This window comes from Argopecten irradians, chromosome 1 (assembly GCF_041381155.1).
Source record: "Argopecten irradians isolate NY chromosome 1, Ai_NY, whole genome shotgun sequence".
Classification (NCBI taxonomy): domain Eukaryota; kingdom Metazoa; phylum Mollusca; class Bivalvia; order Pectinida; family Pectinidae; genus Argopecten; species Argopecten irradians.
The window spans coordinates 66,353,662-66,497,840 of record NC_091134.1 but is presented as its reverse complement, the minus strand read 5'-3'; the positions used below and the strand labels follow the sequence as shown (position 1 = coordinate 66,497,840).

General features: G+C 39.4%; 3 protein-coding genes across 3 annotated transcripts in view; all 3 read left to right on the top strand.

Annotated features, from left to right (window-relative positions):
• The first annotated feature begins 25,923 nt into the window (after positions 1-25,923).
• Positions 25,924-83,059, top strand: LOC138309128 (probable serine/threonine-protein kinase kinX). The gene is made up of 4 exons (XM_069250313.1): positions 25,924-25,949; positions 26,345-26,521; positions 26,578-27,268; positions 82,934-83,059. Exons 1-4 carry the CDS (start codon positions 25,924-25,926, stop codon positions 83,057-83,059), a joined length of 1,020 nt encoding a protein of 339 aa, XP_069106414.1.
• A 1,036-nt stretch (positions 83,060-84,095) lies between these two features.
• Positions 84,096-129,470, top strand: LOC138309052 (zonadhesin-like). Its single transcript, XM_069250203.1, has 2 exons — positions 84,096-84,270; positions 128,530-129,470. Exons 1-2 carry the CDS (start codon positions 84,096-84,098, stop codon positions 129,468-129,470), a joined length of 1,116 nt encoding a protein of 371 aa, XP_069106304.1.
• A 10,434-nt stretch (positions 129,471-139,904) lies between these two features.
• Positions 139,905-144,179, top strand: part of LOC138308978 (synaptotagmin-9-like) — a 21,927-nt gene continuing 17,652 nt past the window's right edge. Inside the window, exons 1-2 of the mRNA XM_069250094.1 lie at positions 139,905-139,920; positions 141,108-141,952. Coding sequence (XP_069106195.1) covers positions 139,905-139,920; positions 141,108-141,952 — 861 coding nt within the window. The remainder of the gene's footprint in view (positions 139,921-141,107; positions 141,953-144,179) is intronic.

The window sequence follows — 144,179 nt, the reverse complement described above, 5'->3', positions numbered from 1 at the left end:
ATATAGAGCCCCTGTTACATGCTGATATAGGGCCCCTGTTACATGCTGATATAGGGCCCCTGTTACATGGAAATGTTACATGCTGATATAGAGCCCCTGTTACATGCTGATATAGAGCCCCTGTTACATGCTGATATAGAGCCCCTGTTACATACTGATATAGAGCCCCTGTTACATGCTGATATAGGGCCCCTGTTACATGCTGATATAGGGCCCCTGTTACATGCTGATATAGGGCCCCTGTTACATACTGATATAGGGCCCCTGTTACATACTGATATAGGGCCCCTGTTACATACTGATATAGGGCCCCTGTTACATGCTGATATAGGGCCCCTGTTACATACTGATATAGGGCCCCTGTTACATACTGATATAGAGCCCCTGTTACATGCTGATATAGGGCCCCTGTTACATGCTGATATAGGGCCCCTGTTACATACTGATATAGGGCCCCTGTTACATGCTGATATAGGGCCCCTGTTACATACTGATATAGAGCCCCTGTTACATACTGATATAGAGCCCTCTGACATGCTGATATAGAGCCCCTGTTACATGCTGATATAGAGCCGCTGTTACATACTGATATAGAGTCCCTGTTACATGCTGATATAGACCCCTGTTACATGCTGATATAGAGCCCCTTTTACATGCTGATATAGGGCCCCTGTTACATACTGATATAGGGCCCCTGTTACATACTGATATAGGGCCCCTGTTACATGCTGATATAGAGCCCCTGTTACATACTGATATAGAGCCCCTGTTACATACTGATATAGACCCCCTGTTACATGCTGATATAGAGCCCCTGTTACATGCTGATATAGACCCCCTGTTACATGCTGATATAGAGCCCCTGTTACATGCTGATATAGAGCCCCTGTTACATACTGATATAGGGCCCCTGTTACATGCTGATATAGGGCCCCTGTTACATGCTGATATAGGGCCCCTGTTACATGCTGATATAGGGCCCCTGTTACATGCTGATATAGCGCCCCTGTTACATGCTGATATAGAGCCCCTGTTACATGCTGATATAGAGCCCCTGTTACATACTGATATAGGGCCCCTGTTACATGCTGATATAGGGCCCCTGTTACATGCTGATATAGGGCCCCTGTTACATGCTGATATAGGGCCCCTGTTACATGCTGATATAGAGCCCCTGTTACATGCTGATATAGGGCCCCTGTTACATGCTGATATAGGGCCCCTGTTACATACTGATATAGAGCCCCTGTTACATACTGATATAGGGCCCCTGTTACATGCTGATATAGGGCCCCTGTTACATGCTGATATAGAGCCCCTGTTACATGCTGATATAGGGCCCCTGTTACATGCTGATTATAGAGCCCTGTTACATACTGATATAGGGCCCCTGTTACATACTGATATAGGGCCCCTGTTACATGCTGATATAGGGCCCCTGTTACATGCTGATATAGAGCCCCTGTTACATACTGATATAGGGCCCCTGTTACATACTGATATAGGACCCCTGTTACATGCTGATATAGAGCCCCTGTTACATGCTGATATAGGGCCCCTGTTACATACTGATATAGGGCCCCTGTTACATGCTGATATAGAGCCCCTGTTACATACTGATATAGAGCCCCTGTTACATGCTGATATAGAGCCCCTGTTACATACTGATATAGAGCCCCTGTTACATACTGATATAGAGCCCCTGTTACATGCTGATATAGAGCCCCTGTTACATGCTGATATAGAGCCCCTGTTACATACTGATATAGGGCCCCTGTTACATGCTGATATAGGGCCCCTGTTACAAGCCCCTGTTACATGCTGATATAGGGCCCCTGTTACCATACTGATATAGGGCCCCTGTTACATGCTGATATAGGGCCCCTGTTACATGCTGATATAGAGCCCCTGTTACATGCTGATATAGGGCCCCTGTTACATACTGATATAGGGCCCCTGTTACATGCTGATATAGAGCCCCTGTTACATACTGATATAGGGCCCCTGTTACATGCTGATATAGGGCCCCTGTTACATACTGATATAGGGCCCCTGTTACATGCTGATATAGAGCCCTGTTACATACTGATATAGGGCCCCTGTTACATACTGATATAGGGCCCCTGTTACATGCTGATATAGGGCCCCTGTTACATACTGATATAGAGTCCCCTGTTACATACTGATATAGACCCCCTGTTACATACTGATATAGAGCCCCTGTTACATACTGATTATAGGCCCCTGTTACATGATATAGGGCCACTGTTACATGCTGATATAGGGCCCCTGTTACATGCTGATATAGGACCCCTGTTACATACTGATATAGGGCCCCTGTTACATACTGATATAGAGCCCCTGTTACATACTGATATAGGGCCCCTGTTACATACTGATATAGAGCCCCTGTTACATACTGATATAGGGCCCCTGTTACATACTGATATAGAGCCCCTGTTACATACTGATATAGAGCCCCTGTTACATGCTGATATAGAGCCCCTGTTACATACTGATATAGAGCCCCTGTTACATACTGATATAGAGCCCCTGTTACATGCTGATATAGGGCCCCTGTTACATGCTGATATAGAGCCCCTGTTACATACTGATATAGGGCCCCTGTTACATGCTGATATAGAGCCCCTGTTACATACTGATATAGAGCCCCTGTTACATGCTGATATAGGATCCCTGTTACATGCTGATATAGGGCCCCTGTTACATGCTGATATAGGGCCCCTGTTACATACTGATATAGGCCCCTGTTACATTGCTGATATAGGGCCCCTGTTACATGCTGATATAGGGCCCCTGTTACATGCTGATATAGGGCCCCTGTTACATACTGATATAGGGCCCCTGTTACATGCTGATATAGAGCCCCTGTTACATGCTGATATAGAGCCCCTGTTACATACTGATATAGGGCCCCTGTTACATGCTGATATAGACCCCCTGTTACATACTGATATAGGGCCCCTGTTACATGCTGATATAGGGCCCCTGTTACATGCTGATATAGGGCCCCTGTTACATACTGATATAGGGCCCCTGTTACATACTGATATAGGGCCCCTGTTACATACTGATATAGGGCCCCTGTTACATGCTGATATAGAGCCCCTGTTACATGCTGATATAGGGCCCCTGTTACATGCTGATATAGGGCCCCTGTTACATGCTGATATAGAGCCCCTGTTACATGCTGATATAGAGCCCCTGTTACATGCTGATATAGGGCCCCTGTTACATGCTGATATAGGGCCCCTGTTACATACTGATATAGGGCCCCTGTTACATGCTGATATAGAGCCCCTGTTACATACTGATATAGAGCCCCTGTTACATACTGATATAGGGCCCCTGTTACATACTGATATAGAGCCCCTGTTACATACTGATATAGGGCCCCTGTTACATGCTGATATAGAGCCCCTGTTACATACTGATATAGAGCCCCTGTTACATGCTGATATAGAGCCCCTGTTACATACTGATATAGGGCCCCTGTTACATGCTGATATAGAGCCCCTGTTACATACTGATATAGAGCCCCTGTTACATACTGATATAGAGCCCCTGTTACATGCTGATATAGAGCCCCTGTTACATACTGATATAGAGCCCCTGTTACATGCTACATACTGATATAGAACCCCCTGTTACATGCTGATATAGAGCCCCTGTTACATACTGATATAGGGCCCCTGTTACATGCTGATATAGGGCCCCTGTTACATACTGATATAGGGCCCCTGTTACATACTGATATAGAGCCCCTGTTACATGCTGATATAGGGCCCCTGTTACATGCTGATATAGAGCCCCTGTTACATGCTGATATAGACCCCCTGTTACATGCTGATATAGAGCCCCTGTTACATACTGATATAGAGCCCCTGTTACATACTGATATAGAGCCCCTGTTACATGCTGATATAGAGCCCCTGTTACATACTGATATAGAGCCCCTGTTACATGCTGATATAGAGCCCCTGTTACATGCTGATATAGAGCCCCTGTTACATACTGATATAGGGCCCCTGTTACATGCTGATATAGGGCCCCTGTTACATACTGATATAGGGCCCCTGTTACATACTGATATAGGGCCCCTGTTACATGCTGATATAGAGCCCCTGTTACATGCTGATATAGGGCCCCTGTTACATGCTGATATAGGACCCCTGTTACATACTGATATAGAGCCCCTGTTACATACTGATATAGGGCCCCTGTTACATGCTGATATAGAGCCCCTGTTACATGCTGATATAGGACCCCTGTTACATGCTGATATAGAGCCCCTGTTACATGCTGATATAGGGCCCCTGTTACATGCTGATATAGGGCCCCTGTTACATCAGATATAGGGCCCTGTTACTGATATAGAGCCCCTGTTACATGCTGATATAGGGCCCCTGTTACATGCTGATATAGAGCCCCTGTTACATGCTGATATAGGGCCCCTGTTACATGCTGATATAGAGCCCCTGTTACATACTGATATAGGGCCCCTGTTACATGCTGATATATAGGGCCCCTGTTACATGCTGATATAGGGCCCTGTTACATGCTGATATAGAGCCCCTGTTACATACTGATATAGGGCCCTGTTACATACTGATATAGAGCCCCTGTTACATGCTGATATAGGGCCCCTGTTACATACTGATATAGGGCCCCTGTTACATACTGATATAGAGCCCCTGTTACATACTGATATAGGGCCCCTGTTACATGCTGATATAGGGCCCCTGTTACATACTGATATAGGGCCCCTGTTACATGCTGATATTAGGGCCCCTGCCTCCTGTTACATGCTGATAGAGCTGATATAGAGCCCCTGTTACATACTGATAATTAGAGCCCCTGTTACATGCTGATACTGATATAGGGCCCCTGTTACATGCTGATATAGAGCCCCTGTTACATGCTGATATAGAGCCCCTGTTACATGCTGATATAGGGCCCCTGTTACATGCTGATATAGGGCCCCTGTTACATACTGATATAGGGCCCCTGTTACATACTGATATAGAGCCCCTGTTACATGCTGATATAGGGCCCCTGTTACATGCTGATATAGGGCCCCTGTTACATGCTGATATAGAGCCCCTGTTACATACTGATATAGAGCCCCTGTTACATACTGATATAGAGCCCCTGTTACATGCTGATATAGGGCCCCTGTTACATGCTGATATAGAGCCCCTGTTACATGCTGATATAGAGCCCTGTTACATGCTGATATAGGGCCCCTGTTACATGCTGATATAGGGCCCCTGTTACATGCTGATATAGAGCCCCTGTTACATGCTGATATAGAGCCCCTGTTACATGCTGATATAGAGCCCCTGTTACATGCTGATATAGAGCCCCTGTTACATGCTGATATAGAGCCCCTGTTACATGCTGATATAGAGCCCCTGTTACATACTGATATAGAGACCCTGTTACATGCTGATATAGAGCCCCTGTTACATGCTGATATAGAGCCCCTGTTACATGCTGATATAGAGCCCCTGTTACATGCTGATATAGAGCCCCTGTTACATGCTGATATAGGGCCCCTGTTACATGCTGATATAGGGCCCCTGTTACATGCTGATATAGGGACCCTGTTACATACTGATATAGGGCCCCTGTTACATGCTGATATAGAGCCCCTGTTACATGCTGATATAGAGCCCCTGTTACATACTGATATAGAGCCCCTGTTACATACTGATATAGGGCCCCTGTTACATGCTGATATAGGGCCCCTGTTACATGCTGATATAGAGCCCCTGTTACATACTGATATAGGGCCCCTGTTACATACTGATATAGGGCCCCTGTTACATACTGATATAGGGCCCCTGTTACATACTGATATAGAGCCCCTGTTACATACTGATATAGGGCCCCTGTTACATACTGATATAGGGCCCCTGTTACATGCTGATATAGGGCCCCTGTTACATGCTGATATAGAGCCCCTGTTACATGCTGATATAGGGCCCTGTTACATGCTGATATAGGGCCCCTGTTACATGCTGATATAGAGCCCCTGTTACATGCTGATATAGGGCCCCTGTTACATGCTGATATAGAGCCCCTGTTACATACTGATATAGAGCCCCTGTTACATGCTGATATAGAGCCCCTGTTACATGCTGATATAGGGCCCCTGTTACATACTGATATAGGGCCCCTGTTACATGCTGATATAGGGCCCCTGTTACATACTGATATAGGGCCCTGTTACATGCTGATATATGCTGATATAGGGCCCCTGTTACATGCTGATATAGGGCCCCTGTTACATGCTGATATAGAGCCCCTGTTACATGCTGATATAGGGCCCCTGTTACATGCTGATATAGGGCCCCTGTTACATGCTGATATAGAGCCCCTGTTACATGCTGGTACATGTTACATACTGATATAGGGCCCCTGTTACATACTGATATAGGGCCCCTGTTACATGCTGATATAGAGCCCCTGTTACATGCTGATATAGGGCCCCTGTTACATGCTGATATAGGGCCCCTGTTACATGCTGATATAGGGCCCCTGTTACATGCTGATATAGGGCCCCTGTTACATGCTGATATAGGGCCCCTGTTACATGCTGATATAGGACCCCTGTTACATACTGATATAGAGCCCCTGTTACATACTGATATAGGGCCCCTGTTACATGCTGATATAGGGCCCCTGTTACATGCTGATATAGAGCCCCTGTTACATGCTGATATAGAGCCCCTGTTACATGCTGATATAGGGCCCCTGTTACATACTGATATAGGGCCCCTGTTACATACTGATATAGGGCCCCTGTTACATACTGATATAGGGCCCCTGTTACATACTGATATAGGGCCCCTGTTACATACTGATATAGGGCCCTGTTACATACTGATATAGGCCCCTGTTACATGCTGATATAGAGCCCCTGTTACATACTGATATAGAGCCCCTGTTACATGCTGATATAGGGCCCCTGTTACATGCTGATATAGGGCCCCTGTTACATACTGATATAGAGCCCCTGTTACATGCTGATATAGGGCCCCTGTTACATGCTGATATAGGGCCCCTGTTACATGCTGATATAGGGCCCCTGTTACATACTGATATAGGGCCCCTGTTACATACTGATATAGAGCCCCTGTTACATGCTGATATAGGGCCCCTGTTACATGCTGATATAGGGCCCCTGTTACATACTGATATAGGGCCCCTGTTACATACTGATATAGAGCCCCTGTTACATGCTGATATAGGGCCCCTGTTACATACTGATATAGGGCCCCTGTTACATGCTGATATAGAGCCCCTGTTACATACTGATATAGAGCCTCTGTTACATGCTGATATAGACCCCCTGTTACATGCTGATATAGAGCCCCTGTTACATGCTGATATAGGGCCCCTGTTACATGCTGATATAGGGCCCCTGTTACATGCTGATATAGAGCCCCTGTTACATGCTGATATAGAGCCCCTGTTACATACTGATATAGGGCCCCTGTTACATGCTGATATAGGGCCCCTGTTACATACTGATATAGGGCCCCTGTTACATACTGATATAGGGCCCCTGTTACATGCTGATATAGAGCCCCTGTTACATACTGATATAGGGCCCCTGTTACATACTGATATAGGGCCCCTGTTACATGCTGATATAGAGCCCCTGTTACATGCTGATATAGGGCCCCTGTTACATACTGATATAGAGCCCCTGTTACATGCTGATATAGAGCCCCTGTTACATACTGATATAGGGCCCCTGTTACATACTGATATAGGGCCCCTGTTACATACTGATATAGAGCCCCTGTTACATGCTGATATAGAGCCCCTGTTACATACTGATATAGGGCCCCTGTTACATACTGATATAGGGCCCCTGTTACATACTGATATAGGGCCCCTGTTACATACTGATATAGGGCCCCTGTTACATGCTGATATAGAGCCCCTGTTACATACTGATATAGAGCCCCTGTTACATGCTGATATAGGGCCCCTGTTACATACTGATATAGAGCCCCTGTTACATGCTGATATAGAGCCCCTGTTACATACTGATATAGGGCCCCTGTTACATGCTGATATAGAGCCCCTGTTACATGCTGATATAGGGCCCCTGTTACATACTGATATAGAGCCCCTGTTACATGCTGATATAGAGCCCCTGTTACATGCTGATATAGGGCCCCTGTTACATGCTGATATAGAGCCCCTGTTACATACTGATATAGAGCCCCTGTTACATGCTGATATAGGGCCCCTGTTACATGCTGATATAGAGCCCCTGTTACATGCTGATATAGAGCCCCTGTTACATGCTGATATAGAGCCCCTGTTACATACTGATATAGAGCCCCTGTTACATACTGATATAGGGTCCCTGTTACATACTGATATAGAGCCCCTGTTACATGCTGATACAGGACCCCTGTTACATGCTGATATAGGGCCCCTGTTACATACTGATATAGGGCCCCTGTTACATGCTGATATAGAGCCCCTGTTACATGCTGATATAGAGCCCCTGTTACATGCTGATATAGGGCCCCTGTTACATGCTGATATAGGGCCCCTGTTACATACTGATATATGGTCCCTGTTACATACTGATATAGGGCCCCTGTTACATGCTGATATAGAGCCCCTGTTACATGCTGATATAGGGCCCCTGTTACATGCTGATATAGGGCCCCTGTTACATACTGATATAGGGCCCCTGTTACATACTGATATAGAGCCCCTGTTACATGCTGATATAGAGCCCCTGTTACATGCTGATATAGGGCCCCTGTTACATACTGATATAGGGCCCCTGTTACATACTGATATAGGGCCCCTGTTACATGCTGATATAGAGCCCCTGTTACATACTGATATAGGGCCCCTGTTACATGCTGATATAGGGCCCCTGTTACATGCTGATATAGGAGCCCCTGTTACATGCTGATATAGGGCCCCTGTTACATACTGATATAGGGCCCCTGTTACATACTGATATAGAGCCCCTGTTACATGCTGATATATAGGGCCCCTGTTACATGCTGATATAGAGCCCCTGTTACATGCTGATATAGAGCCCCTGTTACATACTGCTGATATAGGGCCCCTGTTACATACTGATATAGAGCCCCTGTTACATACTGATATAGGGCCCCTGTTACATACTGATATAGGGCCCCTGTTACATGCTGATATAGAGCCCCTGTTACATGCTGATATAGGGCCCCTGTTACATACTGATATAGAGCCCCTGTTACATGCTGATATAGAGCCCCTGTTACATGCTGATATAGAGCCCCTGTTACATGCTGATATAGAGCCCCTGTTACATGCTGATATAGAGCCCCTTGTTACATGCTGATATAGAGCCCCTGTTACATGCTGATATAGAGCCCCTGTTACATACTGATATAGGGCCCCTGTTACATGCCTGATATAGGGCCCCTGTTACATACTGATATAGAGCCCCTGTTACATGCTGATATAGAGCCCCTGTTACATGCTGATATAGAGCCCCTGTTACATGCTGATATAGAGCCCCTGTTACATACTGATATAGGGCCCCTGTTACATGCTGATATAGAGCCCCTGTTACATGCTGATATAGAGCCCCTGTTACATACTGATATAGGGCCCCTGTTACATGCTGATATAGAGCCCCTGTTACATACTGATATAGGGCCCCTGTTACATACTGATATAGGGCCCCTGTTACATGCTGATATAGGGCCCCTGTTACATGCTGATATAGAGCCCCTGTTACATACTGATATAGGGCCCCTGTTACATGCTGATATAGGGCCCCTGTTACATGCTGATATAGGGCCCCTGTTACATACTGATATAGAGCCCCTGTTACATACTGATATAGAGCCCCTGTTACATGCTGATATAGAGCCCCTGTTACATACTGATATAGGGCCCCTGTTACATGCTGATATAGAGCCCCTGTTACATACTGATATAGGGCCCCTGTTACATACTGATATAGGGCCCCTGTTACATGCTGATATAGAGCCCCTGTTACATACTGATATAGGGCCCCTGTTACATGCTGATATAGGGCCCCTGTTACATACTGATATAGAGCCCCTGTTACATGCTGATATAGACCCCCTGTTACATGCTGATATAGGGCCCCTGTTACATGCTGATATAGGGCCCCTGTTACATACTGATATAGGGCCCCTGTTACATGCTGATATAGAGCCCCTGTTACATGCTGATATAGGGCCCCTGTTACATGCTGATATAGAGCCCCTGTTACATACTGATATAGGGCCCCTGTTACATACTGATATAGGGCCCCTGTTACATGCTGATATAGAGCCCCTGTTACATGCTGATATAGGACCCCTGTTACATGCTGATATAGGGCCCCTGTTACATGCTGATATAGAGCCCCTGTTACATGCTGATATAGGGCCCCTGTTACATACTGATATAGGGCCCCTGTTACATGCTGATATAGAGAGCCCCTGTTACATGCTGATATAGGGCCCCTGTTACATACTGATATATGGTCCCTGTTACATACTGATATAGAGACCCCTGTTATACATACTGATATAGGGTCCCCTGTTACATACTGATATAGAGCCCCTGTTACATGCTGATATAGAGCCCCTGTTACATGCTGATATAGGGCCCCTGTTACATACTGATATAGAGCCCCTGTTACATACTGATATAGAGCCCCTGTTACATGCTGATATAGGGCCCCTGTTACATACTGATATAGGGCCCCTGTTACATACTGATATAGAGCCCCTGTTACATGCTGATATAGGGCCCCTGTTACATGCTGATATAGAGCCCCTGTTACATGCTGATATAGGGCCCCTGTTACATAGTGACCCCTGTTACATGCTGATATAGAGCCCCTGTTACATGCTGATATAGAGCCCCTGTTACATACTGATATAGAGCCCCTGTTACATGCTGATATAGGGCCCCTGTTACATGCTGATATAGGGCCCCTGTTACATGCTGATATAGGGCCCCTGTTACATACTGATATAGGGCCCCTGTTACATACTGATATAGGGCCCCTGTTACATGCTGATATAGAGCCCCTGTTACATGCTGATATAGAGCCCCTGTTACATGCTGATATAGAGCCCCTGTTACATGCTGATATAGGGCCCCTGTTACATGCTGATATAGGGCCCCTGTTACATGCTGATATAGAGCCCCTGTTACATGCTGATATAGGGCCCCTGTTACATACTGATATAGGGCCCCTGTTACATACTGATATAGGGCCCCTGTTACATACTGATATAGGGCCCCTGTTACATACTGATATAGAGCCCCTGTTACATGCTGATATAGAGGGCCCCTGTTACATGCTTATATAGGGCCCCTGTTACATGCTGATATAGAGCCCCTGTTACATACTGATATAGGCCCCTGTTACATGCTGATATAGGGCCCCTGTTACATGCTGATATAGGGCCCCTGTTACATGCTGATATAGAACAACTGATATAGGAGCCCTGTTACATGCTGATATAGAGCCCCTGTTACATGCTGATATAGGGCCCCTGTTACATGCTGATATAGAGCCCCTGTTACATACTGATATAGAGCCCCTGTTACATACTGATATAGGGCCCCTGTTACATGCTGATATAGGGCCCCTGTTACATACTGATATAGGGCCCCTGTTACATGCTGATATAGAGCCCCTGTTACATACTGATATAGGGCCCCTGTTACATACTGATATAGGGCCCCTGTTACATGCTGATATAGGGCCCCTGTTACATGCTGATATAGAGCCCCTGTTACATACTGATATAGAGCCCCTGTTACATGCTGATATAGGGCCCCTGTTACATGCTGATATAGGGCCCCTGTTACATGCTGATATAGGGCCCCTGTTACATACTGATATAGAGCCCCTGTTACATACTGATATAGAGCCCCTGTTACATGCTGATATAGGGCCCCTGTTACATGCTGATATAGAGCCCCTGTTACATGCTGATATAGAGCCCCTGTTACATGCTGATATAGAGCCCCTGTTACATGCTGATATAGAGCCCCTGTTACATACTGATATAGGGCCCCTGTTACATGCTGATATAGGGCCCCTGTTACATACTGATATAGGGCCCCTGTTACATGCTGATATAGGGCCCCTGTTACATACTGATATAGGGCCCCTGTTACATGCTGATATAGAGCCCCTGTTACATGCTGATATATGGTCCTCGTTACATACTAGAGCCCCTGTTACATGCTGATATAGACCCCCTGTTACATGCTGATATAGAGCCCCTGTTACATGCTGATATAGGGCCCCTGTTACATACTGATATAGGGCCCCTGTTACATGCTGATATAGGGCCCCTGTTACATGCTGATATAGGGCCCCTGTTACATACTGATATAGGGCCCCTGTTACATACTGATATAGAGCCCCTGTTACATGCTGATATAGGGCCCCTGTTACATAGTGATATAGGGCCCCTGTTACATGCTGATATAGGGCCCCTGTTACATACTGATATAGGGCCCCTGTTACATACTGATATAGAGCCCCTGTTACATGCTGATATAGGACCCCTGTTACATACTGATATAGAGCCCCTGTTACATGCTGATATAGGGCCCCTGTTACATACTGATATAGAGCCCCTGTTACATGCTGATATAGAGCCCCTGTTACATGCTGATATAGAGCCCCTGTTATATACTGATATAGGGCCCCTGTAACATGCTGATATATGGTCCCCTGTTACATACTGATATAGAGCCCCTGTTACATGCTGATATAGGGCCCCTGTTACATACTGATATAGGGCCCCTGTTACATGCTGATATAGGGCCCCTGTTACATGCTGATATAGAGCCCCTGTTACATGCTGATATAGAGCCCCTGTTACATGCTGATATAGAGCCCCTGTTACATGCTGATATAGGGCCCCTGTTACATACTGATATAGGGCCCCTGTTACATGCTGATATAGGGCCCCTGTTACATACTGATATAGAGCCCCTGTTACATGCTGATATAGGGCCCCTGTTACATGCTGATATAGGGCCCCTGTTACATGCTGATATAGAGCCCCTGTTACATGCTGATATAGAACCCCCTGTTACATGCTGATATAGAGCCCCTGTTACATGCTGATATAGGGCCCCTGTTACATACTGATATAGGGCCCCTGTTACATGCTGATATAGAGCCCCTGTTACATGCTGATATAGGGCCCCTGTTACATGCTGATATAGGGCCCCTGTTACATGCTGATATAGAGCCCCTGTTACTTACATGCTGATATAGGACCCCTGTTACATACTGATACAGAGCCCCTGTTACATGCTGATATAGAGCCCCTGTTACATGCTGATATAGGGCCCCTGTTACATACTGATATAGAGCCCCTGTTACATGCTGATATAGAGCCCCTGTTACATGCTGATATAGGGCCCCTGTTACATGCTGATATAGAGCCCCTGTTACATGCTGATATAGGGCCCCTGTTACATGCTGATATAGGGCCCCTGTTACATACTGATATAGGGCCCCTGTTACATGCTGATATAGAGCCCCTGTTACATACTGATATAGGGCCCCTGTTACATGCTGATATAGAGCCCCTGTTACATGCTGATATAGGGCCCCTGTTACATGCTGATATAGAGCCCCTGTTACATGCTGATATAGGGCCCCTGTTACATGCTGATATAGAGCCCCTGTTACATACTGATATAGAGCCCCTGTTACATGCTGATATAGAGCCCCTGTTACATGCTGATATAGGGAAATGTTACATGCTGATATAGGGCCCCTGTTACATGCTGATATAGGGCCCCTGTTACATGCTGATATAGGGCCCCTGTTACATGCTGATATAGGGCCCCTGTTACATGCTGATATAGGGCCCCTGTTACATGCTGATATAGAGCCCCTGTTACATGCTGATATAGAGCCCCTGTTACATGCTGATATAGGACCCCTGTTTACATGCTGATATAGGGCCCCCTGTTACATGCTGATATAGAGCCCCCTGTTACATGCTGATATAGAGCCCCTGTTACATGCTGATATAGAGCCCCTGTTACATGCTGATATAGGGCCCCTGTTACATGCTGATACAGGACCCCTGTTACATGCTGATATAGAGCCCCTGTTACATGCTGATATAGGGCCCCTGTTACATGCTGATATAGAGCCCCTGTTACATGCTGATATAGGGCCCCTGTTACATGCTGATATAGGGCCCCTGTTACATGCTGATATAGAGCCCCTGTTACATGCTGATATAGAGCCCCTGTTACATGCTGATATAGGGCCCCTGTTACATACTGATATAGGGCCCCTGTTACATGCTGATATAGGGCCCCTGTTACATGCTGATATAGAGCCCCTGTTACATACTGATATAGAGCCCCTGTTACATGCTGATATAGAGCCCCTGTTACATACTGATATAGGGCCCCTGTTACATACTGATATAGGGCCCCTGTTACATACTGATATAGAGCCCCTGTTACATGCTGATATAGGGCCCCTGTTACATGCTGATATAGAGCCCCTGTTACATGCTGATATAGGACCCCTGTTACATACTGATATAGAGCCCCTGTTACATGCTGATATAGGACCCCTGTTACATACTGATACATGCTGATATAGGGCCCCTGTTACATGCTGATACAGGACCCCTGTTACATGCTGATATAGAGCCCCTGTTACATGCTGATATAGACCCCCTGTTACATGCTGATATAGAGCCCCTGTTACATGCTGATATAGGGCCCCTGTTACATGCTGATATAGGGCCCCTGTTACATGCTGATATAGAGCCCCTGTTACATGCTGATATAGAGCCCCTGTTACATGCTGATATAGAGCCCCTGTTACATGCTGATATAGAGCCCCTGTTACATGCTGATATAGGGCCCCTGTTACATGCTGATATAGAGCCCCTGTTACATACTGATATAGGGCCCCTGTTACATGCTGATATAGAGCCCCTGTTACATGCTGATATAGAGCCCCTGTTACATGCTTAATGTTACATGCTGATACATAGCCCTGTTACATGCAGATATAGGGCCCATGTTACATGCTTATATAGAGCCCCTGTTACATGCTGATATAGAGCCCCTTTTACAAGCTGATATAGACCTCCTTTTATATGCTGATGTAGGACCCCTGTTACATGCTGATATAGGGCCCCTGTTACATACTGATATAGAGCCCCTGTTACATACTGATATAGGACCCCTGTTACATGCTGATATAGGGCCCCTGTTACATGCTGATATAGGGCCCCTGTTACATGCTGATATAGAGCCCCTGTTACATACTGATATAGGGCCCCTGTTACATGCTGATATAGAGCCCCTGTTACATGCTGATATAGAGCCCCTGTTACATACTGATATAGGGCCCCTGTTATATGCTGATATAGGGATTCATTATTCCATATTTGTTCAGGTGAATGACCTTGACCTTCAATTAAGGTTTAAGGGGTTAAATACTAAGTATGCAGGTATCATATATTGTAATGGCATTTATTTCTTTATTTATTTTAGAAAGATAATCAAATTTCATCATTATCTTTTCTTTATAAATTTAATCAAGACATTTTACGTATTTTTAAAACTTGCACTGAATTCCTTCTATAGCAAGCTTTTTCATTCCAATTTTATCAAAAATAAGATGATCTACGAGTTGTAATTCTCAATGTATTAGATCAGAAAGTCCTTCTTGGATCATCAGTTCCAGCTATTAGTTGCCTCAGATATCTGAAATTATTTTTTTTAGGATCAAAGTTGAAGGGTCAAAGGTCAAAGTTATGTGTATGATATGCGAAAGAATTACTTTCATCACAGTTTCTTATAACAAAATATCATACACAGTTCAGATTTTATTTGGAATTGATAATGATCAGAGAGTTAATGTCTTCTTACTTAGTATAACTGATTATATTAAGATGATGTTCCTTTATTCTACTAGAACCTGAATTTGGAGGGAAATTCTAAAATGTTGTTGAGGAAGGATGTTATGTAATGTTGTCATTAAAACGACAATCATGACGGGCTGTCATGTCTGTAGCAATTTCCCATCCAATTATGGAGAGTTCTCCATTTGTATTTTTAGGATGTGATGTTTGACGACGTTCATATGAATGTTTCATTGTGACCTGCATGGAGGAAATTATCAACACAATGGTCATAAAACAACATGTAGTGTCATGGACTAATTTGTCAAGGGTCACTGCAATGACATCAGAGGTCATGGGTCAAACAAAGGTCACAGATATGACAGGTTTGTATGCAACTAGATTAACAATGTTTTGTAGAACCATTTGGTCTATGCTTTTGATGTTAATGCCACTGCCATGTGAAGGGGGCTTTCAAGTAACTATGGTAACTATAGTACATATATATATATATGTACGGTAACATGGAATAGCTACATGTTACTATGGTAACTAAAGTATATATATATATATGTACGGTAACAACATGGAATAGCTACATGTAACTATGGTAACTAAAGTATATATATATGTACGGTAACTATGGTAACATGGAATAGCTACATGTAATTATGGTAACTAAAGTATATATATACATATATATATATGTAAGGTAACTACAGTAACATGGAATAGCTACATGTAACTATGGTTACTATAGTATATATATATATATATATATATATATATATATATATATATATGATAAACTTAAAGAAAAATCCTTACGGACGAAATCTATAAGAAATAAAAACAATAACGACTGACTAGTGAGCGCTTTCGCCCCATTCAAGGGAGCTCTTCAGACTATTTATTGAAGACGTAATATGACGTCATAATTCATGACATCATTTGCTAAGAGACAAGATATAAACATTCGATGAGGAAGAATACAAATAATACAATGTTGGATTAAATAAAAGACAAAACATGAAAATATAAAAATATTTCCGGAGCTCGGTAGGATTCGAACACGCCATGTGCTGAGCAAAAGACAGAGCCATTAACCGAATGAGCTACATCTACATATATAATACTGCTTCCGAAAAAAAAGTATCATCAAGTCAACATTCAACTATAATGTTACCGAGCACCGGAAATATTTTTATATTTTCATGTTTTGTCTTTTATTTAATCCAACATTGTATTATTTGTATTCTACTTCATTGAATGTTTATATCTTGTCTCTTAGCAAATGACGTCATGAATTATGATAAAAGATCATAGAATATATATGTAACATGTGTAATTATTGTCCTATGCTATATACTGACCATGGTAATGTAACTACAGTAACAATACTACTATCCTAAGTGCTATAGCTATCCTAAGTGCTATAGCTATCCTAAGTGCTATAGCTATCCTAGCTACCAGGTGCCAAACTACACTGATTAATATCAGCCATCAGTCAGACTCGATCACCTGCAGTGTTTGTAACACATGAATTATGGAATTCATAATGAAATTTCATTCTTGTCAAATTGTTTTAGATTTCTGCAGCTGTTCAGAAAATCCATTTGTTGAAAGTCATCTGTGTGAAGTGATATTTCACTGTATTACCATAAAGGGAAACTTTATTATAAATCCTTCTAGCCTTACAGTTTTGCAGCAGCTAGCTAGGAGTTGATGTTAAATTTTCCATCATGAGTATGATATGAGAATGAAAAATTAATAAGCATCTAGATTGGAATAGAAATCCTTGATTATGTTAACATTGGATGGGACAGAGGAAGCATACAGCTACGATCTCTTGGTGAACAATTCTGTGTAACGATAATCTCACCACTTTCTTGGGGTCTGACACAGCAAATTTCAACACACAATTTGACCCTTGGTCATTACAGAGACCGTAGAACCAAATGACTTCCCATAGACGACAATGTTAATGTTTGCTATTGTCCAGGTTAAATGAAGACCGAGTCTGGTCATTCAGGATTTTAATTAAAATGTCATCTCACACAACTGTGAATAAATATTTTTAAATTTTCAGATGGGTGGTGGGGGAGTGCCATCTTTCGTTGAATTCTACGCCAACAGTTGACTAAAATTTTCATAAAATTGTGTAGCAGGTTTTAAATTGTACATAGTGATACGGTCGCCTTCTAGCTTCAGGCTAGGGAGAATTTCCCTTTAGCTCAGTTGGTAGAGCGACGGACCAGTAAGTCCGGGGTCGCGGGTTTTCATAAATATTATAAATGCTGGAAAACAATAATTTAAATGTTAGTGACACACAAGGTTTGTCAAAGATCATGATCTTTTCTGAGTATCGATAACCAACCTCGGATGACTTGAATACCCCGTATTCCTGGAACCATGACCAGGTCCCCTTCAGTTTGAGTTAAAGGGGTTGTACTGTATATAAGTTGGGTGTTAGTGTTGGATATGATAATTATACTACCTATCTTTCATAGAAATAATTGCTTCATGGCCTAATATGAATCAATTACTGATTGAACCCCCGCCCTCCCAATCCATGATTCCAGATTCACTCTTTATTGCTTCTAAATCGGCCGCATCAATTATCAGCTTTGGTTTGTTACGGCATCACAAACCAATAACACCGACGACACATTGATGAACCAGACGCCAGGTATCAATACTGTACCAGGTCTATTGATAGCCCCAAGTCACAATATCTATACAAGTCTCACTATACATTGTGCAGTCATGCATGTCTAGTAGGAGAACAATTACCTTCATAATGTCAATATCTTGATAGAAGATTGAAGTGTGCTTATCACCATGTACAGATGACTTCGACTACCAGCTTGGTTTTTTTTTAAGATTTTCACATCCTAAAACTCTGTAAGTGTTTTGATTAACATGTCAAGATCAAGCCACTTGTACCCTTCGGTGGCATAAAAGCATCATCAGGGTCGCACTAGGTTTGCAACTACTCAACTTCATTTTGTAGTATCCTACACTATCAGAACACTGGTTTGGGTGAAATGTTATCACATGGTGTACTTCATTGTTTTATGCCCAACAGAGCATACTATATTCAATCTATTAGGTAATCAAGTTTAGTAAACATTTAGTAAACAAAACACCATGTATCTCCGCTCATAATACAGTACACCTATTCAAAACTGAAACTAATTCTACAAAAAGAGTTTTGCTGAAAGTAACGCTGACCCTTGGACTCATACTGGACCACTGATCACGCTTGGATAGTGGTCATTGATTAATGGATATAGGACATATCGACTGGTCAGTGAACATTTTATGTAAGACGGAGGAAGGGGGGGGGAGTATATATCTGTAGCGGGATTGGACTGGGTCAATCATCTGTGACCAGGTAGCTCAGTCAGTAGAGCACTCGGCTAGTGTGCAGAGGGTCCCGGGTTCGAATCCCGGTCTGACCGCTACATTTTATCCTCATCCCATGAATGCATATGCATTTGTCTCATTCCTTAGGTTTCTATAGGTTCAAACCCCCATTCTGCATTATCTGTCCCCACTACATTTATTTCATAGTTCAGTCATGGTTATTTTACTCACCAACAATATATACATAGCTGATACATAATAAGTCAGGTTTGGATACCATTGAAAGGCCATATTTTTTGTTGTCATGACAACAGCAGTTAGAGTTGTTTGTGAAATGTGACACCACTACAGCGTGATCTATTTCATGGTCTGATCATATAAGGACATTATTACTATACCTGCCATTTAACAATAGTCTAGCAGCAAAATTAACACCTCTCCTACAGCTTAGGTCTGTGGTAATGACTTGAGTTGATGTGTTACCATGGTAACAAAGACACTAAACTGACTTGGTGGATCATAAACAAGCGTTAAAGTTTATCTGTGGAGTTATGTCAATATATGCTGCTCTCATTGTGGTGTTGTCATGTGACATGTCTATGTATAAACATGGCATGGTAATGATGAGTTTGTAATCCTGACATGGTAATGATGAGTTTGTAATCCTGACATGGTAATGATGAGTTTGTAATCCTGACATGGTATTGATGAGTTTGTAATCCTGACATGGTATTGATGAGTTTGTAATCCTGACATGGTAATGATGAGTTTGTAATCCTGACATGGTAATGATGAGTTTGTAATCCTGCCATGGTAATGATGAGTTAGTAATCCTGACATGGTAATGATGAGTTTGTAATCCTGACATGGTAATGATGAGTTTGTAATCCTGACATGGTAATGATGAGTTTGTAATCCTGACATGGTAATGATGAGTTTGTAATCCTGACATGGTAATGATGAGTTTGTAATCCTGACATGGTAATGATGGGTTTGTAATCCTGACATGGTATTGATGAGTTTGTAATCCTGACATGGTATTGATGAGTTTGTAATCCTGACATGGTAATGATGAGTTTGTAATCCTGACATGGTAATGATGAGTTTGTAATCCTGACATGGTAATGATGAGTTTGTAATCCTGACATGGTAATGATGAGTTTGTAATCCTGACATGGTAATGATGAGTTTGTAATCCTGACATGGTAATGATGAGTTTGTAATCCTGACATGGTAATGATGAGTTTGTAATCCTGACATGGTAATGATGAGTTAGTAATCCTGACATGGTAATGATGAGTTTGTAATCCTGACATGGTAATGATGAGTTTGTAATCCTGACATGGTAATGATGAGTTTGTAATCCTGACATGGTAATGATGAGTTTGTAATCCTGACATGGTAATGATGAGTTTGTAATCCTGACATGGTAATGATGAGTTTGTAATCCTGACATGGTAATGATGAGTTTGTAATCCTGACATGGTAATGATGAGTTTGTAATCCTGACATGGTATTGATGAGTTTGTAATCCTGACATGGTAATGATGAGTTTGTAATCCTGACATGGTAATGATGAGTTTGTAATCCTGACATGGTAATGATGAGTTTGTAATCCTGACATGGTAATGATGAGTTTGTAATCCTGACATGGTAATGATGAGTTTGTAATCCTGACATGGTAATGATGAGTTTGTAATCCTGACATGGTAATGATGAGTTTGTAATCCTGACATGGTAATGATGAGTTTGTAATCCTGACATGGTAATGATGAGTTTGTAATCCTGACATGGTAATGATGAGTTTGTAATCCTGACATGGTAATGATGAGTTTGTAATCCTGACATGGTAATGATGAGTTTGTAATCCTGACATGGTAATGATGAGTTTGTAATCCTGACATGGTATTGATGAGTTTGTAATCCTGACATGGTATTGATGAGTTTGTAATCCTGACATGGTAATGATGAGTTTGTAATCCTGACATGGTAATGATGAGTTTGTAATCCTGACATGGTAATGATGAGTTTGTAATCCTGACATGGTAATGATGAGTTTGTAATCCTGACATGGTAATGATGAGTTTGTAATCCTGACATGGTAATGATGAGTTTGTAATCCTGACATGGTAATGATGAGTTTGTAATCCTGACATGGTAATGATGAGTTTGTAATCCTGACATGGTAATGATGAGTTTGTAATCCTGACATGGTAATGATGAGTTTGTAATCCTGACATGGTAATGATGAGTTTGTAATCCTGACATGGTAATGATGAGTTTATAATCCTGACATGGTAATGATGAGTTTGTAATCCTAACATGGTAATGATGAGTTTATAATCCTGACATGGTAATGATGAGTTTGTAATCCTGACATGGTAATGATGAGTTTGTAATCCTGACATGGTAATGATGAGTTTGTAATCCTGACATGGTAATGATGAGTTTGTAATCCTGACATGGTAATGATGAGTTAGTAATCCTGACATGGTAATGATGAGTTTGTAATCCTGACATGGTAATGATGAGTTTGTAATCCTGACATGGTAATGATGAGTTTGTAATCCTGACATGGTAATGATGAGTTTGTAATCCTGACATGGTAATGATGAGTTTGTAATCCTGACATGGTAATGATGAGTTTGTAATCCTGACATGGTAATGATGAGTTTGTAATCCTGACATGGTATTGATGAGTTTGTAATCCTGACATGGTAATGATGAGTTTGTAATCCTGACATGGTATTGATGAGTTCGTAATCCTGACATGGTAATGATGAGTTTGTAATCCTGACATAATAATGATGAGTTTGTAATCCTGACATGGTAATGATGAGTTTGTAATCCTGACATGGCATTGATGAGTTTGTAATCCTGACATGGTATTGATGAGTTCGTAATCTTGACATGGTAATGATGAGTTTGTAATCCTGACATGGTATTGATGAGTTCGTAATCCTGACATGATAATGATGAGTTTGTAATGTCCTTTTGTCCTTGAAGTCCATATTTCTATGACTCAAAATTGTCTCAATCAGTATGTAATATTTCCTGTCCTTCAATGTGTCTTTCTGTGACTTGTTCTCTTGACACCTATACATCGTCCTGTAGCCTTTTAGTATATCCTTGACACACTCTTTGGATATATGTGGTCACATGACCTCTACGCCCCAGGGCACTGCTACACATGACCTCTACGCCCCAGCGGACTGTTTTACATGACCTCTAAGCCCCAGGGGACTGCTTCACATGACCTCTATATCCCAGGGGACTGCTATCACATAACCTCTACATCCCCAGGGACTGCTATCACATGACCTCCACACCCCAGGGGACTGCTATCACATGACCTCTACACCCCAGGGGACTGCTATCGCATGACCTCTATACCCCAGGAGACTGCTTACATGATCTCTAAGCCCAAAGGGACTGCTTCACGTGACCTCTACGCCTCAGGGCACTGCTACACATGACCTCTACGCCTCAGGGGACTGTTTGACATGACCTCTAAGCCCCAGGGGACTGCTTCACATGACCTCTACATCCCAGGAAACAGCTATCACATAACCTCTACATCCCCAGAGACTGCTATCACATTACCTCTACACCCTAGGGGACTTCTATCACATGACCTCCACACCCCAGGGGACTGCTATCATATGACCTCTACACCCCAGGGGACTGCTATCACATGACCTCTACACCCAAGGGGACTGCTATCACATGACCTCTACACCCTAGGGGACTGCTATCACATGACCTCTACACCCTAGGGGACTGCTATCACATGACCTCTACACCCCAGGGGACTGCTATCACATGACCTCTACATCCCAGAGGACTGCTATCACATGACCTCCACACCCCAGGGGACTGCTATCACATGACCTCTACATCCCAGGGGACTGCTATCACATGACCTCCACATCCTAAGGGACTGTTATCATATGACCTCTACACCCCAGGGGACTGCTTTTACATTATCTCTACACCCCAGGGGACTGCTATCACATGATCTCTACACCCTAGGGGACTGCTATCACATGATCTCAACACCCTAGGGGACTGCTTTCACATGACCTCCACACCCTAGGTTACTGCTATCACATATCATCTACGCCCCAGGTGACTGCTATCACATGACCTCTACACCCAAGGGGACTGCTATCACATAACCTCTACATCCCAGGTGACTGTTTTCACATGACCTCCACACCCCAGGGGACTGATATCACATGATCTCTACATCCCAGGGGGCTGCTATCACATGACCTCTACATCCCAGAGGACTGCTATCACATGACCTCCACACCCCAGGGGACTGCTATCACATGACCTCTACACCCCTTGGGACTGCTATCACATGACCTCTAAACCCCAGGGGACAGCTTCACATGACTTCTACATCCCAGAGGACTGCTATCACATAACTTCTACATCCCAGGGGACTGCTATCACATGACTTTTACATCCCAGGGGACTGATATCACATGACCTCTACATCCCAGGGGACTGCTATCACATGACCTATTCATCCCAGAGGACTGCTATCACATGACCTCCACACCCCATCGGACTGTTATCAAATGACCTCCTATCCCAGGGGACTGCTATCACATAGCCTCTACATCCCAGGGGACTGCTATCACATAGCCTCTACATCCCAGGGGACTGCTATCACATGACCTCTATGCCCCAGGGGACTGCTTTCACATGACCTCAACAACCCAGGGGACTGTTATCAAATGACCTCTTCATCCCAGGGGACTGCTATCACATAACCTGTACATTCTACGGGACTGCTATCACATGAACTCTACGCCCCAGGGGACTGCTATCACATGACCTCTTCACCCTAGGGGACTGATATCACATGACCTCTTCATCCCAGGGGTCTGCTATCACATAACCACTACATCCCAGGGGACTGTTATCACATGACCTTTACACCCCAGGGGACTGCTATCACATGACCTCTACACCCTAGGGGACTGCTATCACATGACCTCTACACCCTAGGGGACTGCTATCACATGACCTCTACATCCCAGGGGACTGCTACTACATGACATCTACGCCCCAGGGGACTGCTATCACATGACCTCTACATCCAAGGGCACTGCTATCACATGGCCTCCACACCCAAGGAGACTGCTATCACATGACCTTTATGTCCCAGGGGACTGCTACTACATGACATCTACGCCCCAGGGGACTGCTATCACATGACCTTTATATCCAAGGGGAGTGCTATCATATAACCTCTACGTCCCAGGGGACTGCTATCACATGGCCTCTACACCCCAGGGGACTGCTATCACATGACCTTTGCATCCCAGGGGACTGCTACCACATGATATCTACTCCCCAGGGGCTTGCTCTCACATGACCTCCACAGCCAAGGGGACGCTATCACATGACCTCTATACCTCAGAGGACTACTATCACATGACCTCTACACCCCAGGGGACTACTATCACATGACCTCTACACCCCAGGGGACTACTATCACATGACCTCTACACTCCAGGGGACTACTATCACATGACCTCTACACCCCAGGGGACTACTATCACATGACCTCTACACCCCAGGGGACTACTATCACATGACCTCTACACCCCAGGGGACTACTATCACATGACCTCTACACCCCAGGGGACTACTATCACATGACCTCTACACCCCAGGGGACTACTATCACATGAACTCTACACCCCAGGGGACTGCTATTACATGACATCTACACCTCAGGGGACTACTATCACATGACATCTACACCCCAGGGGACTACTATCACATGAACTCTACACCCCAGGGGACTGCTATTACATGACATCTACACCCCAGGGGACTACTATCACATGAACTCCACACCCCAGGGGACTGCTATTACATGACATCTACACCTCAGGGGACTACTATCACATGACCACCACACCCCAGGGGACCACTATCACACGAACTCTACACCCAAGGGGACTGCTATTACATGATATCTACACCCCAGAGGACTACTATCACATGACCTCCACACCCCAGGGGACTGTTGTCGTCCAGAAATCCACGTGTTATAATCCGGATTGGAATTGTTCACTGAAGCCAGCCATGCACAATATATTTTATCAAATCTTTAATTCTGTCATTAGTGAGAAAGCAAGAGGAAAAACTATTACATGAAATATATTGAGCTTAGCTTCAACACAGCATTGATTTGTGATGTTTATCTGAAAGCTGACAATGCTTTCTATATGCCTCCTCAAGGTCACTGCAAGGTCAGGAACACATGTTGTGTTAAAAGCAATCAAATGCATTAATCATTTAAAGGTTAAAAATTAACAATGAGATTGATAGAACCATTTTGAAAAAGGAGCTGGCTTTTGTTTGTATGCAGGTTTAAGGATTTCTGGAAAACAATATTCCATGTGGTTTTTTCCTTCAAAAAATCTGAAATAATTGTCAATTGAGTTTTGACCTATATTTGATAGTTCTCTAGACATAAAGACAGACCAATGACAGCAATTATAATAATGGGTAAACTTAGCTCCCAAGGTATCATCTCTACAATATTTATTTATATAAAATATGGTATAATTGGAATACATTTAATTGGGCAATGAAGGAAATGGCTTTCTTAAAGAGGTTTGGTAATATGATTTTGATCCCATCCTAACATTGGTTGTAAATTGATCATTACTGTCTCACGAGGTCATCACCAAGGTCATTAGGTTTCCAGGGCAACAGATTTACCCTATTAACTATATAAACATTATTTCCATTTATTTGGCTAACATATTGAACTTTCCTAGACCTGACTATAACAGGCCTATAACAGTACACAAAAGAGCAGGCCACCAAGCCAAACTTGTGAGAGACAAACTTTACGTCTATAATCAACTGTATGATGGTCAAGAGACAGTTAGTAGATCTTTTAGTGAAGTTGTTCTATCATCTAATGTTAACAATGGTAGAATTGTTAAAAAACGATCACGTGTTCCCTCTTCCCCATCTGTGCATAATAATGCCCCATTATCCAGTCGGCCACATTTGTCATCTGATCCATCTGAGCCAGAGCAGTCACGTGTGCCTCCTAGTACTCCTGGGCAACCAGTTGAGGAACGGAGGTTAGCGAGGGTATATAACCTTGTCGAGGCCCAGTCAGGGCAGTCACGTGTGCCTCCTAGTACTCCTGGGCAACCAGTTGAGGAACGGAGGTTAGCGAGGGTAACCTTGTCGAGGCCCAGTCAGGGCAGTCACATGTGCCTCCTAGTACTCCTGGGCAACCAGTTGAGGAACGGAGGGTTAGCGAGGATAACTTCGTCCAGGCCCAGTCAGGGAAGTCACGTGTGCCTCCTAGTACTCCTGGGCAACCAGTTGAGGAACGGAGGGTTAGCGAGGGTAACCTCATCGAGGCCCAGTCAGGGCAGTCACGTGTGCCTCCTAGTACTCCTGGGCAACCAGTTGAGGAACAGAGGGTTGGCGAGGGTAACCTCGTCCAGGCCCAGCCAGGGCAGTCACATGTACCTCCTAGTACTCCTGGACAACCAGTTGAGGAACGGAGGGTTAGCGAGGATAACTTCGTCCAGGCCCAGTCAGGGCAGTCACATGTGCCTCCTAGTACTCCTGGGCAACCAGTTGAGGAACGGAGGGTTAGCGAGGATAACTTCGTCCAGGCCCAGTCAGGGCAGTCACGTGTGCCTCCTAGTACTCCTTGGCAACCAGTTGAGGAACGGAGGGTTAGCGAGGGTAACCTCGTCGAGGCCCAGTCAGGGCAGTCACGTGTGCCTCCTAGTACTCCTGGGCAACCAGTTGAGGAACAGAGGGTTGGCGAGAGTAACCTCGTCCAGGCCCAGCCAGGGCAGTCACGTGTACCTCCTAGTACTCCTGGACAACCAGTTGAGGAACAGAGGATCATTGAGTCTTGTGAGTCTAGTACCCATGACACCTCGAGCTCCCAGTCAGTAAGGGAACAGAGGTAGGACAGGGAGGAGAGTGAGTTGTCGGTCCTGTCATGGAACATTGGTAAAGGGCTCATTAGTAAACTCACCGACGGAGATTTTTTAGAAATATTATATAAATATGATGTCATATGTCTGACTGAATGTTGGATAACGAGTAATGACGTAGTTGAGTTGAATGGATTTTGTACATATGTTTTCCCCAGACCTACTGGAAAAGGGGGTGCAGTTGTGCTTCTGCATAAAAACTATTTTAAGAGATATGTTGTCTATAGTTGAAAATATTGTTGATTGTATATTTTTGGGTAAGGATTTACTCTGGTAATAAGTCAATGTTTTTGTGTTTTTGTTATTGTCTTCCGGAAAATAGTATCTTTTATAATAGTTGTGATATTGATATATTCATGAGTCTAGAGGAGTCAATAAGCCGTTACAAAACAAATGGAAATGTGTATGTAGCCGGTGACTTAAATGCTCGCACAGGAACTAGGCCAGATTATATTGTAAATGATGGGCTTGATTATGAATTGTTTGATGATATGTTATATAACAATGATTCAACTAGTTGTCCTCATAGTAATATGGATAAACATGTAAATACATATGGTAGAAAATTACTTACATGGTGTAAATCTACAAAAATAAAGTATGCGAATAGTTAATGGTCGTCATACAGGTGATGAAAATGGAAATTATACCTTTTGTAATAAGCAACGGAATGAGCCTAATTGATTATCTATTAGTTGATTGTGATTATAATTCAATACCACTGTATGGCAACGGGGTCTGGCCCTGGTTGTTTGGTATCTACTTCCGGAATAATCGTACCCAAACAAATGAGAGGGGTACGTGCTAAATCACTATAAAAAATAAGAACAATGAAAGCTTAACATTTTAATATGTCCAACAATTGTATGTGAAAATGAGAATAAAGCCTCCTTATTTGTATTCAAACATGTAACCTGGATGGTATTTCTGTGCAAAACTGAGAAAAATGCATGAAAATATGAACATATCTCAAGATATCGGATGCATTTCTTTAAGATAAGATGTTGAATGAAGAATTAGGATAGAACAAAAACTATCTACCACTTCAAATTTATCGTAAATACATCATTTGTTTGGGTACAATTATTCTTGAAGTAGATACCAAACAACCAGGGCCGGATCCCGTTACCATACAGTGAATACTATGTCTGACCACTCACCGTTGTGTTTTTCCTTCAATATGTGTAACACTAATATAGTTGATGACCGCAATAATGTCTTATGTAGTGGTAGTACAACAAAAACTGTGAGATGGAACAAAGACAATGTAGATAGAATATGCAATGACCTTCAACCAATAGTTCATGACCTTCTCAATATATGTGATATGTCGTTAAATTCTCAAGAAAAAATTGATGATTTTGTGGTCATATAAATCATGTTGTTTTACCAAACTGTAATGTTAGAAATACAAGTAATAAGAATCAATACCCGCAACAGTATAAAGGTGACAAAGAGGACAAACCATGGTTTACTGATGAATCTAAAAATAGATATAATGAGTATAAACGTGCATTATTTAATTTTAATGTTAACAAGACACATGATAATCATGCGGTTCTTATAAGTAAAAATAAACTTACAAAAAGTTGGAATATAGACTTAAGCAGCAATACAAACGACAAGAAGGTGATATGGTAGAGTTTCTCAGAAAGAATAACCCCAAGAAATTCTATAAATATTTTTCAAAGCGTAAAAATCATGTATCCCAACCACATATTAGTATGGATGAATTTTTAGACTATTTTAGTAATATTAGTAGTAACATTGATACAGATGACACTAGTGACGAATTGTCGCATAACGATATAGTATCAACAATATTTAATGAATTAGATGAACCATTTACTGAAGAGGAGATACATTTTGCAATTCGTAATCTGAAAAGAGATATAAGTTGCAGTGAAGATCTAATTTTAAACGAATTATTCTTAGATTGTGAAGATATTTTGATACCTTGTACATGTATATCAAAACTCTTTAGTAGAATTTTTGAATCCAGGTTCTTTCCAGAAGTGTGGTCACGTGGCTCCATTGTCCCAGTACATAAAAAAGGTGATATAAATAATGTCAATAATTACAGAGGTATAACTTTAGTTAGTTTTATGGGAAAGCTATTTACCGCAGTGTTAAACAGAAGGCTGATTAAGTGGGATAAGGAAAATTCTGTTATAACTGATGCTCAATTTGGTTTTAAAGCTGGTCACTCAACAGTAGATGCAATATTCGTCCTTCAATCATTAATTAATAGAACTCTTAATAAAAAGAAACGTTTGTACTGTTTTTTCATTATAAAAAGGCATGTGATCTTATTGATAGAGGGAAACTTGGTGTAAACTTATAAAACACGGAGTTCAAGGAAACTTTTAAAAATTATTAAGTCTCTATATGAAAATGTAAAATCATGTGTAAAATACAATGGTCATATATCAGAATACTAATGTTGTCATTGTTTTACCACCGAAACATTATGTTCAGTATTTGACACTTACGTAAGTAGTGTATTAGGTTATGCATGTAAAGTATGGGATTTTCATAGAGCACTTGAGGTTGAAAAAGTATATATGTTAGTTTTTGTAAAAGAATTCTAGGCGTCGGTAAAAACACTTGTAACGATCTTGTATACTATAAGTTAGGTAGATTGCCTATGCATATTTTCCGGAAAATGAAAATACTGAAATACTGGGTAAAACTTAAAGTATACGATTAAGTAGTCATAAGTTAAATATAGAAAGTGGTAGGTTTCAAAGTGTAGCACGACCTAATAGAATCTGTACAGTTTGTAATACCAATGATATAGAAGATGAGTTTCACTTCATCCTTAAATGTCCTCTTTATACCCAACTACAAGTTAGATATCTGAAACCTTATTATTTTTATCATCCAAGTGTGTTCAAACTTGTTCAATTACTCAGTGTAATATAATGTTAAAGTTTTAAATAATCTCGGAAAATTCTTAAAACTTGCATTCCAGAAACGTTCTCAGTCTCTTAATACACCGTAACTGTATAGTATCTGATGTATAATAATTGTGCGCTAATGTTTGTGTTTTATTGTATACAATCAATCTCCTGTACATGTTTAAATTATTCAATATGTATTAAAATTGTACTTTGTGTCTTATAAGCCGCAAGGCTTACGGAAATAAACAAATTGAAATTGAACAACAAATGTTCTAATTAAGGACGGCTGTAACTTTTGATTTGATTTACCAGGAATATACAAGTATTCCATTATTGTTTATACCTCATGGTTGTTATAATTATCTGTTAGAAAAGGATTCAGTGTCACATTGTCTTATTTATGTCTGTGAATGTGTTCTTAACAAAATAGGAACTTCTATCTATTCCAACATTAACATCATTAGATGTTGACTTTAAGGGGAGATAAATCCTCAGAAGGGAGATAAATTCTTTCAAGGGAGACAAATCTTCAAAGGGGAGATAAATCCACACAGGGAGTAATTTGAAATGTAGCCAATTCTAATTATATTAATTATTGCTCCACAAATACAATTTGGGTTATATATTGGTGTTCATACTGTGCCTTCAGTAGTAAGTAAGTATAAAATGTTACCTGTTCTGTCAGGTCATGTGTTTTTCAGCTAACTTTAATCTACGATCATTTATAAAACTAGTTGATTTAATTTAATTTTAAAGTTCCCAAAATATTTCTTTGTGCCCAGGTCTGACTGTGTTATCTATGAGAAAGCTATGGGCATCATGCTGTACTTTTCAGTGTTCTGACATTCAGGAAATGAAGTGTAAAGTTTGATAATGATTGGTACGGACAATCATTCATTGAATTGAATCAGGCAAATGTTGGGATGAAATATTTTTTATTGTCTGTAAAGTGCATTCATGTTCACCAGAGCTGTTAGGTTTCAGAGACACTGCTTTATCAGTACTATACATATAACAGACTACAAAAATAAAAAATAAATCAGAATTGCATGAAGATCGCTAACCACAAATACATTTTCTCACTATTATGACAAGATATTACAAAGAGATTAAATGTTTTCCTGGGAGTGCAACATAATCATAGCATTTAAAAGTAACATAGTATTTTTTACCTGCTGTAAAGATATGAGTGCCAAAAGGAAATGTGCATTTTTTACTAAAAGAGAGCTAAACTCCAAATCACTGGTGAAACCTTGTCAGATAACAAGGATACATCAAAGGAATGAGACAGGACTGGATTTGTGGTGTTTGTATGTATCTCACCTAAGTAAGTCTGCACCTTCCTGATCAGAAGACAAATATCTGAAACAGAATATTGCTGACAAAAACAATATGACTGCCTCAGCATTGGACTTTAGAGTTCTAAGTATCGGGCATATTCAGTAGCTCTGAGAAATAATGGGAGCAGGACAAGTAATAAAATATTTTCGGTAGAAGAGAGATTTAGAATGTACTATGTAAGGGCTAGAACAGTTGGTTAATAGGGGAACAGAGTTGGTGATGGGTCAGAGAGGGGGCCGATGATGGGAGTGGGAAGAGGTTTAGGGGGGTGGGGAGGGGTTGGATAAGAAGGGGTCAATGATAGGGTTGGGGAGGGGTTGGAATAGGGGTCAGTTTGATGGTCAGTGGTGAGGGTCAGTGGTGGGGGTTAGGAGGGGTTGGAGAAGGGTCAGTGGTGCAGGTGGGGAGGGGTTGGAGAAGGGGTTAGTGGTGGTGGTCAGTGGTGAAGGTCAGTGGTGAGGGTCAGTGGTGCGGGTGGGGAGGGGTTGAAGAAGGGGTCAGTGGTGAGGGTCAGTGGTGGGGGTGGGGAGGGGTTGGAGAATGGGTCAGTGGTGGGGATTGGGAGGGGTTGGAGAAGGGGCCGGTAGTGGGAAGGAATTGGAGAAGAGGTGAGTGGTGGTGGTCAGTGGTGAAGGTCAGTGGTGGGGTGGGGAGGGGTTGGAGAATGGGTCAGTGGTGGGGGTTGGGAGGGAGTGGAGAACGGGCCATTTGTGGGAAGGAGTTGGAGTGAAGGTCAGTGGTAGGGGTGGTCAGTGGTGAGGGTCAGTAGGAGATGGGGAGAGGTTGATGGGGGTGGGGGGGGTTTGGAGAAGGGGTCAGTGGTGGGGGTTGGGATGGGTCGGAGATGGGGTCAGTGGGGAGGGGTCAGTGGTGGAGGTGGGGAGGGGTTGGAGAAGGGGTCAGTGGTGGTGGTCAGTGGTGAGGGTCAGTTGTGGAGATGGGGAGAGATTGAAAGGGGTGGGGGGGGGGGGTTGGAGAAGGGGCAAGTGATAGGGTTGGGGAGGGGTTGGAGAAAGGGCTGGTGGTAGGGGTGGGAGGGGTTGGAGAACGGGCTGGTGGTGGGGAGGAGTTAAAGAAGGGGTCAGTGGTGAGGGTCAGTGGTGGGGGTCAGTGGTGAGGGTCAGTAATGGGAGTCAGTGGTGGGGTCAGTGGTGAGGGTCAGTGGTGAGGGTCAGTGGTGAAGGTCAGTGGTTGGGGTCAGTGGTGAGGGTCAGTGGTGGGGGTCAGTGGTGGGGGTCAGTGGTGAGCGTCAGTGGTGGGGTCAGTGGTGAGGGTCAGTGGTGGGGGTCAGGGGTGTGGTGGGGTCATGCATCAGTGGTTGGGGGGGGTCAGTGGTGGGGGTCAGTGGTGGGGGTCAGTGGTGAGCATCAGTGTTGGGGTCAGTAGTGAGGGTCAGTGGTGGGGGTCAGTGGTGAGAGTCAGTGGTGGGGTCAGTGGTGAGGGTCAGTGGTGGGGGTCGGGTGAGAGTCAGTGGTGGGGTCAGTGGTGGGGTTAGTGGTGGGGGTCAGTGGTGAGGGTCAGTGGTGGGGGATCAGTGGTGGGGTCAGTGGTGAGGGTCAGTGGTGGGGTCAGTGGTGGGGGTCAGTGGTGGGGGTCAGTGGTGGGGTCAGTGGTGGGGGTCAGTGGTGAGGGTCAGTGGTGGGGGTCAGTGGTGAGGGTCAGTGGTGGGGGTCAGTGGTAAGTGTCAGTGGTGGGGGTCAGTGGTGGGGGTCAGTGGTAGGGTCAGTGGTGGGGGTCAGTGGTCAGTGGTGGGGGTCAGTGGTGGGGGTCAGTGGTGGGGGTCAGTGTGGGGTCAGTGGTAGGGTCAGTGGTGGTGGTCAGGGTGGGGTCAGTGGTGGGGGTCAGTGGTGAGGGTCAGTGGTGAGGGTCAGTGGTGAGGTCAGTGGTGGGTCAGTGGTAAGGGTCAGTGGTGGGGGTCAGGGTGGGTGGTGAGGGTCAGTGGTGAGGGTCAGTGGTGGGGGTCAGTGGTGAGCGTCAGTGGTGGGGGTCAGTGGTGAGGGTCAGTGGTGGGGGTCAGTGGTGAGAGTCAGTGGTGGGGGTCAGTGGTGGGTGTCAGTGGTGGGGGTCAGTGGTGAGGGTCAGTGGTGAGGGTCAGTGGTGAGGGTCAGTGGTGAGGGTCAGTGGTGAGCGTCAGTGGTGAGGGTCAGTGGTGGGGGTCAGTGGTGAGGGTCAGTGATGAGGGTCAGTGGTGGGGGTCAGTGGTGAGGGTCAGTGGTGAGGGTCAGTGGTGAGGGTCAGTGGTGAGGGCCAGTGGTGAGCGTCAGTGGTGAGGGTCAGTGGTGGGGATCAGTGGTGAGGGTCAGTGGTGGGGGTCAGTGGTGATAGTCAGTGGTGGGCGTCAGTGGTGAGGGTCAGTTAAAGAAGGGGTCAGTGGTGAGGGTCATTGGTGGGGGTCAGTGGTGAGGGTCAGTGGTTGGGGTCAGTGGTGGGGGTCAGTGGTGGGGGTCAGTGGTGGGAGTCAGTGGTGAGGGTCAGTGGTGAGGGTCAGTGGTGAGGGTCAGTGGTGAGGGTCAGTGGTGAGGGTCAGTGGTGAGGGTCAGTGGTGAGGGTCAGTGGTGGGGGTCACTGGTGAGGGTCAGTGGTGGGGGTCAGTGGTGAGGGTCAGTGGTGAGGGTCAGTGTTGGGGGTCAGTGGTGAGCATCAGTGGTGGGGATCAGTGGTAAGGGTCAGTGGTGGGGGCGGGGAGGTGTTGGAAAAGGGGTCAGTGGTGGGGGTGGGGAGGGGTTGGTGGTCGGTGTGGACAGTGTTGGGCCAGGGTGATGATGGGTCACATTTTTGTCACCCATCAAACACAGAGTGCTAACCTTAATCAACTGGTCCAAGATGTAGTGTTAATGAAATTAATTCAATTGTAAAATAAGGCTGTATTTCTATAGTACATTTATTTAAATTAAATTTAATTGCATAAACACAAATAAAACAGTTCTTTTGTACTGTAAGCTTTAGTGCAATACTTTAAACTCCTGGATTAAACTTTATTGGAAATATATAATTGAGATTTATCTGAAAGACTTGACATGATGTTTTTGTTTATGAGAGCAACCTTTTATATAATGTTTTTAGCCCACCATCATCAGATGGTGGGCTATTCAAAATCGTTTTTGTCCGTGGTCCATTGTCTGTCCGTCCATTCGTCCGTCCATAAACATTTCTTGTTACCACTATTTCTCAGGAAGGGATTTCTCTCAAATTCCATATGTAGGTTCTCTTAGGGCCTTAGTTGTGCATATTGCATTTTGGGACTGATCGGTCAACAAGATGGCCGCCAGGCAACCATCTTGGATTTAGATAGTTTAATTTTTTTTCACCGCTATTTCTCAGAAAGTACTGAAGGAATCCTTCTCAAATTTCACATGTAGGTTCCCCTAGGACCTTAGTAGGGATCTCTCTCAGATTTCATATGTAGGTTCCCCTATGGCCCACTTTGTGTATATTGCATTATATTTACACTTGCTAGGCTTGTTTACTATATGCAAGTACTAGCCGATTTTGTTTACCATAACTGCATGGTAACATTCAACTTTGAACTTGCGTATGAAAATGTTCTATGCAACGTAAAGGGGCTACTTTTATTAAAAGAAACACATGGCATTTTTTACATTTTTACACAACATTATGTATATATTGTTGTTTTTCATAGAATAAACAATATTTACATTGTATATGTATTATATTTACATATGATACAAACATTTTTTAAATTACCAATGTATAAAGAAACGGGGAAAACGACCGGGGCGACGTGCAATGATGGATGTCAAATGTAAACATTACCTCTGTGTCTGTGTTCGTCCTACGATCGAGTCTTTGGGGTGGACGGGCGTGAGACCCTCAGACAGAGGTCAGTTATAAACATATCCTCTTGTCTTTGTTCTTTGAGAATTTAATCGTGTGTAGATCTATTATAAAACATGCACCGATCCACGTGTTGACAGTTATATGCGTCACCACAAATACATTGTATCCATCAAACACAAGTGAAGTTGTTCCATCTATCGATGGCGATGGATCTAAGCGTAGATTATTTAATCACATGGCTCCCAAGGATGTAATATCGTCAAGTCAGACGACAATCTCAAACACATTGAGCTACTTGAACACTGGTGTTTTGACAACTTCGGCAAACTCCAGTGTGTAAGCGTGCGTCAGCTTCGCCTCGCTGCACAATAACAGTCACAGAGTTCACACATGTGGCCGAGTACAAATACTTAACGTTATTATGCTATATATTAACTTTTAGCAAAATTGAATATCTATTTAAAGGTCTGATCTTATTAAATAAAATTATCTCTGAAATTTACTTTATTTATCATGTTTATTTTACACTAAAATATTGAACTTAATAGTCGTCGCGGATGAATAAATTTATCTTACGTGAAGAGTCATCTGTTCAATAGAGTAAGCTCCTCCCACTTTTGACCGACTTCTATTGAATAATTACGTCACTTTCAAATGACGATTTTATTGCATAAATATAAATAAAAAGTCGTGTGAGTGTAAATATATTGATTAGATTTCGCTTTTATGTTAACCATGCTTGCATGGAGCAATTCCTCTAAGAATATTTCAATATGGGGCGCGTTAGCGCCCCATAGAATATATTCTTAGAGGAATTGCTCCATACAAGCATGGTTAACATAAAAGCGAAATCCAATCCCTATTTGGGTCCGTCCGTTCGTCCGTCCATGAACATTTCTTGTTACCACTATTTCTCAGAAAGTCTTGAAGGAATTTCTCTCAAATTTCATATGTAGGTTCTCCTAGGGCCTTAGTTAACCATAGTGCATTTTGGGACTGATAGGTCAACAAGATGGCTGCCAGGCAACCATCTTGGATTTTGATAGTTAAATTTTTTTACCGCTATTTCTCAGAAAGTACTGAAGGAATTCTTCTCAAATTTCACATGTAGGTTCCCCTAGGACCTTAGTTGTGCATTTTGGATTTTGGGACTGATCGGTCAACAAGATGGCCACCAGACAGCCATCTTGGATTTCGACAGATAAAGGTTGTTACCGCTATTTCTCAGAAAGTATTAAAGGGATCTCTCTCAGATTTCATATGTAGGTTCCCCTTTGGCCCAATTTGTGCATATTGCATTTTGGGACCAATCGGTCAACCAGGCGGCGGACAGGCCTCCATCTTGCATTTTGACAATTGAAGTTTTATTAATTACCACTATTTCTAAAAAAGTTATGAAGTGATCTGGCTCAAATTTCACGTACATGTTTCCTTAGGTCCTTAATTAGTTATGCACATTACATTTTGGGACTGATCAATCAACAAGATGGCCGACAGGCCACCATTTTGGATTTTGATAATTGAAGATTACTGCTATTTCTCAGAAATTACTGAAGCGATCTGTCTCAAATTTTTTACCGGTATTTCTCAGAAAGTTTTGAAGGGATCCTTATCAAATTTCACATACAGGTTCCCCAAGGACCCTAGTTTTGCATATTGCATTTTGTAACTGATCAGTCAACAAGATGGCCAGCAGAAGGCGCCATCTGGGATTTTGATAGTTATTGCTATTTCTCAGAAAGTACTGAAGGAATCTGTCTAAAATTTTATATGTAGATTCCCCTTGGGCCTTAGTTGTGCATAGTGCCTTTTTGGACTGACTGGTCAACAAGATGGCCAACAGTCCCCATCTTGGATTTTATCGTTGAAGTTTGTTACCGCTGTTTCTCAGAAAGTACTGAAGCGATCTGTCTCAAATTTTATATGTACATGTAGTATGTTTGAAAAAGTTTGAAAAGAAGGGAAAATATCCCTCTTTCCATTGTCAGACAAAAATCATTCTTTGGTGGGCGCCAAGATCTGTCTGGGATCTCTTGTTGTTTATGAGAGAGACCTAACAAAGTCTTACAGCTCCTATTTCTGTGATCACACTCCATTACAAACTCAGATTATCAGTGGTAAAAATGTCACATTTATACAGTCATCTCAGTCAAGCTTCCAGATTGATATTGTGGTCTATGCACCAGCTAATTAATATTTAATAACATTATTTTCCAAATTTATATTTTGGAGTTTTGGATTAAATTCTGTAAAAAAATAGTCCAACTCAGTATACACTGGTGACAGCTTTAAATATGTTTGTTTTTGAAATTAGATACGAGATATTAAATTCTTAAAAACTGCTTCTCTAAGACTATCTTATTTGTGGTTTTGTGTGTAAAAGTTGAAGTGAATAAATGTCATAATGTAGATCACTGTGACCTAATTTTGATAAGTGACACTCCCATGTGGAAACCTGAGTTAGCAACTAGCACTCCAGAAGGTGTTGTCTGCCCTTGGTCTCTCTTAATTAAACAACCAAAGGTAAAAAGTCAAAATATAAGTCATATTGATCTTAATTTGTTCAGCAGCCCATCTCCTGATATAAGTCAACTTGTGACCCACATATGAAACTCATATACTGATTGGATATTAACAATTTTTTTTTGTTTTAAGATGAAGGTTGTCTAGTGTACAGTTGAACAGGATACTGTGTTGAGATACAGACAGAGGTATACCCGCATACAACAAATATGGATATGATTAAGTGGGAATACTGCAGAGAAATTGGCTTTGATTACTTGTAAATAAACAATTTGTAAACAGTTTGAATGTAATGAGTTACAATAGGATGCCTACAATAAGACACCTACAATAGGATACCTACAATAAAATACTTACAAATAGGATATAATAGTATACAATAGGGATACTTACAATAGGGATACTTACAATAGGGATACTTACAATAGGGATACTTACAATAGGGATACTTACAATAGGGATACTTACAATAGGGATACTTACAATAGGGATACTTACAATAGGGATACTTACAATAGGGATACTTACAATAGGGATACTTACAATAGGGATACTTACAATAGGGATACTTACAATAGGGATACTTACAATAGGGATTACTTACAATAGGGATACTTACAATAGGGATACTTACAATGGGAATACTTACAATAGGGATACTTACAATAGGGATACTTACAATTACAATAGGGATACTTACAATAGGGATACTTACAATAGGGATACTTACAATAGGGATACTTACAATAGGGATACTTACAATAGGGATACTTACAATAGGGATACTTAAATAGGATACTTACAATAGGGATACTTACAATAGGGATACTTACAATAGGGATACTTACAATAGGGATACTTACAATAGGGATACTTACAATAGGGATACTTACAATAGGGATACTTACAATAGGGATACTTACAATAGGGATACTTACAATAGGGATACTTACAAAGGGATACTTACAATAGGGATACTTACAATAGGGATACTTACAACAGGGATACTTACAATAGGGATACTTACAACAGGGATACTACAATAGGGATACTTACAATAGGGATACTTACAATAGGGATACTTACAATAGGGATACTTACAATAGGGATACTTACAATAGGGATACTTACAATAGGGATACTTACAATAGGGATACTTACAATAGGGATACTTACAATAGGGATACTTACAATAGGGATACTTACAATAGGGATACTTACAATAGGGATACTTACAATAGGATACTTACAATAGGGATACTTACAATAGGATTACTTACAATAGGGATACTTACAATAGGATACTTACAATAGGGATACTTACAATAGAGATACTTACAATAGGGATACTTACAATAGGGATACTTACAATAGGGATACTTACAATAGGGATACTTACAATAGGGATACTTACAATAGGGATACTTACAATAGGGATACTTACAATAGGGATACTTACAATAGAGATACTTACAATAGGGATACTTACAACAGGGATACTTACAATAGGGATACTTACAATAGGGATACTTACAATAGGGATACTTACAATAGGGATACTTACAATAGGGATACTTACAATAGGGATACTTACAATAGGATTACTTACAATAGGGATACTTACAATAGGGATACTTACAATAGGGATACTTACAATAGGGATACTTACAATAGGGATACTTACAATAGGGATACTTACAATAGGGATACTTACAATAGGGATACTTACAATAGGGATACTTACAATAGGGATACTTACAATAGGGATACTTACAATAGGGATACTTACAATAGGGATACTTACAATAGGGATACTTACAATAGGGATACTTACAATAGGGATTACAATAGGGATACTTACAATAGGGATACTTTACAATAGGGATACTTACAATAGGGATACTTACAATAGGGATACTTACAATAGGGATACTTACAATAGGGATACTTACAATAGGGATACTTACAATAGGGATACTTACAATAGGGATACTTACAATAGGGATACTTACAATAGGGATACTTACAATAGGGATACTTACAATAGGGATACTTACAATAGGGATACTTACAATAGGGATACTTACAACAGGGATACTTACAATAGGGATACTTACAATAGAGATACTTACAATAGGATACTTACAATAGGGATACTTACAATAGGGATACTTACAATAGGGATACTTACAACAGGGATACTTACAATAGGGATACTTACAATAGGGATACTTACAATAGGGATACTTACAATAGGGATACTTACAATAGGGATACTTACAATAGGGATACTTACAATAGGGATACTTACAATAGGGATACTTACAATAGGGATACTTACAATAGGGATACTTACAATAGGGATACTTACAATAGGGATACTTACAATAGGGATACTTACAATAGGGATACTTACAATAGGGATACTTACAAATAGGGATACTTACAATAGGGATACTTACAATAGGGATACTTACAATAGGGATACTTACAATAGGGATACTTACAATAGGGATACTTACAATAGGGATACTTACAATAGGGATACTTACAATAGGGATACTTACAATAGGGATACTTACAATAGGGATACTTACAATAGGGATACTTACAATAGGGATACTTACAATAGGGATACTTACAATAGGGATACTTACAATAGGGATACTTACAATAGGGATACTTACAATAGGGATACTTACAATAGGGATACTTACAATAGGGATACTTACAATAGGGATACTTACAATAGGGATACTTACAATAGGGAACTTACAATAGGGATACTTACAATAGGGATACTTACAATAGGGATACTTACAATAGGGATACTTACAATAGGGATACTTACAATAGGGATACTTACAATAGGGATACTTACAATAGGGATACTTACAATAGGGATACTTACAATAGGGATACTTACAAAGGGATACTTACAATAGGGATACTTACAATAGGGATACTTACAATAGGATACTTTACAATAGGGATACTTACAATAGGGATACTTACAATAGGGATACTTACAATAGGGATACTTACAATAGGGATACTTACAATAGGGATACTTACAATAGGGATACTTACAATAGGGATACTTACAATAGGGATACTTACAATAGGGATACTTACAAAGGGATACTTACAACAGGGATACTTACAATAGGGATACTTACAATAGGGATACTTACAATAGGGATACTTACAATAGGGATACTTACAATAGGGATACTTACAATAGGGATACTTACAATAGGGATACTTACAATAGGGATACTTACAATAGAGATACTTACAATAGGGATACTTACAATAGGGATACTTACAATAGGGATACTTACAATAGGGATACTTACAATAGGGATACTTACAATAGGGATACTTACAATAGGGATACACAATGTACTTACAATAGGGATACTTACAATAGGGATACTTACAATAGGGATACTTACAATAAGGGATACTTACAACAGGGATACTTACAATAGGGATACTTACAACAGGGATACTTACAATAGGGATACTTACAATAGGGATACTTACAATAGGGATACTTACAAAGGGATACTTACAATAGGGATACTTACAATAGGGATACTTACAATAGGGATACTTACAATAGGGATACTTACAATAGGGATACTTACAATAGGGATACTTACAATAGGGATACTTACAATAGGGATACTTACAATAGGGATACTTACAATAGGGATACTTACAATAGGGATACTTACAATAGGGATACTTACAATAGGGATACTTACAATAGGGATACTTACAATAGGGATACTTACAATAGGGATACTTACAATAGGGATACTTACAATAGGGATACTTACAATAGGGATACTTACAATAGGGATACTTACAATAGGGATACTTACAATAGGGATACTTACAATAGGGATACTTACAATAGGGATACTTACAACTTACAATAGGGATATTTACAATAGGGATACTTACAATAGGGATACTTACAACAGGGATACTTACAACAGGGATACTTACAATAGGGATACTTACAATAGGGATACTTACAATAGGATACTTACAATAGGGATACTTACAATAGGGATACTTACAATAGGGATACTTACAATAGGGATACTTACAATAGGGATACTTACAATAGGGATACTTACAATAGGGATACTTACAATAGGGATACTTACAATAGGGATACTTACAATAGGGATACTTACAACAGGGATACTTACAATAGGGATACTTACAATAGGGATATCTACAATAGGATACTTACAATAGGGATACTTACAATAGGGATACTTACAATAGGGATACTTACAATAGGGATACTTACAATAGGGATACTTACAATAGGGATACTTACAATAGGGATACTTACAATAGGGATACTTACAATAGGGATACTTACAATAGGGATACTTACAACAGGGATACTTACAATAGGGATAACTTACAATAGGGATACTTACAATAGGGATACTTACAATAGGGATACTTACAATAGGGATACTTACAATAGGGATACTTACAATAGGGATACTTACAATAGGGATACTTACAATAGGGATACTTACAATAGGGATACTTACAATAGGGATACTTACAATAGGGATACTTACAATAGGGATACTTACAATAGGGATACTTACAATGAGGGATACTTACAATAGGGATACTTACAAAAGGGATACTTACAATAGGGATACTTACAATAGGGATACTTACAATAGGGATACTTACAATAGAGATACTTACAATAGGGGATACTTACAATAGGGATACTTACAATAGGGATACTTACAATAGGGATACTTACAATAGGGATACTTACAATAGGGATACTTACAATAGGGATACTTACAATAGGGATACTTACAATAGGGATACTTACAATAGGGATACTTACAATAGGGATACTTACAATAGGGATACTTACAATAGGATACTTACAATAGGGATACTTACAATAGGGATACTTACAATAGGGATACTTACAATAGGGATACTTACAATAGGGATACTTACAATAGGGATACTTACAAGGGATACTTACAATAGGGATACTTACAATAGGGATACTTACAATAGGGATACTTACAATAGGGATACTTACAATAGGGATACTTACAATGGGGACAATAGGGATACTTACAATAGGGATACTTACAATAGGGATACTTACAATAGGGATACTTACAATAGGGATACTTACAATAGGGATACTTACAATAGGGATACTTACAACAGGGATACTTACAATAGGGATACTTACAACAGGGATACTTACAATAGGGATACTTACAATAGGGATACTTACAATAGGGATACTTACAATAGGGATACTTACAATAGGGATACTTACAATAGGGATACTTACAATAGGGATACTTACAATAGGGATACTTACAATAGGGATACTTACAATAGGGATACTTACAATAGGGATACTTACAATAGGGATACTTACAATAGGGATACTTACAATAGGGATACTTACAATAGGGATACTTACAATAGGATTACTTACAATAGGGATACTTACAATAGGGATACTTACAATAGGGATACTTACAATAGGGATACTTACAAAGGATACTTACAATAGGGATACTTACAATAGGGATACTTATAACAATAGGGATACTTACAATAGGGATACTTACAATAGGGATACTTACAATAGGGATACTTACAATAGGGATACTTACAATAGGGATACTTACAATAGGGATACTTACAATAGGGATAACTTACAATAGGGATACTTACAATAGGGACACTTACAACAGGGATACTTACAATAGGGATACTTACAATAGGGATACTTACAATAGGGATACTTACAATAGGGATACTTACAATAGGGATACTTACAATAGGGATACTTACAATAGGGATACTTACAATAGGGATACTTACAATAGGGATACTTACAATAGGGATACTTACAATAGGATACTTACAATAGGGATACTTACAATAGGGATACTTACAATAGGGATACTTACAACAGGGATACTTACAATAGGGATACTTACAATAGGGATACTTACAATACTTACAATAGGGATATTTACAATAGGGATACTTACAATAGGGGATACTTACAATAGGGATACTTAATAGGGATACTTACAATAGGGATACTTACAATAGGGATACTTACAATAGGGATACTTACAATAGGGATACTTACAATAGGGATACTTACAATAGGGACACTTACAATAGGGATACTTACAATAGGGATACTTACAATAGGGATACTTACAATAGGGATACTTACAACTTTTCTCAAAAAGATTTGTGATGTAAATGGATTCTGGAAAAAAAAAACCCAGATGATATAACACTGAGACCAGTATAATGAAATTGTGCAAGGTACTTCCCAAAGGTCATTGTAAAGGTCACTGTCTCATGCTTCACAGCAGAATGTTCTGTAAGTAGAGAACAGTGGGCAAGTTACATTACACGGCTAATTACATCAAAGTTATGACAGCATAAAAGAAAAACAACCATCTTCTCATGCATCAAGGAGGGTTTGCTCTTTGATAAATCAATTTATGATAACGATGATTTATTCATTCCTAAGTGGAAAATAAAATAACCATGCAATTGAAAAAAAGACAATCTGAGTAATCTATTATGCAACATACCCAAATTTGTCACTACTCTTTTCGCTAGAGTAATAAAAATGATGCATATTTCATTAATTGTAGATTTTACAGTCATTTGTGTCTGCGTCAAAAACTTTCATGAATAAACATTGATTTTATTTGTGAAGAATTATAATATGACTTGAGAGTTTTGATAATTGACTTGTATGTCATGGAGAGTTCGTTATAACGTACATGGAGACATCCGTTCATCACTATGGTCAATGGTACACAGCTCAATAGACTATCTATATGGATCTTATTGATCATGTTGGATGACTATCAGACTTTTAATGATAACGTGTCAAATGGCTTCTAGCATACCCTGTTAATAATACCATATGCAAACCCAATAAAGCCATGAAAACAAATGTGTCAATATATAAATTTATACATTCTATTTAAAACATCAGGTGATTGATTATAATATCAATAAATATTGATGATTTCTAAACATCATAAATGACTTATAAATGCATAATAAACCTGTAAATAATCAAGAGGGAGTCAAAACATTTTACTTTCAATGTTAAACAAGGTTATTACATAAACCCATTGGTAAATCAAGTTATTACATAAACCCATTGGTAAATCAAGCATTGGTAGATGTTTTAACCATGAAGGATTAACACATGTACCTTACAATCAATCAAGCATTGGTAGATGTTTTTAACCATGAAGGATTAACACATGTACCTTACAATAAATCAAGCATTGGTAGATGTTTTTAACCATGAAGGATTAACACATGTACCTTACAATAAATCAAGCATTGGTAGATGTTTTTAACCATGAAGGATTAACACATGTACCTTACAATAAATCAAGCATTGGTAGATGTGTTAAACAAGGTTATTACATAAACCCATTGGTAAATCAAGCATTGGTAGATGTTTTTAACCATGAAGGATTAACACATGTACCTTACAATAAATCAAGCATTGGTAGATGTTTTTAACTATGAAGGGTTAACACATGTACCTAACAATAAATCAAGCATTGGTAGGTAGATGTTTTTAACATGAAGGTTAACACATGTACCTACAATAAATCAAGCATTGGTAGATGTTTTTAACCATGAAGGATTAACACATGTACCTACAATAAATCAAGCATTGGTAGATGTTTTTAACCATGAAGGATTAACACATGTACCTTACAATAAATCAAGCATTGGTAGATGTTTTTAACCATGAAGGATTAACACATGTACCTTACAATAAATCAAGCATTGGTAGATGTTTTTAACCATGAAGGATTAACACATGTACCTAACAATAAATCAAGCATTGGTAGATGTTTTTAACCATGAAGGGTTAACACATGTACCTAACAATAAATCAAGCATTGGTAGATGTTTTTAACCATGAAGGGTTAACACATGTACCTAACAATAAATCAAGCATTGGTAGATGTTTTTAACTATGAAGGATTAACACATGTACCTAACAATAAATCAAGCATTGGTAGATGTTTTTAACCATGAAGGATTAACACATGTACCTTAACAATAAATCAAGCATTGGTAGATGTTTTTAACCATGAAGGATTAACACATGTACCTTACAATAAATCAAGCATTGGTAGATGTTTTTAACCATGAAGGATTAACACATGTACCTTACAATAAATCAAGCATTGGTAGATGTTTTTAACCATGAAGGATTAACACATGTACCTTACAATAAATCAAGCATTGGTAGATGTTTTTAACCATGAAGGATTAACACATGTACCTTACAATAAATCAAGCATTGGTAGATGTTTTTAACCATGAAGGATTAACACATGTACCTTACAATAAATCAAGCATTTGGTAGATGTTTTTAACCATGAGGGATTAACACATGTACCTAACAATAAATCAAGCATTGGTAGATGTTTTTTAACCATGAAGGATTAACACATGTACCTAACAATAAATCAAGCATTGGTAGATGTTTTTAACCATGAAGGATTAACACATGTACCTTACAATAAATCAAGCATTGGTAGATGTTTTTAACCATGAAGGATTAACACATGTACCTTACAATAAATCAAGCATTGGTAGATGTTTTTAACCATGAAGGATTAACACATGTACCTTACAATAAATCAAGCATTGGTAGATGTTTTTAACCATGAAGGATTAACACATGTACCTTACAATAAATCAAGCATTGGTAGATGTTTTAACCATGAAGGATTAACACATGTACCTTACAATAAATCAAGCATTGGTAGATGTTTTTAACCATGAAGGATTAACACATGTACCTTACAATAAATCAAGCATTGGTAGATGTTTTTAACCATGAAGGATTAACACATGTACCTTACAATAAATCAAGCATTGGTAGATGTTTTTAACCATGAAGGATTAACACATGTACCTTACAATAAATCAAGCATTGGTAGATGTTTTTAACCATGAAGGATTAACACATGTACCTTACAATAAATCAAGCATTGGTAGATGTTTTTAACCATGAAGGATTAACACATGTACCTTACAATAAATCAAGCATTGGTAGATGTTTTTAACCATGAAGGATTAACAAATGTACCTAACAATAAATCAAGCACTGTAACACTTAGCCAGAGAGAGACTAAGCTTAGCAACAAATTATTGACAGTAAGGTTTAATGCCTGTTATGGGTATTTACTGGGGAGGATTAGTACCCAGAGGTATATATTAAGCCTTATTTCACGCCTGGTGTTGTATCAGTGATGATGGACCATGTCATTAGCAGTCTGCAGCCTCAGTACCTATAGTATTGGACAAACTTGTGACAGATAGCTCTGTCACACTGTAGGTATAGTATTGGACAGTCTCGTGACAGATAGCTATGTCACACTCTGTCTCCTCAAACCATAAACATTAACCTAAGTGGCACCCTCTAGTTGGGTCAGTCGTCATGGTAACAGAATTGTCATGATACCTCCTGGGATGGCACCAGCCTTGGATTGCTATAAAACATTCATGTTTTGCTATGAAGAGGTTTGTGTATCACTGACCTAAGCCTGCTCCGTGTGACAATACTGCTGTCATGTTTGTTGGGTAGTGTGTGCGTGTGACAATATTGCTGTCAGGTTTGTTGGTTAGTGTGTGCGTACACCATTGCGGAACAGTTCCCCTGTAAGAGTGCTGCAGGAGCACCAGGACACAAGTACTATACACCTGTTGGTGGAAACCCCACACACCAATGTGGTACCAACGGGGGCTATATCTAACATTCATTGGATAGACAAGGCACCACACATGGTCCCTTCACTGGATAGACAAGGCACCACATGTGGTCCCTTCTATCTGACACTCATCATGTAAAAGTGGATTTATCACCAATAGTCCCATCAATATGATAAAGTGTTAAACCTGCAAAATGGTGCAACGGGAACTGACTATACACAGTACAGGTGAGTAGATTTGGTGCAGTACATATTGTCTGTTACATTGCTAGTATATGGTAATGTACAGTATTGTTTATTATCATAATATTATCATAATAGTGTCATAAAATACTTTTCATGTAGGGGCATAAAAAAATGTTTCCATAGTGGTATATAGTATTGTTTACATTGTGGTATATAGTATCATATAGTATTGTTTACATTGTGGTATATAGTATTGTTTACATTGTGGTATATAGTATCATATAGTATTGTTTACATTGTGGTATACTGTATTGTTTACTTAGTGGTATATAGTATTGTTTACATAGTGGTATATAGTATTGTTAACATTGTGGTATATATTATTGTTTACATAGTGGTATATGGTATTGCTAACATAGTGGTATACTGTATTGTTTACATAGTGGTATATGGTATTGTTAACATAGTGGTATACTGTATTGTTTACATAGTGGTATATGGTATTGTTTACATAGTGGTATACGGTATTGTTTACAAAGTGGTATATTGTATTGTTTACATAGTGGTATACAGTATTGTTTACATAGTGGTACCTGTATTGTTTACATTGTGGTATACTGTATTGTTTACCTAGTGTTAAACTGTATTGTTTACATTGTGGTATACTGTATTGTTTACATAGTGGTATACTGTATTGTTTACCTAGTGTTGTACTGTATTGTTTACATTGTGGTATACTGTATTGTTTACATTGTGGTATACTGTATTGTTTATATAGTGATATATAGTATGGCTAACATAGTGGTATACTGTATTGTTTACATAGTGGTATACTGTATTGTTTACATTGTGGTATACTGTATTGTTTACATAGTGGTATACTGTATTGTTTACATAGTGGTACCTGTATTGTTTACATAGTGGTATACTGTATTGTTTACATAGTGGTATACTGTATTGTTTACATGGTGGTATACTGTATTGTTTACATTGTGGTATACTGTATTGTTTACATAATGGTATATGGTATTGTTTACATAGTGGTATATGATATTGTTTACATAGTGGTATACTGTATTGTTTACATGGTGGTATACTGTATTGTTTACATGGTGGTATACTGTATTGTTAACATAGTGGTATACTGTATTGTTTACATGGTGGTATACTGTATTGTTTACATAGTGGTATACTGTATTGTTAACATAGTGGTATACTGTATTGTTTACATGGTGGTATATTGTATTGTTTACATAGTGGTATACAGTATTGTTTACATAGTGGTATACTGTATTGTTTACATAGTGGTATACTGTATTGTTAACATAGTGGTATACTGTATTGTTTACATAGTGGTATACTGTATTGTTTACATGGTGGTATACTGTATTGTTTACATGGTGGTATACTGTATTGTTTACATAGTGGTATACTGTATTGTTTACATGGTGGTATATTGTATTGTTTACATAGTGGTATACTGTATTGTTTACATGGTGGTATATTGTATTGTTTACATAGTGGTATACTGTATTGTTAACATAGTGGTATACTGTATTGTTTACATGGTGGTATACTGTATTGTTTACATAGTGGTATACTGTATTGTTTACATAGTGGTATACTGTATTGTTTACATAGTGGTATACTGTATTGTTTACATAGTGGTATACTGTATTGTTTACATGGTGGTATATTGTATTGTTTACATAATGGTATATGGTATTGTTTACATAGTGGTATATGATATTGTTTACATAATGGTATATGATTTTGTTAACATAGTGGTATATAGTATTTTCGACATAGTGGTATACTGTATTGTTTACATAGTGGTATACTGTATTGTTTACATAGTGGTATATGGTATTGTTTACATAGTGGTATATGATCTTGTTTACATAGTGGTATACTGTATTGTTAACATAGTGGTATATGATATTGTTAACATAGTGGTATATGATATTGTTTACATTGTGGTACACTGTATTGTTTACATAGTGGTATACTGTATTGTTTACATAGTGGTATACTGTATTGTTTACATAGTGGTATACTGTATTGTTTACATAGTGGTATACTGTATTGTTTACATGGTGGTATACTGTATTGTTTACATAGTGGTATACTGTATTGTTTACATAGTGGTATACTCTTGTATTGTTTACATAGTGGTATACTGTATTGTTTACATAGTGGTATATGTATTGTTTACATAGTGGTATACTGTATTGTTTACATAGTGGTATACTGTATTGTTTACATGGTGGTATACTGTATTGTTTACATAGTGGTATACTGTATTGTTAACATAGTGGTACCTGTATTGTTTACATAGTGGTAGATGATATTGTTAACATAGTGGTATATGATATTGTTTACATTGTGGTACACTGTATTGTTTACATAATGGTATGCTGCATTGTTTACATAGTGGTATATGATATTGTTAATATAGTGGTATTCTGTATTGTTTACATAGTGGTATACTGTATTGTTTACATGGTGGTATACTGTATTGTTTACATAGTGGTATACTGATATTGTTAATATTGTGGTATTCTGTATTGTTTACATAGTGGTATACTGTATTGTTTACATGGTGGTATACTGTATTGTTTACATAGTGGTATACTGTATTGTTTACATTGTGGTATATAGTATATTTGTAGCCCACCATCATCAGATGGAGGGCTATTCAAATCGCTTTTCATCCGTGGTCCGTCTTCCGTCCTTCCGTCTGTCCGTTCTTCCGTCCTTTGACAATTCTTGTTACTGCTATTTCTCTGAAAGGACTGAAGGGATGTTTCTCAAATTTCACATGTAGGTTCGCCAAGGGGTCTGGTTGTGCAAATTGCATTTTGGTACCAATCGGTCAACAAAATGGCCGCCAGGCAGCCATCTTGGATTTTGACAATTAAAGTTTGTTACCGCTATTTCTCAGAAAGTGCTGAAGGGATTCTTCTCAAATTTCACATGTAGGTTCCTCTAGGGCCCTAGTTGTGCATATTGCATTTTGGGACCATTCGGTCAACAAGATGGCCGATAGGCCGCCATCTTGGATTTTGACAAGTAAAGTTTGTTACCGCTATTTCTCGGAAAGTGCTGCAGAGATTCTTCTCAAATTTCACATGTAGGTTCCCCTTGAACCTAACTTGTGCATATTGCATTTTGGGACCAATCGGTCAACAAGATGGCCAACAGGCCGCCATTTTGGATTTTGACAATTAAAGTTTGTTACCGCTATTTCTCGGAAAGTGCTGCAGAGATTCTTCTCAAATTTCACTTATTGGCTCCCCTAGAGCCCTAGTTGTGCATATTGTATTTTGGGACTGATCGATACCCCTATTTCTCAAAAAGTACTGAAGGGATCTGTCTAAAGATGGCTGACAGGATGCCATCTTGGATTTTGATAGTTAAAGTTTGTTACCACTATTACTCAGAAAGTACGGAAGGAATCTCTCTCAGATGTCACATGTAGGTTCCCCTAGGGGTCTAGTTGTGCATATTGCGTTTTGGCACTGATCGATCAACAAGATGGCCGACAGTATGCAGGCCGCAATCTTGAATTTTGATAGTTGAAACTTAGTTTAAAATTGTTACCATTTTTTCTCAGAAAAGTTCTGAAATGATCTGCTAAAATTTTATATGTTAGTTCCCCTAGGACCTTAGTTGTGCATATTGCATATTCAGATCGGTCAAAACGATGGCCGACAGGTAGCCATCTTGTTTTTTGATAATTGAAGTTTGTTACTGTTATATATCTCAGAAAGTACCCAAAGGATCTTTCTCAAATTTCATATGTAGTAATTTGTAGTAAAAGTTTGAAAAGCAGAGAAAAGATCCCTCTTTCCGTTGTCAGACATAGATCATTCTTGGTGGGCACCAAGATCCCTCTGGGATCTCTTGTATATAATTATGTTGAAACAGGTGTCACATAGTGTCTGTAGATAAATGTGTCACACATTTGTCTGTAAATACAGGTGTCACACATATATCTGTAGATACAGGTGTCACATATGTGTGTAGATACATTTGTCACATATATGTGCAGATACATGTGTCACATATTGTCTGTATATACAAGTGTCACACATTTGTTTAAAGATACAGGTGTCACACATTTGTCTGAAGATACAGGTGCCACACATTTGTCTAAAGATACAGGTGTCACACATTTGTCTGAAGATACAGTGGTTACACATTTGTCGAAAGATACAGGTGTAGCGCATTTGTCTGAAGATACAGGTGTCACACATTTGTCTGAAGATACAGTGGTCACACATTTGTCGAAAGATACAGGTGTCGCACATTTGTCTAAAGATACAGGTGTCACACAATTGTCTCAAGATACAGGTGTCACACATTTGTCTAATGATACAGATGTCACACATTTGTCTGAAGATACAGGTGTCACACATTTGTCTGAAGATACAGATGTCACACATTTGTCTAAAGATACAGGTATCACATATTTGTCTAAAAATACAGATGTCACACATTTGTCTAAAGATACAGGTGAAACATACAGGTGTCACACATTTGTTTAAAGATACAGGTATCACATATTGTCTGTAGATACAGATGTCACACATTTTTCTAAAGATACAGGTATCACATATTTGTCTGTAGATACAGATGTCACACATTTGTCTGAATAACAGGTGTCACACATTTGGGTGTAGATACAGGTGTCACACATTTGTCTGAAGATACAGTGGTCACACATTTGTCTGAAGATACAGTGGTCACACATTTGTCGAAAGATACAGGTGTAGCACATTTGTCTGAAGATACAGGTGCCACACATTTGTCTAAAGATACAGGTGTCACACATTTGTCTGAAGATACAGGTGTCACACATTTGTCTGAAGATACAGTGGTCACACATTTGTCTAAAGATACAGGTGTCGCACATTTGTCTAAAGATACAGGGCTCACACATTTGTCTGAAGATACAGGTGTCACACATTTGTCTAAAGATACAGGTGTCACACATTTGTCTAAAGATACAGGGCTCACACATTTGTCTGAAGATACAGATGTCACACATTTGTCTAAAGATACAGGTATCACATATTTGTCTGTAGATACAGATGTCACACATTTGTCTAAAGATACAGGTGAAAGATACAGGTGTCACACATTTGTTTAAAGATACAGTTTTCACATATTGTCTGTAGATACAGATGTCACACATTTGTCTAAAGATACAGGTATCACAAATTTGTCTGTAGATACAGATGTCACACATTTGTCTAAAGATACAGATGTCACACATTTTCTTTGCCTGAAATACAGGTGTAATTTAATTGTCTTTAGATACCTCAGCTGTTTCTCTATACTGTATAGGTACCACAGCTGACCTAGTTCCTTGTTCACAGTATATCGATAGGTCTGTTTAATAATTAACAATGTCAGTGATCATCAGAATTTCATTATTTTGTTAGAGTCCTTGAAAAAGCTCATCAATGAAATTAGATATGCTCACAAATATTTCTGTATCCCAAATTCTCTTTCATCTGAGGTTTTACGCATACGAGCGTGATTTCACTGTTGTATTTAATATTGATTCAGGAGGCTACATGCTACCCAATGTTGATTTTCCTGAAGCTATTTTTTAAATCAGCATACTCAAACAATGAAGCCTTTAAAAGGTTTTTTCAAAATAATCTAATTGCATACATGTAGATATTGACGCGTAAAAAATGAAATGTCGCTTCAGTGATGATGATGATTAAACTAACACAAACTACTGGAGGCTTTCATACACTGGATATTGAGCTACTGTATCTGTAGTTCTAGGGAAAAACGTCAACCCCGCGGTACCATCTTTCATTAGTAGATAATAAAGATATATTCAGCAGAAAGATGAAAAAGATGAAGCTATAATTAACAGTGATGATGAGAAAATTCACACAAAGGTTTATCAATGTTTTTATTTTTGCAAACAGGAGACAAAAAAATGGTTAATCATCAATTTATAAAAGGTTTTAGTGACCACCCTGGAAAATTATCATCAGTTACACTGCAGAGTATGAAATGGCTGAAACAATGAACTTATCTTACACCATAAACGTTTTTTATCATACTTTAACATACAGAATTTATGATATAATATACTCTACTCTCAGTAGACAAATCCATCAATCAAATCTAATCTAATACTGAAAACAATGGATCCAATATGATTTATTTGTAACCACTCTGTCCTCCACACGCTGTGATGACTCGGATGTCCATAATAGGCTTGGAATAATTTTACATTAAATCTATATTATAATGATTTATGGCCTAAAGAATAAAAACCTATCATATCTAACCTTATTTGATATAATCTATAGTAAACTGAATTAGGATAGGGTCAGTGGAGCAGTTCAGGTAATTTGTCTTGACATTCATCAATAGATCTATCAATTTTTCAGGGAGACATGTTCTTAGATATAAATGTAAATGTCTTAGAAGTAGGTTATCAAATGTCCTATTTTCTTCAAACAACTAGGCACACTATTTTGTCTCGCATCAGTTTGGTTGTCAGTAAGGCAATTGTCAAATACACTATGATATAAGTTGTATAATGTCAGTAGTGTGTACAACTGGAGTTGTCTTATTACAGGAGTTGTATGATAAGATCAGTGGTGTATACAACTAGAGTTGTCTTATTACAGCAGTTGTATGGTAGGATTAGTAGTGTGTACAACTGGAGTTGTCTTATTACAGGAGTTGTATGATAAGATCAGTAGTGTGCACAACTGTATTGTCTTATTACAGGAGTTGTATTATAAGATCAGTAGTGTGTACAACTAGAGTTGTCTTATTACAGCATGTATGGTAAGATCAGTAATATGTACAACTGGAGTTGTCTTATTACAGGAGTTGTATGATAAGATCAGTAGTGTGTACAACTAGAGTTGTCTTATTACAGCATGTATGGTAAGATCAGTAATATGTACAACTGGAGTTGTCTTATTACAGGAGTTGTATGATAAGATCAGTAGTGTGTACAACTGGAGTTGTCTTATTACAGCAGTTGTATGGTAGGATCAGTAGTGTGTACAACTGGAGTTGTCTTATTACAGGAGTTGTATGATAAGATCAGTAGTGTGTACAACTGGAGTTGTCTTATTACAGGAGTTGTATGATAAGATCAGTAGTGTGTACAACTGGATTTGTCTTATTACAGGAGTTGTATGGTAAGATCAGTAGTATGTACAACTGGAGTTGTCTTATTACAGGAGTTGTATGATAAGATCAGTAGTGTGTACAACTAGAGTTGTCTTATTACAGGAGTTGTATGGTAAGATCAGTAGTGTGTACAAGTGGAGTTGTCTTATTACAGCAGTTGTATGATAAGATCAGTAGTGTGTACAACTGGAGTTGTCTTATTACAGCAGTTGTATGATAAGATCAGTAGTGTGTACAACTGGAGTTGTCTTATTACAGGAGTTGTATGATAAGATCAGTAGTGTGTACAACTGGATTTTTCTTATTACAGGAGTTGTATTAGATCAGTAGTGCGTACAACTGGATTTGTCTTATTACAGGAGTTGTATGGTAAGATCAGTAGTGTGTACAAGTGGAGTTGTCTTATTACAGGATTGTATGATAAGATCAGTAGTGTGTACAAGTGGAGTTGTCTTATTACAGCAGTTGTATACAGATGTATGATCAGATCAGTAGTGTGTACAACTGGATTTGTCTTATTACAGCAATTGTATGATAAAGTCAGTAGTGTGTACAACTGGAGTTGTCTTATTACAGGAGTTGTATGATAAGATCAGTAGAGTGCACAACTGTATTGTCTTATTACAAGAGTCGTATGATAAGATCAGTAGTGTGTACAACTGGATTTATCTTATTACAAGAGTTGTATGATAAGATCAGTAGTGTGCACAACTGTATTGTCTTATTACAAGAGTTGTATGATAAGATCAGTAGTGTGTACAACTGGATTTATCTTATTACAAGAGTTGTATGATAAGATCAGTAGTGTGTACAACTGGAGTTGTCTTAGTGATAGTGTCACAACTGTATTGTCTTATTACAAGAGTTGTATGATAAGATCAATAGTGTGTACAACTGGAGTTGTCTTATTACAAGAGTTGTATGATAAGATCTGTAGTGTGTACAACTAGAGTTGTCTTATTACAGGAGTTGTATGATAATATATCAGTAGTGTGTACAACTGGAGTTGTCTTATTACAGGAGTTGTATGATAAGATCAGTAGTGTGTACAACTGGAGTTGTCTTATTACAAGAGTTGTATGATAAGATCAGTAGTGTGTACAACTAGAGTTGTCTTATTACAGGAGTTGTATGATAATATATCAGTAGTGTGTACAACTGGAGTTGTCTTATTACAGGAGTTGTATGATAAGATCAGTAGTGTGTACAACTGGAGTTGTCTTATTACAGGAGTTGTATGATAAGATCAGTAGTGTGTACAACTGGAGTTGTCTTATTACAGGAGTTGTATGATAAGATCAGTAGTGTGTACAACTGGAGTTGTCTTATTACAAGAGTTGTATGATAAGATCAGTAGTGTGTACAACTGGGGTTTTCTTATTACAGGAGTTGTATGATAAGATCAGTAGTGTTTACAACTGGGGTTGTCTTATTACAGGAGTTGTATGATAAGATCAGTAGTGTGTACAACTGGAGTTGTCTTATTACAAGAGTTGTATGATAAGATCAGTAGTGTGTACAACTGGATTTGTCTTATTACAGCAATTGTATGATAATGCCAGTAGTGTGTATAACTGGAGTTGTCTTATTACAAGAGTTGTATGATAAGATCAGTAGTGTGTTCAACTTGATTTGTCTTATTACAGGAGTTGTATGATAAGATCAGTAGTGTGTACAACTGGAGTTGTCCTATACAAGAGTTGTATGATAATATATCAGTAGTGTGTACAACTGGATTTGTCTTATTACAGCAATTATATGATAAAATCAGTAGTGTGTACAACTTGAGTTGTCTTATTACAAGAGTTGTATGATAAGATCGGTAGCCTAGTGTGTACAACTGGAGTTGTCTTCTTGCAGCAATTGTATAAGATCAATATTCGTACATTTGATACCTTTTAACAGTCATATAGTTAACCCAAGACAAAACTTGGGTGTCTGTGAGTGATTCTCTACTCTATCACCTTGTACAGCTTAGTAGGTTAGTGGCTATTTGTCAATATCAACTGATTCCAGTTTGTCTGCTATTTACCACTAATTATCACGGGAATGAGGAATTATAATCACGCTCTTTTGAACTCCTTTCTACCAGAAAAAAATTCCACTTCAATCAGATTCACTGTTGTGTTGCGTTAACAAGCTCATTATCAATTTCTTAACATCTCATATTTTTTGTGCAATTAATTTAAATTGAAGGTTTATGTATAAAGTGACTGTATTGCATTTGAAAAAGTAATACATCAGAATAGCATCCTAAGGTGAAGTGGATGAATAAACTAGTCAATTGTAGGTTCATGCTGGCTGGCTTAGCTCCTGGAGGTATGGCAACAAATGTATCTTAAACATAATATGCACAGTATTACTGAAACACTGTGTACAAAGACATACAATAATGAGGGATTATTTTTCTGCATTTTTTTTTCTGAATGCCAGGCTTTGTGTACACATACAATAATGAAGGATTATTTTTCTGAATGTCAGGCTTTGTGTACACATACAATAATGATGGATTATTTGTCTAAATGCCAGGCATTGTGTCCACATACAATAATGAAGGATTATTTTTCTGAATGTCAGGTTTTGTGTACACATACAATAATGATGGATTATTTTTCTGAATGTCAGGTTTTGTGTACAGAGACATACAATAATGAGGGATTATTTTTCTGAATGTCAGGCTTTGTGTACACATACAATAATGAAGGATTATTTTTCTGACTGTCAGGCTTTGTGTACACGTACAATAATGAAGGATTATTTTTCTAAATGTCAGGTTTTGTGTACACATACAATAATGAAGGATTATTTTTCTGACTGCCAGGTTTTGTGTACACATACAATAATGAAGGATTATTTTTCTGACTGTCAGGCTTTGTGTACACGTACAATAATGAAGGATTATTTTTCTAAATGCCAGGCTTTGTGTACACATACAATAATGAAGGATTATTTTTCTGAATGTCAGGCTTTGTGTACACATACAATAATGAAGGATTATTTTTCTGACTGTCAGGCTTTGTGTACACATACAATAATGATGGATTATTTTTCTGAATGTCAGGTTTTGTGTACACATACAATAATGAAGGATTATTTTTCTGAATGTCAGGCTTTGTGTACACATACAATAATGATGGATTATTTTTCTGAATGTCAGGTTTTGTGTACACATACAATGATGAAGGATTATTTTTCTGAATGTCAGGCTTTGTGTACACATACAATAATGATGGATTATTTTTCTGACTGTCAGGCTTTGTGTACACATACAATAATGAAGGATTATTTTTCTGACTGTCAGGTTTTGTGTACACATACAATAATGAGGAATTATTTTTCTGACTGTCAGGTTTTGTGTACACATACAATAATGAAGGATTATTTTTCTGAATGTCAGGCTTTGTGTACACATACAATAATGAAGGATTATTTTTCTGAATACCAGGCTTTGTGTACACATACAATAATGATGGATTATTTTTCTGACTGTCAGGTTTTGTGTACACATACAATAATGATGGATTATTTTTCTGAATACCAGGCTTTGTGTACACATACAATAATGATGGATTATTTTTCTGACTGTCAGGTTTTGTATACACATACAATAATGATGGATTATTTTTCTGAATACCAGGCTTTGTGTACACATACAATAATGAAGGATTATTTTTCTGAATGTCAGGCTTTGTGTCCACATACAATAATGATAGATTATTTTTCTGACTGTCAGGCTTTGTGTACACATACAATAATGAAGGATTATTTTTCTGAATGTCAGGCTTTGTGTACACATACAATAATGATGGATTATTTTTCTGAATGTCAGGCTTTGTGTACACATACAATAATGAAGGATTATTTTTCTGAATGTCAGGCTTTGTGTACACATACAATAATGAAGGATTATTTTTTCTGAATGTCAGGCTTTGTGTACACATACAATAATGAAGGATTATTTTTCTGAATGTCAGGCTTTGTGTACACATACAATAATGAAGGATTATTTTTCTGAATGTCAGGTTTTGTGTACACATACAATAATGAAGGATTATTTTTCTGAATGTCAGGCTTTGTGTACACATACAATAATGAAGGATTATTTTTCTGAATGTCAGGCTTTGTGTACACATACAATAATGATGGATTATTTTTCTGAATGTCAGGCTTTGTGTACACATACAATAATGAAGGATTATTTTTCTGAATGTCAGGCTTTGTGTACACATACAATAATGAAGGATTATTTTTCTGACTGTCAGGTTTTGTGTACACATACAATAATGAAGGATTATTTTTCTGAATGTCAGGCTTTGTGTACACATACAATAATGATGGATTATTTTTCTGAATGTCAGGCTTTGTGTACACATACAATAATGAAGGATTATTTTTCTGAATGTCAGGCTTTGTGTACACATACAATAATGAAGGATTATTTTTCTGAATGTCAGGCTTTGTGTACACATACAATAATGAAGGATTATTTTTCTGAATGTCAGGCTTTGTGTCCACATACAATAATGAAGGATTATTTTTTCTGAATGTCAGGCTTTGTGTACACATACAATAATGAAGGATTATTTTTCTGAATGTCAGGCTTTGTGTACACATACAATAATGAAGGATTATTTTTCTGAATGTCAGGCTTTGTGTACACATACAATAATGAAGGATTATTTTTCTGAATGTCAGGTTTTGTGTACACATACAATAATGAAGGATTATTTTTCTGAATGTCAGGCTTTGTGTCCACATACAATAATGAAGGATTATTTTTCTGAATGTCAGGCTTTGTGTACACATACAATAATGAAGGATTATTTTTCTGAATGTCAGGCTTTGTGTACACATACAATAATGAAGGATTATTTTTCTGAATGTCAGGCTTTTGTGTACACATACAATAATGAAGGATTATTTTTCTGAATGTCAGGCTTTGTGTACACATACAATAATGAGGAATTATTTTTCTGAATGTCAGGCTTTGTGTACACATACAATAATGAAGGATTATTTTTCTGAATGTCAGGCTTTGTGTACACATACAATAATGAAGGATTATTTTTCTGAATGTCAGGCTTTGTGTACACATACAATAATGATGGATTATTTTTCTGAATGTCAGGTTTTGTGTACAGAGACATACAATAATGAGGGATTATTTTTCTGAATGTCAGGCTTTGTGTACACATACAATAATGAAGGATTATTTTTCTGAATGTCAGGCTTTGTGTACACATACAATAATGAAGGATTATTTTTCTGAATGTCAGGCTTTGTGTACACATACAATAATGAAGGATTATTTTTCTGAATGTCAGGCTTTGTGTACACATACAATAATGAAGGATTATTTTTCTGAATGTCAGGCTTTGTGTACACATACAATAATGAAGGATTATTTTTCTGAATGTCAGGTTTGTGTACACATACAATAATGAACTGACAGGTTTGTGTACACATACAATAATGAAGGATTATTTTTCTGAATGTCAGGCTTTGTGTACACATACAATAATGAAGGATTATTTTTCTGAATGTCAGGCTTTGTGTACACATACAATAATGAAGGATTATTTTTCTGAATGTCAGGTTTTGTGTACACATACAATAATGAAGGATTATTTTTCTGACTGTCAGGCTTTGTGTACACATACAATAATGAAGGATTATTTTTCTGAATGTCAGGCTTTGTGTACACATACAATAATGAAGGATTATTTTTCTGAATGTCAGGCTTTGTGTACACATACAATAATGAAGGATTATTTTTTCTGAATGCCAGGTTTTGTGTACACATACAATAATGAAGGATTATTTTTCTGAATGTCAGGCTTTGTGTACACATACAATAATGATGGATTATTTTTCTGAATGTCAGGTTTTGTGTACAGAGACATACAATAATGAGGGATTATTTTTCTGAATGTCAGGCTTTGTGTACACATACAATAATGAAGGATTATTTTTCTGAATGTCAGGCTTTGTGTACACATACAATAATGAAGGATTATTTTTCTGAATGTCAGGCTTTGTGTACACATACAATAATGAAGGATTATTTTTCTGAATGTCAGGCTTTGTGTACACATACAATAATGAGGAATTATTTTTCTGAATGTCAGGCTTTGTGTACAGAGACACACAATAATGAGGAATTATTTTTCTGAATGTCAGGCTTTGTGTACACATACAATAATGAAGGATTATTTTTCTGAATGTCAGGCTTTGTGTACACATACAATAATGAAGGATTATTTTTCTGAATGTCAGGCTTTGTGTACACATACAATAATGAAGGATTATTTTTCTGAATGTCAGGCTTTGTGTACACATACAATAATGAAGGATTATTTTTCTGAATGTCAGGCTTTGTGTACACATACAATAATGAAGGATTATTTTTCTGAATGTCAGGCTTTGTGTACACATACAATAATGAAGGATTATTTTTCTGAATGTCAGGCTTTGTGTACACATACAATAATGAAGGATTATTTTTCTGAATGTCAGGCTTTGTGTACACATACAATAATGAAGGATTATTTTTCTGAATGTCAGGCTTTGTGTACACATACAATAATGAAGGATTATTTTTCTGAATGTCAGGCTTTGTGTACACATACAATAATGAAGGATTATTTTTCTGAATGTCAGGTTTTGTGTACACATACAATAATGAAGGATTATTTTTCTGAATGTCAGGTTTTGTGTACACATACAATAATGAAGGATTATTTTTCTGAATGTCAGGTTTTGTGTACACATACAATAATGAAGGATTATTTTTCTGAATGTCAGGCTTTGTGTACACATACAATAATGAAGGATTATTTTTCTGAATGTCAGGCTTTGTGTACACATACAATAATGAAGGATTATTTTTCTGAATGTCAGGCTTTGTGTACACATACAATAATGAAGGATTATTTTTCTGACTGTCAGGCTTTGTGTACACATACAATAATGAAGGATTATTTTTCTGAATGTCAGGCTTTGTGTACACATACAATAATGAAGGATTATTTTTCTGACTGTCAGGTTTTGTGTACACATACAATAATGAAGGATTATTTTTCTGAATGTCAGGTTTGTGTACACATACAATAATGAAGGATTATTTTTCTGAATGTCAGGCTTTGTGTACACATACAATAATGATGGATTATTTTTCTGAATGTCAGGCTTTGTGTACACATACAATAATGAAGGATTATTTTTCTGAATGTCAGGTTTTGTGTACACATACAATAATGATGGATTATTTTTCTGAATGTCAGGCTTTGTGTACACATACAATAATGAAGGATTATTTTTCTGAATGTCAGGCTTTGTGTACACATACAATAATGAAGGATTATTTTTCTGAATGTCAGGCTTTGTGTACACATACAATAATGAAGGATTATTTTTCTGAATGTCAGGCTTTGTGTACACATACAATAATGAAGGATTATTTTTCTGAATGTCAGGCTTTGTGTACACATACAATAATGAAGGATTATTTTTCTGAATGTCAGGCTTTGTGTACACATACAATAATGAAGGATTATTTTTCTGAATGTCAGGCTTTGTGTACACATACAATAATGAAGGATTATTTTTTCTGAATGTCAGGCTTTGTGTACACATACAATAATGAAGGATTATTTTTCTGAATGTCAGGCTTTGTGTACACATACAATAATGAAGGATTATTTTTCTGAATGTCAGGCTTTGTGTACACATACAATAATGAAGGATTATTTTTCTGAATGTCAGGCTTTGTGTACACATACAATAATGAAGGATTATTTTTCTGAATGTCAGGTTTTGTGTACACATACAATAATGAAGGATTATTTTTCTGAATGTCAGGCTTTGTGTACACATACAATAATGAAGGATTATTTTTCTGAATGTCAGGCTTTGTGTACACATACAATAATGAAGGATTATTTTTTCTGAATGTCAGGCTTTGTGTACACATACAATAATGAAGGATTTTTTTTCTGAATGTCAGGCTTTGTGTACACATACAATAATGAAGGATTATTTTTCTGAATGTCAGGCTTTGTGTACACATACAATAATGAAGGATTATTTTTTCTGAATGTCAGGCTTTGTGTACACATACAATAATGATGGATTATTTTTCCTGAATGTCAGGCTTTGTGTACACATACAATAATGATGGATTATTTTTCTGAATGTCAGGCTTTGTGTACACATACAATAATGAAGGATTATTTTTCTGAATGTCAGGCTTTGTGTCCACATACAATAATGAAGGATTATTTTTTCTGAATGTCAGGCTTTGTGTACACATACAATAATGAAGGATTATTTTTCTGAATGTCAGGCTTTGTGTACACATACAATAATGAAGGATTATTTTTCTGAATGTCAGGCTTTGTGTACACATACAATAATGAAGGATTATTTTTCTGAATGTCAGGCTTTGTGTACACATACAATAATGAAGGATTATTTTTCTGAATGTCAGGTTTTGTGTACACATACAATAATGAAGGATTATTTTTCTGAATGTCAGGCTTTGTGTACACATACAATAATGAAGGATTATTTTTCTGAATGTCAGGCTTTGTGTACACATACAATAATGAAGGATTATTTTTCTGAATGTCAGGCTTTGTGTACACATACAATAATGAAGGATTATTTTTCTGAATGTCAGGCTTTGTGTACAGAGACATACAATAATGAGGGATTATTTTTCTGAATGTCAGGCTTTGTGTACACATACAATAATGATGGATTATTTTTCTGAATGTCAGGCTTTGTGTACACATACAATAATGAAGGATTATTTTTCTGAATGTCAGGCTTTGTGTACACATACAATAATGATGGATTATTTTTCTGAATGTCAGGCTTTGTGTACACATACAATAATGATGGATTATTTTTCTGAATGTCAGGCTTTGTGTACACATACAATAATGAAGGATTATTTTTCTGAATGTCAGGCTTTGTGTCCACATACAATAATGAAGGATTATTTTTCTGAATGTCAGGCTTTGTGTACACATACAATAATGAAGGATTATTTTTCTGAATGTCAGGCTTTGTGTACACATACAATAATGAAGGATTATTTTTCTGAATGTCAGGCTTTGTGTACACATACAATAATGAAGGATTATTTTTCTGAATGTCAGGCTTTGTGTACACATACAATAATGAAGGATTATTTTTCTGAATGTCAGGCTTTGTGTCCACATACAATAATGAAGGATTATTTTTCTGAATGTCAGGCTTTGTGTACACATACAATAATGAAGGATTATTTTTCTGAATGTCAGGCTTTGTGTCCACATACAATAATGAAGGATTATTTTTCTGAATGTCAGGCTTTGTGTACACATACAATAATGAAGGATTATTTTTTCTGAATGTCAGGCTTTGTGTACACATACAATAATGAAGGATTATTTTTCTGAATGTCAGGCTTTGTGTACACATACAATAATGATGGATTATTTTTCTGAATGTCAGGCTTTGTGTACACATACAATAATGAAGGATTATTTTTCTGAATGTCAGGCTTTGTGTACACATACAATAATGAAGGATTATTTTTCTGAATGTCAGGCTTTGTGTACACATACAATAATGAAGGATTATTTTTCTGAATGTCAGGCTTTGTGTACACATACAATAATGAAGGATTATTTTTCTGAATGTCAGGCTTTGTGTACACATACAATAATGATGGATTATTTTTCTGAATGTCAGGCTTTGTGTCCACATACAATAATGAAGGATTATTTTTCTGAATGTCAGGCTTTGTGTACACATACAATAATGAAGGATTATTTTTCTGAATGTCAGGTTTTGTGTACACATACAATAATGATGGATTATTTTTCTGAATGTCAGGCTTTGTCTACAATACAAATAATGAAGGATTATTTTTCTGAATGTCAGGTTTTGTGTACACATACAATAATGATGGATTATTTTTCTGAATGTCAGGCTTTGTGTACACATACAATAATGAAGGATTTTTTTCTGAATGTCAGGCTTTGTGTACACATACAATAATGAAGGATTATTTTTCTGAATGTCAGGCTTTGTGTCCACATACAATAATGAAGGATTATTTTTCTGAATGTCAGGCTTTGTGTACACATACAATAATGAAGGATTATTTTTCTGAATGTCAGGCTTTGTGTACACATACAATAATGAAGGATTATTTTTCTGAATGTCAGGCTTTGTGTACACATACAATAATGAAGGATTATTTTTCTGAATGTCAGGCTTTGTGTACACATACAATAATGATGGATTATTTTTCTGAATGTCAGGCTTTGTGTACACATACAATAATGAAGGATTATTTTTCTGAATGTCAGGCTTTGTGTACACATACAATAATGAAGGATTATTTTTCTGAATGTCAGGTTTGTGTACACATACAATAATGAAGGATTATTTTTCTGACATCAGGTTTGTGTACACATAAATAATGAAGGATTATTTTTCTGAATGTCAGGCTTTGTGTACACATACAATAATGAAGGATTATTTTTTCTGAATGTCAGGCTTTGTGTACACATACAATAATGAAGGATTATTTTTCTGAATGTCAGGCTTTGTGTACACATACAATAATGAAGGATTATTTTTCTGAATGTCAGGCTTTGTGTACACATACAATAATGAAGGATTATTTTTCTGAATGTCAGGCTTTGTGTACACATACAATAATGAGGAATTATTTTTCTGAATGTCAGGCTTTGTGTCACATACAATAATGAAGGATTATTTTTTTGAATGTCAGGCTTTGTGTACACATACAATAATGAAGGATTATTTTTCTGAATGCTAGGTTTTGCACATAGCTGTACAATAAACTAGAGCACTTTGTGACAGTGTCCTCCCTACTGAATCAGATCAATGTGACAGCGTCCTCCCCAACTGAATCAGATCAATGTGACAGCCTCCTCCCCAACTGAATCAGATCAATGTGACAGCGTCCTCCCCAACTGAATCAGATCAATGTGACAGCGTCCTCCCCAACTGAATGAGATCAATGTGACAGTGTCCTCCCCAACTGAATCAGATCAATGTGACAGCGTCCTCCCCAACTGAATCAGATCAATGTGACAGCGTCCTCCCCAACTGAATCAGATCAATGTGACAGCGTCCTCCCCAACTGAATCAGATCAATGTGACAGCGTCCTCCCCAACTGAATGAGATCAATGTGACAGCGTCCTCCCCAACTGAATCAGATCAATGTGACAGCATCCTCCCCAACTGAATGAGATCAATGTGACAGTGTCCTCCCCAACTGAATCAGATCAATGTGACAGTGTCCTCCCCAACTGAATCAGATCAATGTGACAGCCTCCTCCCCAACTGAATGAGATCAATGTGACAGTGTCCTCCCAAACTGAATCAGATCAATGTGACAGCATCCTCCTCAACTGAATCAGATCAATGTGACAGCCTCCTCCCCAACTGAATGAGATCAATGTGACAGTGTCCTCCCCAACTGAATCAGATCAATGTGACAGTGTCCTCCCCAACTGAATCAGATCAATGTGACAGTGTCCTCCCCAACTGAATGAGATCAATGTGACAGCACCCTCCCCAACTGAATCAGATCAATGTGACAGTGTCCTCCCCAACTGAATCAGATCAATGTGACAGTGTCCTCCCCAACTAAATCAGATCAATGTGACAGTGTCCTCCCCAACTGAATGAGATCAATGTGACAGTGTCCTCCCCAACTGAATCAGATCAATGTGACAGCATCCTCCTCAACTGAATCAGATCAATGTGACAGTGTCCTCCCCAACTAAATGAGATCAATGTGACAGCACCCTCCCCAACTGAATCAGATCAATGTGACAGTGTCCTCCCCAACTGAATCAGATCAATGTGACAGTGTCCTCCCCAACTGAATCAGATCAATGTGACAGCACCCTCCCCAACTGAATCAGATCAATGTGACAGTGTCCTCCCCAACTAAATGAGATCAATGTGACAGCACCCTCCCCAACTGAATCAGATCAATGTGACAGTGTCCTCCCCAACTGAATCAGATCAATGTGACAGTGTCCTCCCCAACTGAATCAGATCAATGTGACAGTGTCCTCCCCAACTGAATCAGATCAATGTGACAGTGTCCTCCCCAACTGAATCAGATCAATGTGACAGTGTCCTCCCCAACTAAATGAGATCAATGTGACAGTGTCCTCCCCAACTGAATCAGATCAATGTGACAGTGTCCTCCCCAACTGAATCAGATCAATGTGACAGTGTCCTCCCCAACTGAATCAGATCAATGTGACAGTGTCCTCCCCAACTGAATCAGATCAATGTGACAGTGTCCTCCCCAACTGAATCAGATCAATGTGACAGTGTCCTCCCCAACTGAATCAGATCAATGTGACAGTGTCCTCCCAACTGAATCAGATCAATGTGACAGTGTCCTCCCAACAAATGAGATCAATGTGACAGCACCCTCCCCAACTGAATCAGATCAATGTGACAGTGTCCTCCCCAACTGAATCAGATCAATGTGACAGTGTCCTCCCCAACTAAATCAGATCAATGTGACAGTGTCCTCCCCAACTGAATCAGATCAATGTGACAGTGTCCTCCCCAACTGAATCAGATCAATGTGACAGCGTCCTCCCCAACTGAATGAGATCAATGTGACAGTGTCCTCCCCAACTGAATCAGATCAATGTGACAGTGTCCTCCCAAACTGAATCAGATCAATGTGACAGTGTCCTCCCCAACTGAATGAGATCAATGTGACAGTGTCCTCCCCAACTGAATCAGATCAATGTGACAGCGTCCTCCCCAACTGAATCAGATCAATGTGACAGCGTCCTCCCCAACTGAATCAGATCAATGTGACAGCGTCCTCCCCAACTGAATCAGATCAATGTGACAGTGTCCTCCCCAACTGAATCAGATCAATGTGACAGAGTCCTCCCCAACTGAATGAGATCAATGTGACAGTGTCCTCCCCAACTGAATCAGATCAATGTGACAGTGTCCTCCCCAACTGAATCAGATCAATGTGACAGCGTCCTCCCCAACTGAATGAGATCAATGTGACAGTGTCCTCCCCAACTGAATCAGATCAATGTGACAGTGTCCTCCCCAACTGAATCAGATCAATGTGACAGTGTCCTCCCCAACTGAATGAGATCAATGTGACAGTGTCCTCCCAAACTGAATGAGATCAATGTGACAGCGTCCTCCCCAACTGAATGAGATCAATGTGACAGCGTCCTCCCCAACTGAATCAGATCAATGTGACAGTGTCCTCCCCAACTGAATGAGATCAATGTGACAGTGTCCTCCCCAACTGAATGAGATCAATGTGACAGTGTCCTCCCCAACTGAATGAGATCAATGTGACAGTGTCCTCCCCAACTGAATGAGATCAATGTGACAGCGTCCTCCCCAACTGAATGAGATCAATGTGACAGTGTCCTCCCCAACTGAATGAGATCAATGTGACAGTGTCCTCCCAAACTGAATGAGATCAATGTGACAGTGTCCTCCCCAACTGAATCAGATCAATGTGACAGTGTCCTCCCCAACTGAATCAGATCAATGTGACAGCGTCCTCCCCAACTGAATGAGATCAATGTGACAGTGTCCTCCCCAACTGAATCAGATCAATGTGACAGTGTCCTCCCCAACTGAATGAGATCAATGTGACAGTGTCCTCCCCAACTGAATGAGATCAATGTGACAGCGTCCTCCCCAACTGAATGAGATCAATGTGACAGTGTCCTCCCCAACTGAATCAGATCAATGTGACAGCGTCCTCCCCAACTGAATGAGATCAATGTGACAGCGTCCTCCCCAACTGAATGAGATCAATGTGACAGTGTCCTCCCCAACTGAATCAGATCAATGTGACAGACGTCCTCCCCAACTGAATGAGATCAATGTGACAGCGCCCTCCCCAACTGAATGAGATCAATGTGACAGCGTCCTCCCCAACTGAATCAGATCAATGTGACAGTGTCCTCCCCAACTGAATGAGATCAATGTGACAGTGTCCTCCCCAACTGAATGAGATCAATGTGACAGCGTCCTCCCCAACTGAATCAGATCAATGTGACAGTGTCCTCCCCAACTGAATCAGATCAATGTGACAGCGTCCTCCCCAACTGAATCAGATCAATGTGACAGCGTCCTCCCCAACTGAATGAGATCAATGTGACAGTGTCCTCCCCAACTGAATCAGATCAATGTGACAGCGTCCTCCCCAACTGAATCAGATCAATGTGACAGCGTCCTCCCCAACTGAATGAGATCAATGTGACAGCGTCCTCCCCAACTGAATGAGATCAATGTGACAGTGTCCTCCCCAACTGAATGAGATCAATGTGACAGTGTCCTCCCCAACTGAATGAGATCAATGTGACAGCGTCCTCCCCAACTGAATCAGATCAATGTGACAGCGTCCTCCCCAACTGAATGAGATCAATGTGACACTGTCCTCCCCAACTGAATCAGATCAATGTGACAGCGTCCTCCCCAACTGAATGAGATCAATGTGACAGTGTCCTCCCCAACTGAATCAGATCAATGTGACAGTGTCCTCCCCAACTGAATCAGATCAATGTGACAGTGTCCTCCCCAACTGAATCAGATCAATGTGACAGCGTCCTCCCCAACTGAATGAGATCAATGTGACAGTGTCCTCCCCAACTGAATCAGATCAATGTGACAGCGTCCTCCCCAACTGAATCAGATCAATGTGACAGTGTCCTCCCCAACTGAATGAGATCAATGTGACAGTGTCCTCCCCAACTGAATCAGATCAATGTGACAGCGTCCTCCCCAACTGAATGAGATCAATGTGACAGTGTCCTCCCCAACTGAATCAGATCAATGTGACAGCGTCCTCCCCAACTGAATGAGATCAATGTGACAGCGTCCTCCCCAACTGAATGAGATCAATGTGACAGTGTCCTCCCAAACTGAATGAGATCAATGTGACAGCATCCTCCCCAACTGAATGAGATCAATGTGACAGTGTCCTCCCCAACTGAATGAGATCAATGTGACAGCCTCCTCCCCAACTGAATCAGATCAATGTGACAGTGTCCTCCCCAACTGAATCAGATCAATGTGACAGTGTCCTCCCCAACTGAATCAGATCAATGTGACAGTGTCCTCCCCAACTAAATGAGATCAATGTGACAGCACCCTCCCCAACTGAATCAGATCAATGTGACAGTGTCCTCCCCAACTGAATCAGATCAATGTGACAGTGTCCTCCCCAACTGAATCAGATCAATGTGACAGCCTCCTCCCCAACTGAATCAGATCAATGTGACAGCGTCCTCCCCAACTGAATCAGATCAATGTGACAGTGTCCTCCCCAACTGAATCAGATCAATGTGACAGCGTCCTCCCCAACTGAATCAGATCAATGTGACAGTGTCCTCCCAACTGAATCAGATCAATGTGACAGTGTCCTCCCCAACTGAATCAGATCAATGTGACAGTGTCCTCCCCAACTGAATGAGATCAATGTGACAGCGTCCTCCCCAACTGAATCAGACAATGTGACAGTGTCCTCCCCAACTGAATCAGATCAATGTGACAGTGTCCTCCCCAACTGAATCAGATCAATGTGACAGCCCTCCCAACTGAATCAGATCAATGTGACAGCCCTCCCCAACTGAATCAGATCAATGTGACAGTGTCCTCCCCAACTGAATCAGATCAATGTGACAGTGTCCTCCCCAACTGAATGAGATCAATGTGACAGTGTCCTCCCCAACTGAATCAGATCAATGTGACAGTGTCCTCCCCAACTGAATCAGATCAATGTGACAGTGTCCTCCCCAACTGAATGAGATCAATGTGACAGTGTCCTCCCCACTGAATCAGATCAATGTGACAGCGTCCTCCCCAACTGAATCAGATCAATGTGACAGTGTCCTCCCCAACTGAATGAGATCAATGTGACAGTGTCCTCCCCAACTGAATGAGATCAATGTGACAGTGTCCTCCCCAACTGAATCAGATCAATGTGACAGTGTCCTCCCCAACTGAATGAGATCAATGTGACAGTGTCCTCCCCAACTGAATGAGATCAATGTGACAGTGTCCTCCCCAACTGAATCAGATCAATGTGACAGTGTCCTCCCCAACTGAATGAGATCAATGTGACAGTGTCCTCCCAACTGAATCAATGTGTGACAGTGTCCTCCCCAACTGAATGAGATCAATGTGACAGCGTCCTCCCCAACTGAATGAGATCAATGTGACAGTGTCCTCCCCAACTGAATCAGATCAATGTGACAGTGTCCTCCCCAACTGAATCAGATCAATGTGACAGCGTCCTCCCCAACTGAATGAGATCAATGTGACAGTGTCCTCCCCAACTGAATGAGATCAATGTGACAGTGTCCTCCCCAACTGAATGAGATCAATGTGACAGTGTCCTCCCCAACTGAATCAGAGATCAATGTGACAGCGTCCTCCCCAACTGAATGAGATCAATGTGACAGTGTCCTCCCCAACTGAATCAGATCAATGTGACAGTGTCCTCCCCAACTGAATCAGATCAATGTGACAGCGTCCTCCCCAACTGAATCAGATCAATGTGACAGTGTCCTCCCCAACTGAATGAGATCAATGTGACAGTGTCCTCCCCAACTGAATCAGATCAATGTGACAGCTTCCTCCCCAACTGAATGAGATCAATGTGACAGTGTCCTCCCCAACTGAATCAGATCAATGTGACAGTGCCTCCTCCCCAACTGAATGAGATCAATGTGACAGCGTCCTCCCCAACTGAATGAGATCAATGTGACAGTGTCCTCCCCAACTGAATGAGATCAATGTGACAGCGTCCTCCCCAACTGAATCAGATCAATGTGACAGTGTCCTCCCCAACTGAATCAGATCAATGTGACAGCGTCCTCCCCAACTGAATCAGATCAATGTGACAGTGTCCTCCCCAACTGAATCAGATCAATGTGACAGTGCGTCCTCCCCAACTGAATGAGATCAATGTGACAGTGTCCTCCCCAACTGAATGAGATCAATGTGACAGTGTCCTCCCCAACTGAATCAGATCAATGTGACAGCGTCCTCCCCAACTGAATCAGATCAATGTGACAGCGTCCTCCCCAACTGAATCAGATCAATGTGACAGTGTCCTCCCCAACTGAATGAGATCAATGTGACAGTGTCCTCCCCAACTGAATGAGATCAATGTGACAGCGTCCTCCCCAACTGAATGAGATCAATGTGACAGCGTCCTCCCCAACTGAATGAGATCAATGTGACAGTGTCCTCCCCAACTGAATGAGATCAATGTGACAGTTCCTCCCCAACTGAATCAGATCAATGTGACAGTGTCCTCCCCAACTGAATCAGATCAATGTGACAGCGTCCTCCCCAACTGAATCAGATCAATGTGACAGCGTCCTCCCCAACTGAATGAGATCAATGTGACAGTGTCCTCCCCAACTGAATCAGATCAATGTGACAGTGTCCTCCCCAACTGAATCAGATCAATGTGACAGCGTCCTCCCCAACTGAATGAGATCAATGTGACAGTGTCCTCCCCAACTGAATCAGATCAATGTGACAGTGTCCTCCCCAACTGAATGAGATCAATGTGACAGCGTCCTCCCCAACTGAATCAGATCAATGTGACAGCGTCCTCCCCAACTGAATGAGATCAATGTGACAGTGTCCTCCCCAACTGAATCAGATCAATGTGACAGCGTCCTCCCCAACTGAATCAGATCAATGTGACAGTGTCCTCCCCAACTGAATCAGATCAATGTGACAGCGTCCTCCCCAACTGAATCAGATCAATGTGACAGTGTCCTCCCCAACTGAATCAGATCAATGTGACAGTGTCCTCCCCAACTGAATGAGATCAATGTGACAGCGTCCTCCCCAACTGAATGAGATCAATGTGACAGCGTCCTCCCCAACTGAATCAGATCAATGTGACAGTGTCCTCCCCAACTGAATCAGATCAATGTGACAGTGTCCTCCCCAACTGAATGAGATCAATGTGACAGCATCCTCCCCAACTGAATGAGATCAATGTGACAGCGTCCTCCCCAACTGAATCAGATCAATGTGACAGCGTCCTCCCCAACTGAATCAGATCAATGTGACAGCGTCCTCCCCAACTGAATGAGATCAATGTGACAGCGTCCTCCCAAACTGAATGAGATCAATGTGACAGGGTCCTCCCCAACTGAATGAGATCAATGTGACAGTGTCCTCCCCAACTGAATGAGATCAATGTGACAGTGATCAATCAATCAGCGTCCTCCCCAACTGAATCAGATCAATGTGACAGCGTCCTCCCCAACTGAATGAGATCAATGTGACAGCGTCCTCCCCAACTGAATGAGATCAATGTGACAGTGTCCTCCCCAACTGAATGAGATCAATGTGACAGCGTCCTCCCCAACTGAATGAGATCAATGTGACAGCGTCCTCCCCAACTGAATCAGATCAATGTGACAGTGTCCTCCCCAACTGAATGAGATCAATGTGACAGTGTCCTCCCCAACTGAATGAGATCAATGTGACAGTGTCCTCCCCAACTGAATCAGATCAATGTGACAGTGTCCTCCCCAACTGAATCAGATCAATGTGACAGCGTCCTCCCCAACTGAATGAGATCAATGTGACAGTGTCCTCCCCAACTGAATCAGATCAATGTGACAGTGTCCTCCCCAACTGAATCAGATCAATGTGACAGTGTCCTCCCCAACTGAATGAGATAATCAATGTGACAGTGTCCTCCCCAACTGAATGAGATCAATGTGACAGTGTCCTCCCCAACTGAATCAGATCAATGTGACAGTGTCCTCCCCAACTGAATGAGATCAATGTGACAGTGTCCTCCCCAACTGAATCAGATCAATGTGACAGTGTCCTCCCCAACTGAATCAGATCAATGTGACAGCGTCCTCCCCAACTGAATGAGATCAATGTGACAGTGTCCTCCCCAACTGAATGAGATCAATGTGACAGTGTCCTCCCCAACTGAATGAGATCAATGTGACAGCGTCCTCCCCAACTGAATCAGATCAATGTGACAGCGTCCTCCCCAACTGAATCAGATCAATGTGACAGTGTCCTCCCCAACTGAATCAGATCAATGTGACAGTGTCCTCCCCAACTGAATGAGATCAATGTGACAGTGTCCTCCCCAACTGAATCAGATCAATGTGACAGCGTCCTCCCCAACTGAATGAGATCAATGTGACAGTGTCCTCCCCAACTGAATGAGATCAATGTGACAGTGTCCTCCCCAACTGAATCAGATCAATGTGACAGTGTCCTCCCCAACTGAATCAGATCAATGTGACAGTGTCCTCCCCAACTGAATGAGATCAATGTGACAGCGTCCTCCCCAACTGAATCAGATCAATGTGACAGTGTCCTCCCCAACTGAATCAGATCAATGTGACAGTGTCCTCCCCAACTGAATGAGATCAATGTGACAGTGTCCTCCCCAACTGAATGAGATCAATGTGACAGCGTCCTCCCCAACTGAATGAGATCAATGTGACAGTGTCCTCCCCAACTGAATGAGATCAATGTGACAGCGTCCTCCCCAACTGAATGAGATCAATGTGACAGTGTCCTCCCCAACTGAATCAGATCAATGTGACAGCGTCCTCCCCAACTGAATGAGATCAATGTGACAGTGTCCTCCCCAACTGAATGAGATCAATGTGACAGCGTCCTCCCCAACTGAATGAGATCAATGTGACAGTGTCCTCCCCAACTGAATCAGATCAATGTGACAGTGTCCTCCCCAACTGAATGAGATCAATGTGACAGTGTCCTCCCCAACTGAATGAGATCAATGTGACAGCGTCCTCCCCAACTGAATCAGATCAATGTGACAGTGTCCTCCCCAACTGAATGAGATCAATGTACAGTGTCCTCCCCAACTGAATCAGATCAATGTGACAGCGTCCTCCCCAACTGAATGAGATCAATGTGACAGTGTCCTCCCCAACTGAATGAGATCAATGTGACAGCGTCCTCCCCAACTGAATGAGATCAATGTGACAGCGTCCTCCCCAACTGAATGAGATCAATGTGACAGCGTCCTCCCAAACTGAATGAGATCAATGTGACAGCGTCCTCCCCAACTGAATGAGATCAATGTGACAGTGTCCTCCCCAACTGAATCAGATCAATGTGACAGTGTCCTCCCCAACTGAATGAGATCAATGTGACAGTGTCCTCCCCAACTGAATCAGATCAATGTGACAGCGTCCTCCCCAACTGAATCAGATCAATGTGACAGTGTCCTCCCCAACTGAATGAGATCAATGTGACAGTGTCCTCCCCAACTGAATGAGATCAATGTGACAGCGTCCTCCCCAACTGAATCAGATCAATGTGACAGTGTCCTCCCCAACTGAATGAGATCAATGTGACAGCGTCCTCCCCAACTGAATGAGATCAATGTGACAGCGTCCTCCCCAACTGAATCAGATCAATGTGACAGCGTCCTCCCCAACTGAATGAGATCAATGTGACAGTGTCCTCCCCAACTGAATCAGATCAATGTGACAGTGTCCTCCCCAACTGAATCAGATCAATGTGACAGTGTCCTCCCCAACTGAATCAGATCAATGTGACAGCGTCCTCCCCAACTGAATCAGATCAATGTGACAGTGTCCTCCCCAACTGAATCAGATCAATGTGACAGTGTCCTCCCCAACTGAATGAGATCAATGTGACAGTGTCCTCCCCAACTGAATGAGATCAATGTGACAGCGTCCTCCCCAACTGAATGAGATCAATGTGACAGCGTCCTCCCCAACTGAATCAGATCAATGTGACAGCGTCCCTCCCCAACTGAATGAGATCAATGTGACAGCGTCCTCCCCAACTGAATGAGATCAATGTGACAGCGTCCTCCCCAACTGAATGAGATCAATGTGACAGCGTCCTCCCCAACTGAATCAGATCAATGTGACAGTGTCCTCCCCAACTGAATGAGATCAATGTGACAGCGTCCTCCCCAACTGAATGAGATCAATGTGACAGTGTCGTCCTCCCCAACTGAATCAGATCAATGTGACAGTGTCCTCCCCAACTGAATCAGATCAATGTGACAGTGTCCTCCCCAACTGAATGAGATCAATGTGACAGCGTCCTCCCCAACTGAATCAGATCAATGTGACAGTGTCCTCCCCAACTGAATGAGATCAATGTGACAGTGTCCTCCCCAACTGAATGAGATCAATGTGACAGCGTCCTCCCCAACTGAATCAGATCAATGTGACAGTGTCCTCCCCAACTGAATCAGATCAATGTGACAGTGTCCTCCCCAACTGAATCAGATCAATGTGACAGTGTCCTCCCCAACTGAATGAGATCAATGTGACAGTGTCCTCCCCAACTGAATGAGATCAATGTGACAGTGTCCTCCCCAACTGAATGAGATCAATGTGACAGCGTCCTCCCCAACTGAATGAGATCAATGTGACAGTGTCCTCCCCAACTGAATCAGATCAATGTGACAGCGTCCTCCCCAACTGAATCAGATCAATGTGACAGTGTCCTCCCCAACTGAATGAGATCAATGTGACAGTGTCCTCCCCAACTGAATCAGATCAATGTGACAGTGTCCTCCCCAACTGAATGAGATCAATGTGACAGCATCCTCCCCAACTGAATGAGATCAATGTGACAGCATCCTCCCCAACTGAATCAGATCAATGTGACAGTGTCCTCCCCAACTGAATCAGATCAATGTGACAGCGTCCTCCCCAACTGAATCAGATCAATGTGACAGCGTCCTCCCCAACTGAATGAGATCAATGTGACAGTGTCCTCCCCAACTGAATGAGATCAATGTGACAGTGTCCTCCCCAACTGAATGAGATCAATGTGACAGTGTCCTCCCAAACTGAATCAGATCAATGTGACAGCGTCCTCCCCAACTGAATGAGATCAATGTGACAGTGTCCTCCCCAACTGAATCAGATCAATGTGACAGCCTCCTCCCCAACTGAATGAGATCAATGTGACAGTGTCCTCCCCAACTGAATCAGATCAATGTGACAGTGTCCTCCCCAACTGAATCAGATCAATGTGACAGTGTCCTCCCCAACTGAATCAGATCAATGTGACAGCGTCCTCCCCAACTGAATCAGATCAACTGAATCAGATCAATGTGACAGTGTCCTCCCCAACTGAATCAGATCAATGTGACAGCGTCCTCCCCAACTGAATCAGATCAATGTGACAGTGTCCTCCCCAACTGAATCAATCAATGTGACAGTGTCCTCCCCAACTGAATCAGATCAATGTGACAGTGTCCTCCCCAACTGAATCAGATCAATGTGACAGTGTCCTCCCCAACTGAATCAGATCAATGTGACAGTGTCCTCCCCAACTGAATGAGATCAATGTGACAGTGTCCTCCCCAACTGAATGAGATCAATGTGACAGCGTCCTCCCCAACTGAATCAGATCAATGTGACAGCGTCCTCCCCAACTGAATCAGATCAATGTGACAGTGTCCTCCCCAACTGAATGAGATCAATGTGACAGTGTCCTCCCCAACTGAATCAGATCAATGTGACAGCTCCTCCCCAACTGAATGAGATCAATGTGACAGTGTCCTCCCCAACTGAATCAGATCAATGTGACAGCGTCCTCCCCAACTGAATCAGATCAATGTGACAGTGTCCTCCCCAACTGAATCAGACGATCAATGTGACAGTGTCCTCCCCAACTGAATCAGATCAATGTGACAGTGTCCTCCCCAACTGAATGAGATCAATGTGACAGCGTCCTCCCCAACTGAATCAGATCAATGTGACAGTGTCCTCCCCAACTGAATCAGATCAATGTGACAGTGTCCTCCCCAACTGAATCAGATCAATGTGACAGTGTCCTCCCCAACTGAATGAGATCAATGTGACAGTGTCCTCCCCAACTGAATGAGATCAATGTGACAGTGTCCTCCCCAACTGAATGAGATCAATGTGACAGCGTCCTCCCCAACTGAATCAGATCAATGTGACAGTGTCCTCCCCAACTGAATCAGATCAATGTGACAGCGTCCTCCCCAACTGAATCAGATCAATGTGACAGCGTCCTCCCCAACTGAATGAGATCAATGTGACAGCGTCCTCCCCAACTGAATCAGATCAATGTGACAGTGTCCTCCCCAACTGAATCAGATCAATGTGACAGTGTCCTCCCCAACTGAATCAGATCAATGTGACAGCGTCCTCCCCAACTGAATCAGATCAATGTGACAGTGTCCTCCCCAACTGAATCAGATCAATGTGACAGCGTCCTCCCCAACTGAATGAGATCAATGTGACAGCGTCCTCCCCAACTGAATCAGATCAATGTGACAGTGGTCCTCCCCAACTGAATCAGATCAATGTGACAGTGTCCTCCCCAACTGAATCAGATCAATGTGACAGCGTCCTCCCCAACTGAATGAGATCAATGTGACAGTGTCCTCCCAAACTGAATCAGATCAATGTGACAGCGTCCTCCCCAACTGAATCAGATCAATGTGACAGTGTCCTCCCCAACTGAATCAGATCAATGTGACAGTGTCCTCCCCAACTGAATCAGATCAATGTGACAGCGTCCTCCCCAACTGAATCAGATCAATGTGACAGCGTCCTCCCCAACTGAATGAGATCAATGTGACAGTGTCCTCCCCAACTGAATGAGATCAATGTGACAGCGTCCTCCCCAACTGAATGAGATCAATGTGACAGTGTCCTCCCCAACTGAATCAGATCAATGTGACAGCGTCCCTCCCCAACTGAATGAGATCAATGTGACAGCGTCCTCCCCAACTGAATGAGATCAATGTGACAGTGTCCTCCCCAACTGAATGAGATCAATGTGACAGCGTCCTCCCCAACTGAATGAGATCAATGTGACAGTGTCCTCCCCAACTGAATGAGATCAATGTGACAGCGTCCTCCCCTCCCCAACTGAATCAGATCAATGTGACAGCGTCCTCCCCAACTGAATCAGATCAATGTGACAGTGTCCTCCCCAACTGAATCAGATCAATGTGACAGTGTCCTCCCCAACTGAATGAGATCAATGTGACAGCGTCCTCCCCAACTGAATGAGATCAATGTGACAGCGTCCTCCCCAACTGAATGAGATCAATGTGACAGCGTCCTCCCAAACTGAATGAGATCAATGTGACAGGGTCCTCCCCAACTGAATGAGATCAATGTGACAGTGTCCTCCCCAACTGAATGAGATCAATGTGACAGCGTCCTCCCCAACTGAATGAGATCAATGTGACAGCGTCCTCCCCAACTGAATCAGATCAATGTGACAGTGTCCTCCCCAACTGAATCAGATCAATGTGACAGCGTCCTCCCCAACTGAATCAGATCAATGTGACAGCGTCCTCCCCAACTGAATGAGATCAATGTGACAGTGTCCTCCCCAACTGAATCAGATCAATGTGACAGTGTCCTCCCCAACTGAATGAGATCAATGTGACAGTGTCCTCCCCAACTGAATCAGATCAATGTGACAGCGTCCTCCCCAACTGAATGAGATCAATGTGACAGTGTCCTCCCCAACTGAATCAATCAATGTGACAGCGTCCTCCCCAACTGAAATCAGATCAATGTGACAGTGTCCTCCCCAACTGAATGAGATCAATGTGACAGCGTCCTCCCCAACTGAATCAGATCAATGTGACAGTGTCCTCCCCAACTGAATCAGATCAATGTGACAGCCCCCTCCCCAACTGAAATCAGATCAATGTGACAGCGTCCTCCCCAACTGAATGAGATCAATGTGACAGTGTCCTCCCCAACTGAATCAGATCAATGTGACAGTGTCCTCCCAACTGAATGAGATCAATGTGACAGTGTCCTCCCCAACTGAATCAGATCAATGTGACAGCGTCCTCCCCAACTGAATGAGATCAATGTGACAGTGTCCTCCCCAACTGAATGAGATCAATGTGACAGCGTCCTCCCCAACTGAATCAACTAGAGATCAATGTGACAGCGTCCTCCCCAACTGAATCAGATCAATGTGACAGCGTCCTCCCCAACTGAATGAGATCAATGTGACAGTGTCCTCCCCAACTGAATGAGATCAATGTGACAGCGTCCTCCCCAACTGAATGAGATCAATGTGACAGTGTCCTCCCCCACTGAATCAGATCAATGTGACAGTGTCCTCCCCAACTGAATCAGATCAATGTGACAGCTCCTCAACTGAATGAGATCAATGTGACAGTGTCCTCCCCAACTGAATGAAATCAATGTGACAGTGTCCTCCCCAACTGAATGAGATCAATGTGACAGTGTCCTCCCCAACTGAATCAGATCAATGTGACAGCGTCCTCCCCAACTGAATGAGATCAATGTGACAGTGTCCTCCCCAACTGAATCAGATCAATGTGACAGCGTCCTCCCCAACTGAATCAGATCAATGTGACAGTGTCCTCCCCAACTGAATCAGATCAATGTGACAGTGTCCTCCCCAACTGAATCAGATCAATGTGACAGTGTCCTCCCCAACTAAATGAGATCAATGTGACAGCGTCCTCCCCAACTGAATCAGATCAATGTGACAGTGTCCTCCCCAACTGAATCAGATCAATGTGACAGCGTCCTCCCCAACTGAATCAGATCAATGTGACAGTGTCCTCCCCAACTGAATCAGATCAATGTGACAGTGGTCCTCCCCAACTGAATCAGATCAATGTGACAGCGTCCTCCCCCAACTGAATGAGATCAATGTGACAGTTCCTCCCCAACTGAATCAGATCAATGTGACAGCTGTCCTCCCCAACTGAATGAGATCAATGTGACAGCGTCCTCCCCAACTGAATCAGATCAATATGACAGTGTCCTCCCCAACTGAATCAGATCAATGTGACAGCGTCCTCCCCAACTGAATGAGATCAATGTGACAGTGTCCTCCCCAACTGAATGAGATCAATGTGACAGTGTCCTCCCCCAACTGAATCAGATCAATTGACAGTGTCCTCCCCAACTGAATCAGATCAATGTGACAGCGTCCTCCCCAACTGAATCAGATCAATGTGACAGTGTCCTCACCCAACTGAATGAGATCAATGTGACAGCGTCCTCCCCAACTGAATCAGATCAATGTGACAGTGTCCTCCCCCCAACTGAATCAGATCAATGTGACAGTGTCCTCCCCAACTGAATGAGATCAATGTGACAGTGTCCTCTCCCCAACTGAATCAGATCAAGTGACAGTGTCCTCCCCAACTGAATGAGATCAATGTGACAGTGTCCTCCCCAACTGAATCAGATCAATGTGACAGCGTCCTCCCCAACTGAATGAAGATCAATGTGACAGTGTCCTCCCCAACTGAATCAATCAATGAGACAGTGTCCTCCCCAACTGAATGAGATCAATGTGACAGTGTCCTCCCCAACTGAATCAGATCAATGTGACAGCGTCCTCCCCAACTGAATCAGATCAATGTGTGACAGTGTCCTCCCCAACTGAAATCAGATCAATGTGACAGCGTCCTCCCCAACTGAATCAGATCAATGTGACAGTGTCCTCCTCCCCAACTGAATCAGATCAATGTGACAAGCGTCCTCCCCAACTGAATCAGATCAATGTGACCAGTGTCCTCCCCAACTGAATCAGATCAATGTGACAGCGTCCTCCCCAACTGAATCAGATCAATGTGACAGCGTCCTCCCCAACTGAATCAGATCAATGTGACAGTGTCCTCCCCAACTGAATAAGATCAATGTGACAGCGTCCTCCCCAACTGAATGAGATCAATGTGACAGTGTCCTCCCCAACTGAATCAGATCAATGTGACAGCGTCCTCCCCAACTGAATCAGATCAATGTGACAGTGTCCTCCCCAACTGAATCAGATCAATGTGACAGCGTCCTCCCCAACTGAATCAGATCAATGTGACAGTGTCCTCCCCAACTGATGAGATCAATGTGAACAGTGTGACCTCCCCAACTGTAATAAATCAATGTGGACAGCCGTCCTCCCCAACTGAATCAGATCAATGTGACAGTGTCCTCCCCAACTGAATCAGATCAATGTGACAGTGTCCTCCCCAACTGAATGATCAGATCAATGTGACAGTGTCCTCCCCAACTGAATGAGATCAATGTGACAGTGTCCTCCCCAACTGAATCAGATCAATGTGACAGCGTCCTCCCCAACTGAATGAGATCAATGTGACAGCGTCCTCCCCAACTGAATCAGATCAATGTTGACAGTGTCCTCCCCAACTGAATCAGATCAATGTGACAGTGGTCCTCCCCAACTGAATCAGATCAATGTGGACAGTGTCCTCCCCAACTGAATGAGATCAATGTGACAGTGTCCTCCCCAACTGAATCAATATCAATGTGACAGTGTCCTTCGGCCCAACTGAAACTGAGATCAATGTGACAGTGTCCTCCCCAACTGAATCAGATCAATGGTGACAGTGTCCTCCCAACTGAATCAGATCCCAAACGCTGAATCAGATCACCCCATGTGACATTGTGACAGTGTCCTCCCCAACTGAATCAGATCAATGTGACAGCGTCCTCCCCAACTGAATGAGATCAATGTGACAGTGTCCTCCCCAACTGAATCAGATCAATGTGACAGTGACAATGTGACAGCGTCCTCCCCAACGAATCAGATGTGACAGTGTCCTCCCCAACTGAACCAGATCAATGTGACAGTGTCCTCTCCCCAACTGAATAGAATCAATGTGACCTCCCCAGAATTAGATCCTCCCCAACTGAATCAGATCAATGTGACAGTGATCCCTCCCCTAACTGAATCCAGATCAATGTGACAGTGTCCTCCCCAACTGAATCAGATCAATGTGACAGTGACAGTGTCCTCCCCAACTGAACAGCGTCCTCCCCAACAGAATGAGATCAATGTGACAGCGTCCCTCCCCAACTGGAATGAGATCAATGTGACAGCGGCTCCTCCCAACTGAATGAGATCAATGTGACAGCTTCCTCTCCCAGACTGAATGATATCAAAGTGACAGCGCCTCCCCTGACCAGAATGAGATCAAAGTGAACAGACGTCCTCCCCCAACTGAATCAGATCAATGTGACAGCGTCCTCCCTAACTCAGTGAGATCAATGATGACACCTCCTCCCCAAATTGCAATTTGAAAATGAGATCAAATGTGACAGCGTCCTCCCCGACTGAAATGAATCAATGTGACAGCATCCTCCCCTACAGAAAGATCAATGTGACAGCGTCCTCCCCTAACTGAATGAAATCAATGTGACAGCGTCCTCCCTAACTGAATCAAATCAATGTGACAGCGTCCTCCCCAACTGAATCAGATCAATGTGACAGACGACCTCCCCTACTGAATGAGATCAGATGTGCCAGTGTCCTCCCCAACTGAATGAGATCAATGTGACAGCCGTCCTCCCCAACTGAAATCAGATCAATGTAACAGTGTCCATCCCCAACCAGAATCAAGAATCAATGTGAGAGTGTCCTCCCCAACTGAATGGAGATCAATGTGACAGTGTCCTCTCCCAACTGAATCAGAGCAATGGTGACAGTGGTCCTTCCCAACTGAATCAGATCAATGTGACAGCGCCATCCTCCCCAACTGATCAGATGCAAAAATGACAGTGTCCTCCCCAACTGAATCAGATCAATGTGACAGCGTCCTCCCCAACTGAATCAGATCAATGTGAGAGGTGTCCTCCCCAACTGAATCAGACATCAATGTGGACAGGCCTCCTCCCCAACTTGAATCAGATCAATGTGGCAGCGTCCTCCCCAACTGAATCAGATCAATATGAACAGTGTCCTCCCCAACTGAATCAGATCAATGTGACAGCCTCCCTCCCCGACTGAATGAGATCAATCTGACAGCGTCCTCCCAACTGAATCAGATCAATGTGATAGTGTCCTCCCCAACTGAATCAGATCAATGTGACAGCGTCATCCCCAACTGAATCAGATCCAATGTGCAGCGTCCTCCCCAACTGAATCAGATCAATATGACAGTGTCCTCCCCAACTGAATTAGATCAATGTGACAGCCTCCTCCCCCCACTGAATGAGATCAATCTGACAGCGCCTCCCCAACTGAATCAGATCAATGTGAGAGTGTCCTCCCCAACTGAAATGGACATCAATGTGACAAGGAGTCCTCCCCAATTGAATCAGATCAATGGTGACAACGTCCTCCCCAACTGAAAGACATCAATGTGACAGTGTCCTCGCCCAACTGAACCAGATCAATGTGACAGCATCATCGCCAACTGAATGAGATCAATGTGAACAGTGTCCTCCCCAACTGAATCAGAACAATGTGACAGTGGTCCTCCCCAAAAAAAATCAAAACCAATTGTGAACAGTGTCCTCAAACCCAACATAATCAGAATCAATGTGACAGTGTCCTCCCCACCTGAATCAGAATCCAAATTGGTTTTGACAGTGTCCTCACCCAACTGAATCAGATCAATGTGAACAGTGGTCCTCCCCAACTGAATTCAGATCAATGTGACAGTGTCCTCCCCAACTAATGACATCAATGTGACAGTGGATCCTCCCCAACTGAATCAGATCATTGTGACAGTTGTCCCTTCCACTGAATCAGATCAATCGAACAGGTCCTCCCCCAACTGAATTATATCAATGTGACAGGTCCTCCCCCAACTGAATCAGATCAAAAGTGACAGCCTCCTCCCCAACTGAATGAAACAATGTGCCAGTGTACCTCCCCAACAGAATCAGATCAATGTGACAGTGTCCTTCCCAACTAAATCAGATCAATGTGACAGTGTCCTGTCCCAACTGAATCAGATCAATTGTGACAGTGTCCTTGGCCCAACTGAATGAGAATCAATGTGACAGTGTCCTTCCCAACTGAATCAGATCAATGTGAACGTCTTCCCAACTGAATCAGATCAATGTGACCGCGTCCTCCCAACTGAATCAGATCAATGTGGACAGTGGTCCCTCCCCAACTGAATCCAGATCAATGAGACAGTGTCTCCCCAAACTGAAATGAGATCAATGTGACAGTGTCCTCCCCATCTAATCAGATCAATGTGACAGCCTCCTCGCCCAACTGAATGAGAATCAATGTGACAGCGTCCTCCCTACTGGAATGAGATCAATGTGCCAGTGGACCTCCCTAAACTGAAGCAAAATCAATGTGACAGCGTCCTCCCCAACTGAAACAGATCAATATGGACAGTGTCCTCCCCAACTGAATGAGATCAATTTGACAGTGGTCCTCCCCCAACTGAATCAAGATCAATGTGGAGAGTGTCCTCCCCAACTGAATCAGATCAATGACAGCGTCCTCCCCAACGAATCAGATCAATGTGAGAGTGTCCCCCCAACTGAATCAGAACAATGTGACAAGCGTCCCTCCCCAACTGAATCAGATCAATGTGGCAGCGTCCTCCCCAACTGAATAGAATAAGTGTCCTCCCTCCTCATCATATTATCGTTGTGTGCTAGAATAAGTGGCAGCGCCTCCCCAATCTTATCGTTGTGTGATAGAATAAGCGCCCTCCCCATCTTATCTGTTGTGTGCTAGAATAACCCCTCCTCCCCAACTTCTTATCTTATCAGTGCTAGAATAAGCCCCTCCAATCCTTATCATTATGTGATAGAATAAGCCCCTCCTCATCTTCTCATTATGTGATAGAATAAGCCCCTCCCCATCTTATCGTTGTGTGCTAGAATAAGCCCCTCCTCATCTTCTCATTATGTGATAGAATAAGCCCCTCCTCATCTTATCGTTATGTGATAGAAATAAGCCCCTCCCAATCTTCTCATTATGTGATAGAATAAAGATCCCCTCCCCCCATTCTTCTCATTATGTGATAGAATAAGCCCCTCCCAATCTTATCGTTAATGTGATAGAATAAGCCCCTCCCAATCTTATTGTTGTGTGATAGAATAAGCCCCTCCCATCTTATTGTTGTGTGCTAGAATAAGCCCCTCCTCACATCTTATCGTTATGTGCTAGAATAAGCCCATCCTCATCTTATCGTTATGTGATAGAATAAGCCCCTCCTCATCTTATCGTTATGTGATAGAATAAGCCCCTCCTCATCTTATCGTTGTGTGCTAGAATAAGCCCCTCCTCATCTTCTCATTATGTGCTAGAATAAGCCCCTCCTCATCTTATCGTTATGTGATAGAATAAGCCCCTCCTCATCTTATTGTTGTGTGCTAGAATAAGTCCCTCTCATCTTCTCATTATGTGATAAAATAAGCCCCTCCTCATCTTATCGTTATGTGATAGAATAATCCCCTCCCCATCTTATTGTTGTGTACTAAAATAAGCCCCTCCTCATCTTCTCATTATGTGATAAAATAAGCCCCTCCTCATCTTATCGTTATGTGATAGAATAAGCCCATCCTCATCTTATCGTTGTGTGCTAGAATAAGCCCCTCCTCAATTTATCGTTGTGTGCTAGAATAAGTCCCTCCCCATCTTATTGTTGTGTGCTAGAATAAGCCCCTCCTCATCTTCTCATTATGTGCTAGAATAAGTTCTTCCCCATCTTATCGTTGTGTGATAGAATAAGCCCCTCCTCATCTTATCGTTGTGTGCTAGAATAAGCCCCTCCCCATCTTATCGTTGTGTGCTAGAATAAGCCCCTCCTCATCTTCTCATTATGTGATAGAATAAGCCCCTCCTCATCTTATCATTATGTGATAGAATAAGCCCCTCCTCATCTTATCGTTGTGTGCTATAATAAGCCCCTCCTCATATTATTGTTGCGCTAGAATAAGCCCCTCCCCATCTTATCGTTGTGTGCTAGAATAAGCCTCTCCCCATCTTATCGTTGTGTGCTAGAATAAGCCCCTTCCCATCTTATCGTTGTGTGCTAAAATAAGCCCCTCCTCATCTTCTCATTATGAGATAGAATAAGCCCCCACAATCTTCTCATTATGTGATAGAATAGGCCCCTCCTCATCTTCTCATTATGAGATAGAATAAGCCCCTCCCAATCTTCTCATTATGTGATAGATTAAGCCCCTCCCAATCTTCTCATTATGTGATAGAATAAGCCCCTCCTCATCTTATCGTTATGTGATAGAATAAGCCCCTCCCCATCTTATCGTTGTGTGCTAGAATAAGCCCCTCCTCATCTTCTCATTATGTGATAGAATAAGCCCCTCCTCATCTTATCGTTATGTGATAGAATAAGCCCCTCCTCATCTTATCATTGTGTGCTAGAATAAGCCCCTCCTCATCTTATCGTTGTGTGCTAGAATAAGTCCCTCCCCATCTTATTGTTGTGTGCTAGAATAAGCGCCTCCTCATCTTATCGTTGTGTGATAGAATAAGCCCCTCCCTATCTTATTGTTGTGTGCTAGAATAAGCCCCTCCTCATCTTCTCATTATGTGATAGAATAAGCCCCTCCTCATCTTATCGTTATGTGATAGAATAAGCCCCTCCTCATCTTATCATTGTGTGCTAGAATAAGCCCCTCCACATCTTATTGTTGTGTGCTAGAATAAGCCCCTCCTCATCTTATCGTTGTGTGCTAGAATAAGTCCCCTCCCCATCTTATTGTTGTGTGCTAGAATAAGCGCCTCCTCATCTTATCGTTGTGTGATAGAATAAGCCCCTCCCTATCTTATCTTTGTGTGCTAAAATAAGCCCCTCCTCATCTTCTCATTATGAGCTAGAAAAAGCCCCCCCCAATCTTCTCATTATGTGATAGAATAAGCCCCTCCTCATCTCTCATTATGTGATAGAATAAGCCCCTCCCCATCTTATCGTTATGTGATAGAATAAGCCCCTCCCAATCTTCTCCTTATGTGATAGAATAAGCCCCTCCCAATCTTCTCATTATGTGATAGAATAAGCCCCCCCCCCCCAATCTTCTCATTATGTGATAGAATAATCCCCTCCCAATATTCTCATTATGTGCTAGAATAAGCCCCTCCCAATCTTATCGTTATGTGATAGAATAAGCCCCTCCCAATCTTATTGTTGTGTGCTAGAATAAGCCCCTTCACATCTTATTGTTGTGTGCTAGAATAAGCCCATCCTCCTCTTATCGTTATGTGATAGAATAAGCCCCTCCTCATCTTATCGTTATGTGATAGAATAAGCCCCTACTCATCTTATCGTTATGTGATAGAATAAGCTCCTCCTCATCTTATCGTTATGTGATAGAATAAGCCCCTACTCATCTTATCGTTGTGTGCTAGAATAAGCCCCTCCTCATCTTATCGTTTGTGTGAGATTAGAATAAGCCCCCTCCTCATCTTATCGTTATGTGTGCTAGAATAAGCCCCTCCTCATCTTATCGTTATGTGATAGAATAATCCCCTCCCCATCTTATTGTTGTGTACTAAAATAAGCCCCTCCTCATCTTCTCATTATGTGATAAAATAAGCCCCTCCTCATCTTATCGTTATGTGATAGAATAAGCCCATCCTCATCTTATCGTTGTGTGCTAGAATAAGCCCCTCCTCAATTTATCGTTGTGTGCTAGAATAAGTCCCTCCCCATCTTATTGTTGTGTGCTAGAATAAGCCCCTCCTCATCTTCTCATTATGTGCTAGAATAAGTTCTTCCCCATCTTATCGTTGTGTGATAGAATAAGCCCCTCCTCATCTTATTGTTGTGTGCTAGAATAAGCCCCTCCTCATCTTATCGTTGTGTGCTAGAATAAGCCCCCTCCTCATCTTCTCGTTGTGTGATAGAATAAGCCCCTCCTCATCTTATTGTTGTGTGCTAGAATAAGCCCCTCCTCATCTTATCGTTGTGTGCTAGAATAAGCCCCTCCTCATCTTATCGTTATGTGATAGAATAAGCCCCTCCTCATCTTATCATTATGTGATAGATAAGTCCCTCCTCATCTTATCGTTGTGTGCTAGAGTAAGCCCCTCCCCATCTTATCGTTGTGTGCTATAATAAGTCCCTCCCCATTTCATTGTTGTGTGCTAGAATAAGCCCCTCCCTATCTTATAGTTGTGTGCTAGAATAAGCCCCTCCTCATCTTATCGTTGTGTGCTAGAATAAGCCCCTCCTCATCTTATCGTTGTGTGCTAGAATAAGCCCCTCCCCATCTTATTGTTGTGTGCTAGAATAAGCCCCTCCTCATCTTATCGTTGTGTGCTAGAATAAGTCCCTCCCCATCTTATCGTTGTGTGCTAGAATAAGCCCCTCCTCATCTTATTGTTGTGTGCTAGAATAAGCCCCTCCTCATCTTCTCATTATGTGCTAGAATAAGCCCCTCCTCATCTTATGGTTATGTGATAGATTAAGCCCCTCCTCATCTTATCCTTGTGTGCTAGAATAAGCCCCTCCTCATCTTATCGTTGTGTGCTAGAATAAGTCCCTCCCCATCTTATTGTTGTGTGCTAGAATAAGCCCCTCCTCATCCTTTCATTATGTGCTAGAATAAATTCCTCCCCATCTTATCGTTGTGTGCTAGAATAAGCCCCTCCTCATCTTCTCATTATGTGATAGAATAAGCCCCTCCTCATCTTATCGTTATGTGATAGATTAAGCCCCTCCTCATCTTATCGTTGTGTGCTAGAATAAGTCCCTCCCCATCTTATTGTTGTGTGCTAGAATAAGCCCCTCCTCATCTTCTCATTATGTGCTTAGAATAAGTCCCTCCCCATCTTTTCATTATGTGATTGAATAAGCCCCTCCTCATCTTATCATTGTGTGCTAGAGTAAGCCCCTCCTCATCTTATCGTTGTGTGCTTGAATAAGTCGCTCCCCATCTTATCGTTGTGTGCCAGAATAAGTCCCTCCCCATCTGATCGTTGTATGCTAGAATAAGTCCCTCCCCATCTTATCGTTGTGTGCTAGAGTAAGCCCCTTCCGATCTTATCGTTGTGTGCTAGAGTAAGCCCCTCCTCATCTTATCGTTGTGTGCTAGAGTAAGCCCCTCCTCATCATCTTATCGTTGTGTGTGCTAGAGTAAGCCCCTTCCTCATCTTATCGTTGTGTGCTAGAGTAAGCCCCTCCTCATCTTATCGTTGTGTGTGCTAGAGTAAGCCCCTCCTCATCTTATCGTTGTGTGCTTGAATAAGTCCCTCCCCATCTTATCGTTGTGTGCTAGAATAAGTCCCTCCCCATCTTATCGTTGTGTGCTAGAATAAGTCCCTCCCCATCTTATTGTTGTGTGCTAAATAAGTCCCTCCTCATCTTATCGTTGTGTGCTAGAATAAGCCCCTCCTCATCTTAATCGTTGTGTGCTAGAATAAGTCCCTCCCCTGCTAGAATAAGTCCCTCCCCATTTCATTGTTGTGTGCTAGAATAAGCCCCTCCCTATCTTATAGTTGTGTGCTAGAATAAGCCCCTCCTCATCTTATCGTTGTGTGCTAGAATAAGTCCCTCCCCATCTTATCGTTGTGTGCTAGAGTAAGCCCCTCCCCATCTTATCGTTGTGTGCTAGAATAAGTCCCTCCCCATCTTATCGTTGTGTGCTAGAATAAGTCCCTCCCCATCTTATCGTTGTGTGCTAGAATAAGTCCCTCCCCATCTTATCGTTGTGTGCTAGAATAAGCCCCTCCTCATCTTATCGTTGTGTGCTAGAATAAGTCCCTCCCAATCTTGACGGGATTTATGGTCATATTTTCTTTTGGGGTTTAATACCTTAGAATGTCCTATAATATTTGACTTGAACCAATCCTTATTACATGTTGCTTGATTACCAATGTGACATTATTCTGTACTTTGATTTGAATTTAAGATTTGTTTGTTAAAATGCCCTCTGTCCATGATATAGTTTACAGTCATCTTAATTAACAGCTCGTGTATGAAAAAAAAATCAATTTTATTTTCACTACTCATTTTAAACAAACTTTGAAATTGAATTAGCAAATCTCTGATGTTTGACAGCTTCCTGGAACATAGAATATCAGATGTAGTGATGATGAGTTTTACATGGGTTGAGTGAAGTACTGTGTCTGGTTTGTTAACGGTGTACTAATTAGAGTGTGTTTACATAAAAGCTTTTAACACCATTGTAGTGTAAAGTTGTGACCAAGTGAATATATTCTGATAAACAGCATCACTAATTTTTCTACACAGAAACACAAACAAATTTAATTTGTTTGCCTCAGGAAAAATTATCACTAACTGTGAAAATAGCACAATGTTTTATAATACAACCAACACCAGTTTCAAACTCTGTTCCTCGTATTCAAATAGAAACCTGTGCCCAAGGGGCTGTGAATAAAGGGAAAGAGAGCAATAAGGTCATCGAAAAGCAGAGAACTATAATTAACTATGATATAAACAGAAAACCTATGTGTTACTTGGGTTCATTGTTTAATGGGTAGTAATTTTATTGTTTTTATTTTTATTCCAGGACTGAATATAAGGTAAAGGAATATGGCAGGCCAATTTAACATTTATTGAAGGAGCAAGGTCTATCCCGTATTTAATCGAATTATATAAGATATCTTATATCTTACAATAGTCTGGCTGAAGGAGTAGTAGTATACTTTACAGCTCTCTATGACTTCCGGGTCAGGGAGACTTCATTTCTGGGTCATTGTCGAAATCTCGTTCCTTTTTAAGGAATACTATATAAGATATCTTATATTTCAATCAAGATATCTTATATATATGCAGTGAAATTAAGGATCAACTTTGCTCTTTGAATAAATGTTATGTTGGCTTTCCATAAAGGAAACATGGATGTATATTAGGTTATTTACAATATATAAAATATTGAGTGCCCTTTTCCTATGTGTTGATGGATGTCTATTGGATCATTTATGGTATATAGATTACTCTGTGAGTTGTTTGTATAGATTGATGGTGTTGCTCCTGATGACATGACATTAGAGAGTTCCCTTCAGTTTAGATTTGTGTGAAGGGAACAATAGCAGGTTCATCACATGTCATTATACAATTCTTGTTCTTAACTCTCAAGTTCTGCAGAACCAGTGACATTGCTAATGTTTTAAAGAATGTTCTTCTTTAAGATTTAAATTATCTGCTGAATCCCGTTGTAATGGTACAGAGATTGCAGTGATCCCCAAGCTTCCATGCGATGATGAAGCTCCAAACCTCCACGTTTCTGACTGGCCTGTCAGAGCACCATTACCTGGTGTAGAGCAGATTTACACTCCACTTTGGAAATTAAGTGAATGGCAATTTGTTTTGTCTGCTCTATAAGAACTAATCTGAAACACTGTTACGTAAAATTTCCGAAAGTCAAATATACAATAATGTAACTGCAATGTAATGTTCCGATTTCCAATAGTGGCACTATGTTGTGGGTAACGCTGGTCTCAACACAGTGACACAGACCTGGTTTTAGTATTCTCGATAGTGACACATACTTTGTTTTAGTTTTTAGGTCACCTGAGACAAAGTCTCAAGCAACCCATTGTAATTGCCTTCTGTCCGTCGTCATCCGTCGTCTGTAGTGCGTTGTATGGCGATAAGCAATTTACATTTTTGACTTCCTATCCAAAACTGCTGAACAAAATTTGTTGGAATTTTGTAGAAACCTTCCATGGCCAAAGGTCATCCAAAATTGTGAATTATATAGTCCCAGCCCCTCCAGGGGCCCAAGAGGTGCGGCCAAAAGGGATCAAAAAGGCTAAAACTTTAGAAATCTTCTTCTGAAATTCCAGAAATGGTAGAATCAAATACTCTTTATAGATGGAAGGGTCTTAAAGTCCTTAACAAAAATATAAATTATATGACCCTAGGGTCTCACATTTCCCCCTAGGGAGGGGGTCAAGTTTACTATAGTTTATAAAAGGAAAACACATTTTTGAGCATTTTTTGGTCATTTGTAACAGGAAAAAATTCAAATGTTGTCAGAATTATCAGTATGAATGGCTATTGAATCATATTGACAATTTTTCCACAACTGATCTCCAGGGGCCTGAGGGGTGGGGCCAAAAGGGGTCAAATAGGCTAAAACTTCAAAAACCTTCCTCTGAAATTCCAGAAATGGTATAATCAAATACTCTTCATAGATGGAAGGGTCTTATAAGGTCCTTTACAAAAAATATGAATTATGACCCTGGGGTCTCACTTTTCCCCTGGGAAAGGGATCAAGTTTATTATAGTTTATATTGGAAAAACACATTTTTGAGCATAATAAGGTCATTTGTAATAGGAAATAATTCAAATGTTGTCAAAATTATCAGTACAAATGGCCATTGAATCATATTAACAATTTTTCCACGACTGACCCCCAGGGGCCTGAGGGGTGGGGCCAAAATGGGCCAAATAGAAGAAAACTTAAAAAATCTTCGTATGAAATTCCAGAAATCGTAGAATCAAATACTCTTCATAGATGGAAAGGTCTTAAGGTCTTTTACAAAAATTGTGAATTATATGACCCTGAGGTCTCAAATTTCCCCCTTGGGAGGGAGTCAAGTTTACTTTAGTTTATATAGGAGGAAAAAACAGATTTATGAGCATCATTTTCTTAATTTTCATAGGAAATGAGTCAAACTTTGTTAGAATTATTAGCCTGAGATAGTAATTTAAAATCATATCCATATTGGTCCTGGGCGACCCCAGGGACAGAGGGGCGGGGCTAAAAGAGGTCAAAAAAACTAACATTTAAAAAAAAAATTGAATTCAGATTTGATGGAACCAGATACTCTTCATAGGTTAAAAGGTCGAATCAGATGTTCTTCATAGGTCTTAAGTCTTAATTAAAAAGGCTCTTTACAAAAAAGTGAATTTCATAGCCCTGGGATCTCAGGTTTTCCCTTGAGGAGGGTATCAAATTTACTACGTTCTATAAAGGAAAAATACTTTTATGAGCATTATTTGCTCAATTTTCATAGGAAATGAGTCAAACTTGGTTAGAAGTTTAACCCTGAGGTATATGTAGATATGGCTGACCCCCAGGGACCAGTGGGGCAACAGCCAAACGTGGTCATTTTGACTACTAAAATTTCAAAAATATCTTCTTTTGAATTCAGATTTGATGGAACCAAATCTTTTCTTCATAGATTAAAAAGTCAAATTTATAAAATCACCAACTGATTTCAGGATCTGATATATAGTGTTAATATGTCTTTGTTTCAGTCTGAATCCGAACTCAGATATCCGCTAATACCAATGGGCCTCTTGTTTCTATACAGTGACACAGATTTGGTTTTAAGTATTCTCTATACAGTGACTATACAGTGACACAAACTTGGTTTTAGTATTCTCTACACAGTGACACAGACTTGGTTTTAGTATTCTCTACACAGTGACACAGACTTGGTTTTAGTATTCTCTACACAGTGACACAGATTTGGTTTTAGTATTCTCTATACAGTGACTATACAGTGACACAAACTTGGTTTTAGTATTCTCTACACAGTGACACAGACTTGGTTTTAGTATTCTCTACACAGTGACACAGACTTGGTTTTAGTATTCTCTACACAGTGACACAGACTTGGTTTTAGTATTCTCTACACAGTGACACAGACTTGGTTTTAGTATTCTCTACACAGTGACACAGACTTGGTTTTAGTATTCTCTACACAGTGACACAGACTTGGTTTTAGTATTCTCTACACAGTGACACAAACTTGGTTTTAGTATTCTCTACACAGTGACACAGATTTGGTTTTAGTATTCTCTATACAGTGACTATACAGTGACACAAACTTGGTTTTAGTATTCTCTACACAGTGACACAAACTTGGTTTTAGTATTCTCTACACAGTGACACAGACTTGGTTTTAGTATTCTCTACACAGTGACACAGACTTGGTTTTAGTATTCTCTACACAGTGACACAAACTTGGTTTTAGTATTCTCTACACAGTGACACAGACTTGGTTTTAGTATTCTCTACACAGTGACACAGACTTGGTTTAAGTATTCTCTACACAGTGACACAGACTTGGTTTTAGTATTCTCTACACAGTGACACAAACTTGGTTTAAGTATTCTTTTTATAGTGACACAGCTAGGCACAGTGACACAGACTTGGTTTAAGTATTCTTTTTATAGTGACACAGCTAGGCACAGTGACACAAACTTGGTTTTAGTATTCTCTATACAGTGACACAGACTTGGTTTTAGTATTCTCTACACAGTGACACAGACTTGGTTTTAGTATTCTCTACACAGTGACACAGACTTGGTTTTAGTATTCTCTACACAGTGACAAAGATTTGGTTTTAGTATTCTCTATACAGTGACACAGACTTGGTTTTAGTATTCTCTACACAGTGACACAGACTTGGTTTTAGTATTCTCTACACAGTGACACAGACTTGGTTTTAGTATTCTCTACACAGTGACACAGACTTGGTTTTAGTATTCTCTACACAGTGACACAGACTTGGTTTTAGTATTCTCTACACAGTGACACAAACTTGGGTTTTAGTATTCTCTACACAGTGACACAGATTTGGTTTTAGTATTCTCTATACAGTGACTATACACAGTGACACAAACTTGGTTTTAGTATTCTCTACACAGTGACACAAACTTTGTTTTAGTATTCTCTACACAGTGACACAGACTTGGTTTTAGTATTCTCTACACAGTGACACAAACTTGGTTTAAGTATTCTTTTTATATAGTGGACACACAACTTGGTTTAGGCACAGGCACAGTGACACAAACTTGGTTTTAGTATTCTCTTACAGTGACACAAACTTAGTTTTAGTATTCTCTATACAGTGACACAAACTTGGTGTTAGTATTCTGTACACAGTGACACAGACTTGGTTTTAGTATTCTCTACACAGTGACACAGACTTGGTTTTAGTATTCTCTATACAGTGACACAGATTTGGTTTTAGTATTCTCTACACAGTGACACAACTTGGTTTTAGTATTCTCTACACAGTGACACAGACTTGGTTTTAGTATTCTCTACACAGTGACACAAACTTGGTTTTAGTATTCTCTACACAGTGACACAGACTTGGTTTTAGTATTCTCTACACAGTGACACAAACTTGGTTTTAGTATTCTCTACACAGTGACACAAACTTGGTTTTAGTATTCTCTACACAGTGACACAAACTTGGTTTTAGTATTCTCTACACAGTGACACAAACTTGGTTTTAGTATTCTCTACACAGTGACACAACTTGGTTTTAGTATCACACGTGACTTGGTTTTTTAGTAATCTCTATACAGTGACACAGACTTGGTGTTAGTATTCTCTACACAGTGACACAGACTTGGTTTTAGTATTCTCTACACAGCAACACAAACTTGGTTTTAGTATTCTCTACACAGTGACACAGACTTGGTTTTAGTATTCTTTTTATAGTGACACAGCTAGGCACAGTGACACAAACTTGGTTTTAGTATTCTCTATACAGTGACACAGACTTGGTTTTAGTATTCTCTACACAGTGACACAGACTTGGTTTTAGTATTCTCTACACAGTGACACAGACTTGGTTTTAGTATTCTCTACACAGTGACAAAGATTTGGTTTTAGTAATCTCTACACATGACACAGACTTGACACACAGCAACTTGGTTTTTAGTATTCTCTACACAGTGACACAGACTTGGTTTAAGTATTCTTTTTATAGTGACACAGCTAGGCACAGTGACACAAACTTGGTTTTAGTATTCTCTATACAGTGACACAGACTTGGTTTTAGTATTCTCTACACAGTGACACAGACTTGGTTTTAGTATTCTCTACACAGTGACACAGACTTGGTTTTAGTATTCTCTACACATACAAAGATTTGGTTTTAGTATTCTCTACAGTGACACAAACTTGGTTTTAGTATTCTCTACACAGTGACACAGACTTGGTTTTAGTATTCTCTACACAGTGACACAGACTTGGTTTTAGTATTCTCTACACAGTGACACAGACTTGGTTTTAGTATTTCTCTACACAGTGACACAGACTTGGTTTTAGTATTCTCTACACAGTGACACAAACTTTGTTTTAGTATTCTCTACACAGTGACACAGACTTGGGTTTTAGTATTCCTCTATACACTATACAGTGACACAAACTTGGTTTTAGTATTCTCTACACAGTGACACAAACTTTGTTTTAGTATTCTCTACACAGTGACACAGACTTGGTTTTAAGTATTCTCTACACAGTGACACAAACTTGGTTTAAGTATTCTTTTTATAGTGACACAGCTAGGCACAGTGACACAGACTTGTTTAAGTATTCTCTTTTATAGTGACACAGCTAGGCACAGTGACACAAACTTGGTTTTAGTATTCTCTATACAGTGACACAAACTTAGTTTTAGTATTCTCTATACAGTGACACAAACTGGTTTTAGTATTCTGTACACAGTGACACAGACTTGGTTTAGTATTCTCTACACAGTGACACAGACTTGGTTTTAGTATTCTCTATACAGTGACACAGATTTGGTTTTAGTATTCTCTACACAGTGACACAAACTTGGTTTTAGTATTCTCTACACAGTGACACAGACTTGGTTTTAGTATTCTCTACACAGTGACACAAACTTGGTTTTAGTAATCTCTACACAGTGACACAGACTTGGTTTTAGTATTCTCTACACAGTGACACAGACTTGGTTTTAGTATTCTCTACACAGTGACACAAACTTGGTTTTAGTAATCTCTATACAGTGACACAAACTTGGTTTTAGTATTCTGTACACAGTGACACAGACTTGGTTTTAGTATTCTCTACACAGTGACACAAACTTGTTTTAGTAATCTCTATACAGTGACACAGACTTGGTGTTAGTATTCTCTACACAGTGGACACAGACATTGTTTTAGTATTCTCTACACAGCAACACAAACTTGGTTTTAGTATTCTCTACACAGTGACACAGACTTGGTTTTAGTATTCTCTACACAGTGACACAGACTTGGTTTTAGTATTCTCTATACAGTGACACAAACTTGGTTTTAGTATTCTCTACACAGTGACACAGACTTGGTTTTAGTATTCTCTACACAGTGACACAAACTTGGTTTTAGTATTCTCTACACAGTGACACAAACTTGGTTTTAGTATTCTCTACACAGTGACACAAACTTGGTGTTAGTATTCTCTACACAGTGACACAAACTTGGTTTTAGTATTCTCTACACAGTGACACAAACTTGGTGTTAGTATTCTCTACACAGTGACACAAACTTGGTTTAGTATTCTCTATACAGTGACACAAACTTGGTTTAAGTATTCTTTTTTATAGTGACACAGCTAGGCACAGTGACACAGACTTGGTTTTAGTATTCTCTACAGTGACACAAATTTGATTTTAGTATTCTCTATATGGTGACACAGTCTTGGTTTCAGTATTCTCTAGAAAGTCACACAACTAACTTGAATTTTCAGTTGTCCTAGTAACCTGATATGAATTTACATGATTTGAATCCTGACAGTTGCCCTGATAGCCTATTTTGAATTGTCTGTTGCCCTGGTAATATTACTTGAGTTCTCAGTTGCCCTGGTAACCTTACTTGGGTCCTTAGTTGCCATGGTAACCTGACTTCAGTTCTCAATTGTCTTTGTCACATGTTTAGAATCCTCAGTTGCTCTATTCAGCTGACATCTTCATACAGAATGATTTGATTCCTGACAGTTGCCCTGGTTGTCTTGGTGAAATGATTTGGATTTGTATTGCTGTTTTAAGTGCGATTGCTTTTGTCTTTACATCATATAGCATCCTTCCTACATTGTTATCAATATTGACTTAATTCCCAGACTGCCAAGTGATGGGGGTTAAATTAGTGACCTTGACACCATTTCAGGTCACAGGCTCATTAACCAATGTATAGCTATATATAGAGGTATCACTCAGTTTAGGTGGCAGTGGATGAGTTTATAACACATCACAATGAACGTAAAACAATGCTGATTATCACAATAATGGCATTAAGTTACATATAGATAGTGCAGGTATTACATGACACCCACTTCATAATATCAGTTTTATAGAAATAATTATCTTAAACTCACAAAAAGAAAATCTATTTACCATACCTTTGTGAATGGAAGTTCTACCCTTCAAAGGTTTGTGACAGGAATTTAAGGTCAGTATAGATTAGGTTTACTGAAACTTCATCTATAGTAAGAATTTTATTAGTTTCCATACAGTGATATAAGTTACATTCATATAGAAATGTGTTGATTAATTACACTAATGGTAACAAAGTACATTTCATTACGTGCTCTACGTAAACTACTATATGAGATCGGTGGTACAGATATACAGTACTATATGAGATCGGTGGTGGTACAGATATACGGTACGCCTATGAGATCGGTGGTACAGATATACGATACACCTATGACATCGGTGGTACAGATATACGGAACACCTATGAGATCGGTGGTACAGATATACAGTACCATATGAGATCAGTGGTATAGATATATGGTACTATATGAGACCGGTGGTACAGATATACAGTACTATATGAGATCGGTGGTACAGATATATGATACACCTATGAGATCGGTGGTACAGATATACGGTACAATATGAGATCGGTGGTACAGATATACGGTACTATATGAGACCAGTGGTACAGATATACGATACACCTATGAGATCGGTGATACAGATATATGATACACCTATGAGATCGGTGGTACAAATATACGGTACTATATGAGATTGGTGGTACAGATATAAGGTACTATATGAGATCCGTGGTACAGATATACGGTACTATATGAGATCGGTGGTACAGATATACGGTACTATATGAGATCCGTGGTACAGATATACAGTACTATATGAGATCCGTGGTACAGATATACGGTACTATATGAGATCGGTGGTACAGATATACAGTACTATATGAGATCAGTGTTACAGATATACGGTACTATATGAGATCGGTGGTACAGATATATGGTACTATATGAGACCAGTGGTACAGATATACGGTACTATATGAGATCGTGGTACAGATATACGGAACACCTATGAGATCGGTGGTACAGATATACGGTACTATATGAGATCGGTGGTACAGATATACGGTACTATATGAGATCGGTGGTACAGATATACGGTACTATATGAGATCCGTGGTACAGATATACGGTACTATATGAGACCGTGGTACAGATATATGGTACTATATGAGATCGGTGGTACAGATATACGGTACTATATGAGATCGGTGGTACAGATATATGGTAATATATGAGATCGGTGGTACAGATATACAGTACTATATGAGACTGGTGGTACAGATATACGGTACTATATGAGATCGGTGGTACAGATATATGGTACTATATGAGACCAGTGGTACAGATATACAGTACTATATGAGATCGGTGGTACAGATATACGGTACTATATGAGATCGGTGGTACAGATATATGGTACTATATGAGACCAGTGGTACAGATATACAGTACTATATGAGATCGGTGGTACAGATATACGGTACTATATGAGATCGGTGGTACAGATATACGGTACTATATGAGACCGGTGGTACAGATATACCTTACCATATGAGATCGGTGGTACAGATATACGGAACACCTATGAGATCGGTGGTACAGATATACGGTACTATATGAGATCCGTGGTACAGATATACAGTACTATATGAGATCGGTGGTACAGATATACGGTACTATATGAGATCGGTGGTACAGATATACGGTACTATATGAGACCGGTGGTACAGATATACGGTACTATATGAGATCGGTGGTACAGATATACGGTACTATATGAGATCGGTGGTACAGATATATGGTACTATATGAGATCGGTGGTACAGATATACAGTACTATATGAGATCGGTGGTACAGATATACAGTACTATATGAGATCAGTGTTACAGATATACGGTACTATATGAGATCGGTGGTACAGATATATGGTACTATATGAGACCAGTGGTACAGATATACAGTACTATATGAGACTGGTGGTACAGATATACGGTACTATATGAGATCTGTGGTATAGATATATGGTACTATATGAGACCAGTGGTACAGATATACAGTACTATATGAGATCGGTGGTACAGATATACGGTACTATATGAGATCGGTGGTACAGATATACAGTACTATATGAGATCGGTGGTACAGATATACGGTACTATATGAGATCGGTGGTACAGATATACGGTACTATATGAGATCGGTGGTACAGATATACGGTACTATATGAGATCGGTGGTACAGATATATGGTACTATATGAGACCAGTGGTACAGATATACGGTACTATATGAGATCAGTGGTACAGATATACGGTACCGTATGAGATCAGTGGTATAGATATATGGTACTATATGAGATCGGTGGTACAGATATACGGTACTATATGAGACCGGTGGTACAGATATACGGTACACCTATGAGATCAGTGGTACAGATATATGGTACTATATGAGATCGGTGGTACAGATATACGGTACTATATGAGATCGGTGGTACAGATATATGGTACTATATGAGATCGGTGGTACAGATATACGGTACTATATGAGATCGGTGGTACAGATATACGGTACTATATGAGATCGGTGGTACAGATATACTGTACTATATGAGATCGGTGGTACAGATATACGGTACTATATGAGATCGGTGGTACAGATATATGGTACTATATGAGATCGGTGGTACAGATATACGGTACTATATGAGATCGGTGGTACAGATATATGGTACTATATGAGACCGGTGGTACAGATATACGGTACCATATGAGATCGGTGGTACAGATATACGGTACTATATGAGATCCGTGGTACAGATATACAGTACTATATGAGATCGGTGGTACAGATATACGGTACCATATGAGATCGGTGGTACAGATATACGGTACTATATGAGATCGGTGGTACAGATATACGGTACTATATGAGATCGGTGGTACAGATATATGGTACTATATGAGACCGGTGGTACAGATATACAGTACACCTATGAGACCGGTGGTAAAGATATACGGTACACCTATGAGACCGGTGGTACAGATATACGGTACCATATGAGATCAGTGGTACAGATATACGGTACTATATGAGACCAGTGGTACAGATATATGGTACACCTATGAGATCCATGGTACAGATATACGGTACACCTATAAGATCGGTGGTTACAGATATACAGTACTATATGAGATCGGTGGTACAGATATACGATACTATATGAGATCAGTGGTACAGATATACGGTACTATATGAGATTAGTGGTACAGATATACGGTACTATATGAGATCAGTGGTACAGATATACAGTACTATATGAGATCAGTGTTACAGATATACAGTACTATATGAGATCAGTGGTACAGATATACGGTACTATATGAGATCAGTGGTACAGATATATGGTGCTATATGAGATTGGTGGTACAGATATATGGTACTATATGAGATCAGTGGTACATATATACGGTACTATATGAGATCAGTGGTACAGATATACAGTACTATATGAGATCAGTGGTACAGATATACAGTACTATATGAGATCTGTGGTACAGATATACAGTACTATATGAGATCAGTGGTACAGATATACGGTACTATATGAGATCAGTGGTACAGATATACGGTACTATATGAGATCAGTGGTACAGATATACAGTACTATATGAGATCAGTGGTACAGATATACGGTACTATATGAGATCGGTGGTACAGATATACGGTACTATATGAGACCGGTGGTACAGATATACGGTACTATATGAGATCAGTGGTACAGATATACGGTACTATATGAGATCGGTGGTACAGATATATGGTAGTATATGAGACCGGTGGTACAGATATACGGTACACCATGAGACCAGTGGTACAGATATATGGTACTATATGAGATCGGTGGTACAGATATATGGTACCATATGAGATCAGTGGTACAGATATATGGTACTATATGAGATCGGTGGTACAGATATACGGTACTATATGAGATCGTGGTACAGATATATGGTACTATATGAGATCGGTGGTACAGATATACTGGTACTATATGATATCGGTGGTACAGATATAACGGTACTATATGAGATCGGTGGTACAAATATATGGTACTATATGAGATCCGGTGGTACAGATATATGGTACTATACGAGACCGTGGTACTATACAGTACTATATGAGATCGGTGGTACAGATATATGTGGTACTATATGAGACCGGTGGTACAGATATACGGTACCATATGAGATCGGTGGTACAGATATACAGTACTATATGAGATCGGTGGTACAAATATATGGTAATATATGAGATCGGTGGTACAGATATATGGTACTATACGAACAGACGCTGGTACAGATATATAAGATCACAGTGTGGTACTATATGAGACCGGTGGTTACAGTACAGATATACGGTACCATATGAGATCGGTGGTACAGATATACGGTACTATATGAGATCGGTGGTACAGATATACAGTACTATATGAGATCGGTGGTACAGATATACAGTACTATATGAGATCGGTGGTACAGATATACGGTACTATATGAGATCGGTGGTACAGATATACGGTACTATATGAGATCGGTGGTACAGATATACGGTACTATATGAGACCGGTGGTACAGATATACGGTACTATATGAGATCGGTGGTACAGATATACGGTACACCTATGAGATCGGTGGTACAGATATACGGTACTATATGAGATCCGTGGTACAGATATACGGTACCATATGAGATCAGTGTACAGATATACGGTACTCTATGAGATCCGGTGGTACAGATATACGGTACACCTATGAGATCATGGTACAGATATACGGTACTACCTATAGATCAGTGGTTACAGATATACGAGGTACTATATGAGATCGGTGGTACAAGATATACGATACTATATGAAGATCAGTGGTACAGATATATGGTACTATATGAGATCGTGGTAGTGGTACAGATATACGGTACTATATGAGATCATGTGGTACAGATATACAGTACTATATGAGATCAGTGTTACAGATATACGGTACTATATGAGATCGTGGTACAGATATACGGTACTATATGAGATCGGTGGTACAGATATACGGTACTATATGAGATCGGTGGTACAGATATACGGTACTATATGAGATCGGTGGTACAGAAATACTGTACTATATGAGCATGTGGTACAGATAAATGGTACTAGATGAGACCGGTGTGTAAGATATACGGTACTATAAGAGATCGGTGGTACAGATATAAATGGTACTATATGAGACCGGTGGTACAGATATATGGTACCATATGAGATCGGTGGTACAGATATACGGTACTATATGAGATCAGTGGTAACAGATATACAGTACAATATGAGATCAGTGGTACAGATATACAGTACACACAATGAGACCGGTGGTAAAGATATACGCGTAACCATATGAGATCGGTGGTACAGATATACGGATACTATATGAGATCGTGGTATAGATAATACGGTACTATATGAGATCGTGTGGTACAGATTATGGTACTACCAGTGAGACCGGTGGTACAGATATACAGTACACCTATGAGACCGTGGTTAAAGATATACGGTACACCTATGAGAATCGGTGGTACAGATATACGATACCATATGAGATCAGTGGTAACAGATATAACGTACTATATGAATTACCAGTGGTACAGATAAATGGTACACCTAAAAGAGATCCATGGTACAGATATACGGTACACCTATAAATCGGTGGTTACAAGATATACAGTACTATTCTATATGAGATCGGTGGTACAGATATACGATACTATATGAGATCAGTGGTACAGATATACGGTACTATATGAGAATTAGTGGTACAGATATACGGTACTATATGAGATCGGTGGTACAGATATACAGTACTCATATGAGATAAGTGTTGTACAGATATACAGTACTATATGAGATCAGTGGTTACAGATATACGGTACCGTATATGAGATCAGTGTGTACAGATATATGGTGCTATATGAGATTGGTGGTACAGATATATGGTACTATATATGAGATCAGTGGTACAGATATACAGTACTATATGAGATCAGTTGTACAGAATATACAGTACTATATGAGATCAGTGGTACAGTACAGATATACAGTAATACATATGAGGTTGTGTGGTGATCAGTGGCTACAGATATATGGTACTATATGAGATCCAGTGCTACAGATATACGGTACTATATAGATCAGTGGTACAGATATACACGTACTATATGAGATCAGTGTTATGGTACAGATATATGGTAGACTATATGAGATCAGTGGGACAGATATACTGGTACTATATGAGATCGGTGGTACAGATATACGGTACTCATATGAGAATCGGTGGTACAGATATACGGTAACTATAAGAGATCAGTGTACAGATATACATGGTACTATATGAGATCGGTGGTACAGATATATGGTACTATATGAGATCAGGTTGGTATATTACAGATATACTGAGCTATATGAGTGGTACAGATATACAGTACTATTTGAGATCGGTGGTACAGATATATGGTTCACTATATTATGAGACCGGTGGTACAGATATTACGGTACCATATGAGATCGCCTGGGTACAGATATACGGTACTATATGAGATCCGTGGTACAGATAATACAGGTACTATATGAGATCCGGTAGTACAGATATACGGTACCATATGAGGATCTGGTGGTACAGATATATCTGTACTATATAGATCGGTGGTACAGATATACGGGTACTATATGGGATCGGTGGTCAGATATAGGTACTATGATATCGGTGGTACAGATATACAGTACACCTATGAGACCGGTGGTACAGATATACGGTACTACCTATGAGATCGTGGTATACAGATATACGGTACCATATGAGATCAGTGGTACAGATATACGGGTACTTTATATGAGACCAGTGGTACAGATATACGGTACAACCTATGAGATCCATGGTATAGATATACGGTACACCTATAAGATCAGTGGTTACAGATATACAGTACTATATGAGATCAGGTGGTACAGATATACGATACTATATGAGATCTGTGGTACAGATATATGGTACTATATGAGATCAGTGGTACAGATATACGGTACTATATGAGATCAGTGGTACATAGATCAGTGTACAAATAAACATACTATATGAGATCATGTACAGATATACGTACTATATGAGTATCGTGGTACAGATATACCCGGTACTATAATGAGATCAGTGGTACAGATATGGTACAGGTACTATATGAGATCAGTGGGACAGATATACGTAGTACTATATATGAGATATAACGTACAATATGTGGGTACAGATATACAGGTACTATATGAGATCTGTGGTACAGATATACGGTACTATATGAGATCATGGTACAGATATACGGTACTATATGAGATCAGTGGTACAGAAATACGTGTACTATATGAGGATCAGTGGTACTAGATATACGGGTACTATATATGAGATCGGTGGGTACAGATATATAGGTACTTTATGAGATCAGGTTGGTACAGATATACGGTAACTATATGAGATCGGTGGTACAGATATATGGTACTATATGAGATCGGTGGTACAGATATACAGTACTATATGAGATCAGTGGTACAGAATATTACAGTACTATATGAGATCAGTGGTACAGATATACGGTACTATATGAGATCAGTGGTACAGATATACGGTACTTATATGAGATCTGTGGTACAGATATACAGTGACTATATGAGAATCGGTGTTACAGGATATACGGTACTATATGAGATCAGTGTTACCTGATATCCCGTACACCTAGTATGAGATCATGTTTACAGATATACAGTACTATATGAGATCAGTGGTACAAATGATATACAATACTATATGAGGACCGGTGGGAGTACAGATATATTCGGTACACCTATGAGATCCGTGGTATAGATATATGGTTTCACCCTATGAGATCGGTGGTACAGTATACAGTACTATATGAGTGATCGGTGTGAAAGATATACGGTACTATATGAGATCAGTGGTACAGATATTCTACGATACTATATGAGAACCGGTGGTACACGATATACGGTACTATATGAGATCGGTGGTACATATATATGGTAACTTACACTATTATATGGGATTGGTGGTACAGATATAAGGTACACCTATGAGCTGGTGTAACTAGATATACGGTATCACCTATGAGATCGGTGGGTACATATATATGGTAAGTTACAGCTACTATATGGGATTTGGTGGTACAGATATAAGGCAACGCTATAGCTGGTGGTACAGATATACGGTTCACCTAATGAGAATCGGTGGTACATATATATGGTAACTTACACTACTATATGGGATTGGTGGTACAGATATACACGTTCACCTATGAGAATCGGTGGGTACAGATATATATGGGTTCACTACTATATGAGATTGTTGTACAGATATAAAGGCGACGCCTATGAGCTGGGTGGTAACAGATATACGGTTCAACCTCTATGAGATCGGTGGTACTTATATATGGTAACTTACACTATATATATGGGATGGGTGTGGTACTGATATAAGGCACGGCCCTATGAGCTGTGGTACAGATATACGGTTCACCTATGAGATTGTTGGTACAATAAATATGGTAAGGTTACACTACTGATGTGGATTGGTGGTACAGATATACGGTTCACTATGAGATCGGTGTACATAATATATGGTAACTTACAGTACTATATGGGATTGGTGGTACAGATATAAGGTAGCTATGAGTTTGGGGTGGTACAGATATAATGGTATATATGGTACACCTATATTGAGATTGGTGGTACAGATATAAGGTTCACTTATGAGCTGAAATCAGATATACGGTACACTATGAGATTGATGGTTACATGGTAACTGGTACACTACTATATGGGCTTGGTGGTACAGATATAAGGTACACAAATCCTACGAGCTGAGGTACAGATATACGGTACTATATGAGATCAGTGGTAAGCAGATATTCGGTAACTTACTATATGAGATCTGATATAAGTACAAATACGTGAGTACAGATATACGGTACTATATGAGATCCGTGGTACAGATATATACGGTACTATATGAGATCCGTGGTACAGATATACATGTTCTATATGAGATCGGTGGTACAGATATACGGTACTATATGAGATCCGTGGTACAGATATACAGTACTATATGAGATCGGTGGTACAGATATACGGTACTATATGAGATCCGTAGTACAGATATACGGTACTATATGAGACCGGTGGACAGATAATACGATACGGTCGGTGGTACAGATATACGGTACTATATGAGATCGGTGGTACAGATATACGGTACTATATGAGATCGGTACAGATATACAGATATATGAATATGGATACAGATATACAGTACTATATGAGATCAGTGTTACAGATATACGGTACTATATGAGATCGGTGGTACAGATATACAGGTACTATATGAGACCAGTGGTACAGATATACGGTACTATATGAGACTGGTGGTACAGATATACGGTACTATATGAGATCTGTGGTATAGATATATGGTACTATATGAGACCAGTGGTACAGATATACAGTACTATATGAGATCGGTGGTACAGATATACGGTACTAATATGAGATCGGTGGTACAGATATACGGTACTATATGAGACCGGTGGTACAGATATACCTTACCATATGAGATCCGTGGTACAGATATACGGTACTATATGAGATCGGTGGTACAGATATACGGTACTATATGAGATCGGTGGTACAGATATATGGTACTATTTGAGACCGGTGGTACAGATATACGGTACTATATGAGATCAAGTGGTACAGATATACGGTACTATATGAGATCAGTGTATAGATATATAGTGGTACAGTTATGAGATCGGTGGTATATGGTACAGATATATGGTACTATATGAGAGACCGGTGGTACAGATATACGTACACCTATGAGACCAGTGGTACAGATATATGGTACTATATGAGATTGGTGGTACAAATATATGGTACCATATGAGATCAGTGGTATATATATATGGTACTATATGAGATCGGTGGTACAGATATACGGTACTATATGAGATCGGTGGTACAGATATATGGTACTATATGAGATCGGTGGTACAGATATACTGTACTATATGAGATCGGTGGTACAGATATACGGTACTATATGAGATCGGTGGTACAGATATACGGTACTATATGAGATCGGTGGTACAGATATACGGTACTATATGAGATCGGTGGTACAGATATACGGTACTATATGAGATCCGTGGTACAGATATACGGTACTATATGAGATCGGTGGTACAGATATACGGTACTATATGAGATCGGTGGTACAGATATACAGTACACCTATGAGACCGGTGGTACAGATATACAGTACACCTATGAGACCGGTGGTAAAGATATACGGTACACATATGAGACCGGTGGTACAGATATACGGTACCATATGAGATCAGTGGTACAGATATACGGTACTATATGAGACCAGTGGTACAGATATACGGTACACCTATGAGATCCATGGTATAGATATACGGTACACCTATAAGACCGGTGGTACAGATATACGGTACCATATGAGATCAGTGGTACAGATATACGGTACTATATGAGACCAGTGGTACAGATATATGGTACACCTATGAGATCCATGGTACAGATATACGGTACACCTATAAGATCGGTTGTTACAGATATACAGTACTATATGAGATCGGTGGTACAGATATACGATACTATATGAGATCAGTGGTACAGATATACGGTACTATATGAGATTAGTGGTAACAGATATACAGTACTATATGAGATCAGTGGTACAGATATACAGTACTATATGAGATCAGTGGTACAGATATACAGTACTATATGAGATCAGTGGTACAGATATACGGTACTATATGAGATCAGTGGTACAGATATATGGTACTATATGAGATCAGTGGTACAGATATATGGTACTATATGAGATCAGTGGTACATATATACGGTACTATATGAGATCAGTTGTACAGATATATGGTACTATATGAGATCAGTGGTACAGATATACAGTACTATATGAGATCAGTGGTACAGATATACAGTACTATATGAGATCAGTGTTACAGATATACAGTACTATATGAGATCAGTGGTACAGATATACGATACTATATGAGATCGGTGGTATAGATATATGGTACTATATGAGACCGGTGGTACAGATATACGGTACTATATGAGATCAGTGGTACAGATATACGGTACCGTATGAGATCAGTGGTATAGATATATGGTAATATATGAGATCGGTGGTACAGATATATGGTAGTATATGAGACCGGTGGTACAGATATACGGTACACCTATGAGACCAGTGGTACAGATATATGGTACTATATGAGATTGGTGGTACAGATATATGGTACCATATGAGATCAGTGGTATATATATATGGTACTATATGAGATCGGTGGTACAGATATACGGTACTATATGAGATCGGTGGTACAGATATATGGTACTATATGAGATCGGTGGTACAGATATACGGTACTATATGAGATCGGTGGTACAGATATACGGTACTATATGAGATCGGTGGTACAGATATACGGTACTATATGAGATCGGTGGTACAGATATATGGTACTATATGAGACCGGTGGTACAGATATACAGTACACCTATGAGACCGGTGGTAAAGATATACGGTACACCTATGAGAGGACGGTGGTACAGATATACAGGGTACCATATGAGATCAGTGGTACAGATATACGGTACACATATGAGATCAGTGGTACAGATATACGGTACTATATGAGATCAGTGGTTACAGATATACGGTACTATATGAGATCAGTGGTACAGATATACGGTACTATATGAGATCAGTGTACAGATATATGGTACTATATGAGATCAGTGGTACAGATATACAGTACTATATGAGATCAGTGGTACAGATATACAGTACTATATGAGATCGGTGGTACAGATATACGGTACTATATGAGATCAGTGGTACAGATATACGGTACTATATGAGATCGGTGGTACAGATATACAGTACTATATGAGATCAGTGGTACAGATATACGGTACTATATGAGATCGGTGGTACAGATATACGGTACTATATGAGATCAGTGGTACAGATATACGGTACTATATGATGAGATCCAGTGGTACAGATATACGGTACTATATGAGATCGGTGGTACAGATATACGGTACTATATGAGATCGGTGGTACAGATATACGGTACTATATGAGATCGGTGGTACAGATATACGGTACTATATGAGATCCGTGGTACAGATATACAGTACTATATGAGATCGGTGGTACAGATATACGGTACTATATGAGATCCGTGGTACAGATATACAGTACTATATGAGATCGGTGGTACAGATATACGGTACTATATGAGATCGGTGGTACAGATATACGGTACTATATGAGATCGGTGGTACAGATATACGGTACTATATGAGATCGGTGGTACAGATATATGGTACTATATGAGACCGGTGGTACAGATATACGGTACTATATGAGATCGGTGGTACAGATATACGGTACTATATGAGATCGGTGGTACAGATATACGGTACCATATGAGATCAGTGGTACAGATATACGGTACTATATGAGATCGGTGGTACAGATATACGGTACTATATGAGATCCGGTGGTACAGATATACGGTACTATATGAGTGAGATCGGTGGTACAGATATACGGTACTATATGAGATCAGTGGTACAGATATACGGTACTATATGAGATTAGTGGTACAGATATACGGTACTATATGAGATCGGTGGTACAGATATACAGTACTATATGAGATCAGTGTTACAGATATACAGTACTATATGAGATCAGTGGTACAGATATACGGTACTATATGAGATCAGTGGTACAGATATATGGTGCTATATGAGATTGGTGGTACAGATATATGGTACTATATGAGATCAGTGGTACAGATATATACGGTACTATATGAGATCAGTTGTACAGATATACAGTACTATATGAGATCAGTGGTATAGATATACAGTACTATATGAGATCTGTGGTACAGATATATGGTACTATATGAGATCAGTGTTACAGATATACGGTACTATATGAGATCAGTGGTCAGATACAGACTATAGATCAGTGTACGATATACTACTATATGAGATCAGTGGTACAGATATACGGTACTATATGAGATCGGTGGTACAGATATACGGTACTATATGAGATCGGTGGTACAGATATATGGTACTATATGAGATCGGTGGTACAGATATACGATACTATATGAGATCAGTGGTACAGATATATGGTACTATATGAGATTAGTGGTACAGATATACGGTACTATATGAGATCAGTGGTACAGATATACAAGGTACTATATGAGATCGGTGGTACAGATATATGGTACTATATGAGATCAGTGGTACAGATATACATGGTACTATATGAGATCGGTGGTACAGATATACGGTACTATATGAGATCGTGGTACAGATATACAGTACTATATGAGATCGGTGGTACAGATTATACGGTACTATATGAGATCGGTGGTACAGATATACGGTACTATATGAGATCGGTGGTACAGATATACGGTACTATATGAGATCCGGTGGTACAGATATACGGTACTATATGAGATCGGTGGTACAGATATACGGTACTATATGAGATCGGTGGTACAGATATACGGTACTATATGAGACCGGTGGTACAGATATACGGTACCATATGAGATCAGGTGGTACAGATATACGGTACTATATGAGATCAGTGGTACAGATATACGGTACTATATGAGATCAGTGGTACAGATATACGGTACTATATGAGATCAGTGGTACAGATATACGGTACTATATGAGATCAGTGGTACAGATATACGGTACTATATGAGATCAGTGGTACAGATATAGTACTATATGAGATATACAGATATACTATATATGAGATCAGTGGTACAGATATACAGGTACTATATGAGATCAGTGGTACAGATATACGGTACTATATGAGATCAGTGGTACAGATATAGTACTATATGAGATCAGTGGTACAGATATACGGTACTATATGAGATCAGTGGTACAGATATACAGTACTATATCAGATCAGTGTTACAGATATACAGTACTATATGAGATCAGTGTGGTACAGATATACGGTACTATATGAGATCAGTGGTACAGATATACAGTACTATATGAGATCAGTGGTACAGATATACGGTACTATATGAGATCGGTGGTACAGATATACGGTACTATATGAGATCAGTGGTACAGATATACGGTACTATATGAGATCAGTGGTACAGATATACAGTACTATATGAGATCAGTGGTACAGATATATGGTACTATATGAGATCAGTGGTACAGATATACGGTACTATATGAGATCAGTGGTACAGATATACGTACTATATGAGATCAGTGGTACAGATATACGTACTATATGAGATCTGTACAATTTAAGATACACCTATATGAGATCATGTGATATACGTACTATATGAGATCAGTGGTACTATATATGGTACTATATGAGATCGGTGGTACAGATATACGGTACTATATGAGATCCAGTGGTACAGATATATGGTACTATATGAGATCGGTGGTACATGATATACGTACTATATGAGATCGGTGGTACATATATATGGTACTATATGAGATCAGTGGTACAGATATAAGGTACCTATGAGTGGTGGTACAGATATACGGTTCACCTATGAGATCGGTGGTACATATATATGGTAACTTACACTATATATGGGATTGGTACAGATATAAGGTACTACCTATGAGATCGGTGGTACAATATATGGTACACTATGACTATATGAGATGGTGGTACAGATATAAGTACTATATGAGATGTGGTACAATTAGGAAGTTACATACTACTATGAGATTGGTGGTACAGATATAAAGTTACACTATGAGATGGTGGTACAGATATACGGTTCACTATATGAGATTGTGGTACATATATATGGTAAGTTACACTACTATATGGGATTGGTGGTACAGATATAAGGTACGCCTATGAGCTGGTGGTACAGATATACGGTTCACCTATGAGATTGTTGGTACATATATATGGTAAGTTACACTACTATATGGGATTGGTGGTACAGATATAAGGTACGCCTATGAGCTGGTGGTACAGATATACGGTTCACCTATGAGATTGTTGGTACATATATATGGTAAGTTACACTACTATATGGGATTGGTGGTACAGATATAAGGTACGCCTATGAGCTGGTGGTACAGATATACGGTTCACCTATGAGATCGGTGGTACATATATATATGGTAACTAACATGACGGTACATATATATGGGATTGGTGGTACAGATATAAGGTACAACTACGAGATGAGGTACAGATATATACGGTACTATACGAGATCAGTGGTACAGATATACGATACTATATGAGATCAGTGGTACAGATATACGGTACTATATGAGATTAGTGGTACAGATATACGGCACTATATGAGATCGGTGGTACAGATATACCGTGCTATATGAGATCAATGTTACAGATATACAGTACTATATGAGATCAGTGGTACAGAAATACGGTACTATATGAGATCGGTGGTATAGATATACAGTACTATATGAGATCAGTGGTACAGATATACGGTACTATATGAGATCAGTGGTACAGATATACGGTACTATATGAGATCAGTGGTACAGATATACAGTACTATATGAGATCATTGGTACAGATATACGGTACTATATGAGATCGGTGGTACAGATATATGGTACTATATGAGATTGGTGGTACAGATATATGGTACTATATGAGATCAGTGGTACAGATATACGGTACTATATGAGATCAGTGGTACAGATATACGGTACTATATGAGATCAGTGGTACAGATATACGGTACTATATGAGATCAGTGGTACAGATATACAGTACTATATGAGATCAGTGTTACAGATATACAGTACTATATGAGATCAGTGTTACAGATATACAGTACTATATGAGATCAGTGGTACAGATATACAATACTATATGAGACCGGTGGTACAGATATACGGTACACCTATGAGATCCGTGGTATAGATATATGGTACACCTATGAGATCGGTGGTACAGATATACAGTACTATATGAGATCGGTGATATAGATATACGGTACTATATGAGATCAGTGGTACAGATATTACGATACTATATGAGACCGGTGGTACAGATATACGGTACTATATGAGATCGGTGGTACATATATATGGTAACTTACACTATTATATGGGATTGGTGGTACAGATATAAGGTACACCTATGAGCTGGTGGTACAGATATACGGTTCACCTATGAGATCGGTGGTACATATATATGGTAACTTACACTACTATATGGGATTGGTGGTACAGATATAAGGTACGCCTATGAGCTGGTGGTACAGATATACGGTTCACCTATGAGATCGGTGGTACATATATATGGTAACTTACACTACTATATGGGATTGGTGGTACAGATATAAGGTACGCCTATGAGCTGGTGGTACAGATATACGGTTCACCTATGAGATTGTTGGTACATATATATGGTAAGTTACACTACTATATGGGATTGGTGGTACAGATATAAGGTACTATATGAGCTGGTCACCTATGAGATTGTTGGTACATATATATGGTAAGTTACACTACTATATGGGATTGGTGGTACAGATATAAGGTACTATATGAGATCGGTGGTACATATATATGGTAACTTACACTATTATATGGGATTGGTGGTACAGATATACGGTTCACCTATGAGATCGGTGGTACATATATATGGTAACTTACACTACTATATGGGATTGGTGGTACAGATATAAGGTACGCCTATGAGCTGGTGGTACAGATATACGGTTCACCTATGAGATTGTTGGTACATATATATGGTAACTTACACTACTATATGGGATTGGTGGTACAGATATAAGGTACGCCTATGAGCTGGTGGTACAGATATACGGTTCACCTATGAAATCGGTGGTACATATATATGGTAACTTACACTACTATATGGGATTGGTGGTACAGATATAAGGTACAACTACGAGATGAGGTACAGATATACGGTACTATATGAGATCAGTGGTACAGATATACGATACTATATGAGATCAGTGGTACAGATATACGGTACTATATGAGATTAGTGGTACAGATATACGGCACTATATGAGATCGGTGGTACAGATATACCGTACTATATGAGATCAATGTTACAGATATACAGTACTATATGAGATCAGTGGTACAGAAATACGGTACTATATGAGATCGGTGGTATAGATATACAGTACTATATGAGATCAGTGGTACAGATATACGGTACTATATGAGATCAGTGGTACAGATATACGGTACTATATGAGATCAGTGGTACAGATATACAGTACTATATGAGATCATTGGTACAGATATACGGTACTATATGAGATCGGTGGTACAGATATATGGTACTATATGAGATTGGTGGTACAGATATATGGTACTATATGAGATCAGTGGTACAGATATACGGTACTATATGAGATCAGTGGTACAGATATACGGTACTATATGAGATTGGTGGTACAGATATAAGGTACTATATGAGACCGGTGGTACAGATGTACAGTACTATATGAGATCAGTGGTACAGATATACAGTACTATATGAGATCAGTGGTACAGATATACGGTACTATATGAGATTGGTGGTACAGATATAAGGTACACTTATGAGACTGGTGGTACAGATATATTGTACTATATGAGATCAGTGGTACAGATATACAGTACTTTATCGCACCTCGGACAGAAATGTCCCCAAATGATTGGCGGAGAGCCGTCACGTGGTGACCCCCTAACACTTTATAGGGGGTCAGTAAATTTTATTATGGTGCAATATGGCGGCTGTCGCCCTCGCTTAAAAATTTAAACACATTCTGTTCATCTAAATATACCACTTCATTACCGTAAAACTATATATTACTTGTTAATTTTTGTGTAAAAATAATTTTAATCCTTTTAATACTGAAATGCATTTTTTAAATACGAGTTGCTTCCCCTACGCCAGTTTGAAAGTTGATGACGCGGCGAAAGTCAAACGTAACAATTCAAGCGTTTTCTAGACTGTGATTATAAACAAATGGAGGTGTTCGTACCTACAGATCAATCTGCACTCTACTCTACAATCAATTTATCGGCATCACTTTCAAGTGATTATCTCAGCGAGAATGCACAGATGATCAAGGAGATTGTTTTTAAAATGTTAGATGGACGTTTGTGTCACTCTTGTTTGTGATGCTTTCAATATACAGACGGTCTGGTGTCGTATTGAGGTAGGCCTACTGCATGACTGTGCACATAGGAATGTCGAAATTATTGTTGATTTATGAATTATTCATTATTATTCTGCAGGTTCCTTATACAGTATATTTGAAAATTCTCGAAAGAAATACATAGATAAATATTTAGCCTAGGCCGATTATTCTAAAAGTGGATATTGTTTGTTATCATTCGTGCCAGTATGATTTAAGTTTGATTTCAGATTCTTGACCAAACAAATAGGAAACAAAGAATTAATAAAACAAATAAATGGTCCTTGATGCGATAAATTCGTTATATAGTCAGTTACTGACCCCCTATAAAGGCATAGAGGGTCAGTAAGAAGTATAGGAGGCTCGGGCTACGCCCTCGCCCCCTATACTTCTTACTGACCCTCTATGCCTTTATAGGGGGTCAGTAACTGACTATATAACTAATAATATGAGATCAGTGGTACAGATATAGGGTACTATATGAGATTGGTGGTACAGATATAAGGTACACTTATGAGACTGGTGGTACAGATATACGATACTATATGAGATCGGTGGTACAGATATACGGTACTATAGGAGATTGGTGGTACAGATATAAGGTACACTTATGAAACTGGTAGTACAGATATACGGTAACCAATGTATGACCATATTATGGAACCATTCCAGGACAGATACACATGTGAAAGATTGCAAACCACCGTGAAATAGCCATCCCCAATCAGATAAGCATACTTGTTGGTCTGACGACTGATTACCACCTTTTAGCTAATTTGAAGTCTGTGACTAGTCTCGTTTTCACTTGCCCCAGGGGTAAGCATACAATACAAAGTACACAAATCAATGACAGTGATAAGTCAGTACACACAAATCAATGACAGTGATAAGTCAGTACACACAAATCAATGACAGTGATAAGTCAGTACACACAAATCAATGACAGTGATAAGTCAGTACACACAAATCAATGACAGTGATAAGTCAGTACACACAAATCAATGACAGTGATAAGTCAGTACAGTTGGGAATCGGTTGTAAAATGGTAATCGATCATCGGTTTAGGACAATTTACTAATTATCGATTTTATAATCGGATACTATTTATAGAAAGCTCTACTATATTTATATATTTCACCTTTTAGTTTTTCTGAAGAATTTTAGAAAGATATCCACTGAACCAACAGTCATGAAGAAGTATTTTTTTTAATTCAAATTCTTGAGTATCTATGATGTTTAAAATATTTTGATATGTGATTTTGCACTGATATATAACATAATAAAGGTTCAGAACAGTATAAGATAAGCATGAGTTATCTCCCATTTTAATAATCGATTATTACCTTTCATAATCGATAGTCTTTGGAAAAATCATAATCGATCGATCATCGATTAAAATCGAGAATCGGTCCAACACTATAAGTCAGTACACACAAATCAAAGACAGTGATAAGTCAGTACACACAAATCAATGACAGTGATAAGTCAGTACACACAAATCAATAACAGTGATAAGTCAGTACACACAAATCAAAGACAGTGATAAGTCAGTACACACAAATCAATGACAGTGATAAGTCAGTAAACACAAATCAATGATAGTGATAAGTCAGTACACACAAATCAATGGCAGTGATAAGTCAGTACACACAAATCAATGACAGTGATAAGTCAGTACACACAAATCAATGACAGTGATAAGTCAATATACACAAATCAATGACAGTGATAAGTCAGTATACACAAATCAATGACAGTGATAAGTCAGTACACAAATCAATGACAGTGATAAGTCAGTACACACAAATCAATGACAGTGATAAGTCAGTACATGCAAATCAATAACAGTGATAAGTCAGTACACAAATCAATGACAGTGATAAGTCAGTACACACAAATCAATGACAGTGATAAGTCAGTACACACAAATCAATGACAGTGATAAGTCAGTACATGCAAATCAATAACAGTGATAAGTCAGTACACAAATCAATAACAGTGATAAGTCAGTACACACAAATCAATGACAGTGATAAGTCAGTACACACAAATCAATGACAGTGATAAGTCAGTACACAAATCAATGACAGAGATAAGTCAGTACACACAAATCAGTGACAGTGATAAGTCAGTACATGCAAATCAATAACATTGATAAGTCAGTACACAAATCAATGACAGAGATAAGTCAGTACACAAATCAATGACAGAGATAAGTCAGTACACAAATCAATGACAGAGATAAGACAGTACACACTAATCAATGACAGTGATAAGACAGTACACACAAATCGATGACATTGATAAGACAGTACACACAAATCAATGACAGTGATAAGTCAGTACACACAAATCAATGACAGTGATAAGTCAGTACACACAAATCAATGACAGTGATAAGTCAGTACACACAAATCAATGACAGTGATAAGTCAGTACACACAAATCAATGACAGTGATAAGTCAGTACACACAAATCAATGACAGTGATAAGTCAGTACACACAAATCAATGACAGTGATAAGACAGTACACACTAATCAATGACAGTGATAAGACAGTACACAAAAATCGATGACAGTGATAAGACAGTACACACAAATCGATGACATTGATAAGACAGTACACACTAATCAATGACAGTGATAAGACAGTACACACTAATCAATGACAGTGATAAGACAGTACACACAAATCGATGACAGTGATAAGTCAATACACACAAATCAATGACAGTGATAAGTCAGTACACACAAATCAATGACAGTGATAAGTCAATACACACAAATCAATGACAGTGATAAGTCAGTACACACAAATCAATGACAGTGATAAGTCAGTACACACAAATCAATGACATTGATAAGACAGTACACACTAATCAATGACAGTGATAAGACAGTACACACAAATCGATGACATAATCATTGATAAGACAGTACACACAAATCAATGACAGTGATAAGTCAGTACACACAAATCAATGACAGTGATAAGTCAGTACACACAAATCAATGACAGTGATAAGTCAGTACACACAAATCAATGACAGTGATAAGTCAGTACACACAAATCAATGACAGTGATAAGACAGTACACACTAATCAATGACAGTGATAAGTCAGTACACACAAATCAATGACAGTGATAAGACAGTACACACAAAACAATGAAAGCTCTATTATGATGTGGTTACTCACTGCTGCAGCATATGACAGAATTCAGTTAGTATTTGTTTGGACCAAAAAAAAAAAAAAACATTACTCCATGGAAAAACTATAGGCTTTCTTTAATTTTGGATTAATTTAATCTGTATATATGTCACAAAAATATTTTCTTTCGAAGAAATGTTGTTTTATCTACATGCCAAGATGGAAATTCCACTTTGATCCAATCATCTACATGATTAAGGTTTGATAGAATTCCTGTCAAATGTTAAAAAGTACAAGTTCCTGTGTGTGGTCTTGGTGGTAGTGAATACATTCAAGCTGAAAATGTTAAATCAATAACTATTCCATTGTTTACACGTGAAGGGCAGGTCTGTCACTACTGGGCAGGATAACGATTAAGTCTCTCAGACTCTGACAGGAACAATATCTTCAGTACTACACTTCTGTAAGCACGGAAATCCTGGAGACTTAGTTAAATATGTCTATAAAGACATCTACAGATTTGTCGTATGGGAGGATGTTTTAGATAAATATGTCTATTATAGCCGTTTTTAGCTCACCTGGCCTGAAGGGCCGGTGAGCTTATGTCATGGCGCGGCGTCCGTCGTCCGTCCGTCCGTCAACATTTCCTTTAAATCGCTACTTGTCACAGAGTTCTGCATGGATTGTAACTAAATTTGGCCACAAACATCCTTAGGGGAAGGGGAACAGAACTTGTGTAAATTTTGACTCTGACCCCCCGGGGGCAGGAGGGGCGGAGCCCTATAGGGGAAATAGAGGTAAATCCTATAAATCGCTACTTGTCCTAGAGTTCTGCATGGATTGTAACCAAATTTGGCCACAAACATCCATGGGGGAAGGGGAACAGAACTTGTATAAATTTTGGCTCTGACCCCCCGGGGGCAGGAGGGGCGGGGCCCAACAGGGGAAATAGAGGTAAATCCTATAAATCGCTACTTGTCCTAGAGTTCTGCATGGATTGTAACCAAATTTGGCCACAAACATCCATGAGGGAAGGGAAACAGAATTTATAAATTTTGGCTCTGACCCCCCGGGGGCAGGAGGGGCGGGGCCCAATAGGGGAAATAGAGGTAAATCCTATAAATCGCTACTTGTCCTAGAGTTCTGCATGGATTGTAACCAAATTTGGCCACAAACATCCTTGGGGGAAGGGGAACAGAACTTGTATAAATTTTGGCTCTGACCCCCTGGGGGCAGGAGGGGCGGGGCCCAATCGGGGAAATAGAGGTAAATCCTATAAATCGCTACTTGTCCTAGAGTTCTGCATGGATTGTAACCAAATTTGGCCACAAACATCCTTGGGGGAAGGGGAACAGAACTTGTATAAATTTTGGCTCTGACCCCCCGGGGGCAGGAGGGGCGGGGCCCAATAGGGGAAATAGAGGTAAATCCTATAAATCGCTACTTGTCCTAGAGTTCTGCATGGATTGTAACCAAATTTGGCCACAAACATCCATGGGGGAAGGGGAACAGATCTTGTATAAATTTTGGCTCTGACCCCCTGGGGGCAGGAGGGGCGGGGCCCAATAGGGGAAATAGAGGTAAATCCTATAAATCGCTACTTGTCCTAGAGTTCTGCATGGATTGTAACCAAATTTGGCCACAAACATCCATGGGGGAAGGGGAACAGAACTTGTATAAATTTTGGCTCTGACCCCCCCGGGGGCAGGAGGGGCGGGGCCCTAAAGGGGAAATAGAGGTAAATATTCGAATTCCTTCAGAAAAGAAACAATGAACCTGTATTTAGAACAAAACTTGGCATTACAAACCAGGTGAGCGATACAGGCCCTCTGGGCCTCTTGTTTCAGAATGTTAGCAAAAGTGAAATAAAGCTGTTTTCAGAAAAAAATCATAACTATGGTGCAGCTAGAGTTGCCCTGAGTTTGGCACTTACCAATCAAGAGGAGATTTTGTTGTTATCTACCCCAAAAGTTACGCACATTTTTACAGCAATATTAGTAGTTATTAAGTGACTTCTTCAGATCTGAATTCATCTAAACATACATATAAAGAATCACACAAGTTTGTCCATATCCTTGAATGCTTTTCACAGCTTAATTCATGAAAACATATGAATTTCAATAAATTGCTGAAGGAAAAACAGCATGTCATATTTTTCCCCATATCATATCTTTAAGATCAGATCACCATCTTTGTCTTTGACAGACAGAAGTCAAAATTAATAATCCGTCACCTTTGATTGGTTAATTTCTTAAATAACTCTGTCATAAATGGCTAGATGCCATTATATATATCAGTCTTGGTGACATGAAGTCGGCCAGGGGGCTGACACTACTGCCTCTGATTGGCTAAAGTCATGTTGAGGAATGCGATATCTACTGTTTGTGATTAGCTAAAGTCATGTTGAGGACCATGACAACTACTACTGTTTGTGATTGGCGAAAGTATGTTGAGAGCTGACAACTACTGTTTGTGATTGGCGAAAGTATGTTGAGAGCTGACAACTACTGTTTATGATTGGCTAAAGTCATGTTGAGAAGTGTGACCACTACTGTTTGTGATTGGCTAAAGTCATGTTGAGGACTGTGACAACTACTGTTTTTGATTGGCTAAAGTCATGTTGAGGACTGTGGCAACTACTGTTTGTGATTGGCTAAAGTCATGTTGAGAACTGTGACCACTACTGTTTGTGATTGGCTAAAGTCATGTTGAGAACTGTGACCACTACTGTTTGTGATTGGCTTAAGTCATGTTGAGGAGTGTGACCATTACTGTTTGTGATTGGCTAAACTCATGTTGAGGGTTGTGACCACTACTGTTTGATAAAAGTCATGTTGAGGACTGTGACAACTACTTAAACAATGTCTTAAACATTCTACTGTAATTACGTATGCCGATGATACCTTACAAAGTGTGAGAAATAAGTCAGTAGATCTTTTAGAGGCACAAATGAAAGATGATTTACATTGTACAATCAAGTGGATGAGAGAAAACAAATTCAGTCTGAATTTGAACAAAACCCAGTGCATGATGATTGGATCAGCACAGAGGTTATCCAAATGCCGAGAGTTGAATTTAAATATAAATGATTTCCATATTGAATCTGTACATTGTGCAAAACTCCTTGGAGTTTTTGTTGAACGTTGCCTTTCATGGAAAGACCATATTGACTATGTATCTAAGAAAGTCTCAAAAAAGATTGGTGTTCTGAAAAGGTTAAGGCCATTTATGTCAAATGATGTTCTGAAAAAAGTCTACCAAAGTATAGTTTTTCCACAATTTATATATTGCTCTGTTGTTTGGAGTGAGGCCAGTAACAAATCTTATATTCATAAATTGTGCAAACTACAAAAAAGAGCAGCAAGAGTTTTACTTAATGTTAGAGATATTTTAACACCATCCAAAGTACTTTTTACTCAGTTGAAGTGGCTGCCAATAGAAACTATTTTATTTTTAGAAAAGCTGTTCTTGCTTACAAAATTTTACATGGGGATACTGCTAGTGTCTTCAATAACATGTTTACCTATATTAGGGATGTTAGTATGAGAAATACCAGATCTTCAATTTCAAATAAGTTTTATATTCCTAATGCTAGAACAAGTTATTTTAAGCGTTAATTTGTTTACACTTGTTCCAATTTACTAAATGGATTGAACAATGATATTAGAAATGCTTCCAGTGTTGGTGTTTTTAAACAAAAATATTTAAAGGATGTGTTTTCACAATTTTAGTTTTATACTTTCTACCAATATTTTAGAAAGCAACCATATTTACATGTTGATATGATTGTATATGTCTTTTAAATTAAGGTATTGTCTGTATTAAACTGTTGTCTGTGATAACTGTATATATTGATGCAGGGCCATATTGTAAATTAGACTTGTCTAAATATGTAACCCTGGTTAAATAACAGATTTTATTATTTATTATTATTAACTACTGTTTGTGATTGCCTAAACTCATGTTGAGGACTGTGACAACTACTGTTTGTGATCGGCTAAAGTCATGTTGAGGACTGTGACATCTACTGTTTGTGATTGGCTAAAGTCTTGTTGAGGAGTGTGACCACTACTGTTTGTGATTGGCTAAAGTTATGTTGAGGACTGTGACCACTACTGTTTGTGATTGGCTAAAGTCATGTTGAGGGTTGTGACCACTACTGTTTGTGATTGGCTAAAGTTATGTTGAGAACTGTGACCACTACTGTTTGTGATTGGCTAAAGTCATGTTGAGGGTTGTGAACACTACTGTTTGTGATTGGCTAAAGTCATGTTGAGAACTGTGACCACTACTGTTTGTGATTGGCTAAAGTCATGTTGAGGGTTGTGACCACTACTGTTTGTGATTGGCTAAAGTTATGTTGAGGACTGTGACCACTACTGTTTGTGATTGGCTAAAGTCATGTTGAGGACTGTGACCACTACCATTTGTGATTGGCTAAAGTCATGTTGAGGGTTGTGACCACTACTGTTTATGAATGGCTAAACTCATGTTGAGGGTTGTAACCATTATTGTTTGTAATTGGCTAAAGTCATGTTGAGGAGTGTGACCACTACTGTTTATGATTGGCTAAAGTCATGTTGAGGAGTGTGACCACTACTGTTTGTGATTGGCTAAAGTCATGATGAGAAGTGTGACCACTCCTGTTTGTGATTGGCTAAAGTCATGTTGAGGACTGTGACCACTACTGTTTGTGATTGGCTAAAGTCATGTTGAGGAGTGTGACCACTACTGTTTATGATTGGCTAAAGTCATGATGAGGAGTGTGACCACTCCTGTTTGTGATTGGCTAAAGTCATGTTGAGGACTGTGACCACTACTGTTTGTGATTGGCTAAAGTCATGTTGAGGGTTGTGACCACTACTGTTTGTGATTGGCTAAAGTCATGTTGAGAACTGTGACCACTACTGTTTGTGATTGGCTAACGTCATGTTGAGGAGTGTGACCACTCCTGTTTGTGATTGGCTAAAGTCATGATGAGGAGTGTGACCACTCCTGTTTGTGATTGGCTAAAGTCATGTTGAGGGTTGTGACCACTACTGTTTGTGAATGGCTAAACTCATGATGAGGAGTGTGACCACTCCTGTTTGTGATTGGCTAAAGTCATGATGAGGAGTGTGACCACTCCTGTTTGTGATTGGCTAAAGTCATGTTGAGGGTTGTGACCACTACTGTTTGTGAATGGCTAAACTCATGATGAGGAGTGTGACCACTAAGGAGCAGCTACTATAAACCTACTTTTATTCAGGTGTGATATACTTTCGTGATTTTTGCGATCCAAGTTAATTCGCAAAAATTTGTTGCCGCCTTTTTATATTTTTATGGATAGGAATTATCATTCAATTGTTAAATCCGCAAATAGTAATCTTCACGAACTTGTTTTGAAATGGAAATCGCTTAATTTAATAGCCATGGAAGAAAGTTGGTTTTCAGTATTGCTTCCTCCAATTGACCAAATTGATAAAAGTGTACCAGTGGATCCGGTGATTTGAAAGATTTACACCTCTCACGTCCATCAGCTCATAAGGAGGCTGCAACTATCAATCTAATTGACTGAAGTTATAAGGGCTTGACAGTACTTTCAGTGATTTCATTAGAGGTTGCCCCTTCCCCACTTGATTATAGTTGTAAGACATTATCAAATATCCTTTTAAAACATCTTAACGCTTAGAATTTGAAATGCATTCCAGTATTATGAATAAATCAGAAGAAATCTGGCAATTCAGGATGCCATTAATTCTAATTATTGAAGCAAATCATTGTGAGGATGGTAAAACATTTAGGCAGATTCACCATTAGTTAACCAAGATTTTTCATAATCATTTCAGTATAAATAATTTTCGTTCACAAAGTTAAACATTGTAAAATCATTCAGTTTTCTAATTTAGAACAATAAAACATCCCATTCTGACTTGTCGTCTGCTTCTGACAAGTTAATGTTCTACTCCACACAAGGTTGGCATCATCGGTATTCCAGGCATTCTAATGTTGTGTGGATCAGCAGGCAGTTAGCGCCATACTCAGCTGGCTGTGACAGACAGACAGCCAAATCTACCTCCAAGGATTCATTGTTTTCTGTAATAACCAGGGAAAAAGGACAATTTCCTGTCTTTCACTAGCGAACAGAGCACATTTCACTAACACTGTGAGATTAGGCACAGTGACATGTCCAGAGGTTGGCATGACAAACAGTGATGGTCAAGGTCATTGCTAATGTCATCACTCAGTGCAATAGAGACAAATGACAAAGCTAGATTAATTAAATCACAGAAAAACATTTCATCAAGAGAAATAATTGAAGATATATCAAAAAAGGCCATTGCTGGGTTCATAGAGATGTCTCAGGACAAGATATCAGCTACAGCGATTTTTCTTTTCTTCAAAACTTTATAGACTTTAGACACATCAATGCAGTAATTAAGCAATCGTCTGTTCAATTAAAAGATTCTTTACAATTTTAACTACAGCAAAATGATAATCTAGTATTGCCTTCTGCTTCAATGAAAACTTAATTTTTCATGTTTTTTCTGTTGCCATGGAAACTGTCCTTCCGAGCGACAGGAACACAAGAAATAGTACATTAAAACTTGTAGACACCAGTTGATTGATCTGAAGTGTTATCCTTCATATCCATTTACTTACCTCTAAACATGGTATAAATCATTGACATATCTCCGCGAGACTGTCTGGTCTCCCTCACAGAATATAAATATGTCATTTTGTTAATGTTTTCTAGGGTCACTGAGAACAGAGTATTATTAAAATTTTATATGACTGACAGCACATCAGGGTTTTGAATATTTTCCTTGGTTATTTAGATTTTCTAACTTATCCCTTGTGAGCCTCAGCTTGCCTATATTGGTTACAGCTTATTGTAACTTGATTGCAGACTCTCACACACAATCCTTAAGACATTGGATTAAGCTATGAATGGATTGAGTTTGGTGACATGTAAAAAGTCTGGTTTATATTACTAGGTGTTTCTCATCCATACAAATTTATCTCTTTGATAAAACTCTGATGATTTCCTGGAATTATTGCTGTGATTAGACGTGAGAGAGTGTTTGAGTAGGAAGGTTAATACGGGCTTTGGGATGTCAGACAGAAACAGATGTCACCAGCCATTTACAAAACTTCTTGTAAATGGTGGACATTCACACCACAGGAGATCCATAGATTCTTCAGTAATCTCCTGCCACAAAAAACTTAACATAATCTATACTTCGCTCACAAATCAACAGTCTCCACCCACAAATCAAAAGTCTCAATCTTCACATCAACTTACCTTACCCTCAAATTAACAGTCCCCATCCTCAAATTAACAGTCCCCACCCTTAAATCAACAGTCCCCACCCTTAAATCAACAGTCATCACCCTTAAATCAACAATCATCACCCTTAAATCAATAGCCTTCACCCATAAATCAACAGTCATTACCCTAAAATCAACAGTCCCCACCCTTAAATCAACAATCTTCACCCTTAAATCAACAGTCCCCACACTTAATCAACAATTCCCATCCTTAAATGAACAGTCTCCACCCTTAAATCAACAGTCTTCACCCTTAAATCAACAGTCTCTACCCTTAAATCAACTGTCCCCATCCTTTAATCAATAGTCCCCCCCATAAATCAACAGTCCCCACCCATAAATCAACAGTCCCCACCCTTAAATCAGCAGTCCCCACCCTTAAATCAACAGTTATTACCCTTAAATCAACAGTCATCATCCTTAAATCAACAGTCTTTTCCCTTAAATCAACAATCTTCACCCTTAAATCAACAGTCATCACCCTTAAATCAACAGTCGTTACCCTTTAATCAACAGTCCCCACCCTTAAAACAGCAGTCCCCACCCTTAAATCAACAGTCCCCACACTTAAATCAACAGTTCCCATCCTTAAATGAAAAGACTCCACCCTTAAATCAACAGTCTCCACCCTCAAATCAACAGTCATTACCCTTAAATCAACAGTCATCACCCTTAAATCAACAGTTCCCACTCTTAAATGAACAGTCCCAACCCTTAAATCAACAGTATTCACCCTTAAATCAACTGTCTCAACCCTCAAATCAACAGTCATCACCCTCAAATCAACAGTCATTGCCCTTAAATCAACAGCCTCCACCCTTAAATCAACAGTCATCACCCTTGAATCAACAGTCATCACCCTTAAATCAACAGTCCCCAATCTCAAATCAACAGTCATCACCCATAAATCAACAGTCATTGCCCTTAAATCAATATTCATCACCCTTAAATCAACTGTCCCCAACCTCGAATCAACAGTCATCACCCTTAAATCAACAGCCTCCACCCTCAAATCAACAGTCATCATCCTTCAATCAACAATTATCACCCTCAAATCAACAGTCCCCAACCTCAAATCAACAGTCATCACTCTTAAATCAACGATCTCTACACACAAATCAACAGTCATTACCCTTAAATCAACAGTCTTCACCCTTAAATCAACAGTCTTCACCCTTAAATCAACAGTCTCCACCCTCAAATCAACAGTCATCATTCTTAAATCAACAGTCATCACTCTTAAATCAACGATCTCTACACACAAATCAACAGTCATTACCCTTAAATCAACAGTCCCCACCCTTAAATCAACAATCTTCACCCTTAAATCAACAGTCATTGCCCTTAAATCAATATTCATCACCCTTAAATCAACTGTCCCCAACCTCGAATCAACAGTCATCACCCTCAAATCAACAGTCCCCAACCTCAAATCAACAGTCATCACTCTTAAATCAACGATCTCTACACACAAATCAACAGTCATTACCCTTAAATCAACAGTCTTCACCCTTAAATCAACAGTCTTCACCCTTAAATCAAAAGTCATCACCTTTAAATCAACAGTCTTCACCCTTAAATCAACAGCCTCCACTTTTAAAACAACAGATTCCACCCTTAAATCAGCAGTCTCAACCCTTAAATAAACAGTCTTCACCCTCAAATCAACAGTCTCTACACACAAATCAACAGTCATCACCCTTAAATCAACAGTCATCACTCTTAAAACAACAGTCATCACCCTTAAATCAACTGTCTCCACCCTCAAATCAATAGCTTCCACCCTTAAATTGACAGTCATCACCCTCAAATTAACAGTCTCCACCCTTAAATCAACAGTCTACACTCAAATCAACAGTCTCCACTCTTAAATAAATTTTCTCCACCCTCCAATCAACAGTCATTACCCTTAAATCAACAGTCCCCACCCTCAAATCAACAGTCTTCACCCTCAAACCAACACTCTCTACACACAAATCAACAGTCTCTTCACACAAATCAACAGTCACCACTCTTAAATCAACTGTCTCCTACCTTAAATCAACAGTCTTCACCCTCAAATCAACAGTCTTCACCCTCAAATCAACAGTCTTCACCCTCAAATCAACAGTCTCCACCCTTAAATCAACAGTCTCCACCCTTAAATCAACAGTCTTCACCCTCAAATCAACACTCTCTACACACAAATCAACAGTCTTCACCCTTAAATTAACAGTCATCAACTTTGATCATCTGTCTCCACCCTTAAATCAACAGTCTCCACCCTCAAATCAACAATCATCATACATAAATCAACAGTCTCTACACACAAATCAACAGTCTCTACCCTCAAATCAACAGTCACCACTCTTAAATCAACTGTCTCCACCCTTAAATCAACAGTCTTCACCCTCAAATCAACAGTCTTCACCCTCAAATCAACAGTCTTCACCCTCAAATCAACAGTCTCCACCCTTAAATCAACAGCCTCCACCCTTAAATCAACAGTCTTCAACCTCAAATCAACACTCTCTACACACAAATCAACAGTCTTCACCCTTAAATCAACAGTCATCACCTTTAAATCAACTGTCTCCACCCTTAAATCAACTGTCTCCACCCTTAAATCAACAGTCTTCACCCTCAAATCAACAGTCTTCACCCTCAAATCAACAGTCTCCACCCTTAAATCAACAGTCTCCACCCTTAAATCAACAGTCTTCACCCTCAAATCAACACTCTCTACACACAAATCAACAGTCTTCACCCTTAAATCAACAGTCTCACCTTTAAATCAACTGTCTCCACCCTTAAATCAACAGTCTCCACCCTCAAATCAACAGTCATCACCCATAAATCAACAGTCTCTGGCACTATGTTGGTCGCATTCAAATCAACAGTCATCACCCAGTCATCACCCATAAATCAACAGTCTCTGGCACTATGTTGGTCGCATTAAGATTTTTTTTCTGGATACTCTGGCTTCCCTTCAACTCTGTAACGTGGCACATCCAAACAATGCGCCTGGCTGATCATTGATAGGATGTTAACACCAAAGGATGTAAACAAACCAAATTAAAAAATGTTTTTGTTTTTTTTGTCCTTTTTACTTTTGTAGTCTCTTTTTGGAACTATCATAATAATTTCCTATGTATAACTGGCACCAGGGTGCAGCTAGCTGGAAGCAGAATCATTTATTTCACATCATTTTACAAAATGAACTCCAGATAACTGGCACTGACATCAGGTTATTCATTGAAATGAAGCTTGACTGTGCACAGTTGAGTGTGAACTTTAATAAAGATATGTAGGTCAATTTGGATAGAGTGATAATGATACAAAGATAACGTTAACAATAACATAATTAGCATTTGTTTGAAAAGATGCTTAAAATGCAATGACATTATTTACATGTACTTTAGCATTGGAAAAATAAATGAAAACCATTCAAATTATTACTCTTCCCATATTTCTCTATCATTGTTTCATAGATACAGTTTTAGACCACATATACAGATAACCCACATTTGGCATCTTCTGATGCAAAAACTTGTATAACCCGTGGGCACTACACAGCAAATTAGGGTAGATAGTTTTATATGAGTGTTTAAATGATTCTCTAGGGAGACCGAAATATTGGTCACATTGTTTTTTCAAACCTTATAATTAGTGTCCTTCATCCAAGGTCAATCAGCCAAACATGGTGGTCATTTTGGTTCACAGTGGACTCCTGTGAACATTGATGAAATATATAGTGCTACAGCTTCATGATGATTTGATACATCAACAGCAATATATACTAGTACAGCTCTACATGTCAGTCCATTCTCTTACTATACTTTCTATCAATTTTAGATTCAAAGCTAAACAACTTATTTAATGATACTTTAAATTTGTGTCTCAGGAAGATTTTCATTTTATTCAGAGAATTATAGAAATATTTGATATGCTTAGTTAGGTGTGATAGAAATATTTGATATACTGCAAGAATTTAAATCAAATAACATTTGAATATTAATATTTCGTGTTGTGTCACCAATGTCAAAAATGGATGTTTTTCAAAGAAAGGTTAATAAAATTAAAGGAAATTATGGCATGTTTTAAATCTTTCTGGCATTTTAGTTATACAGCACCTGGAGTAAAGTGGGAGGTACCACATGTAATGGCTGACACTAAAACCCACACCGTGTGATCAATTCTCCGTCAACCTGCGAGTTGCCAGGGGGGCTTTACAATTACACACAGTTAGGCGCAGGTGAAGCAGCTCTACCACAGATATATCTATTCTTAGTTCACTTGAGAATGATAAAGGTTAATTGTTTCTTGTAACACTGTGTAAGCTTACCCAAGGCAGTGGTCAAGCCGAGCAGACGACACTCTGCCGATAAACTTGGTTACTACTACAGAGGCTGGAAGGTCCAATTTGGTGAGTTGTGTTTTCTTGTCTCCCCAGCATTAAGGCTATACTTCTTTCTCTGTGGAAAAGGATATATACTAATTTATATCAATTCTGTAACCAGATACAGACTAATTCTGCACATAATGGTTTTAAATGTTAACCTTTTACTTACAAAAGACAATGCTTTTAAATGGTTTTTTGTTACTACTAAAACATTTTGAATGTTACATAACTGATTTTTATATGTTTTAGCCATGGTTTCTGTTCATTAATTAGTTATAACTATAAACCTTTTGTTTGTATGCTTTTAATCTTAATTTTGAAACTAACCTCAGTTTTGAAACTAATTAATATTGAAGCAAATAATTATTTTCAAACTTGTCATAATGTTAAATACTCATAGATTTATGACATATTTTATGGTTTTTGATATTTCACATTTGATAAAATATTTCAAGGTGAATTACTGAGATACTCCTCTACCAGTTAGTGTCGCAAACCTAAAGGTCAAGTCATACGAAATGAAATGGGAAAAATGGAAATGTCAAAACATGAGTTAATTATAAACTTACACTGTACAATATATAGTAGGATATCTGCATAATGTTTTTTAATTCCTGTTTATAGTTAATAATGTTAGATAGAAGGATATTGTTCATATTCATTGATTGATCAGTGTAATATACATATATTTGTACAGATTTTACCCAAGCGCCCAGGACATTTAAAAAATTGAGGAAAATGAAAAGGTACTAAAATTATTGCAAACCTATACAGTTTTGGCCTTTATTTATGTCCAGGCAATTGAAATTGAGGCCTCAAAAGGGGGAGGGGCGCTTATAGGGACATGGGCGTTTATTGGGTCAAATTTGGTAATATGATAAAAACTAGAAGAGTAGGTGTAATTACAATTTTACAAAAATAATTATCTTCCTTTTCTTGTCATTATTGCGAAATATTTCATGTGACTAACAAACAAGTTGAAATGTCATAGTTTGGTATAAAAGAAGTATGTCCCCTTGTTTAAGTTACCAAAAGGGCTCTATATTTTTCTCCCTTTCAAAACCTACTAGATTGATCATGGAACTACCTCTCTTTTAAACCAAGACTTTAGTTATAGAGTTATCACTTTTCTAAACTTTATCAGATTGGATATAGAGTTTTCATACTTCAGGTAATGCATTAGCATTGTACCTGCTGCCCCTATTGCATGATTAGAAAAAATGACAAAATTTAGGATATCCTCTTTTCTCTTCTTCCTAACATCTCCCTTGACACTGCCTCACCTTTAGCCTTCTGTTGAGTGCTCGCCCCTGTGAGGTGAGCTGTGGGTTCTGTCCCCTGGCCGAGACACACCATACTGGTTCCTCTGTTGTCAATATAATTTCGACCTGGTCGGGTGTGTTGCTTGGTTTCTACAGCAGCATGCTTCTGTGATATAGCACTATAATAACACCAACAGTTCCACTTCACATGAAGATTAGTGCTGTATCGGTTGATAAACCACAGGACAATATATCGAGTCATAAACTACATGGTTCAGTAAACGTTTTTTTTTCTCTCCTTTATCCTGGTATGCTCCACCAATTTTAAGATGGGTGGAAATCCGGTGAAGCGGTTATTATTATTATTATGCGGCGCTTTGACCTACAGACACTAACAGAACCTCCTGCAACTTTCCAGTCACACAGATGGCAGCATTTTGGATTACATATTATTGAATGGTTATAGAGTTATCTCCCTTATAAACCTTATCAGATTGGTTATAGACTTATCTCCCTTATAAACCTTATCAGATTAGTTATAGACTTATCTCCCTTATTAACCTTATCAGATTAAATAAAGACTTATCTCCCTTATAAACCTTATCAGATTGGTTATAGACTTATCTCCCTTATAAACCTTATCAGATTGGTTATAGACTTATCTCCCTTATAAACCTTATCAGATTAGTTATAGACTTATCTCCCTTATAAACCTTATCAGATTGGTTATAGACTTATCTCCCTTATAAACCTTATCAGATTAGTTATAGACTTATCTCCCTTATAAACCTTATCAGATTGGTTATAGACTTATCTCCTTTATAAACCTTATCAGATTAGTTATAGACTTATCTCCCTTATAAACCTTATCAGATTAGTTATAGATTTATCTCCCTTAAAAAACCTTATAAACCTTATCAGATTGGTTATAGACTTATCTCCCTTATAAACCTTATCAGATTAGTTATAGACTTATCTCCCTTATAAACCTTATCAGATTGGTTATAGACTTATCTCCCTTATAAACCTTATCAGATTGGTTATAGACTTATCTCCCTTATAAACCTTATCAGATTGGTTATAGACTTATCTCCCTTATAAACCTTATCAGATTGGTTATAGACTTATCTCCCTTATAAACCTTATCAGATTGGTTATAGACTTATCTTCCTTATAAACCTTATCAGATTGGTTATAGATTATCTCCCTTATAAACCTTATCAGATTGGTTATAGACTTATCTCCCTTATAAACCTTATCAGATTGGTTATAGACTTATCTCCCTTATAAACCTTATCAGATTGGTTATAGGTTATCTCCCTTATAAACCTTATCAGATTGGTTATAGACTTATCTCCCTTATAAACCTTATCAGATAACTTATAGATTTATCTCCCTTTATAAACCTTATCAATTGGTTATAGACTTATCTCCCTTATAAACCTTATCAGATTGGTTATAGACTTATCTCCTTTATAAACCTTATCAGATTAGTTATAGACTTATCTCCTTTATTAACCTTATCAGATTGGTTATAGACTGATCTCCCTTATAAACCTTAATTATCAGATTGGTTATAGACTTATCTCCCTTATAAACCTTATCAGATTAGTTATAGAGTTATCTCCCTTATAAACCTTATCAGATTAGTTATAGACTAATCTCCCTTATAAACCTTATCAGATTTGGTTATAGACTTATCTCCCTTATAAACCTTATCAGATTTGTTATAGATTTATCTCCCTTATAAACCTTATCAGATTGGTTATAGATTATCTCCCTTATAAACCTTATCAGATTGGTTATAGGGTTATCTCCCTTATAAACCTTATGAGATTGGTTATAGAGTTATCTCCCTTATAAACCTTATCAGATTGGTTATAGAGTTATCTCCCTTATAAACCTTATCAGATTGGTTATAGAAATATCTCCCTTATAAACCTTATCAGATTGGTTATAGAGTTATCTCCCTTATAAACCTTATCAGATTGGTTATAGAAATATCTCCCTTATAAACCTTATCAGATTGGTTATAGAAATATCTCCCTTATCAACCTTATCAGATTAGTTATAGACTTATCTCCCTTATAAACCTTATTAGATTAGTTATAGGACTTATCTCCCTTATAAACCTAATCAGATTGGTTATATATTATCTCCCTGATAAACCTTATCACCTTCGTTCCTCCCCTATTTATCACACTACCAGACCAGATTCTAGAAAATATGTCGCGCATCTATTCCATGTTGAATTACTTCCCTGAAGTATTGGTAAGCAGGGTAACTAAGTAAATGGATTGGTACGCTATACACAGACATTTTCCTTCAGAATCACAATAAACCAGACATTAGGATTGACAGTCTGATATCTGATTTGAATAACTATTGACAGAATTGTATATAATATAGTTTCCCCTGCACTTTTCTTCCTGACTGATATAGTTAGCTATGGTCTCCAATTTCATTTGATTGTCTATATGCCATATCTAACCTTATACTCCAGAAATTATACAGCTCAATGATGATTAATGATATCATTCACCAAGACCACAGGTCTTAGGACATATCATAGTTAAGACAGGCACTATATATCAGGATGATATTGATATTGTCATCAGAGTTTTCTTAGGTCAAAAGGATGTTGACCATTAATTTGAAACATTGTCTATAAGAAATAAAGAAGATAAGTTAGGTATAAAATGAGTTTTTTCAGTGATTAAGTCATTAAGGCCTATTTATTATGGTCTTTTATAATTACTTCCTACATTTTATGACATATAACTATTCTACATCTACCAATATAACTAAATCATCAAACACTAAGATTGTATGAAGTACAGTACTGTACCAGGGGAATCATGGGGTAATTATTGGCAATATCAGTATAATAATGTTATGTTGGGAAAGTCTTCTACTAGATGTCACTGTCAAACCTGTCTATAAAGACCACCCATGGGACAGAGGAAAAGTGGTCTTTATAGCCAGGTGGTCTTTATACACAGGTTGAATTGTATTGAAATTGGTCATTTTTTACCCTAGAAAAGTGGTCTTATTAAGTTGTTGGTCTTTATTCAGAGGCGGTCTCAAAGACACGTTTTACTGTCTACCAGTAGTTTGTCCAGTTTTAGATTTGAGCTATGTAGCTGCTGTCCCCACCTAACACTAACTTCAATGTAGACTACTTCAGACTCCTCTCTCATTGCATCCAGACATCACCTTTGTTCTGTCTGAAATTGATGTCCATTTGGATTATTGGTCAATCTGTCATTCTTACGTCCATAAGGAAACACTGTCAAACTGTGGAGGAATCAAGTTCCTACATAATTGTCACCACATTTCCAGGATTACATCAGGAAGGCAATCAACTGTACCAGCACTGCTCATGTTACTGTGTTACTGTGGAGAGCTAGACAGAGTGAGGTCACAGGGCAGCAAGGTCACAGGGCAGCAAAGTCACAGGACAGTCACAGGGCAGCAAGGTCATAGGACAGTCACAGGGTAGCAAGGTCACAGAGATACTATAATATGGAACTCGCATCAATGTTAACACATATCTGTCAAATTACAAAATAATGCTGGCTTTCAGTACCATATTTGTCTGGCTTCAGCTGCTCTTACGTTAGTTGTAGAACTGTCATACGTGATTGTCTCAGACCTGACAATATTGTCAGTGGATTCTGGATGTATCTGTGCACCATGGCACTGGTCCATATACATTCATCATCTTTTAGAAAAACTCCAAAGCCTCAAATATTGGACCAACTTTAACTTGAACTCTAAGAATTGAGAATAACAAATCAGCATGGAATTAAAAAAATGACTTAAGTAACCTGTACCTTTGAGTGCATGAATTTGAGTGATTTTCACCAATCATTGACCCTTTGCCAGTTTTGACCTGTTGTCAGTGACCGTATCTATGGTGATGTAGACCTAAGATAAGAAGAAAGGTTACAATACTTCAGAATGAGAAGGAAGACATCTCACTTATGAAATTTTGTTATCTGACTGTGTACCAAAATACTACACATGTAGAGTAACTGCCTTAAATAATTCATATTTCTTCTTTATAGTCATTGTTTTCACAAAAAAGAAAGAGAGATTCCTGTTGTAAACATGTCTTTCCTTCCTGCTATACTGTAATAGGAGTCAGACCAGGGGTCAAACCCAGGACCTCGAAACACTTAAGCCATGTGCTCTATCAATTGAGTCACTGATGATTGACTCAACCCAATTTTGCTGCAAAATCTCTACAGAAAAAAAAAGATTCTATTGTACTTTTATGTAAAAAATGATTGCATTTCCTCTGGTGCCTCGTAAGACGAAAATTTGACATTTCTTGTGTCACTTTAGGCTATAGACTAGCCATTGGAGACTTGGTAAAGTGTCTTTGTGACCATGAATAGATTGACCTTTTTCTAAACAATGAGATTACACTGACCATCCTACACTGTGTCACCGGTGGATTGTTAGGTTGTCAGAAATATTACACTTTGTTACTGTGTATGTTTGGCCTGATAAAGCCTAGTAATGCCTAGATATTAGTCTCTCAGGACAGTAAATATTAAACATCTCATCTTTCATCAGGCCACTTTCTCTGTAAATTAGCAGCAAGGCAGTAGACATTTCAGATTCAAACATACTGATGACCAGGAATGATGGATACAAGTCTGAATGTGTATTCCCAGTGGGGTGCAGTGTAGATAGTACTGCACGCCTCGTTTGTGCTGAGACAGTAGGCAGAATGTATCTTTAGGGACGATGGACAATGTCTATCATTGAATTATCTTTGTCATAATGAATGGCAATTTATGGAAATACTTTTCTGTTAAGAATAAAAGATGCTCTGACCTCCTAACATCTCATTTCACAAAGAAGGCCATTGAATAAAATTCTTATACAAACTTAGTTTATCCCTTACAAGAAAAATCAGTCATCAGTAACTAAATATATATAAAGATTACTTTAGAGTTAATTAGGGCTTTTCACCTATGGGGGAAAAGACCCATTGCTTTTGTTCTGTTTTTTATTATTCTTTTGCACAGAAAGATGTATACAAAGGGTTTCCGAAAAAGTAAGAGATATGCTGATGTCCGTGTCACCATATTGTATGGCATGAGTTGAAGGTTTGACAGCAGTGTTTTTATGTTATTCAAATCAAAAATCAAAATGACCTTCATTCAAGGTCACAGGGGCCAAAAATCCTAAAATCTCCTCAAATGACTTCTTGTGATGTTCTAGAAGGCCTAGATATATAATATTAGGCCTGTAGCATATTGACATAAATGCCTACCAAGTTTTAATATGTATGTACTTGACCTTCATTCAAGGTCACAGGGGCCAAAATACCTGAAATCTTCAAATGACTTCTTGTGAAGTTCTGGAAGGCCTTGAGACCTAATATTAGGTCTGTAGCATGCTGACACAAATAGCTACCAGATTTGTTAATATGAATGAACTTGACCTCCATTGAATGTCACATGAACCAAAAATCCTTAAATCTTTAAACTACTTCTTGTCAAGTTCTTAAAGGCATAGAGACTTGAAATTAGACCTGTAACATGTTGAGGTAAGGGCTACCAAGTTTGTTAATATGAATTACCCTGATTCAAAATTTCTTGTTGGTGAAAAGCCTGTCAAATTATCCATTGACAATTAATTTCTAGTTATTGCCTGATAATTAAAATATTGTCTATTCCTTCACAGAAATCTCAATTGGAATATTAAATCTTGTCCATACATTTACACAAATTTCTGGAAATTATAAATCTTTGCCATTCTTTTACACAAATTCCTGGAAATTATAAATCTTGGTCATTTCTTTACACAAATTCTTGGAAAGTATAAATTGTAGCCATTCTTTTACACAAATTCCTGGAAATTATAAATCTTTGCCATTCCTTTACACAAATACCTGGAAATTACAAATTTTGGCCATTCTTTTACATTAATTCCTAGGGGTTATACATTGTGGCCATTCTTTTACACACCTTATGCCTGATGATCAAATTAATTTGTATGTCAGAATTAAGTTACAATGTGATAATGTAGTGGTTATTATAACTTTATAACCATGTTTGGATCCCACCAACATAGGTTATACTATTGTTACACCGATTATTGTTGAAATGTTTCTCTTTGTTACAGAAACATATCTTCAAAGTATTTTCATATTGTAATCTTTTGGGAAACGTTACCTCCAATGTGATGTAAAACTGGATAATTAAATCCAAAGGTTTTGTGATCAGTGATTGTAAATGTCAAGATAGCCCACAATCACATGGTCAAGCCAATATTGGCATGTGCATGCATGTACCATATACAGTGTCTAGTATGAAAGGTAATTTTTTTTATTCTCTATCAATAACCAAGTAGGGATCATCATATAAGGACAACACATATCTTTTGACTATTTATTTTACTGCTCCTTAAAGAAGGGGATGAGGAAACCAAGATGTAAGGGAGACAATCAGTTTGGCCTTTTCCTTGTAGTAGGACACAGGAGTAATAATATACAATGCACATCCGTTATAAAGCTTCTAATTTCAGTCTTATAGGCTATTTAAATACAAGTCTTATTCCGATCCTCAGCAAGGTTTTGCATTATGTTGTTGCTTCAATGTATTCTCATGACAAAACACATTTCGTATCACAAAAGTACCAAAATAACCTGTGTAGGATGCTCTTTTTGTTCTCGAATCTCATTTGCTGAATCCAATTACATAAGAATTCTGTATTTTGACACCTCACAGATTTGAAATGTCAGGTGAATTTAGGGTCGTAACGTTGGTCTGCTCCCGGCAGAGGGATCATATATCGATGATCTCAGCTTATTAGCCAGGTAGCATGAACAGTGACATTTGGACCATGCAGCCTTTTTAGATGATGATAAAATTTGTACTGATAAAGGGTCATGGGGAAGTAACAAGCTTGTTCCCGCTGAATGTGTGTAGTTAGTATGTGTTCCCCAGCAGGCGGTATGGACAGAGTTATCTGATGTCAGTAATACATGTGACAGCCATGTCCAACCTGACTCTGTTTTACCATCTGTAAATGTGTAGGATATCTTATTATAATTCATTTTTGTTTGTTACGAGCATTTTCATTGGCTTAAAAATTTACTTTATCAGCCCATAAAGGAAAAAATGGCGTCGCCGTTTGTAACGTCGCTTCTGATTGGCTGAGATGACGGCGTAATAATTTCATAGACAAAAGAGTCCCAAAATGAATTTTAAATGTTGAAGACATTATCTTTAGTAAATTGAATTATAAGGATTAATTTGAATAGATTTTTTATGTTATGGAGATATAACACAAAAATCTGAGTGTACTCTCATCATAAACTGCTTCGCGGTTTATTTAGAGTACACTCAGATTTTTGTGTTATATCTCCATAACATAAAAAATCTATTCAAGTTAATCCTTAAATAATAATAATTAAGGTCTGAAAGAAAAATTGTTACTCCTTGCATGACACTTATTACCTTCATGTTTGTTCAGGCCCCATTTTTTTAAACAAATTGCACTGACAAAAGTAAAAAAACTTACTTCATTTCCTTATTTGACTTTAATAAATATTTAATTGATAATAATTATGTTTGTATGTCAATTATCAGTAATTACTTTATTTTTTTATGTTCCAGGCGGGATACCAGCCCGGTACTGGGTGGCTCTGATCTCTGGTATAGCTGGTATATTTTTAGCAATAGTGGTGTACTTCGTGTGGTTTTATTGTCGCCAGAAACGTAGCCATTTCAACTGGAACGGCTCATCAGACGGTGAAAACTCCCCGAATACTGTAACCAACGACCTCAAAATTAGCCAAAGTACCCCCGACCTTGTGCACCAGTTAATGGCTGAAAACGGCGGCATCAATCACTCCAGACCAGCCATAATTAAACACACCCAGCGACAGTCCACCCTACCAACCGTCTCTGAGAGACATGTGTCTTTCCAGAGACAACTTTCACACAAGTTGGACTTGTCAAACATTGAGTTTACAGTACAAAGTATCAAACATAAGGAACAGCCTAACCTTGGTTCCATCAAACCCGAGCTGTATAAACAGGTCTCCATCGATAGTATCAAAAGTGAACACAGGCTCTGTGGTAAACTATTCTTCAGTCTCAAGTATGAACATGACCTTGGCGAACTGAAAGTCCTTGTTCACAGATCTGAGGATTTACCTGCAAAAGATTTTTCAGGGACGTCTGATCCGTATGTGAAGATTTATCTTTTACCAGATCGTAAACACAAATGTCAAACAAAAGTGCACCGTAAAACACTTAACCCCGAGTTCAATGAATCTTTTGCATTCTCTGTACCATATAAGGAAATAACATCAAGAACGTTGCAGTTTAGTATATATGATTTTGATCGATTTTCTCGTCACGATCTGATTGGTGCTGTAGTGGTAAAAGACATTCTTAGTGAGGGCAGTCTGCTGAAGGAGACATTCTACGTTAGAGATATACTGTCGGCCAATCAGGTGAGTGCAATATCTTACAGTTCACCTGTCCTAACTCTGTCTGTACCGTAATGCTCTTCCTGTTGTCTAGCATGTTCCACTGACTGCTGAATCAGTGAATGCCAACTTTTCCTTTAAACTACTTGGTATTCATTTGACCATGCCAGGACAAACTTCTATATCTTTTGAACTGACAATTAATCTTAATCTTCATTCAATATCACAGGACCAATATGGACCACATTGATTGACCACATTCAATGACCTTAACCTTCAGTCAATGTCACAGGACCAATATAGAACACACCTGTTGAACTAAATGACCTTCATCTTCAGTCAATGTCACATGACCAATATAGAACACATCTACCAGGTATTGAACTAAGTGACCTTAACCTTCATTCAAGGTCACAGAACCATTATATACAGCGTCTACCTCTCGATTTCAATGTAGCATGTTTAAGTGGTTAGTGTCACTTAGTGTATTTAATTGAATGACCTTGACCTTTATTTTTGGTCATATGGATCAGATTGGCTCTAATTTGAATGGCTTTTTCTGGAAGTTAAGAATCATTCAATAGTATATACCTAGGGTAACTAGAATGTGAGTGCACCAGGTTCATTTGGTCCCTGTTGTGTCTATAGCCAATAAGATGGTAAGATTTTTTAAGCTTATGAACATGTTTCAGATACCGAGTTCACTAGATAAGTCGAGTGTATCAACAAGACATCTTGGACTTGTCTTACAAGTAAACACACACAAGACAATTAAATCTATATTTTCATCATTGCCTTTTTGAAAAGCACATTTCAGTTTTGCCATTTCTATTTGTATCAGGAAGTGGAGCCCATTAATACAGCAATATAATTCTCCACCTTGTAAGCATTTTGCCAGCTGCGTTTCAACATTTTTTTCAACAAATTTTATCAACATACATTTGTATAAGGTGGAACAGTCCATAGACTGAATGATACACTTGGGAACAAAAATTTTAATCTACATTATTAAAATGAAATTTTATGGTATATAACAAATATAAACATTTCTATTCTGCTATTTCTCTTTGTATCAGGAAGTAAGCCAATTTGCACAGCAATGTTAATTCTCCATCTTGTAAACATTTTGCCAGCTGCGCTTCAATAATTTTATAATAAAAGCCCCGCTTTACATCATTTAACTTTTAGCTCTAATTTAAAGCTATGTGTCTGTATTGTAATGTTCCATGGATGCCATACATGCCTTGCTTTCCTTAGATATACCATCATAAAGTGCTGTACTGTATACATGGAAATTTATGCTAAATACCCAAGACGACTTTTTAAGGAGAAATTCCACTTATGCATGATACTAGTACTTTGTAGTTTTATAAACTAGATTGCTACATGTTTGAAGGATCATATATATATACCAAATCTACCCATGTCAGTGTCAGGAAGTGTTTGCACTCCCAAATCACAAAATTAAACGCACACAAATCTATCCACGTGTCCAGTACTTGTTTCAGTATTAGTAACACAGAAGATGTTACATAACTTTCCTAGTTAATGAAGGGATAGAGAAAGGTGTAAATATGCTGCTGTATTAGAATTCTGAAAAGAATACGTTATGAGAATCCAATAGATCTCTGTGGACTGTAGATGTTGCAGTGTTGTTATATAAAAGTTTTGTCTCAATGTTAGTTGTCAGGCCACTTGTTTTATCTTATTCACTTAACTGGAGAATCTAATTCTGTGAAACTGACAATTAAATCACGCTTGTAGAAAAATCTGAAGCATGAATGTCATAATTGAGTTTCAATTCCACAGCGAACATTCTGACTGTTTTTGAGGTAATGTAATAAACTACAGAATGTCTCCGTAACGCTGTTGTTACATAGTTCAATATACATTCTCTGTAATTCTTCATTCTCATTAAAATCATGTGTTTACAGAAAAAAACCACATCCTAATTATTTTTTATTTACTATCTAATGATATTCAGATTGGTATATTGTAATATTTTTGTCACTCTAATGGGCAAAACATTGGAAATCATACTTGAATTGGGGGATTATTTCTCCATACTGTGATATCTGGCTACCATACCAATCCTAATAAACATCTCTGTTCCTAAAACACACATCCCATCACCTTTCTGGATACCTAATTCAGATTTTTAGGCATAGAACATCAAGACTACAGTCAAGTTTCTTAAACTCAAAGTCTGAGGGAGGAAAGTACACATTTCTGAGAAGTATATACATTTTTG

Excerpts from the sequence above, each read along its gene's own strand:
- LOC138309128 (XM_069250313.1), top strand. The coding sequence starts at position 25,924 with ATGAAGGAAATGGCTTTCTTAAAGAG. Across the intron at positions 25,950-26,344 it reads GAAATGGCTTTCTTAAAGAG|TCGGCCACATTTGTCATCTG; the intron begins GTTTGGTAATAT and ends CCCATTATCCAG. Across the intron at positions 27,269-82,933 it reads ACACCTCGAGCTCCCAGTCA|ATCAATGTGACAGTGACAGT; the intron begins GTAAGGGAACAG and ends CAACTGAATCAG.
- LOC138309052 (XM_069250203.1), top strand. The coding sequence starts at position 84,096 with ATGACAGTGTCCTCCCCAACTGAATTAGATCAATGTGACAGCCTCCTC. Across the intron at positions 84,271-128,529 it reads CCAATTGAATCAGATCAATG|TCCCAACCCTTAAATCAACA; the intron begins GTGACAACGTCC and ends TTAAATGAACAG.